The 125,188-nt window shown below is 42.7% G+C and overlaps 5 protein-coding genes across 5 annotated transcripts in view; 4 read left to right on the forward strand and 1 right to left on the reverse strand.

Annotated features, from left to right (window-relative positions):
- The window catches only part of LOC133130511 (B-cadherin-like), a 9,187-nt gene extending 7,045 nt beyond the window's left edge, over window positions 1-2,142 (forward strand). The window contains exon 11 of the mRNA XM_061245153.1: window positions 1,976-2,142. Coding sequence (XP_061101137.1) covers window positions 1,976-2,142 — 167 coding nt within the window. The remainder of the gene's footprint in view (window positions 1-1,975) is intronic.
- Window positions 2,143-13,512: 11,370 nt separating this feature from the next.
- LOC133130512 (cadherin EGF LAG seven-pass G-type receptor 1-like) lies at window positions 13,513-87,635 on the forward strand. Its single transcript, XM_061245154.1, has 33 exons — window positions 13,513-13,529; window positions 14,409-14,433; window positions 15,640-15,780; window positions 15,874-16,029; window positions 16,367-16,514; window positions 16,719-16,891; window positions 17,000-17,128; window positions 17,303-17,488; window positions 17,639-17,883; window positions 18,350-18,492; window positions 20,219-20,331; window positions 20,897-21,038; window positions 21,505-21,618; window positions 33,520-33,617; window positions 34,584-34,724; window positions 34,818-34,973; window positions 35,273-35,420; window positions 35,625-35,797; window positions 35,906-36,034; window positions 36,209-36,394; window positions 36,533-36,777; window positions 37,184-37,326; window positions 37,430-37,654; window positions 40,678-40,790; window positions 48,703-48,843; window positions 48,938-49,093; window positions 49,437-49,584; window positions 49,711-49,883; window positions 49,992-50,120; window positions 84,590-84,775; window positions 84,926-85,170; window positions 85,637-85,779; window positions 87,505-87,635. Exons 1-33 carry the CDS (start codon window positions 13,513-13,515, stop codon window positions 87,633-87,635), a joined length of 4,941 nt encoding a protein of 1,646 aa, XP_061101138.1.
- Window positions 87,636-90,064: 2,429 nt separating this feature from the next.
- LOC133130513 (uncharacterized) lies at window positions 90,065-91,962 on the reverse strand. Its single transcript, XM_061245155.1, has 3 exons — window positions 91,942-91,962; window positions 90,963-91,296; window positions 90,065-90,870 (listed from the first exon to the last, which is right to left on the reverse strand). The coding sequence occupies exons 1-3, from the start codon at window positions 91,960-91,962 to the stop codon at window positions 90,065-90,067; spliced, it is 1,161 nt and encodes a 386-aa protein (XP_061101139.1).
- A 6,438-nt stretch (window positions 91,963-98,400) lies between these two features.
- LOC133130514 (B-cadherin-like) lies at window positions 98,401-106,096 on the forward strand. Its single transcript, XM_061245156.1, has 11 exons — window positions 98,401-98,460; window positions 98,853-98,993; window positions 99,087-99,242; window positions 99,576-99,720; window positions 99,925-100,097; window positions 100,206-100,334; window positions 100,509-100,694; window positions 100,845-101,086; window positions 101,488-101,633; window positions 101,737-101,961; window positions 105,930-106,096. Exons 1-11 carry the CDS (start codon window positions 98,401-98,403, stop codon window positions 106,094-106,096), a joined length of 1,770 nt encoding a protein of 589 aa, XP_061101140.1.
- A 5,265-nt stretch (window positions 106,097-111,361) lies between these two features.
- On the forward strand, window positions 111,362-117,241 carry LOC133130515 (B-cadherin-like). The gene is made up of 10 exons (XM_061245157.1): window positions 111,362-111,445; window positions 111,573-111,713; window positions 111,807-111,962; window positions 112,301-112,474; window positions 112,934-113,062; window positions 113,237-113,422; window positions 113,574-113,818; window positions 115,913-116,055; window positions 116,152-116,376; window positions 117,021-117,241. Exons 1-10 carry the CDS (start codon window positions 111,362-111,364, stop codon window positions 117,239-117,241), a joined length of 1,704 nt encoding a protein of 567 aa, XP_061101141.1.
- The last annotated feature ends 7,947 nt before the right edge of the window (window positions 117,242-125,188 follow it).

Raw genomic sequence — 125,188 nt, forward strand, 5'->3', positions numbered from 1 at the left:
CCTGCAGAGACAGGGTGGGGCGGAGTTTGGCTATGTTTTTGAGGTGGAAGAAGGATGTTTTACAGAGGTGTTTGATGTGGGCCTCGTAGTTGAGGTGGGGGTCCATTCTGACACCCAGGTTGGTGATGACCGATGACAGTGGGATAGCCTGGCCAGAAAAGGTGATGCATGTAATGGGGGATGAGTTGACCTGGTGTGGGGTGCCGATGAGGATGGCTTCTGTTTTGCCGCTGTTCAACTGCAGGAAGTGTTGTTTCATCCATGCCTTGATCTCCTCCAGGCAGATGGTGAGTGTGGATGAGGGTGACTGTGCTGATGATGGGTCCAGTTTAATGTAGAGCTGTGTGTCATCAGCATAGCAATGGAAAGCCAATCCATGCCTGCTGATGACACGGCCGAGGGGAAGCATGTACAGTGTGAATAGGGTGGGGCCGAGTACAGATCCTTGGGGGACACCACAGGTGACATGCTGGGTCTGGGATTTAGCACCTCCCAAGGAGATGCACTCGGTTCTTTCGGAGAGGTATGATTTGAACCAGTCCAGAGTGGTATTGCGGAGTCCAATGGTGGAGTGAAGGCGGTGTAGGAGGATGGTGTGATCGACGGTATCAAAAGCGGCTGTGAGATCCAGGAGGATGAGGAGGAAAGGAGAGCCAGCATCAGCTGCCATGAGAAGGTTGTTGGTGACCCTGACCAGTGCTGTTTCAGTGCTGTGGGCGGAGCGGAAACCGGACTGAAATTTTTCGGCAAGGTTATTGCTGTTCAGGTGATGTTGTAGCTGGGTGGCGACTATTTTCTCCAGGACCTTGGAGAGGAACGGGAGGTTGGAGATGGGTCTGTAGTTTGCATGAAGTTCCGGGTCTAGGGTGGGTTTTTTGAGAAGGGGAGTGATAATGGCCATTTTCAGAGCTGGTGGGACGTGGCCGGACTGTAGGGAGTGGTTAATGGCTTCTGTGATCAAGGGGCTTATGGCTTTGATGTGCAGTTTGACCAGGGCTGTGGGAAGGGGGTCCAAGGAGCAGGTGGAAGGCTTCATTCGGCCGATGGTGTCCTCAACCTCTTGCTGCGTGGTGGGAGAAAAACAGCAGAGAGGCTGGGAAGGCCCAGGCTGTGGGCTAACAGTCGGCCCGGATGAAGAAGGGGGGGCGGAGAGGGAGGAACGAATGTTTTCAACTTTTGTTCTGAAGAACGCAAGGAATTCGTTACACTGTTCTATTGTGGCTGCTCTGTTTGTGGGGGTTTGTGGTTTTAAGAAGTGGTCTACGGTTGAGAAGAGCTGTTTTGAGTTGCCAGGGGTGTTGTTAATGATGTTAGAGAAGAAGTTAGCCCGTGTCTCACTGAGTGCCTTTGAATAGGCCTTTTGATGGTCCCTGTAGGCCAGTTTGTGGACCGTTAGTCCAGAGGCAATATGACGTCGCTCAAGGACATGCCCAGCCGTCTTCATTTTTCGTAGCTCGCTGGTGAACCATGGAGCTGAGCGAGAGAAGGTAACGGATCGAGTTTGTAGTGGGGCATGGGTGTCCAGGAGACTGCTCAGGGATGAGTTGTAGAATGCCACTGATTCAGTGGCTGATGAATGGGTGGCAGAGGAGACAAGGTTGAGGTCTGCAGTCAGGGTGTCTGGGTTAATGTTTTTTAGGCTTCTAAAATGAATTTGACGTTTGGGTTTAGTGTGGGAGGGGGGAAATGGCAGGATGAAGGAAATGACCTTGTGGTCGGACACGCCCATTTCATAGGCGACCAGATTGCTGACCGAAAGTAAGTGTTATTTACTTTCATTTACTTCAATACTCTATGTTCTAATATTTTTGCTCACCTTCAAATAGGGTGGTCTGATACCAAAGTTGCTAGGTTCTAAGTAGTTTAACACGTCTAGGTGTAAATGCCAGGAAATAAAAAGTTGAATGTGATTTCAGCTTTTATCTCAACCCCAGATGTATTCTGTGTATTGTAAACTTTCATTTATTTGTTCCAGAGACGGGCATAATACTGGGACTGAGAACCTATTTGGAAGAGAATGACTACACTGTTATCCTCCGTGTATATGACAGCCAGGGACTGTTCCAGGACAACACCATTACTGCCACTGCAACTTGGGAAGCCTGCATAACTAGGGGTTCTTTTTGCATCAGACCGACTTAGAATTACCGTCTGAGTTCAGTTTAAATTGACATGAATTGGCATCTGTGTTCATGATCAATTTAATATCAGTGATTATCAGACGTTCTTGATCAAGATATAATCTCAGGTATTTTTGTATTGATATTCTTGCTTTATTGTATTGTGTGCTTTGGGCTAAGAATTTTATTATAAGAATTAAAAAAAAAAGAAGGTTTTTTCAATAAGCATGCTTGAGCAGATTCTTTTATTTCTTTTTTTGAGCAAATGATTGCAAATTCATTGTAATAAGACATTATAATTTTTTCTATAATTAATATACTTTTCTAAATATTTTTACCATTTACACTTCTTTTCATTTACACAATTTACTTTTCTTTTGCTCACATTTTAATTGGAGCTACAATTGTTTGGAAAAATATGAAATCAACAAAAGACAGATATGGGAAAATGTAGTATAGTCGGATGTGATATATATACATTACATTACATTATTACATTATTGGCATTTGGCAGACGCTCTTATCCAGAGCAACGTACAACAAAGTGCATAGCCATAACCAGGGAAAAGTTCGCTGAAAAGACCCGAGAGGGAAGTACAATTTCAACTGCTACCTGTACAACAAAGATAAGGACGAGGGCCTTTTTTTTCTTTTCTTTTTTTGAGAACAAAGAAACAAACAAACAGAGCAAAAGCGACCAAAGTTAACTATCCAAACACTGCTTACCTAGCCAACTAAAAATACCGATACACAAAGCAAGTCACAGAGACAACAATTAAGGTTCACAGGGAGGTAGGGAGGGATGGGGAGAGGTGCTGCTTGAAGAGGTGTGTCTTCAGCTTGCGCTTGAAGGTGGGGAGAGATTCTACAGTTCTCACCTCAACGGGGAGTTCGTTCCACCACCGTGGAGCCAGAACAGACAGTAGTCGTGAGCGTGATGTGGAGGTTCTGAGAGGGGGAGCCAAGCGGCCTGTGGAGGCTGTATACTTTGTATATACTTTACATAACCCTTGAGTTAAAACTAAATACATATTAAAGTGTTCAATATGTGTTCAATAAGAAGAATACATTTGAGTATGTTTAAGTAAATGTAATCCATCGTGTCACTCATGCAGGAATGGTCTCTCTTGGCAAGATATTCGCTTCCTCTTTGTGGAACATCAACAGATGTTTGAGCGGTGGTTCGCAGTGACGAAGTAGCTCAGCTAGTGGAACGCGGTGCCTTTCAATAGGACAACTTTCGGGAAATGTTTTTTTTTCTCTAAATTCTAAATCGGTGTCCTTGAACTACTCCATTGCTTGTCCGCATAATGGCTTCCTTGACTTTAATTGTCACAACTCAGGTCCACAGTCTGACGATGGCCAATCACAGCCTCCAAAGGCAACCAAAACCCAAGAATCAGGACTAGATCCTGAAAGCTCTATTATGCCAGAAAAACCTGTGAAGCAGAACCAGAGACAAAACCAAGAAAATGTTTTTATGAAATGGTGGTTGTAGTATCTCAGAAACTGCTGATCTCCTGTAATTCATTCATTCATGCACACTAGTCACTAGAGGTGCAGAAAAGTCAAAACATTTCGTGAGCAGCAGTTCTGTGGGCCAAAATGCGGTGTTAATGAGACAGGTCAGAGGAGAAGGGTCAGACTAGTCAATGCTGACAGGAAGGTGACGGTAATGCTAATAACAACGCATTACAACAGTAGTATGCAGAAGAGCATCTCTGAACACACAACGCATCAAACCTCTGAGTGGATAGGCTACAGCAGCAGAAGTAAAAAAAAACAAGTCTAATAAATACCTAATAAAATGCTCCCTGAGTGTATATTGTAATGGTTAGATGTTATTTTTCCTAAACTATTTTTGAATGTTATTCTGTCTCTCGGTTTGTTGCGTAGTTTGTGGAGGAACACTACCATCTAGTGGCGCAAACGTGCATCAGCGTTATGTTTTAGTAAGTTCGGCAAGTGTTGACTAGCGATGACTAGCTTCGGTTGGCGCATAGAAAATGCTGGAATTACTAGTAAACTTGGAGTATATGATTTAGAAATACGACATTGTTGAAGCACAAAATGATGCTTGTTTATTGAAAACATGTCTTTATTTTTTGTATTTTCAGTTTTCCAAATTGTGGTTCAGTAAACACTATGAAACCCATCTCCAGTGTCTTGAGAAGTTGCCACTTTGTTTAGCTCGCTGTCTAGGCTGTGTAGAGCCACATAGCTGAGGGCAGAAGAAATGTATTAGAATAGAAAAAAGTTGAACAACAAGTTTTCTTGCACATCCTCCAGTGTGGAGCTGTCATGTAAAAACACATCTTTGGAGAAAAGCAATACTGATGTCAGTGAGAGAATCAAGAGAGAGGGCTGAAAATGTCTTTGTTCCTCAGGTTTGCCTGTGTGGTTTATTTTGCTGTCTTGCAGAATCGATAGAAGTACACAGTACTGAAATGGATGTGAAAGTCTAATAAATACCTAATAAAGTGCTCACTGAGTATAAGTATGGTGTGACCTGCTCCATCATTTTGGGTTCTATTCGATTGTGAAGAGGAGGCTCTTGGCTTTCTTGTAATATTTATAATAACTTTTTACTGTACATTTTCAGCAAGATCAGCTCATTTCAAACTGTGTTTTTGAGAATAATTGACTCCAAAGTCTGTGTCTGTCCATGTTTGATTTGACAAAAATGATTGTTGCGACTCACAACAGAACACATTTCCTCATGATAAGTATTCAAAGACTGAAATAATTGGTTAAAGTATACATTTCACAATGTCATCTGTATTTGCTTTCTCCTGGTACATACCTTTACAGCTCTGATTAGTGGGTCAGAAGGCCAGCAAGCCAAGCATCACTGCAAAGGGGCGGCTTGTAGCGTAGTGGTTAAGGTACACGACTGGGAAGCCACAATACGATCTGCACAGCCATTGGGCCCTTGAGCAAGGCCCTTAACCCTGCAATGCTCCAGGAGAAGATTGTCTCCTGCTTAGTTTAATCAACTGTACGTTGCTCTGGATAAGAGCGTCTGCCAAATGCCATTCATTTCATGTGATAGTTCTGTCCACAGGGCTCACTAGAGTGCTGAATTAACAGAATTAGATTAACTTTCCGTCTGTGGTTTCACAGTGCGCCTGTTTAAGCTTAAGCGCCTGTTAGTCTCATCACACGCCACTTCCTCTACACAGATTAAAAGTGTGATCTGTTGGTCTCTTGAGTTTAGAATGGTGCAAAAAACAAAAAACATCCAGTGAGCAGCAGTTATTTGGACACTTTTTCAATGAGAGAGGTCAGTGGATAAGGGCCAGCCTGGTCAAAGCTGACAGGAAGGTGACAGTAACGTAAATCGTGCGATCAGTAGCCCATCGATGGCAACAGTCCTGTGAGACTGGCCATCCCAAGATAGATAACGACATCTTTGTTACTGCATTATGTACGAGTGTATGCATCATGTATGTTCGTAACTACGAATATTTATAAAAAGCTATGAAACCCACTGAGCGATAAGTTTGCAGATGATCTGTAGCCTTGTAATTCTGTGCTTGGAGAATGATTTATTGCTTAATTTGCTTATATGAAATCGTTGTTGTTGCCTTCTCTGAAGAATACCACTAGCATAGCACTCAGCAGTATACTGGAAATGCTATTCAGCCTCAAATGGTGAAATGGTAAATGGTTGGCATTTATATAGCACCTTTATCCAAAGCGCTGTACAATTGATGCTTCTCCATTCACCCATTCATACACACACTCACACACCGACGGTGATTGGCTGCCATGCAAGGCGCCGACCAGCTCATCAGGAGCATTTTGGGGGTGAGGTGTCTTGCTCAGGGACACTTCGACACAGCCCGGGCGGGGGATCGAACCGGCAACCCTCCGACTGCCAGACAACTGTTCTTACTTCCTGAGCCATGTCGCCCCCACCTTACCTCCCTATTGAAAAACTAAGCGCTTAAATTACCTGATAAACGCATTAAATCAATCACAGATGTCCCTTTGGTGACTCTAAGGCATCATTAAAATTGTGTTTAGTCTAGTACACATGGAAAAATATGCTGAAGCATGATTAAAAGGGTGTCAGGGTTTTAGTCCATTTATGGTGTTTGGATGTTTCTTGGCTAAAGGTTCTTCTTCTTTGGTGTCAAAAGACCACAGAAGAAGAACCTTTAGTCCATAAATGGACTAAAACCCTGACACCTTTTTAGTCATGCTTCAGCATATTTTTCGTGGCTGTACAACTGATTCTATGTAAATTGTATCATATATGACATGCTCTGTAGTTTGTTACGTTCTGTTTACGATTTCTGCAGACGGTTCAGAGAAGTGGAAAGAATAGTTTCACTCATCAAATGGGTCCTGAAATATACTATGAAGTTATCCTTCTCTTCATGCATGTAAGTCTGAGCTCCACTGCCACTTATTCCGTTGTAATTTGTCGTGGACAGAATCTTTGAAAATATGCAGTTGTCAGTTTCAGACATTTGATCGATTATGCAGACAGTTCATTTAAAGCCTGGCTCATGAATTAGATCTATATCTTTGTGTAACCCTTTGTCCTGCTGTGACCACAAATCAAGATGAATATAATTTTTTATGCTTATTTTGTGCTTTATTGTATGCCTTTTGCCATTATTGGCATTGCGTTGTATACTGTGTTGTGTTGTAATGACTAGACTCAAAGCAAATCTAACTCAATTGCAAGTAATAGAAGCAATGGAAACCTTTGTTTTCCCTTTGTCAAAATCTATTCTGTGAATTAATTTTTATATTCAATTTAAATATTGCCTAAAAAATGTAACCTGCATTTCAGTTTTATTTCAGAAAAATGTATGTATTTGGAACATGAAGCTTTCAAGCCCCAAAACGGTTTCTCTTACTGTTACAGTTAAATACTTTTCTGTATTAATCGAAGTTCTTGGCAATGACTATTCAGAATAACACATTAAAGGCTTGTACAAGAAGCTATAATTACAGACGCAAATGCCAAGCCAATTTAACATATTGTGAAGATTTTGAAATTTCACCAAAGATGATATTTGGTCTGAAAAACAGCTGAACCTCTTGACCATGTCCGCATGCTCTTAGGCACTTTGTTGCTGCCACATGATTGGATGATTAAATATTCACAATAACAAGCTGGTGTACAGGTCTACCTAATAAAGTGCTCACTGAGGGTTCAGTTTACCATATATAGTATGCTCATGTAGCATGGTTAGCTCAGCTAGTTCGCTGGTAAGCATGGTGAAGTGCAGTGAAAGCGAAGGCTGGTAGCAGGTTATCGCGACAACACTCCCCGATGACGTGACCCTCAAATTCAAACGAACGTTGTTGCCCTTCGCTAGAGGCGAGTTCGTCTTTAGCTGACTGGTAACGCGTTCGTTCAACAAAATATTTTGACCTTGCCGGGAGCCGCGTATTGTTTAGCTAAAACTCCCTAAACCGAAACCCATTCATTCTCAAAGGTAGTCCTAAACCACTACGGATGTAATATATTTTCCGCCACCGCGTTGAACCCGACGGAGCCCTGGCGCTATTTCCCGTTTTCCGCCGCGGCCAATGAGAACACGGAATGAGAGAGAGCGAGAGCCGTCCACAGAGAGAGAGAGAGAGCGAGAGAGAGCGACGAATTTGATCGGATTTTATTGATATTTTATTCGCGTTTACATTTTTAAACCGACCGAACCGAGGATTTCTTTTGACCATTGCCATCGTCAGGACGAAAGAATCGCCACTTAAATCATCTGGATCGCCGATCCTGTCGTCAGTCAGTCTACTTATTAAGGTAAGTTACCTCATCCGATAGCAACACGACGTTAATTTATTGTGAACGTAATTTATTGTTAACCTTTCGCAAATGGAAAGTGTCACAACGTTTATTAAAAGCTACTTTTGAATAATGTCGATGGGAAAAGTTTTTGGTAGCTATCTGGGTAGCTAGTAGTGGGAGTCATTTGTAAAGTTAACTTTTACGGTATCTAGGGACGCTGTTCACAGCAGCCGTGGTATCTAGTTAGATTACTACGACGGGGTAGCGATTATTATTATTATTATTATTATTATTATTATTATTATTATTATTATTATTATTATTATTTTTGTTGTTGTTGTTATTACTATTGGCACTTTTTGTACACCTGTTTCATCCTACAGATGTAATAGTGCATACATACAAATATCACACATTTACAGTTCAGCTTGTGTGGTCTAAGCTGCTCTGACTTTTGTTAAAATTTAAATAATCTCTTTGTCCAAAAGATTTTTTACCTGTCAAATATGGTTATTTCTCATGAACAATTACGATTTGCATGTCCTCTGAGCAATGTCTTGTCTATTTCTTCAGCTTCAGCACCTGCTGCAGTCACCAGAGCGCCAATTAAGTCTACAGGCAGAGGTATGGAGAGGCTATCCTCTCATAACAAATATTTTATTACCTTGGTTTGTTTTTTTGGCCGTGTTCTGGCTGTCTTCTTTACTTCTTTACGTTCTATTAAGAGAGAACCTTGCAGTGTCAAACATCTTTTAATGGATTGGCGAGTTTACAATTGTAATCTCTGAAATATAGCATTTATAAAAAGGGATAAAAATGGTTTCAGAATGTGAGCTTGACTCTTTCCAATGTGACTTTTTCCTTCAGAGCTGAGTGGTCCCACAGCAACAGTGTCCAGAGGCAGTCCTGTATATGTGCATGCCTCCTCCTTGCGTGGTAAATATATTCATAACCATGACATCACTTTAGTTGTTTATGCTGAAATTAGATCCTAACATAGATTTTTCTTTGCCTGAATAGCTTCTCCTGCACCATGTACAGCCTCCAAAAATCAGCCCGCAGCCATTCTGTCAAGAACAGAGGGTACTGATGTCCCTTCAGTGCCAGTGAAGGCCCCCATTCCAGTCCCAGTGGAACTTCTGCGTGTGTTCGTGGAGCTCACTGAAGCAGTAGTGCAAAGTATGGCATTGAATCTTACCCAACAGTAAATACTCTGTGAAGAGCCATCATTCATTATATTTACTTTTTATTTCTTACTTCCGTTGTGATAATATACTACAATTGTGGAAATTATACAATAGTTTGACTGATGACCCTTTGTCTCAAAGTTCACAGTGGAGTTGCGACAACAGCGCCAGATCTCTCTGTCTCTGACAATATGTCCTGTTTTACATCCTCCAGCCCCTGCCACACATGAGCTAGAGACACGACTGGATGAAGGTGAGCCTCGCTCTGTAAACACAACTGAAGTGATTGTTGAGTGTTATTGTGTCAGCTCTTAGATACTTTGTTAATTTAGTGTTTTAAGTCAGTAACCCCATACTTTGTGTTTTGTAGCAGTAATACAGCCAGCAACAACTTCTCCCCCTCCGCCTCCACTCCCTGGTGTGCCTGGCAAGTACATATACTGCCCAGCTAAGGTATTTTCCCAATACCAAGCACAAGGCATGGCAAGGGAGATGACCTGGAGTGAGTTTCAGACCACTGCCTTTTATGAAAAGGATAACAAAGAAAACAAAGATCAATTATCTTGATCAACTGAGAGAGGAAAATGAAGCACACACGTATGCACACACAGACACGAGCATGTACACACACACACAAACGCACACGCATACACACAGGCACGCACGCACACACACACACTCGCACGCACGCACGCACAGACATGCGCATGTACACACACATACGCACACACACAGATACACACAGTTCTTCCAGGCCCCCACCCCCCAACATTGAACATTGGAACATTGTAAAATGCCTTTTTTTGGGAAAGGTTTATATATCCGTTCCCTTTGTTTAAGTGTATGTTTGTGCTGTTGCCGCACAGTTTTTTTACATAGATGTTGCATACCTAGTAATGAAAGAGTTTGTATTGTATAAGGGTGTCTTAATATGTGTGTGTATTGGGTACTGTATCAGGATGTGTATGTGTGTCTGTTAATATCACTGAAATTAAAAAATTGTTTGTATTAAAGCAATGACTCCAGTGTTGATATGTGTAGGAATTTGGTCCTTTGTGAAGTAAAACTTGTAGTCCAAAATTCAGATCAATAACAATTTATTAATACAGCAAAAATAGTCTTAATTACAGAATGAAGCGTATCATTTCAATCACAAAATCATGTTGTATGAGAATGAGCTTTTATGCCCCAAACCTCCTGAAGTAAAATGCTGAAATAAAAGGCAGGTCCCGTCCCTGATGAGGTGACAGGCAGACGAATATGCATTATTTTGTACGCATGTGATGTGGAAGGAAACCAAATGGTTGTTCCTAACCATCATCGAGTAGGGTTGAGGTGTTAGGTGACCATCAAAGAACACTGAAGCAGGAAATGTATTCTTCTTGATGATATTCATTTTTATGATTATTTTACTGAAATGTCAAGAAACTAAACTTTTTATCTTGAACCACTTTGTGCAATATAACCAATCAACTAAGAACATTTTGATTTAAATTATCAAAAGATCAAAATAAAATGACCTTTAAGAGAGTCATGCTCTTTGTGCAGTTGAAGGTGGTTTTATCAATGAAATAATTGTTAGGCCTATTTGTCTCTTAGGCCCCTGTATAAAATCACTGAATCAAAAATCATTATGCTCACGATCGCAAAGCATTCAAATATCAAATATCTAATGAGTATCAGGACCTCAAAGGAATGAATCTTCCTTGGTTTATTAGCAAATTATGGAATTATACAAAACAAAGATTAAATGAGAAAAAAAAATTATGAAAAGTCTTTTTAACTGAAAAATTATGTTTATCTGCTAGAACAGCATTTGTCACAGATACTGGCAATGCACTCTGGATTCAGTGGACTTTATCTTAATCCCGCTATTAGGAATGGCTTTGAATACCCTTTTCAGGCTGTTATCTGAGGGGGGAAACAAATGTACATTCCAAAAACAGGAATCGTACTCAAAACTAGAATTGAGTATTACACCTATCAGTGAGGACCCATTGTCACTTTATATTTATATATTTTCCTTTTTATGAGTTGCTATAAAAGGTTATTGTACAACGTCACTTGACATTAACTTAAAAAGGTGAGGTTTATAATGTTTAAATAACAGCCGGAACTAGATTCGAACCCTTATTTCAAGAGAGGGGTCACCTTCGGTCAAAAAATCTGTGACGGCAATCCGCGACTGGCCAACAAGTGAGAGGCCGGGGTTCAAACCCCACCTCGGACTCAGGCAATTTCCCACCTGTTACACTCACTTCTAAATCTTTTTATAGGTGGTCAAGTGGAATGGTTTTCCACTCTAAACCTTCCAAATTTCTATATATTTTAGTAAGTTACTGGGCATCTTTGCTACTTTTGTCTTTGTCAGAAAATACTTCGTAAAACTTCAGTGACACACAAAGGTTTTGCTAACCACAATTTCTGTTCGGCAAAGTAATTCTGCTGTAATTTCGTTGTGTTGTGAGAAAAACGAAATCTATTACTTCACACCTCAGGGCTGGGCTACAGGTATACCAGCAGAGACTGTACCACGGCAACCGAGCAACACATCCATTAAAACGGACACAACCCAACTTCTCAATAAAGGTATGTAAGCTAGAAATTAATTCCAAATGTCAGGATTGAAGGCAAGGGGCCACCCCATCACTGCCCCCCCAAAAAAAGGCCATTTGCCATAATAAATTAAATACACAAATTAGTCTAATAAAATAAAGCAACTGCCTGGACAGTTTGTAGTCCACAGTTTAAAACTGTAGGGTTGTTGAATAATGCATCAGGACAGGTTGGCAGGTTTGTATCAGCCGCAATATTGAGTGCCACACTGTTTTTGTTGTAGTAGAAATCACTAGCTACATTGTTTAAAGTCATTTTGGAGACAAATCCCACAACTGTCAGGCACCAGAACACTGAACCCAAGAGCAAGACCACAGGCGGCGAAATCCAAGTAAAAGTCTTTATTAGATTTTGGGATTTAGGTTCAGACAGGCAAGGCTCGATTTCCAGCAAACAGCAATAATAAAGGTTAGGCAGTTTGAAAACGAAAGTCCAGGCAAAGGTTTGGTACAAGGTAAAGCAGGTACAGCAGTGATAATCCAAAGAACAGACGATGTCACAAGTAAAGGGTTGAAAACACACGGGCAATCTAAACAGAAACAGAATCCGAAATTAAAAACTGATAATCTAAACAGGGTCCAAACAGAACAAGAGGGTAGTCCAAGAGGCGGTGGTCGAAAACAAAACAGGTTGTTACAGATATCAAGCACAATATAACACGGGAAAATACGGCAAAGGCTCATGACAATCTGGTGACAAACTGAACAAAGGGGTATAAATACACTTACAACACTAAAACAAAATGAGAAACAGGTGGAATCAATGACAGAAGACAGGAAGGAAGTACATATAAGGACTGGGACACAGACAAAACGAATTAATTGATAAAACGATCAGTAAACAGACTATGGTAAGCCCAGAGGGTACAAATACACAAAAACACTAAGGACGCTAAGAAACCCAATCACAAAAAACACAGAACCTGACAACAACGGATGCGACTGCTAGCTGCCAGGATAATGAAAACAAAGTGAGTGATTACCATGGACTGCTGTGGTATTGCGGAAAAAGGTCTCAGCGAACCCGATGTGGCAGATAAATGCTCAAAGCTCAAAGCTTGCTGGTATCAAATTTCAGAAGCGAAACAGTGGCTGGAATAATTTCACAGCTTCAGCTGCTGCCTGTCTCACTATTAAGTGAAATTATTCATTCATTCATCCATCCATCCATTATCTTAACCCGCTTATCCTGAACAGGGTCGCAGGGGGGCTGGGGCCTATCCCAGCATACATTGGCCGAAAGGCAGGAATACACCCTGGACAGGTCGCCAGTCTATCGCAGGGCACACACACCATTCACTCACACACTCACAGACTCACAGACTCACAGACTCACAGACTCATAGACTCATAGACTCATAGACTCTCCAATCAGCCTAACCTGCATGTCTTTGGACTGTGGGAGGAAACCCACGCAGACACGGGGAGAACATGCCAACTCCACACAGAGAGGCCCCGGCCAACGGAGATTCAAACCCAGGACCTCCTTGCTGTGAGGCGGCAGTGCTACCCACTACACCATTCGTGCCGCCTAAGTGAAATTAATTTTCACAAAATAGGCTGAACTCATGAGGCAACATGCCCCACAAATAGCCACCAATAGCATCTGTGTTTTTTGTAAAATCCAGCAGATGGGCAGTAGCATGCAGATCCTATTAATAATGCTATATTGTGTCTTTCATTTTAAATCCAAGTACTAAACTAATGTTAAAGACTACTTTTTTTCCCTTTTTTTTTTTTAATAGAGACAAATGGACCCAAATTCTCTGATGACTCAAAGAAGATGTCCACAGACACAGTGATTTGTGAACCTGGAGACAGTCAGCATGACCATCAACACAAGGTGGGCAGTATCACTCCTGTGTGCACACACACACACACACACACGCACGCACACACACACACACATACACACACACACACGCACGCACACACACACACATACGTACACATACACGCACACACTCACACTCACACACACACACACACACAGGGTAAGGGGCGATGGGAAAGAACAAAAAACAGCCGTTCCAGAGCTTCTGGCTGGTGGGTTCCCGGTTCCCAAGCTTCCCTTTGCTTAGGGGGCTCGTTACTACTCCAGGCCTGGGGCAAACTGAAGTAAAGATCACAAAAATTCAGCACAGTCACAGAATTCACCAGCACACTCTCTCTTTAGCTCTTGAGAATCCCTGTACCTAAAGCCCTTCAGCATATCAGTTGGAAAATACCTTCCTTCAATCACCTGACCGAGAGGTATCCTCCAGCGGCAGGCCCTTGATGAGGGCCAGTGGTGCCCTCGGGGGGCCACAACATACACACACACACAAACAAACATACACACACACATACACAGACACACACACACATACACACTGTGGTGCCTCGGGGTGGATCCTGAGTTGCAGAGGGTGGGCACAGCTAGAAACCAACACAGGAGATCGCAGATGTCCGAAAAAATATTTCTTTTTATTTTTTCTGTGTTTTTTTTTTCCGGGGTATCGGTGATAGCGCCCCCCCTCAGGGCAAGGGTAGGGGAAAATGGGAGAAATAAAAGGGGCCGTTTAGGCAAAAAATAAACGAAGGTTCTTCCCAGACCGGGGTATTTTCCAGGGCTTCCTCCCTCCTCCCCTCTTCGGCCGCGTCAGGGCTGGCGGGAAACACAAAGACAGGGGGTGAATAGGAAGGGATTCTCTCTGGCTCATGTGACCGGCGTCCGTTCCAGGTCTTTGGTGTTGCCGTCCGTAAAGGTGGGGTCTCCTTCAGAGTCAGTATGGCAGGGCGTTGCAGGTCCTTCCTCTCTCTGCTTTCCACGCTCTCACACGCTCAGGAATGGCACCGACTCCCCCTGGCTGCAGCCTCGACCGCGCCTTAAATCCCCTTCCCTGCTCATTAGGAAAAGAGGCTGCAGCTGAATCAGTGATTTTCCACTCTGCTCACTCACGTGTGCTGTCCGGGGTCCTGGACTGCAGGTAGAGGGATCTCTCTCCAAGGTGCTGATCTCCCGACCACCTCTTTAGGCAGATATACTCCTTTGCACACCTCTCCCAATGCGTGACGTCTGCGCGGTTGACCTGCACGGGTCCCTCCAGGGTTCTCCACCCACGTGGCGCAACATGCGGGAGCAGGGGTGCCACAACACACAGACACATATCCACACGCACACACACACACACATACACACACACATATATACACACACACACACACATACACACACACACAGACACACACACATACACACACACACACTCACACACATACACACACACACCCGCACACACACACACACACACACACATACACACGCACACACATACACACACTCACACACATATACACACACGCACACACACACACATACACACACACATATATACACACACACACACACATACACACACACACAGACACACACACTCACACACATACACACACACACCCGCACACACACACACACACACACACACATACACACGCACACACATACACACACTCACACACATATACACACACTCACACACACATATATGTACACATAAACACATATACACACACACATACACACACAGACACACACAGACACACACACATACACACACAGACACATATCCACACGCACACACACACACATACACACACATATATACACACACACACACACACACACACACACACATACACATGCACACACACATGCACACACACACATACACACACACACTCACACACATACACACACACCCGCACACACACACACACACACACACATACACACGCACACACATACACACACTCACACACATATACACACACTCACACACACATATATATACACATAAACACATATACACACACACATACACACGCACAGGCATGTACGCACACACGCACTCTTTTATGTGCTGTTATGATGAGCTGATATTGGTATTAATTTGATTGCAATACTTCCTCAGCCTCAGCACTCTGCAGCTCTTCCAGTGCTGATGTTTCCACGCTCTTCCAAAGGGCTGAAGAGGCAGAAAAGGGACTGGCTCATTCCCCCCATCAACTTCCCAGAGAACGACAGAGGCCCCTTCCCCAAACAGATGGTGCAGGTAGGTGCCCGGCGCTTTGGTTTGCCCGTTTGAGTTTGGTTATAACTCACTCGGGTTTTTCTCACCGACGCCTGGTTGTGTTTGTGTTCACAGATCAGATCCAACAACGATAAGGAAGTGCCGGTGCATTACAAAATCACTGGGCCTGGGGCAGATCAGCCCCCTGTTCAGCTGTTCAAAATTGACCGAGGCTCTGGCTGGCTCAGTGTCACACAGCCTTTGGACCGAGAGAGGCAAGATAAATATAAAGTGAGTTGTTGGGTTTTTTTGTCCCCAGGAACATAAAAACATTTTTTTGTGTTTGATTGAGTCCCAGCTGCAACTTCAGGCCAGTGTAGTCCATCTATTCAGGAAGGCTTGGGATCACATGCTTGTGTCAGTCAATCACTTCTTTGATCAGAGTTTTTAGCAGCTATTGGTCAATGATCAATGATAGAATCGAGGGTACATTTCTGCACTACACACGTGTCTGTAAAACTGTTGTATTGTCTGTCTTCAAATGTCATTTTATGTTTCGTTTTTTTGTTGAATACCCTTGATTTTTAATCTTTTTCTCTCTCCTTGGTACCCTCTTCCCCCTCTCTAGCTCTTTGCTCACGCTGAAGTAGTGGGTTCAACTGCTGCAGCCGAGGATCCCATGGAATTTATCATCTCTGTGATCGATCAGAACGACGAGAAACCCAAATTCACTGAAGAAACCTTTCTTGGCGAGTTAGTTGAAGGATCCCAAGCAGGTAGGCTCATCTCAGGGCAAATGTCAGTATGGTACAACAGAAGCATAGTCTTTGACAGCAGTAGCAATATTCACTAGCTGGGTTGACTGCTCAAGATCCATTATCACAAACGGCCATGGTGGTGTTGTTCTGTTGAATTAGATACATTTTTGTTTAATTGTTCATGCTGATATTAATTTGCGTTCATTCATTTTCCCTCTTAAGGTTTCGAATTTATGAAGGTGACCGCTGTTGATCTAGATGAACCTGGTTCAGCTAATTCTGACATTAGATACAGAATTGTGAGCCAAGACCCAGAGAGTCCATCACCAAATATGTTCTTTATTAACCCTATAACTGGAGGGATCCAACTGAAGTCAGAGGGGCTGGACAGAGAGGTATGCGATCCACTTATAACAGGATCTATATGAAAAAACGACAATGATTTTAAGAAAATGTAAAAAAGCGAATCCAGTGAGAGAACCATTTTGCTTTTCCTTTTGCAGAACTTTCCTCAATATACATTGGTAATTAGCGCTGCTGATATGGAGGGGAAAGGCCTCTCAACCACCTGCAAAGCAAGCATCACAGTAACCGACAGCAACGACAACGCTCCTCAGTTTGTCGAATATTCAGTAAGTGAACTTTAAGTGGGACTTTTCAGTTATGTGAGGTGTGCTATTCAAGTCTTTCCTATCCATAGTGTGGTGGGTTGTGCAGTTTCTGTTAATGTTAAAGAAGCATCCTTTAAGTTGAATTGTGTCTTCTACTTTGCGTAACACACATTCTGTAAACTTTCTCTTCCATAGTACACAGTGACTGTGCCTGAGAATGCAGTGGGTGCCCTAGTGGTGAAAATGCCAGTGACTGATGGGGATGAACCTTACACACTAGCCTGGTCAACTAAATACAAGATTATTGAAGGAGACAACGGAGGGTTCTTCAATGTTACCACTGGACCCAGCAAGCTGGAGGGCATTATTACTACAGTCAAGGTGAATATCCATGCTCTGGAGACCAAACATCTCAAAGGATCTCTGATCCACAAAATAGTTAATCTGCTTCAGCACCAGGCTTTTGTCAGACTGTTGCAAATTTTAAATTATTTATACATTTTTAATTGTATATTGTCTGTCCCCAATCAGGGCCTTGATTTTGAGAAGAACGCAAAGTACACCTTGTTGGTCACCGTGGAGAACGATGCCCCTTTTGTCACCAATCTGCCCACCTCCACTGCCACAGTTATTGTGAACGTGGAGGATGTGAACGAGGCCCCAGTGTTTAATCCAGTTGAGAAGGTGGTCATTAAACCAGAGAACCTGGAAACTGGAGCTGACATAATTGCATATACAGCAACTGACCCTGACACGGCAAAAAATCAGAAAATGTGGTAAGGGAATGTTTCTGGGAATACAACATTTAACACAGCAGCGTTCACACGGAATAACCTGAATCAGGTTCACTGGTATTTCTGTACCTTCCTTAGCCCGCATTGCTCGCTTAGGCTAATCAACTGTAAGTCACTTTGGATAAAAGCATCAGCTAAATAACTGTAATGTACACGCATGCCTGCCAGCCAGCTGATTATTTTTCCCACAGCAACCACAAGCTGTGTGCGCTTACCACTAAAGTGTACCTAATGCTTAGTTTACCTAAAAGCGATATAGGGTCTTGCACGGTATCAGGCCTGGTCTTGAAATCCCCCAGAGTTGACCTGGCAAGTTATTGCACTTTGTGTGGGGAAAAATACATCCTAATAAATCCGCTGCAGCCAGTGGTGTATTAAATGAAAGTCTACAAACTAGTGGTTGAGAAAGAATAGAAACAAGCAATTGAGTATTTTTTTCCCCCTGTAGGTATAAATCGGGCGATGATCCAGCTGGATGGCTGAACGTCAATAGAGAGACTGGACTTATCAAAGCGAGGAGCCCCATGGATAGAGAATCTCCCTTTGTCAAAGGGGGCAGATACCGGGCCCTCATCCTGGCCATTGATGATGGTATATATATATATATATACAGTGGTGTGAAAAAGTGTTTGCCCCCCTTCCTGATTTCTTATTTTTTTGCATGTTTGTCACAATTAAATGTTTCAGATCATCAAACAAATTTAAATATTATTCAAAGACAACACAAGTAAACACAAAATGCAGTTTTTAAATGAAGGTTTTTATTATTAAGGGAGAAAAAAAATCCAAACCTACATGGCCCTGTGTGAAAAAGTGATTGGCCCCCCCTGTTAAAACATAACTTAACTGTGGTTTATCAAACCTGAGTTCAATTTCTCTAGCCACACCCAGGCCTGATTACTGTCACACCTGTTCTCAATCAAGAAATCACTTAAATAGGACCTGCCTGACAAAGTGAAGTAGACCAAATGATCCTCAAAAGCTAGACATCATGCCGAGATCTAAAGAAATTCAGGAACAAATGAGAAAGAAAGTAATTGAGATCTATCAGTTTGGAAAAGGTTATAAAGCCATTTCTAAAGCTTTGGGACTCCAGCGAACCACAGTGAGAGCCATTATCCACAAATGGCGAAAACATGGAACAGTGGTGAACCTTCCCAGGAGTGGCCGGCCGACCAAAATTACCCCAAGAGCGCAGCGACGACTCATCCAAGAGATCACAAAAGACTCCACAACAACATCCAAAGAACTGCAGGCCTCACTTGCCTCAGTTAAGGTCAGTGTTCATGACTCCACCATAAGAAAGAGACTGGGCAAAAATGGCCTGCATGGCAGAGTTCCAAGACGAAAACCACTGCTGAGCAAAAAGAACATTAAGGCTCATCTCAATTTTGCCAGAAAACATCTTGATGATCCCCAAGACTTTTGGGAAAATACTCTGTGGTCTGACGAGACAAAAGTTGAACTTTTTGGAAGGTGTGTGTCCCATTACATCTGGCGTAAAAGTAACACCGCATTTCAGAAAAAGAGCATCATACCAACAGTAAAATATGGTGATGGTAGTGTGATGGTCTGGGGCTGTTTTGCTGCTTCAGGACCTGGAAGACTTGATGGACAGATAAATGGAACCATGAATTCTGCTGTCTACCAAAAAATCCTGAAGGAGAATGTCCGGCCATCTGTTCGTGACCTCAAGCTGAAACGAACTTGGGTTCTGCAGCAGGACAATGATCCAAAACACACCAGCAAGTCCACCTAATGGCTGAAGAGAAACAAAATGAAGACTTTGGAGTGGCCTAGTCAAAGTCCTGACCTGAACCCTATTGAGATGCTGTGGCATGACCTTAAAAAGGCGGTTCATGCTCGAAAACCCTCCAATGTGGCTGAATTACAACAATTATGCAAAGATGAGTGGGCCAAAATTCCTCCGCAGCGCTGTAAGAGACTCATTGCAAGTTATCGCAAACGCTTGATTGCAGTTGTTGCTGCTAAGGGTGGCCCAACCAGTTATTAGGTTTAGGGGGCAATCACTTTTTCACACAGGGCCATGTAGGTTTGTATTTTTTTTCTCCCTTAATAATAAAAACCTTCATTTAAAAACTGCATTTTGTGTTTACTTGTGTTGTCTTTGAATAATATTTAAATTTGGTTGATGATCTGAAACATTTAAGTATGACAAACATGCAAAAAAATAAGAAATCAGGAAGGGGGCAGACACTTTTTCACACCACTGTAAATATATATATATTGTTAACCATTGATGCTTCCCTGTATCCATTCAGTACCGTGAACTAAGACCTGCCTCTTTTTTTCAAAGATGATGTCCCTGCAACGGGAACCGGGACTCTGCTGATCGAGCTGGAAGATGTAAATGACAACGCTCCCACAATCAAGGAGAGGGAGATCATGATCTTCGCATTTTCTTTCATTGTTACCCTTCTGTTTTGATTCGACCCGCTGTCTTTGGACTCCCTTTGGTTTATCGGTTGGTGCTTTTGGTTTCTGATTTTGTTTCTTCGCTTGTTTGGACTACCTGTTTGTTTTCTGCCTGTGACCACGACCATTCTCTTGATTACCTGTGTTGTTACCGTTTGCCTGGACTATTGATTACGAACTGCCTGTCATGTACCATTCCCGTTTGCTGATTCTCGACCCCTGCCTGTCTGATCTACAAGAAACTTAAAGACTTTAACTTGAACTTTTGTGGTCTCACTATTGGGTTCGTTGATCTGGCCAAACATGAACCCAGCAAGCCCAACCCCGACCCAGGAGACGCTGAGACGGCAGGGACAACGACTTGGAGTGCGTGACACCGAGCTTCATTCCCTGAACCAGGACTTGGCCCACCTTCAGCACCTGATGGCCACATTGGCTAACTCCCTGGCCTCCCTAGCCTGCTCAAGTTCCTCAACCTCTGTCAGTTCCCATCCAGAGCCCCGTCTGCCCCCACCTGAACACCTGAGATTCCCAATCCTGCAGCTCATTCCTGTCCCAGTATTCACTGATTTTAAAAGTACAGCCGACCGAACGTTCCCGAGTGGCATACTTCACCCTCTTCAAATCAGCCATGAAGAGGGTCTTCGACCGGGCTGTTTCGGGACCTGCTGCCACACGTCGATTCTTTTGCATCTGCCAGGGTAACCGCTCCGTATGGTAAATGGTAAATTGTTGGATTTATATAGGGCCTTTATCCAAAGTGCTGTACAATTGATGCTTCTCATTCACCCATTCATACACACACTCACACACCGACGGCAATTGGCTGCCATGCAAGGCACCGACCAGCTCGTCAGGAGCATTTGGAGGTTGGTTGTCTTGCTCAGGGACACTTCGACACAGCCCAGGCGGGGGATCGAACCGGCAACCCTCCGGCTGCCAGACGACTGCTCTTACTGCCTGAGCCATGTCGCCCATATCTGACTATTCCATTGAGTTCCAGACCCTGGCAGCCTGAGCCGTTTGGGGACACACTGAAAATCTTGGAGCATTCTACAACAGACCATCACAACAGATTCTCGACGAGTTGACCGCCTGTGAGTGCCTCTGCCTGTACTGCCTGGTCATTGTCTGAACATGTGTCTGTTAAAAGACAACGCCCATCAGTGAACAAGGGGGTCCTGATGGGTGCCACCATGGATCCATCCCCCTCAGCCTCCTGTTCCACCCTGCTCGCCATCACCTCCTGGGAGAGGGGTGATGACTTTAAGCCCAACTCTGGTCCGTTGACTTGGAATATCCACCACCACACTCACCCAAGCTCTCCGCACCAACGCGCCCCCTGGTGCGACCCCTGGCCGAAGCCAGCACTGTAACCACTCCTGCCAGACTTCTGATCTCCGGGAGTCACCAGGAGGAGATCTCTTTCTACGTAATGAAATCACCCCTCATTCCTGTGAGCAAACCCGGGCTTCTCCAGCACAACCTCCAAGTGGACTGGGTCCAGGGAACCATAACCGGCTGGAGCCCCAACTGTCACCAGTCCTGCTATTCCTGAGACCCCTCCTGACCTGTCCCCCATCCCGCTCGTCTACCACGAAGTCCGTCAGGTGTTCTGCGAGTCCTGGGCCTGCTCCCTACCTCCTCTCCACTCGTGAGATTGTACTGTAAGGGAAACACCAGCAGTTCATGACTGAAAGATTGTGAGAGCTGTGAAGAAACATCAGTTAGTGACAAAAAATCTCCACAGGGCAGGAGTGAAGGTATCTCAATCAACTGTTCGAAGAAGACGTTGAGAGCAGCAATATAGAGGCTATACCACAAGATGCAAACCACTCATCAGTAGTAAGAATTTGGAAAGAAGTACAGAGATGAGCCACAAAAATGTTCAGGAACAAAGTTTTATGGACTGATGAGATCATGATTAACCTACCAAAGTAATGGAAAGGCCAAAGTGTGGAGAAAGGGATCTGCTCATGATCTAAAACATACAAGCTCATCTGTGAAGCACAGTGGAGGAAGTGTCATGACCTGGGCTTGCATGGCTGCTTCTGGAGTGGGCTCTTCATTGATGATCACGAGACTTTAACCCAATTGAGCATGTATTTCACCTCCTGAAGAGGAGATTTAAGGAAGAAACAACTGAAAGAAGATGCAGTAGAAGCCTGGAAAGGCATCACAAAAGAAGAAAGCAAAAGTTTGGTGATGTCCATTGGTCTCAGGCTTAGTGCAGTTATTGCAAGCAAGGAATATTCTACCAAATATTAAGTGTTATTTACTTTCATTTACTTAAATACTCTCTGTTCTAATATTTTTGCTCACCTACAAATAGGGTGGTCTGATACCAAAGTTGCTAGGTTCTAAGTAGTTTAACACGTCTAGGTGTAAATGCCAGGAAATAAAAAGTTGAATGTGATTTCAGCTTTTATCTCAACCCCAGATGTATTCTGTGTATTGTAAACTTTCATTTATTTGTTCCAGAGACGGGCATAATACTTGGACTGAGAACCTATTTGGAAGAGAATGACTACACTATTATCCTCCGCGTATATGACAGTCAGGGACTGTTCCAGGACAACACCATTACTGCCACTGCAACTTGGGAAGCCTGCATAACTAGGGGTTCTTTTTGCATCAGACCGACTTAGAATTACCGTCTGAGTTCACTTTAAATTGACATGAATTGGCATCTGTGTTCATGATCAATTTAATATCAGTGATTATCAGACGTTCTTGATCAAGATATAATCTCATGTATTTTTGCATTGATATTCTTGCTGTATTGTGTGCTCTGGGCTAAGAATTTTATTATAAGAATTTAAAAAAAAGAAGGTTTTTTCAATAAGCATGCTTGAGCAGATTCTTTTATTTCTTTTTTTGAGCAAATGATTGCAAATTCATTGTAATAAGACTTTATAATTTTTTCTATAATTATCTAAATATTTTTACCATTTACACTTCTTTTCATTTACACAATTTACTGTTCTTTTGCTCACATTTTAATTGGAGCTACAATTGTTTGGAAAAATATGAAAACAACAAAAGACAGATATGGGAAAATGTAGTATAGTAGGATGTGATATATATACATTACATTACATTATTACATTATTGGCATTTGGCAGACGCTCTTATCCAGAGCAACGTATAACAAAGTGCATAGCCATAACCAGGGAAAAGTTCGCTGAAAAGACCCTAGAGGGAAGTTCAATTTCAACTGCTACCTGTACAACAAAGATAAGGACGAGGGCCTTTTTTTTTTTCTTTTTTTTTTTTTTGAGAACAAAGAAACAAAGAAACAGCAAAAGTGACCAAAGTTAACTATCCAAACACTGCTTACCTAGCCAAACTAAAAATACCGATACACAAAGCAAGTCACAGAGACAACAATTAAGGTTCACAGGGAGGTAGGGAGGGATGGGGAGAGGTGCTGCTTGAAGAGGTGTGTCTTCAGCTTGCGCTTGAAGGTGGGGAGAGATTCTACAGTTCTGACCTCAACGGGGAGTTCGTTCCACCACCGTGGAGCCAGAACAGACAGTAGTCGTGAGCGTGATGTGGAGGTTCGGAGAGGGGGAGGTGCCAAGCGGCCTGTGGAGGCTGTATACTTTGTATATACTTTACATAACCCTTGAGTTAAAACTAAATACATATTAAAGTGTTCAATATGTTTTCAATAAGAAGAATACATTTGAGTATGTTTAAGTAAATGTAATCCATAGGGTCACTCATGCAGGAATGGTCTCTCTTGGCAAGATATTCGCTTCCTCTTTGTGGAACATCAACAGATGTTTAAGCGGTGGTTCGCAGTGACGAAGTAGCTCAGCTAGTGGAACGCGGTGCCTTTCAATAGGACAGCTTTCGGGAAATGTATTTTTTTTTCTAAATTCTAAATCGGTGTCCTTGAACTACTCCATTGCTTGTCCGCATAATGGCTTCCTTGACTTTAATTGTCACAACTCAGGTCCACAGTCTGACGATGGCCAATCACAGCCTCCAAAGGCAACCAAAACCCAAGAATCAAGACTAGATCCTGAAAGCTCTATTATGGCAGAAAAACCTGTGAAGCAGAACCAGAGACAAAACCAAGAAAATGTTTTTATGAAATGGTGGTTGTAGTATCTCAGAAACTGCTGATCTCCTGTAATTCATTCATTCATGCACACTAGTCACTAGAGGTGCAGAAAAGTCAAAACATTTAGTGAGCAGCAGTTCTGTGGGCCAAAATGCGGTGTTAATGAGACAGGTCAGAGGAGAAGGATCAGACTAGTCAATGCTGACAGGAAGGTGACAGTAATGCTAATAACGCATTACAACAGTAGTATGCAGAAGAGCATCTCTGAACACACAACGCATCAAACCTCTGAGTGGATAGGCTACAGCAGCAGAAGACCAATAACTGAAAAAAACAAGTCTAATAAATACCTAATAAAATGCTCCCTGAGTGTAAATTGTAATGGTTAGATGTTATTTGTTATTTTTTATAAACTTTTTACTGTACATTTTCAGCAAGATCAGCTCATTTCAAACTGTGTTTTTGAGAATAATTTCCTCATGATAAGTATTCAAAGACTGACATAATTGATTAAAGTATACATTTCACAATGTCATCTGTATTTGCTTTCTCCTGGTACATAGCTTCACAGCTCTGATTAGTGGGTCAGAAGGCCAGCAAGCCAAGCATCACTGCAAAGGGGCGGATTGTAGCGTAGTGGTTAAGGTACATGACTGGGAAGCCACAATACGATCTGCACAGCCGTTGGGCCCTTGAGCAAGGCCCTTAACCCTGCATTGCTCCAGGAGAAGATTGTCTCCTGCTTAGTTTAATCAACTGTACGTTGCTCTGGATAAGAGCGTCTGCAAAATGCCATTAATTTAATGTGATAGTTCTGTCCACAGAGCCCACTAGAGTGCTGCATAAACAGAATTAGATTAACTCTTCCGTCTGTGGTTTCACAGTGTGCCTGTTTACGCTTAATCGCCTGTTAGTCTCATCACACGCCACTTCCTCTACACAGATTAAAAGTGTGATCTGTTGGTCTCTAGAGTTTAGAATGGTGCAAAAAACAAAAAACATCCAGTGAGCAGCAGTTATTTGGGCAAAAACGCCTTGTCAATGAGAGAGGTCAGTGGATAAGGGCCAGCCTGGTCAAAGCTGACAGGAAGGTGACAGTAACACAAATAACAACGCATTACAACAGTAGTATGCAGAAGAGCATCTCTGAACACACAACACATCAAACCTCTGAGTGGATAGGCTACAGCAGCAGAAGACCAATAAGTCAAAAAAACAAGTCTAATAAATACCTAATAAAATGCTCCCTGAGTGTATATTGTAATGGTTAGATGTTATTTTTCCTAAACTACTTTTGAATGTATTAGAATAGAAAAATGTTGAACAAGAGTGCAGTTTTCTTGCACATCTTCCAGTGTGGAGCTGTCATATAAAAACACATCTTTGGAGAAAAGCAATACTGATGTCAGTGAGAGAATCAAGAGAGAGGGCTGAAAATGTCTTTGCTCCTCAGGTTTGCCTGTGTGGTTTCTTTTGCTGTCTTGCAGAATCGATAGAAGTACACAGTACTGCTATGGATGTGAAAATCTAATAAATACCTAATAAAGTGCTCACTGAGTATAAGTAGGTGTGACCTGCTCCATCATTTTGGGTTCTATTCGATTGTGAAGAGGAGGATCTCAGCTTTCTTGTAATATTCATAATAACTTTTTACTGTACATTTTCAGCAAGATCAGCTCATTTCAAACTGTGTTTTTGAGAATAATTGACTCCAAAGTCTGTCTGTCCATGTTTGATTTGACAAAAATGATTGTTGCGACTCACAACAGAACGCATTTCCTCATGATAAGTATTCAAAGACTGAAATAATTGGTTAAAGTATACATTTCACAATGTCATCTGTATTTGCTTTCTCCTGGTACATACCTTCACAGCTCTGATTAGTGGGTCAGAAGGCCAGCAAGCCAAGCATCACTGCAAAGGGGCGGCTTGTAGCGTAGTGGTTAAGGTACATGACTGGGAAGCCACAATACGATCTGCACAGCCGTTGGGCCCTTGAGCAAGGCCCTTAACCCTGCATTGCTCCAGGAGAAGATTGTCTCCTGCTTAGTTTAATCAACTGTACGTTGCTCTGGATAAGAGCGTCTGCCAAATGCCATTAATTTAATGTGATAGTTCTGTCCACAGAGCCCACTAGAGTGCTGCATAAACAGAATTAGATTAACTCTTCCGTCTGTGGTTTCACAGTGTGCCTGTTTACGCTTAATCGCCTGTTAGTCTCATCACACGCCACTTCCTCTACACAGATTAAAAGTGTGATCTGTTGGTGCGGTCTCTAGAGTTTATAATGGTGCAAAAAACAAAAAACATCCAGTGAGCAGCAGTTATTTGGCCAAAAACGTCTTGTCAATGAGAGAGGTCAGTGGGGCCAGCCTGGTCAAAGCTGACAGGAAGGTGACAGTAACGCAAATCATGTGATCAGTGGCCCATCGATGGCAACAGTCCTGTGAGACTGGCCATCACTAGATAGATAACGACATCTTTGTACGTGTGTATGCATCATGTATGTTCATAGCCACAAATATTTTTAAAAAGCTATGAAAACCTGCTGAGCAATAAGTTTGCAGATGATCTGTAGCCTTGTAATTCTGTGCTTGGAGAATGATTTATTGCTTAATTTGCTTATATAAAATCATTGTTGTTGCCTTCTCTGAAGAATACTGCTAGCATAGCACTCAGCAGAATTCTGGAAATGCTATTCAGCCTTACCTCCCTATTGACAAACTAAGCACTTAAATTACCTTATAAAAGCATTAAATCGATCACAGAAGTCCCTTTGGTGACTCTAAGACATCATTAAAACGGTGTCCAAAGAAATCGTAAACAGAATGTGGCAAACTACAGAGCATGTCAGATATGATACAATTTACATAGAATCAGTTGTACAGCCACAAACATTTAGTCTAGTACACGTGGAAAAAAATGCTGAAGCATGATTAAAAGGGTGTCAGGGTTTTAGTCCATTTATGGTGTTTGGATGTTTCTTGGCTAAAGGTTGTGTCCAGATATAGAAAATTTGGGCTGAATAGAATAAATAAATAATCAATGTACTACTATCAGGAACTAAAGGGCTTCTTCCGCCTTTCATGCCACCAGCAGCCTCAAAGCAGCCTACGTTTTTTACAGACACCACAGAAGAACAGAAGACAGCAGACGGTTCAGAGAAGCGGAGAGAATAGTTTCACTCATCAAATGGGTCCTGAAATATACTATGAAGTTATCCTTCTCTTCATGCATGTAAGTCTGAGCTCCACTGCCACTTACTCTTGTAATTTGTCATGGACAGAATTTTTTTAAATATGTAAGCCAGTCATAAGTAACATTTGGTCTCATGCGCTGGTCAGCTTGCTGACTTCCCTCTCCTGGAGCATACATTGTTAGCCCCCACCGTTGGCACACATGCCTGAGGGGGAGAGCTAGAGAAGGATTCTTAGAGGCGCCTTCTTGGGCCCTGGAGGCCCCCCTTTTCTCACATTCCTACAGGATTTGAGTACAGGAGTACTGGATATGGTATAAAGATGTTTCATGATAATCCCAGGTCAGAATATAGTGATGTTTGGTGTTATTCTGATTGGTTCAGTGCGACTGGTGTAATGGTCTAGTTTTTGTAACAGTCTACCTTTGATATCACAACCATTCAGGAAAACTGGGCAAAAGCTGTCTCTGTAGAAGCCATGTGTTTTAGCCCCCTGCCTGGTGGGCCTGGCTGTAAATTATAGATGGGTGACTCACTTTTTAGAACTAAGGCCTGGATTTCGGAGATAAGGAGAAGAAACCAAACAGTCTGGGATGTCTCCTTTCCTTTCATTCACCCAAATCAGGTTTATCCCAAAGGTATATTACCATGAGAGGCACAAAAACATATTTACAGCATAATGCAGTTATCATGAAAACTCCCAACTACAGCATTCATAGATATGATGGGGCGGCCTGTAGCATGGTGGTTAAGGTCAGGAAGGGCTGCCATGTGTGAGGGGCCTGTGAGCTGGGGTTCCAATGTTGTTTAGACTACCTGTTGGGGAGTTAAGATGTATGAGTGGTCCAAGGCCAGTTGGGTCATGGGAAAAGAATCCTCCCGAACATTGGTGACCTCCCTGTGACCCCATACCTGGTCACTTCCAAGGGGGAAGACTCCGGACAATGCCACAGTGCCCTCATTTGGGCACTGCTGTCATTACACCGGTGACTGCTCTCTTGGATTAAATATTCAAAACTGCTATTAAGATAGTAAATAGACCCGGTAACACCTTGAAAACATTGCCCATGTGGTCCTTGTATTATTGCATTAAGTCTTATGTAATGGTAACAGGAATTGCATGTAAAATGGATAATCAGGAGGGAAGTTTCATGATAACTGCAACATTATAAAACATAAGGGTAATCTGTTTGGTATGGATGTGATCTGATAAAATCAAGGAATCGGATGAGATACATTTCATACCAAATGGAATTTAATAAACTATAGTTTCAGTATCCCAAGGGAAAACCTACACGTCCTCTCCTGGTAATCATCTCATTTTCCCTACTCAACAACCCCCAACGGTGGGGGTCTAAATTCCAGATTTGACCACCCCTCCAGGTTGATTTATGGCACTGCCGCCTGGTTCCAAACGTATGATTTGGCATAAAAGCAAGGGAGACAGACCAATCTGGGAAGATCGTATTCGACTTCCCACACAACATGTCTTGTGTATGTATGTATGTATGTATGTAAGTATCAGGAAGATCGTATTCGACTTTCCATACGGCATATTCTATACTCTGTGTTTGTGTGTAGTCCAAGCAGGCTAGGTATGATTATTTACTCTATCTCTATTCTTAATTTGTGTATTTTATACTTGATTGTGATATTCTAAAGCTAATAACCTACCTGTCTGCGAATAAACTATTTTGCTTGTAACTTGCGTGATCTCCATGACTCTAATTCATCTTGTACCTTTTCAGCCTAAATTACAACTGAAATACTCAGGGGGAAATGGTGGCCAAAAGACCGACCGATCGGCGGGGCGGTACACCTGTGATAGTTCTAAGTTGTGAGGCCAGCAATTTCTGTCCCTTAAAGGGTCGGGCGACGCAAGGCTCTTGTAATCTGGTGCGAAGGGAACCCATGGGCGTTATAGCGCCGGTTCCTGCCAAATTAGCTCGAAGGAGCCCAGACAATGCTACGCCGACCTGGGCTCGCAAATATCATGGCAGGTTTGCATGTATTGTGTTGATTGGACCCTCAGCCTCTGAGTTCTCCACCGAACTGAGATTTCAGCAGTAATGCTAATCCCGGGAGCATCTATTGAGTAATGGTGGCGCAGGTACAAGTCGAATGTAATCACTCCCGAGGTCCGCGTAAGTTGCAAACCCAAATTGCTAAATTATATTTTAAATGGAGTCAGATAAACGAGTAAAACTATAGTAACCACTAAGCGTACAATACGTTTGAGAACGGAGAATATTAAGAATTGTACTGATCCGTTTCTGGCCAGCTATAAGCGGGATATGGGGCAGGTCAATCCATATCCGACCCATGGCAACGGACCCAGTATATTCTTAAACATAATTGTGCTCTGTTCTTGTACGGAGGATAATAATTAACCCAACTAATGTTCTCCCAACAACGCCAGAAGGAGAAGCACGCAAATCCCCCTTCGGCCCCCGCTAAATTCCGTCATTGGGTTAGCTGTGGGGTTTTACAAATATGCAGTTGTCAGTTTCAGAGATTTGACCGTTAATTTAAAGCCTGGTTCATGAATTAGATCTAGATCTTTGTGTATCCCTTCGTCCTGCTGTGACCATAAATCAAAATGAATATAATTTTTTATGCTTATTTTGTGCTTTATGGTATGCCTTTTGCCATTATTGGCATTGCTTTGTATACTGTGTTGTGCTGTGCTGTGTCGTAATGATTAGACTATCTGTTTAAGCAATCTTAGCACACGCCACTTCCTCTAAACGAATGAAAAGTGTAATTTCAGTGATACTGCATGATCCTTGGTGCAGTTTATAGAGTTTACTCAGAATGGTGCGAAAAACAAAAAACATCCAGTGAGTGTGAGCATTGCTTTGTACACTGTGTTGTGCTGCGTTGTGTTTTAATGACTAGACTCTGCCTCGCAAAGCAAATCTAACGCAATTGCAAGTAACAGAAGCAATGGAAACTTTTTTTCCCTTTGATAAAATCTATTTGGCGAATTCATTTGAATTCAATTTAAATATTGCCTCAAAAATGTAACCTGCTTTTCGGTTTTATTTTGGAAAAATGTATGTATTTGGAACCTGAAGCTTTCAAGCCCCAAAAGAGTTTATTTTACTGTTACACTTAAATACTTTTTGTATTAAAGGTTCATAATCGAAGTTGTTGGCAATGACTATTCAGAATAACACATTAAAGGCTTGTGTACAAGAAGCTATAATTACAGGCAAAAATTCCAAGCCAATTTAACATATTGTAAAAATTTAGAAATTTCACCAAAGAAGACATTTGGTCTGAAAAACAGCTGAACCTCTTGACCATGTCCGCATGCTCTTAGGCATTTTGTTGCTGCCACATGATTGGATGATTAAATATTCACTTAACAAGCTGGTGTCCAGGTCTACCTAATAAGGTGCTCCCTGAGGGTTCAGTTTACCATATATAGTATGCTACTATGTCACTTCAAAATCTTTTTATAGATAGTCAAGTGGAATGGTTTTCCACTCTAAACCTTCCAAATTTCTATATATTTTAGTAAGTTACTGGGCATCTTTGCTACTTTTGTCTATGTTACTTACTTCACTACATACTTCATAAAACTTCAGTGACACACAAAGGTTTTGCTCTGTTTTGCCAACCACAATTTCTGTTCGGCAAAGTAATTCCGCTGTAATTCCGTTGTGTTGTGAAAAAAACTAAACCTATTACTTCACACCTCAGGGCTGGGCTACAGGTATACCAGCAGAGACTGTACCATGGCAACCGAGCAACACATCCATTAACACGGACACAACCCAACTTCTCAATAAAGGTATGTAAGCTAGAAATTAACTGAAGGCATCACAAATTAGTCTAATAAAATAAAGCAACTGCCTGGACAGTTTGTAGTCCACAGTTTAAAACTGTATGTTGAATAATGCATCAGGACAGGTTGGCAGGTTTGTATCAGCCGCAATATCGAGTGCCACACAGTTTTTGTTGTCGTAGAAATCACTAGCTACATTGTTTAAAGTCATTTTGGAGACAAATCCCACAACTGTCAGGCACCAGAACACTGAACCCAAGAGCAAGACCACAGGCGGCAAAATCCAAGTAAAAGTCTTTATTAGATTTTGGGATTTAGGTTCAGACAGGCAAGGCTCGATTTCCAGCAAACAGCAATAATAAAGGTTAGGCAGTTTGAAAACGAAAGTCCAGGCAAAGGTTTGGTACAAGGTAAAGCAGGTACAGCAGTGATAATCCAAAGAACAGACGATGTCACAAGTAAAGGGTTGAAAACACACGGGCAATCTAAACAGAAACAGAATCCGAAATCAAAAACTGATAATCTAAACAGGGTCCAAACAGAACAAGAGGGTAGTCCAAGAGGCGGTGGTCGAAAACAAAACAGGTTGTTACAGATATCAAGCACAACATAACACGGGAAAATACGGCAAAGGCTCATGACAATCTGGTGACAAACTGAACAAATGGGTATAAATACACTTACAACACTAGAACAAAACGAGAAACAGGTGGAATTAATGACAGAAGACAGGAAGGAAGAACATATAAGGACTGGGACACAAACAAAACTAATTCATTAATAAAACGAACAGTAAACAGACTATGGTCAGCCCAGGGTACAAATACACAAAAATACTAAGGACGCTAAGAAAACCGATCACAAAAAACACAGAACCTGACAACAACGGATGCGACTGCTGGCAGATAAATGCTCATTCAAAGCTTGCTGGTATCAAATTTCAGAAGCTGAACAGTGGCTGGAATATTCATACAAATGAGACGGCATGTGCTGTATATGCAGGTTGTTTGCATCTCGAATAGCCACATTTCATTGCGTGAGGGTGCGCTAACTGGAAAATTGGGTTGGAAAATGCAGCAGGGGATCACCAGAATACAGAGACGTCTAAACTCTGTAGTAGTGCTGTCCTCTGAGATTGTGGAATAGCACGTTCATTTTTCCCGTTGTGTTTTCATGTAGCCTATGTTAAGCAACTGCAATGCAGTGGTGCTGTGTCTTGTAAAGCATCAGTTCTGTCAATAATGTCACAGCTTCAGCTGCTGCCTGTCTCACTATGAAGTGAAATTATTCATTAATTCATCCATTCATTCATCCATCCATCCATCCATCCATTATCTTAACCTGCTTATCCTGAACAGGGTCGCAGGGGGGCTGGGGCCACCCCATCACTGCAAGACCCCCCCCGCCCCCAAAAAAAAGGCCATTTGCCATAATAAATTAAATATACAAATTAGTCTAATAAAATAAAACAACTGCCTGTTGCTGTGTCTTGTAAAGCATCAGTTCTGTCAATAATGTCACAGCTGCTGCCGGTCTCACTATTAAGTGAAATTATTCATTCATTCATCCATCCATCCATTATCTTAACCTGCTTATCCTGAACAGGGTTGCAGGGGGGCTGGAGCCTATCCCAGCATACATTGGCCGAAAGGCAGGAATACACCCTGGACAGGTCGCCAGTCCATCGCAGGGCACACACACCATTCACTCACACACTCATACCTACGGGCAGTTTAGACTCTCCAATCAGCCTAACCTGCATGTCTTTGGACTGTGGGAGGAAACTTGGAGAACATGCAAACTCCTCACAGAGAGGCCCCGGCCGACAGGGATTCGAACCCAGGACCTCCTTGCTGTGAGGCGGCAGTGCTACCCACTGCACCATCCGTGCCACCTGAGTGAAATGAATTTACTTTAATAGGCTTAACTTGTGAGGCAAATAGCCGCCAATAGCATCCATGTTTTTTGTCAAATCCAGCAGATGGCGGTAGCATGCAGATCCTATTTATAATGCTATATTGTGTCTTTCATTTTAAATCCAAGTACAAAACTAATGTTAAATACTTCTTTTTTTTTTTTTTTTAATAGAGACAAATGTAAAACTTGGACCCAAATTCTCAGATGGCCCAAAGAAGATGTCCACAGACACAGTGATTCGTGAACCTGGAGACAGTCAGCATGACCATCAACACAAGGTGGGCAGTATCACTCCTGTGCAGGTCAGTATCACTCCTACGCACGCACGCACACATATAAACACATACACGCGCACACACACACTCACACATATATACACACACAATATGTGGTGCCTCGGGGTGGATCCTGAGGTGCATTGGGTGGGCGCAGCTGGAAACCAGACACAGGAGATAGCAGATATCAGAAAAAATTATTATTTTTATTTTTTCTGTGTTTTTTTTTTCCGGGGTATTGGTGATAGCGCCCCCCCCTCAGGGCAAGGGTAGGGGAAAACTGGAGAAATAAAAGGGGCCGTTCAGGCAAAAATAAACTAAGGTTCTTCCCAGACCGGGGTATGCTCCAAGGCCTCCTCCCTCCTTCCCTCTTCAGCCGCATCCGGGCTGGGTGGGGGAAACAAAGATATAGGGTAAGTAGGATGGGATTTTATTTGGCTCACGTGTCCGTTCCGGGTCTTTGGGGTTGCCGTTCGTAAAGGTGGGGTCTCCTTCAGGTTCAGTACAGCAGGGCATAGACGGTCCTTCCTCTCTCTGCCTTTCACACTCTCACACGCTCAGGAAGGCCTCGACCGCCCCTTAAATACCATTCCCTGCTCATTAGGAAACAGGCTGCAGCTGAGTCAGTACCTTTCCATTCTGCTCACTCATGTGTGCTGTCCGTGGTCCTGGACTGCAGGTAGAGGGATCTCTCTCCAAGGTGCTGATCTTCCCATCACCTCTCTAGGAAGATACACTCCTTCCCAGACCTCTCCCAATGCGCGACGTCTGTGCGGTTGCTCTGCGCGGGTCCCTCCAGGGTTCTCCACCCACGTGGCACAACATGCAGGAGCAGGGGTGCCACAACATATACACACACACACATACACACGCACACACACATACGCACTCACACACACACACATGCACAGGCATGTACGCACACACGCACTCTTTTAGGTGCTGTTATGATGAGCTGATATTGGTATTAATTTGATTGCAATACTTCCTCAGCCTCAGCACTCTGCAGCTCTTCCAGTGCTGATGTTTCCACGCTCTTCCAAAGGGCTGAAGAGGCAGAAAAGGGACTGGGTCATTCCCCCCATCAACTTCCCAGAGAACGACAGAGGCCCCTTCCCCAAACAGATGGTGCAGGTAGGTGCCTGGCGCTTTGGTTTGCCCATTTCAGTTTGGTTACAACTCAGTCAGGTTTTACTGACTGACGCCTGGTTGTTTTTGTGTTCACAGATCAGATCCAGCAGGGCTAAGGAAGTGCCGATGCATTACAAAATCACTGGGCCTGGGGCAGATCAGCCCCCTGTTCAGCTGTTCAAAATTGACCGAGACTCTGGCTGGCTCAGTGTCACACAGCCTTTGGACCGAGAGATGCAAGATAAATATAAAGTGAGTTGTTGTTTTTTTTTTTTTTTTTTTTCGGGAACATAAAAACATTTTTTGTGTTTGGTCCCAGCTGCAACTTCAGGCCTGTGTAGTCCATCTATTCAGGAAGGCTGGGGATCACATGCTTGTGTCAGTCAATCACTTCTTTGATCATGGTTTTTAGCAGCTATTGGTCAATGATCAATTATAGAATCGAGGGTACATTTCTGCACTACACACGTGTCTGTAAAACTGTTGTATTGTCTGTCTTCAAATGTCATTTTATGTTTTGTTTTTTGTTTAATACCCTTCCCCCTCTCTAGCTCTTTGCTCACGCTGAAGTAGTGGGTGAAACTACTGCGGCCGAGGATCCCATGGAAATTATCATCTTTGTGATCGATCAGAACGATGAGAAACCCAAATTCACTGAAGAAACCTTTTTTGGCAAGTTAGCTGAAGGATCCAAAGCAGGTAGGCTCATCTCAGGGCAAATGTAAGTATGGTACAACAGAAGCATAGTCTTTGACAGCAGTAGCAATATTCACTAGCTGGGTTGACTGTTCAAGATCCATTAACACAAACGGCCATGGTGGTGTTGTTCTGTTGAATTAGATACATTTTTGTTTAATTGTTCATGCTGATATTAATTTGCGTTCATTCCTTTTCCCTCTTAAGGTTTCGAATTTATGAAGGTGACCGCTGTTGATCTAGATGCACCTGGTTCAGCTAATTCTGACATTAGATACAGAATTGAGAGCCAAGACCCAGAGAGTCCAAAACCAAATATGTTCTTTATTAACCCTATAACTGGAGGGATCCAACTGAAATCAGAGGGGCTGGACAGAGAGGTATGCGATCCACTTATAACAGGATATATTTGAAAAAACGACAATGATTTTAAGAAAATGTAAAAAAGCGAATCCAGTGAGAGAACCATTTTGCTTTTCCTTTTGCAGAACTTTCCTAAATATACATTGGTAATTAGCGCTGCTGATATGGAGGGGTATGGCCTCTCAACCACCTGCAAAGCAAGCATCACAGTAACCCACAGCAACGACAACGCTCCTCAGTTTGTCCAAAATTCAGTAAGTGAACTTTAAGTGGGACTTTTCAGTTATGTGAGGTGTGCTATTCAAGTCTTTCCTATCCATAGTGTGGTGGGCTGTGCAGTTTCTGTTAATGTTAAAGAAGCATCCTTTAAGTTGAATTGTGTCTTCTACTTTGTGTAACACACATTCTGTAAACTTTCTCTTCCATAGTACACAGTGACTGTGCCTGAGAATGAGGTGGGTGCCCTAGTGGTGAAAATGCCAGTGACTGATGGGGATGAACCTCACACATCAGCCTGGTCAACGAAATACAAGATTATTGAAGGAGACAATGGAGGGTTCTTCAATGTTACCACTGGACCCAGCGAGCTGGAGGGCATTATTACTACAGTCAAGGTGAATATCCATGCTCTGGAGACCAAACATCTGATCCACAAAAAAGTTAATCTGCTTCAGCACCAGGCTTTTGTCAGACTGTTGCAAATTTTAAATTATTTATACATTTTTAATTGTATATTGTCTGTCCCCAATCAGGGCCTTGATTTTGAGAAGAACGCAAAGTACACCTTGTTGGTCACCGTGGAGAACGATGCCCCTTTTGTCACCAATCTGCCCACCTCCACTGCCACAGTTATTGTGAACGTGGAGGATGTGAACGAGGCCCCAGTGTTTAATCCAGTTGAGAAGGTGGTCATTAAACCAGAGAACCTGGAAACTGGTGCTGACATAATTGCATATACAGCAACTGACCCTGACACGGCAAAAAATCAGAAAGTGTGGTAAGGGAATGTTTCGGGGAATACAACATTTAACACAGCAGCGTTCACACGGAATAACCTGAATCAGGTTCACTGGTATTTCTGTACCTTCCTTAGCCCGCATTGCTCGCTTAGGCTAATCAACTGTAAGTCACTTTGGATAAAAGCATCAGCTAAATAACTGTAATGTACACACGTGCCTGCCAGCCAGCTGATTATTTTCTCACAGCAACCACAAGCTGTGTGCGCTTACCACTAAAGTGTACCTAATGCTTAGTTTACCTAAAAGCGATATAGGGTCTTGCACGGAGAGTTATTGCACTTTGTGTAAATCCACTGCAGCCAGTGGTGTATTATATGAAAGTCTACAAACTAGTGGTTGAGAAAGAACAGAAACAAGCAAATGAGTATTTTTTTCCCCCTGTAGGTATAAATCGGGCGATGATCCAGCTGGATGGCTGAACGTCAATAGAGAGAGTGGACTTATCAAAGTGAGGAGCCCCATGGATAGAGAATCTCCCTTTGTCAAAGGGGGCAGATACCGGGCCCTCATCCTGGCCATTGATGACGGTATATATATATTTATACATATCATTTTTTTTTTCTTTAAGCATTAATTCTTCCTTGTATACATTCAGTACCGTGAACTAAGACCTGCCTCTTTTTTTCATAGATGATGCCCCTGCAACGGGAACCGGGACTCTGCTGATTGAGCTGGAAGATGTAAATGACAACGCTCCCACAATCGAGGAGAGGGCGATCACGATCTGTAACCAAGAATCTCACACTGTGACACTGTCCGTCATCGACCGAGACGGGCCTGGATTCACCTCCCCTTTCCGGGTGGAACTACAGGGAACGAGCGCGAACAACTGGACCGCTCGCATGAATGACGCAAGTAAGCAAGCCTGTTTACCAGATTTAGCTTTAGCGCCATCTGTCAGGTTCTGTGTTTTCTGTTATCTGTTCTGTATAAGTTCTTAGCGTTTTTGTTTATTGTTACCCTTCTGTTTTGATTCGACCCGCTGTCTTTGGACTCCCTTTGGTTTATCGGTTAGTGCTTTTGTTTCTGATTTTGTTTCTTCGCCTGTTTGGACTACCTGTTTTTTTTCTGCCTGTGAACACGACCATTCTCTGGATTACCTGTGATGTTACCGAACGTTTGCCTGGATACCAAACTTTTGCCTGGACTATCGATTACAAACTGCCTGTCCTGTACCATTCCTGTTTGCTGGTTCTCGACCCCTGCCTGTATGATCTGCGATAAACTTAAAGACTTTAAATTGAACTTTTGTGGTCTCACTATTGGGTTCGTTGATCTGGCCAAACATGAACCCAGCAAGCCCAACCCCGACTCAGGAGACACTGAGACGGCAGGGACAACAACTTGGAGTGCATGACACCAAGCTTCATTCCCTGAACCAGGACTTGGCCCACCTTCAGCACCAGATGGCCACATTGGCTAACTCTCTGGCTGGCGCTCAAGTTCCTCAACCTCTGTCGGTTCCCATTTACCAAGCTGGACCTCCGCAATGCCTACCACCGCATCCGTGAGGGGGACGAATGGAAGATGGCCTTCAACACCCCCAGCAGCCACTATGAGTACCTGGTCATGCCTTTCGGACTCACTGACACCCCCGCTGTCTTCCGGAACCTCCTTAACAACGTCCTCCGGGACACAATATCCAAGTGTGTGTTTGTCTACCTGGATGAAATTCTCGTCTTCTCTGTCTCCTTGCAAGAACACGTCAGTCACATCCACCAAGCCCTCCGTCGACTCCTGGAGAATTGGCTATTCGTTAAAGCCGAAGTGCAAATTCCACTGCTCCACCCTCCAGTTCCTTGGCTTTGTCGTCTCCAGGGGAAAGATCAAAATGGACCCCAAAAAGCCAAATTGGCCTCTTCCCACCAACCGCAAGGACCTTTGGCTGGACCCCTGAAGCCCCTTCTTGAGCCCTTGAGCTCAAGAAGCGATTCTCCTCTGCTTCTGTCCTGAACGTGCCTGACCGAGAAAAACAGCTCACCCTGAAGATGGACACCTCTGAAACGGGTGTCGGAGCGATACTCTCCCAGAGATCCCCAGACAACAAGGTCCATCCCTGTGCCTTCTTCTCTCTCCATCTCTCTCTCCCATGGAGAGAAACTACAGCATTGGCGATCGAGAACTCCTGGCAGTTAAGCTGGCATTTGAGGAGTGGCACTACCTGCTGGACGGAACTGCCATCCAATTCATTGTCTGGACCGACCACTACAACCTGAGGTCGGACAAGAGACTGAACCCCCTCCAGACCGGATGGTCACTGTTCTTTAACTGGTTCCAATTTAACCTTACCTACTGGCCTGGCAAGCCTGGCTGGGCGGCCTGTAGTGTAGTGGTTAAGGTACATGACTGGGACCCGCAAGGTCGGTAGATTCGATCCTCGGTGTAGCCACCGGAAGAGCCATTGGGCCCTTGACCAAGGCCCTTAACCCTGCACTGATCCTGGGGAGGATTGTCTCCTGCTTAGTCTAATCAACTATGCATCACTCTGGATAAGAGCATCTGCCAAATGCCATTAAGGTAAAGTAATGCGGTTCCAAGAACGTTAAGCCTGACGCCCTGACTTCACTCACCTCCCCAAGTCAACGGAGAGCCTGACCACCATTCTGACACACTCTGATCGACTCTTTGTGCCTGATTCTGTCCGAGCTGGCCATCCTGGGCCACCCCTTCTGGCAGCCTTCTGTTGAGGCCACCTGATGTGGCCAAATTTGTTGCCTGCTGCCTGGGCTATTATTATATGGGGCGGCCTGTAGCGTAGTGGTTAAGGTAAATGACTGGGACACGCAAGGTCGATGGTTCTAATCCCAGTGTAGCCACAATAAGATCCGCACAGCCATTGAGCCCTTGAGCAAGGCCCTTAACCCTCCATTGCTCCAGGGGAGGATTGTCTCCTGCTTAGTCTAATCAACTGAATAATCTAATCTCTGGATAACAGCGTCTGCCAAATGCCAATAATGTAATGTAATGTATTTATTAGCCACACTTCTTCCCTGAGGAAGAGGAGGACATGGACATGTCTACTCTTGATTTACAGCTTTTTCATCAAATGGACTTGGAATGTCCTGAAAAAGAAAGAAACCAGCTGGTGTACTGAGCAACAGACATTGAACAGGTGAACCAAGGAAAACACCAGCAGTTCATGCCTGAAAGATTGTGAGGGCTGTGAAGAAACATCAGTTAGTGACAAACAATCTCCACAGGGCAGGAGTGAGGGTATCTCAATCAACTGTTTGAAGAAGACTTTGAGAGCAGCAATATAGAGGCTATACCACAAGATGCAAACCACTCATCAGTAGCAAATATTTGGAAAGAAGTACAGAGATGAGCCACAAAAATATTTAGGAACAAAGTTTTATGGACTGATGAGACCATGATTAACCTACCAAAGTAATGGAAAGGCCAAAGTGTGGAGAAAGGGATCTGCTCATGATTTAAAACATACAAGCTCATCTGTGAAGCACAGTGGAGGAAGTGTCATGACTTGAGTTTGCATGGCTGCTTCAGGAGTGGGCTCTTCATTGATGATCACTAGACTTTAACCCAATTGAGCATGTATTTCACCTCCTGAAGAGGAGATTGAAGGAAGAAACAACTGAAAGAAGATGCAGTAGAAGCCTGGAAAGGCATCACAAAAGAAGAAAGCTAAAGTTTGGTGATGTCGATTGGTCTCAGGCTTAGTGCAGTTATTGCAAGCAATAAAGTCTTATTTACTTTCATTTACTAAAATACTCTCTGTAGTAGTAGTTTAACACGTCTCGGTGTAAATTCCAGGAAACAAAAAGTTGAATGTGATTTCAGCTCAACCCCAGATGTATTCAGTGTATTGTAAACTTCTGTTCCCATAACAGAAACTTGACTGTTTCATTTATTTGTTCCAGAGACGGGCATAATACTTGGACTGAGAACCTATTTGGAAGAGAATGACTACACTGTTATCCTCCGCGTATTTGATAGCCAGGGACTGTTCCAGGACAACACCATTACTGCCACTGCAACTTGGGAAGCCTGCATAACTAGGGGTTCTTTTTGCATCAGACCAACTTAGAATTACCGTCTGAGTTCACTTTACATTGACATGAATTGGCATCTGTGTTCATGATAATATCAGTGATTATCAGACGTTCTTGATCAAGATAAATGTATTTTTGCATTGATATTCTTGCTGTATTGTATTGTGTGCTTTGGGCTAAGAATTTTATTATAAGAATTTCTATGCTATGTTTGACAACAACAAAAAAATCTGCTTGAGCTGATTCTTTTATTTCTTTTTTTGAGCAAATGATTGCAAATTCATTGTAATTTTTCTAAAATTAATATACTTTTCTAAATATTTTTACCATTTACACTTCTTTTTTTAACACAATTTACTTTTGCTCACATTTTAATTGGAGCTACAATTGTTTGGAAAAATATGAGTTCAACAAAAGACAGATATGGGAAAATGTAGTATAGTAGGATGTGATAGATATACTTTACATAACCCTTGAGTTAAAACTAAATACACATTAAAGTGTCAGACTAGTCAATGCTGACAGGAAGGTGACAGTAATGCTAATAACAACGCATTACAACAGTAGTATGCAGAAGAGCATCTCTGAACACACAACACATCAAACCTCTGTGTGGATAGGCTACAGCAGCAGAAGACCAATAAGTCAAAAAGTCTAATAAATACCTAATAAAATGCTCCCTGAGTGTAAATTGTAATGGTTAGATGTTATTTTTCCTAAGCTATTTTTGAATGTATTAGAATAGAAAAATGTTGAACAAGAGTGCAGTTTTCTTGCACATCCTCCAGTGTGGAGCTGTCATATAAAAACACATCTTTGGAGAAAAGCAATACTGATGTCAGTGAGAGAATCAAGAGAGATGGCTGAAAATGTCTTTGTTCCTCAGGTTTGCCTGTGTGGTTTCTTTTGCTGTCTTGCAGAAACGATAGAAGTACACAGTACTGCTATGGATGTGAAAATCTAATAAATACTGAATAAAGTGCTCACTGAGTGTAAGTATGGTGTGACCTGCTTCATCATTTTGGGTTCTATTCGATTGTGAAGAGGAGGATCTCGGCTTTCTTGTAATATTTCTAATAACTTTTTACTGTACATTTTCAGCAAGATCAGCTCATTTCAAACTGTGTTTTTGAGAATAATTGACTCCAAAGTCTGTGTCTGTCCATGTTTGATTTGACAAAAATGATTGTTGCGACTCACAACAGAACACATTTCCTCATGATAAGTATTCAAAGACTGAAATAATTGGTTAAAGTATACATTTCACAATGTCGTCTGTATTTGCTTTCTCCTGGTACATACCTTCACAGCTCTGATTAGTGGGTCAGAAGGCCAGCAAGCTAAGCATCACTGCAAAGGGGCGGCTTGTAGCGTAGTGGTTAAGGTACATGACTGGGAAGCCACAATACGATCTGCACAGCCGTTGGGCCCTTGAGCAAGGCCCTTAACCCTGCATTGCTCCAGGGGAGGATTGTCTCTTGCTGAGTCTAATCAACTGTATGTCTCTGGATAAGAGCGTCTGCCAAATGCCATTAATTTAATGTGATAGTTCTGTCCACAGAGCCCACTAGAGTGCTGAATAAACAGAATTAGATTAACTCTTCTGTCTGTGGTTTCACAGTGCGCCTGTTTAAGCTTAATCGCCTGTTAGTCTCATCACACGCCACTTCCTCTACACAGATTAAAAGTGTGATCTATATATTGTTTGTTTACTGACCTCTAGTGTTTTCTGTTTTTCTTGCATTCAGATTTATTCCTGAGCCCTCCCACTTTGCACAGCTGTGGTCAATCACCTTAATGACAACCTTAGGTGTATATATACTACTGCTGTTTGTTTCTCTTTTCATGTCTGCCCTGATGAAGGCCACTATTTGGCCGAAACATGTTGGCATTTTTTAGTGTTCAACTATGAACTAGCCTTTTATAATAAAGCTGTTTTTTACTTCATTGGAAGAGTGCCTTGGATCCACTTCTTTTGCTCTTTTAACTGGATGGTTTCCCCATGTTTTGGACCAAAGAGCACCTTCCATTATACTTTTGACTTGAACGCCGTAGCCCTCCTCCTCTTCTGTTTTTTTAAAAGTATGATCTGTTGGTGCGGAGTTTAGAATGGTGCAAAAAACAAAAAACGTCCAGTGAGCAGCATTATTTGGCCAAAAACGCCTTGTCAATGAGAGAGGTCAGTGGGGCCAGCCTGGTCAAAGCTGACAGGAAGGTGACAGTAACGTAAATCATGTGATCAGTGGCCCATCGATGGCAACAGTCCTGTGAGACTGGCCATCCCTAGATAGACAACGACATCTTTGTTACTGCATTATGTACGAGTGTATGCATCATGTATGTTGGTAACTACGAATATTTTAAAAAAGCAATGAAAACCTGCTGAGCGATAAGTTTGCGGATGATCTGTAGCCTTGTAATTCTGTGCTTGGAGAATGATTTATTGCATAATTTGCTGATATGAAATCATTGTTGTTGCCTTCTCTGAAGAATACTGCTAGCATAGCACTCAGCAGAATTCTGGAAATGCTATTCAGCCTTACCTCCCTATTGACAAACTAAGCACTTAAATTACCTTATAAAAGCATTAAATCAATCACAGATGTCCCTTTGGTGACTCTAAGACATCATTAAAACGGTGTCCAAAGAAATCGTAAACAGAACGTGGCAAACTACAGAGCATGTCAGATATGATACAATTTACATAGAATCAGTTGTACAGCCACGAACATTTAGTCTAGTACAGTGTTTCTTAACTGGTGGGTCGCAACAAAAGTGGGTGTCCTGGATGGGTCGCGGAGGGATGGTGTCAACAAACAAAAACAAAAAAAGAAACGCATTCTTTTCATGCAACCGCTTAACGTTGACCCCAGAGCCACAGAGATAGGCTACCTAGGCCTACTAGTTGACCCAAAACCTTTATTTTGATGTCAGGCCCATGCCTGTTGTTGCCATGGAAATAGAATGTTTTGTGACATGTATCAATCATTTGAGCGGTAAAACGTTAGCGACCCGTCATGGCGAAACGAAAATACGAGCCCGAGTATTTGAAATATGGATTTAGCTATGTTGAGGACAAAGGCGTCCAGAAACCCCAATGTGTGGTGTGCGGTGAATTGCTGGCACAGGAGAGCATGAAACCCTCGAAACTGAAACGTCACTTGGAGACAAAACACCCGACTGTCGAAGATAGACCAGTCGAGTATTTTGAGAGGCGACGCCAGGAATTAAGGACTTCGCAAATGCGTCTAACTTCAGCATCCACACAGGTACAGGCAGTCCGTGCGTCGTACTACGTTGCCCACCGCATAGCAAGGGCCAAGAAGCCCCACAACATAGCAGAGCACCTCATCTTACCTGCAGCTATTGATATGGTCAGAGAGGTGGTAAACCAAGCCGCAGCAGATAAGTTGAAGACAATACCGCTATCGAATGATACAATATGTAAGCGTATTGAAGACATGTCTGAGGACATAAAGCAACAGACCCGCATCCAGGCAAGCACTAATTACGCCTTACAGATGGATGAGTCCACGGATATAGCCAACCATGCGATTTTACTTGTATATGTGAGGCACGTTTGGGAGGGAGATATACAAGAACAGTTTCTCTGCAGTAGAGATCTGCCTACCACTACAACGGCAGACGAGATTTTCAACTCTGTGGATTTGTACTTGGGTACTGTGGGCCTGAGCTGGGACAATTGCGTTGGGATTACAACTGATGGTGCTGCCTGCATGACTGGCAGGCATTGGGGAGTGGTGAAACGAATTCTTGAGAGGGCACCGAATGCAACCTGGAACCATTGCTTTCTCCATCGGGAGGCATTAGCCGCAAAACACATGGTGCCAATGCTTGATTGCACATTGAAAGATGTTGTAGAAGTGGTGAATCACATTAAACGCAGTGGCAAGAATAGCCGGTGTTTCAAAACTCTCTGTAAAGACCTGGGCGCAGAGCACTTGCAGTTGTTATATCACTCGGAAGTTCGCTGGCTGTCGAGAGGAAAAATTTTGACTCGGTTTTGCGAACTGAAAGAAGAAATAACAGCTTTCCTCTCCGAGACTAACTCGCTTTATGCTGAGCTGTTTGACAGTAAGTTCTGGCTGGCCCACATTGCCTATCTTGTTGATGTGTTCGAGCACCTAAACACACTGAACTTATCTTTGCAAGCGAAGGGGCATAATAAGTTCGAGCAGTCCGATAAAGTGAATGCGTTTAAGAAGAAGATCGCACTGTGGGAAAACAGAGTGTCCAAAGACAGGCTGGACATGTTTCCCAACGCCCATCATGAAATACGTCAGCTGGACACTGTCGCGCACAAAAATGCCCTGAAGAGCAGCATTATGGCGCACCTCAGGAAACTGCAAACGCGGTTTCATGATTACTTCCCAGAGACATCGAGTGAACATGAACAGTGGGTGCGCGATCCCTTTGGAATCGACCTCGAAAGCGCTGCGTTGCCGTGTAATGAAGAGAATTGGCTGATTGAGCTTTCATGCGACCAGACGCTGAAAAAGAAATTCGGAGAAGTAAGCCTCTCTCACTTCTGGTGCAGTGTCACGGCTGAGTATTCCTCCTTGGCTATCCGTGCAATTAAAATCTTACTGCCCTTCAGCACTACTTACCTCTGTGAAAGTGGATTCTCCACTCTGGTCCAGCTCAAGTCCAAGCAAAGAAACAGGTTGGACACCGAACATGATCTATGTGTAGCTCTGTCTACCATAGTGCCTGATTTGGAGTCTCTGATCAGATCTGAAAAGCATCCCCAATTCTCTCATTAATGATCCTAAAACAGCCTAGGCCTAATTTGCTGAATTGTTAAAACAGCCTGTTCTGGTCTTTTCATTGTAAATCTGGTCATTGTAAAAGGAGGTAGGCCCACCTCATATTATTTGCAGTGTTCACTCACATCCAGTTCATACAGTGTGATGTCAAATCTAAATGGATTAAATGTTTGAGTATTTTCCCAATGATTTAATATTTTAATACAAATGCCAATGTAATATCATATGTGCAGTAATATTTTAGTAATATTTTAGAAATAAAATAAGTTGTCTTGAATGTAAAAAAAAAAGTTGGTCGCGACCTAATGACCATAGGGAATTGTAGGTCCCAAGGCCAGACCAGTTAAGAACCACTGGTCTAGTACACATGGAAAAATATGCTGAAGCATGATAAAAAGGGTGTCAGGGTTTTAGTCCATTTATGGTGTTTGGATGTTTCTTGGCTAAAGGTTGTGTCCAGATATTAAAAATTTGGGCTGAATAGAATAAATAAATAATAAATGTACTACTACATGGCTCAGGCAGTAAGAGCAGTCGTCTGGCAGTCGGAGGGGTTGCCGGTTCGATCCCCCGCCCGGGCTGTGTCGAAGTGTCCCTTAGCGAGACACCTAACCCCCAAATGCTCCTGACGAGCTGGTCGGGGCCTTGCATGGCAGCCAATCGCCGTCGGTGTGTGAGTGTGTGTATGAATGGGTGAATGGAGAAGCATCAATTGTACAGCGCTTTGGATAAAGGCGCTATATAAATGCCTGCCATTTACTATTTACTATCAGGAACTAAAGGGCTTCTTCCGCCTTTCAGGCCACCAGCTGCCTCAATAGCTACATTTTTTACAGACACCACAGAAGAACAGAAGACAGCAGACGGTTCAGAGAAGCGGAGAGAATAGTTTCACTCATCAAATGGGTCCTGAAATATACTATGAAGTTATCCTTCTCTTCCTGCATGTAAGTCTGAGCTCCACTGCCACTTACTCTGTTGTAATTTGTCATGGACAGAATTTTTTTAAATATGCAGTTGTCAGTTTCAGACATTTGACCGTTAATTTAAAGCCTGGTTCATGAATTAGATCTAGATCTTTGTGTACCCCTTTGTCCTGCTGTGACCACAAATCAAAATGAATATAATTTTTTATGCTTATTTTGTGCTTTGTTGTATGCCTTTTACCATTATTGGCATTGCTTGTATACTGTGTTGTGGTGTGCTGTGTCGTAATGACTAGACTACCTTGACCATCTGTGGTTTCACAGTGCATCTGTTTAAGCAATCTTAGCACATTCCACTTCCTCAAAACGAATGAAAAGTGTGATTTCAGTGGTATTGCATGATCGTTGGTGCAGTCGATAGAGTTTACTCAGAATGGTGCGAAAAACAAAAAGCAACTGTGTTGTGCCGCGTTGTGTTTTAATGATTAGACTCTGCCTCGCAAAGAAAATCTAACGCAATTGCAAGTAACAGAAGCAATGGATTGTATTAAAGGTTCATAATCAAAGTTGTTGGCAATGACTATTCAGAATAACACATTAAAGGCTTGTACAAGAAGCTATAATTACAGACAGAAATGCCAAGCCAATTTAACATATTGTTAAAATTTTGAAATTTCACCAAAGATGACATTTGGTCTGAAAAACAGCTGAACCTCTTGACCATGTCCGCATGCTTTTATGCATTTTGTTGCTGCCACATGATTGGATGATTAAAATTCACTTAACAAGTCTACCTAATAAAGTGCTCACTGAGGGTTCAGTTTACCATATATAGTATGCTACTATGTCACTTCAAAATCTTTTTATAGATAGTGAAGTGGAATGGTTTTCCACTCTAAACCTTCCAAATTTCTATATATTTTAGTAAGTTATGGGCATCTTTGCTACTTTTGTTTATGTTAAGTTTTATGAAGTATTTTCTAAGTGACACACAAAGGTTTTGCAGTATTTTGCCAACCACAATTTCTGTTCAGCAAAGTAATTCCGCTGTAATTCCGTTGTGTTGTGAAAAAAACTAAACCTATTACCTCACACCTCAGGGCTGGGCTACAGGTATACCAGCAGAGACTGTACCATGGCAACCGAGCAACACATCCATTAACACGGACACAACCCAACTTCTCAATAAAGGTATGTAAGCTGTAAATTAACTAAAGGCAAGGGGCTACCCCATCACTGCAAGCCCCCCCCCCCCCAAAAAAAGGCCATTTGCCCTAATAAATTAAATATACAAATTAGTCTCATAAAATAAAACAACTGCCTGTTGCTGTGTCTGGTAAAGCATCAGTTCTGTCAATAATGTCACAGCTGCTGCCTGTCTCACTCCATTCATCCATCCATTATCTTAACCTGCTTATCCTGAACAGGGTTGCAGGGGGGCTGGAGCCTATCCCAGCATACATTGGCCGAAAGGCAGGAATACAACCTAGACAGGTTGCCAGTCCATCGCAGGGCACACACACCATTCACTCACACACTCATACCTATGGGCAATTTAGACTCTCCAATCAGCCTAACCTGCATGTCTTTGGACTGTGAGAGGAAACCGGAGTACCCGGAGGAAACCCACGCAAACACAGGGAGAACATGAAAACTCCTCACAGAGAGGCCCTGGCTGACAGGGATTCGAACCCAGGACCTCCTTGCTGTGAGGCAGCAGTGCGACCCACTGCACCATCCGTGCCGCCTGAGTGAAATTAATTTTCACAAAATAGGCTTAACTTGTGAGGCACGAATAGCCGCCAAAAACCAGCAGATGGCGGTAGCATGCAGATCCTATTTATAATCCTATATTGTGTCTTTCATTTTAAATCCAAGTACTAAACTAATGTTAAATACTACTCTTTTTTTTTTTTTTATAGAGACAAATGTAAAACTTGGACCCAAATTCTCAGATGGCCCAAAGAAGATGTCCACAGACACAGTGATTTCTGAACCTGGAGACAGTCAGCATGACCATCAACACAAGGTGGGCAGCATCACTCCTGTGCAGGTCAGGATCACTCCTGTGCACACACACACACACATACATGCACAGGCATGTACGCACACACGCACTCTTTTAGGTGCTGTTACGATGAGCTGATATTGGTATTAATTTGATTGCAATACTTCCTCAGCCTCAGCACTCTGCAGCTCTTCCAGTGCTGATGTTTCCACGCTCTTCCAAAGGGCTGAAGAGGCAGAAGAGGGACTGGGTCATTCCCCCCATCAACTTCCCAGAGAACGACAGAGGCCCCTTCCCCAAACAGATGGTGCAGGTAGGTGCCCGGGCGCTTTGGCTTGCCCATTTCAGTTTGGTTACAACTCAGTCAGGTTTTACTGACCGACGCCTGGTTGTTTTTGTGTTCACAGATCAGATCCAGCAGGGATAAGGAAGTGCCGATGCATTACAAAATCACTGGGCCTGGGGCAGATCAGCCCCCTGTTCAGCTGTTCAAAATTGACCTAGACTCTGGCTGGCTCAGTGTCACACAGCCTTTGGACCGAGAGACACAAGATAAATATAAAGTGAGTTGTTGTTTTGCTTTTTTTCCCCAGGAACATAAAAGCATTTTTTGTGTTTGGTTGAGTCCCAGCTGCAACTTCAGGCCAGTGTAGTCCATCTATTCAGGAAGGCTGGGGATCACATGCTTGTGTCAGTCAATCACTTCTTTGATCAGGGTTTTTAGCAGCTATTGGTCAATGATCAATGATAGAATCGAGGGTACATTTCTGCACTACACACGTGTCTGTAAAACTGTTGTATTGTCTGTCTTCAAATGTCATTTTATAATAATTTATGTTTTTTTGTTTAATACCCTCAATTTTTAATCTTTTTCTCTCTCCTTGGTACCCTCTTCCCCCTCTCTAGCTCTTTGCTCACGCTGAAGCAGTGGGTGAAACTATTGCGACCGAGGATCCCATGGAAATTATCGTCTTTGTGATCGATCAGAACGACGAGAAACCCAAATTCACTCATGAAACCTTTTTTGGCGAGTTAGCTGAAGGATCCAAAGCAGGTAGGCTCATCTCAGGGCAAATGTCAGTATGGTACAACAGAAGCATAGCCTTTGACAACAGAAGCATAGCCTTTGACAGCAGTAGCAATATTCACGCAATTGCGTTCATTTATTTTCCCTCTTAAGGTTTTGAATTCATGAAGGTGACCGCTGTTGATCTAGATGAACCTGGTTCAGCTAATGCTGACATTAGATACAGTATTGTGAGCCAAGACCCAGAGAGTCCAAAACCAAATATGTTCTTTATTAACACTATAACTGGAGGGATCCAACTGAAATCAGCGGGGCTGGACAGAGAGGTATGCGATCCACTTATAACAGGATCTATATGAAAAAACGACAATGATTTTAAGACAATGTAAAAAAGCGAATCCAGTGAGAGAACCATTGTGCTTTTCCTTTTGCAGAACTTTCCTAAATATACATTGGTAATTAGCGCTGCTGATATGGAGGGGGACGGCCTCTCAACCACCTGCAAAGCAAGCATCACAGTAACCGACAGCAACAACAACGCTCCTCAGTTTGACCCAAATTCAGTAAGTGAGCTTTTACTGGGACTTTTCAGTTATGTGAAGTGTGCTATTCAAGTCTTTCCTATCCATAGTGTGGTGGGCTGTGCAGTTTCTGTTAATGTTAAAGAAGCATCCTTTAAGTTGAATTGTGTCTTCTACTTTGTGTAACACACATTCTGTAAACTTTCTCTTCCATAGTACACAGTGACTGTCCCTGAGAATGAAGTGGGTGCCCTAGTGGTGAAAATGCCAGTGACTGATGGGGATGAACCTCACACAACTAAATACAAGATTATTGAAGGAGACAATGGAGGGTTCTTCAATGTTACCACTGGACCCAGCAAGCTGGAGGGCATTATTACTACAGTCAAGGTGAATATCCATGCTCTGGAGACCAAACATCTCAAAGGATCTTTGATCCACAAAATAGTTAATCTGCTTCAGCACCAAGCTTTTGTCAGACTGTTGCAAATTTTAAATAATTTATACATTATTAATTGTATATTTTCTGTCCCCAATCAGGGCCTTGATTTTGAGAAGAACGCAAAGTACACCTTGTTGGTCACCGTGGAGAACGATGCCCCGTTTGTCACCAATCTGCCCACCTCCACTGCCACAGTTATTGTGAACGTGGAGGATGTGAACGAGGCTCCAGTGTTTAATCCAGTCGAGAAGGTGGTCATTAAACCAGAGAACCTGGAAGTTGGTGCTGACATAATTGCATATACAGCAACTGACCCTGACATGGCAAAAAATCAGAAAGTATGGTAAGAAAATATTTCTGGGAATGCAACATTTAGCACAGCAGCGTTCACACGGAATAACCTGAATCAGGTTCACTAGTATTTCTGTACCTTCCTTAGCCCGCATTGCTCGCTTAGGCTAATCAACTGTAAGTCACTTTGGATAAAAGCTTCAGCTAAATAATTGTAATGTACACACGCGCCTGCCAGCCAGCTGATTATTTTCTCACAGCAACCACAAGCTGTGTGCGCTTACCACTAAAGTGTACCTAATGCTTAGTTTACCTAAAAGCGATATAGGGTCTTGCACGGAGAGTTGTTGCACTTTGTGTAAATCCACTGCAGCCAGTGGTGTATTATATGAAAGTCTACAAACTAGTGGTTGAGAAAGAACAGAAACAAGCAATTGAGTATTTTTTTTCCCCTGTAGGTATAAATTGGGCGATGATCCAGATGGATGGCTGAACGTCAATAGAGAGACTGGACTTATCAAAGCGAGGAGCCCCATGGATAGAGAATCTCCCTTTGTCAAAGGGGGCAGATACCGGGCCCTCATCCTGGCCATTGATGACGGTATATATATATTCATACATATAATTTTTTTTTTTCTTTAACCATTAATTCTTCCTTGTATCCATTCAGTACCGTGAACTAAGACCTGCCTCTTTTTTTCATAGATGATGCCCCTGCAACGGGAACCGGGACTCTGCTGATTGAGCTGGAAGATGTAAATGACAACGCTCCCACAATCGAGGAGAGGGCGATCACAATCTGTAACCAAGAATCTCACACTGTGACACTGTCCGTCATCGACCGAGACGGGCCTGGATTCACCTCCCCTTTCCGGGTGGAACTACAGGGAACGAGCGCGAACAACTGGACCGCTCGCATGAATGACGCAAGTAAGCAAGCCTGTTTACCAGTTTTAGCTTTAGCGCCATCTGTCAGGTTCTGTGTTTTCTGTTATCTGTTCTGTATAAGTTCTTAGCGTTTTTGTTTATTGTTACCTGTGAGGTTGAGGAGGTGCGGAGAGCCAGGTGCGACTAAGGGGACCCACAAACGAGCCCGCCACTAAGACCCCGGGGGGGTAGAGGAGACAGCACTGTACACGGAGACAACTCCGCACAAATAAAAGGAAGAGCCCCAAATAACGGCTCAGAAAATAAAAACTACCCTCCAAAACCAGGGCGAAAATCACAAACAAAAAATGAGTGCGTAAAGGCTAGCACTTCTACCCCGGACCGGGGAAAACCCAAAATAAAAGTACAACCCAGTATAAAAGACTGGGCTAACAAAAATAAAGACTCAGGAGTCGCAGCTCCGAAAAAACACACAAACCAAAATACAAAATACCGGGGACAACGTCCCTCACCCACGGACTCACACGAGCTGAAAACAAAAAGAAACAAAGAACAAAAGAACCTATAGGAAGGCGGCTGTAGTGTACACACACTAACGCGCAGACCCCTTCCTTACCTTTTCTGAACACAGAACCAGCACAATACCTGACTTGAATGCTGAGTCTTACCATGTGCTAATACCGGCTAGGTGGCAGAGCAAACAGTGACACCGAAGCGAAGACTGAGGGGAAATGAGGGCTTTAAATACCTTCAGGAGGTAGACATCAAGTAGGCACTAACGACCACCAGGTGAAAGTAATAAGCCCCCCTGGTGGCCACAATCAGTACTACCTCCAACCCTGACAGTTACCCTTCTGTTTTGATTCGACCCGCTGTCTTTGGACTCCCTTTGGTTTATCAGTTAGTGCTTTTGTTTCTGATTTTGTTTCTTCGCCTGTTTGGACTACCTGTTTTTTTTCTGCCTGTGACCACGACCATTCTCTGGATTACCTGTGTTGTTACCGAACGTTTGCCTGGATACCAAACTTTTGCCTGGACTATCGATTACAAACTGCCTGTCCTGTACCATTCCTGTTTGCTGGTTCTCGACCCCTGCCTGTATGATCTACGATAAACTTAAAGACTTTAAATTGAACTTTTGTGATGTCACTATTGGGTTCGTTGATCTGGCCAAACATGAACCCAGCAAGCCCAACCCCGACCCAGGAGACGTTGAGATGGCAGGGACAACGACTTGGAGTGCGTGACACCGAGCTTCATTCCCTGAACCAGGACTTGGCCCACCTTCAGCACCAGATAGCCACATTGGCTAACTCTCTGGCTGGCGCTCAAGTTCCTCAACCTCTGTCGGTTCCCATTTACCAAGCTGGACCTCCGCAATGCCTACCACCGCATCCGTGAGGGGGACGAATGGAAGATGGCCTTCAACACCCCCAGCAGCCACTATGAGTACCTGGTCATGCCTTTTGGACTCACTGACACCCCCGCTGTCTTCCGGAACCTCCTTAACAACCTCCTCTGGGACACAATATCCAAGTGTGTGTTTGTCTACCTGGACGACCTTCTCATCTTCTCCGTCTCCTTGCAAGAACATGTCAGTCACATCCACCAAGCCCTCCGTCGTCTCCTGGAGAATTGGCTATTCGTTAAAGCCGAAGTGCGAATTCTACTGCTCCACCCTCCAGTTCCTTGGCTTTGTCGTCTCCAGGGGAAAGATCAGGGTTATCAGTAAGCTGGCCATCCTGGGCCACCCCTTCTGGCAGCCTTCTGTTGAGGCCACCTGATGTGGCCAAATTTGTTGCCTGCTGCCTGGGCTATTATTATATGGGGCGGCCTGTAGTGTAGCGGTTAAGGTAAATGACTGGGACTCGCAAGGTCGATGGTTCTAATCCCAGTGTAGCCACAATAAGATCCGCACAGCTGTTGGGCCCTTGAGCAAGGCCCTTAACCCTGCATCGGTCCAGTTGAGGATTGTCTCCTGCTTAGCCTAATCAACTGTCGCTGTGGATAAGAGCATCTACCAAATGCCAATAATGTAATGTAATGTAATATTCGCCACACTTCTTTCCTGAGGAAGAGGAGGACGTGGACATGTCTACTCTTGGTTCACAGCTTTTTCATCAAATGGACTTGGAATGTCCTGAAAAAGAAAGAAACCTGCTGGTGTACTGAGCAACAGACATCGAACAGGTGAACCAAGGAAAACACCAGCAGTTCATGACTGAAAGATTGTAAGAGCTGTGAAGAAACATCAGTTAGTGACAAACAATCTCCACAGGGCAGGAGTGAAGGTATCTCAATCAACTGTTCGAAGAAGACGTTGAGAGCTGCAATATAGAGGCTATACCACAAGATGCAAACCACTCATCAGTAGCAAGAATTTGGAAAGAAGTACAGAGATGAGCCACAAAAATGTTCAGGAACAAAGTGTTACGGACTGATGAGACCATGATTAACCTACCAAAGTAATGGAAAGACCAAAGTGTGGAGAAAGGGATCTGCTCATGATCTAAAACATACGAGCTCATCTGTGAAGCACAGTGGAGGAAGTGTCATGACTTGGGCTTGCATGGGTGCTTCAGGAGTGGGCTCTTCATTGATGATCACTAGACTTTAACCCAATTGAGCATGTATTTCACCTCCTGAAGAGGAGATTGAAGGAAGAAACAACTGAAAGAAGATGCAGTAGAAGCCTGGAAAGGCATCACAAAAGAAGAAAGCAAAAGTTTGGTGATGTCAATTGGTCTCAGGCTTAGTGAAGTTATTGCAAGCAAGGAATATTCTACCAAATATTAAGTGTTATTTACTTTAATTTACTTAAATACTCTCTGTTCTAATATTTTTGCTCACCTACAAATAGGGTGGTCTGATACCAAAGTTGCTAGGTTCTAAGTAGTTTAACACGTCTAGGTGTAAATGCCAGGAAATAAAAAGTTGAATGTGATTTCAGCTTTTATCCCAACCCCAGATGTATTCTGTGTATTGTAAACTTTCATTTATTTGTTCCAGAGACGGGCATAATACTTGGACTGAGAACCTATTTGGAAGAGAATGACTACACTGTTATCCTCCGCGTATATGACAGTCAGGGACTGTTCCAGGACAACACCATTACTGCCACTGCAACTTGGGAAGCCTGCATAACTAGGGGTTCTTTTTGCATCAGACCGACTTAGAATTACCGTCTGAGTTCACTTTAAATTGACATGAATTGGCATCTGTGTTCATGATCAATTTAATATCAGTGATTATCAGACGTTCTTGATCAAGATATAATCTCATGTATTTTTGCATTGATATTCTTGCTGTATTGTGTGCTCTGGGCTAAGAATTTTATTATAAGAATTTTAAAAAAAGAAGGTTTTTTCAATAAGCATGCTTGAGCAGATTCTTTTATTTCTTTTTTTGAGCAAATGATTGCAAATTCATTGTAATAAGACATTATAATTTTTTCTATAATTATCTAAATATTTTTACCATTTACACTTCTTTTCATTTACACAATTTACTGTTCTTTTGCTCACATTTTAATTGGAGCTACAATTGTTTGGAAAAATATGAAAACAACAAAAGACAGATATGGGAAAATGTAGTATAGTAGGATGTGATATATATACATTACATTACATTATTACATTATTGGCATTTGGCAGACGCTCTTATCCAGAGCAACGTATAACAAAGTGCATAGCCATAACCAGGGAAAAGTTCGCTGAAAAGACCCTAGAGGGAAGTTCAATTTCAACTGCTACCTGTACAACAAAGATAAGGACGAGGGCCTTTTTTTTTTTTTTTTTTTTTTTGAGAACAAAGAAACAAAGAAACAGAGCAAAAGTGACCAAAGTTAACTATCCAAACACTGCTTACCTAGCCAAACTAAAAATACCGATACACAAAGCAAGTCACAGAGACAACAATTAAGGTTCACAGGGAGGTAGGGAGGGATGGGGAGAGGTGCTGCTTGAAGAGGTGTGTCTTCAGCTTGCGCTTGAAGGTGGGGAGAGATTCTACAGTTCTGACCTCAACGGGGAGTTCGTTCCACCACCGTGGAGCCAGAACAGACAGTAGTCGTGAGCGTGATGTGGAGGTTCTGAGAGGGGGAGCCAAGCGGCCTGTGGAGGCTGTATACTTTGTATATACTTTACATAACCCTTGAGTTAAAACTAAATACATATTAAAGTGTTCAATATGTTTTCAATAAGAAGAATACATTTGAGTATGTTTAAGTAAATGTAATCCATAGGGTCACTCATGCAGGAATGGTCTCTCTTGGCAAGATATTCGCTTCCTCTTTGTGGAACATCAACAGATGTTTAAGCGGTGGTTCGCAGTGACGAAGTAGCTCAGCTAGTGGAACGCGGTGCCTTTCAATAGGACAGCTTTCGGGAAATGTATTTTTTTTTCTAAATTCTAAATCGGTGTCCTTGAACTACTCCATTGCTTGTCCGCATAATGGCTTCCTTGACTTTAATTGTCACAACTCAGGTCCACAGTCTGACGATGGCCAATCACAGCCTCCAAAGGCAACCAAAACCCAAGAATCAAGACTAGATCCTGAAAGCTCTATTATGGCAGAAAAACCTGTGAAGCAGAACCAGAGACAAAACCAAGAAAATGTTTTTATGAAATGGTGGTTGTAGTATCTCAGAAACTGCTGATCTCCTGTAATTCATTCATTCATGCACACTAGTCACTAGAGGTGCAGAAAAGTCAAAACATTTAGTGAGCAGCAGTTCTGTGGGCCAAAATGCGGTGTTAATGAGACAGGTCAGAGGAGAAGGGTCAGACTAGTCAATGCTGACAGGAAGGTGACAGTAATGCTAATAACGCATTACAACAGTAGTATGCAGAAGAGCATCTCTGAACACACAACGCATCAAACCTCTGAGTGGATAGGCTACAGCAGCAGAAGACCAATAACTGAAAAAAACAAGTCTAATAAATACCTAATAAAATGCTCCCTGAGTGTAAATTGTAATGGTTAGATGTTATTTTTCCTAAGCTATTTTTGAATGTATTAGAATAGAAAAATGTTGAACAAGAGTGCAGTTTTCTTGCACATCCTCCAGTGTGGAGCTGTCATATAAAAACACATCTTTGGAGAAAAGCAATACTGATGTCAGTGAGAGAATCAAGAGAGATGGCTGAAAATATCTTTGTTCCTCAGGTTTGCCTGTGTGGTTTCTTTTGCTGTCTTGCAGAATCGATAGAAGTACACAGTACTGCTATGGATGTGAAAATCTAATAAATACTGAATAAAGTGCTCACTGAGTGTAAGTATGGTGTGACCTGCTCCATCATTTTGGGTTCTATTCGATTGTGAAGAGGAGGATCTCGGCTTTCTTGTAATATTTATAAACTTTTTACTGTACATTTTCAGCAAGATCAGCTCATTTCAAACTGTGTTTTTGAGAATAATTGACTCCAAAGTCTGTCTGTCCATGTTTGATTTGACAAAAATGATTGTTGCGACTCACAACAGAACGCATTTCCTCATGATAAGTATTCAAAGACTGACATAATTGATTAAAGTATACATTTCACAATGTCATCTGTATTTGCTTTCTCCTGGTACATACCTTCACAGCTCTGATTAGTGGGTCAGAAGGCCAGCAAGCCAAGCATCACTGCAAAGGGGCGGCTTGTAGCGTAGTGGTTAAGGTACATGACTGGGAAGCCACAATACGATCGGCACAGCTGTTGGGCCCTTGAGCAAGACCCTTAACCCTGCAATGCTCCAGGAGAAGATTGTCTCCTGCTTAGTTTAATCAACTGTACGTTGCTCTGGATAAGAGCGTCTGCAAAATGCCATTAATTTAATGTGATAGTTCTGTCCACAGAGCCCACTAGAGTGCTGCATAAACAGAATTAGATTAACTCTTCCGTCTGTGGTTTCACAGTGTGCCTGTTTACGCTTAATCGCCTGTTAGTCTCATCACACGCCACTTCCTCTACACAGATTAAAAGTGTGATCTGTTGGTCTCTAGAGTTTAGAATGGTGCAAAAAACAAAAAACATCCAGTGAGCAGCAGTTATTTGGGCAAAAACGCCTTGTCAATGAGAGAGGTCAGTGGATAAGGGCCAGCCTGGTCAAAGCTGACAGGAAGGTGACAGTAACACAAATAACAATGCATTACAACAGTAGTATGCAGAAGAGCATCTCTGAACACACAACACATCAAACCTCTGAGTGGATAGGCTACAGCAGCAGAAGACCAATAAGTCAAAAAAACAAGTCTAATAAATACCTAATAAAATGCTCCCTGAGTGTATATTGTAATGGTTAGATGTTATTTTTCCTAAACTACTTTTGAATGTATTAGAATAGAAAAATGTTGAACAAGAGTGCAGTTTTCTTGCACATCTTCCAGTGTGGAGCTGTCATATAAAAACACATCTTTGGAGAAAAGCAATACTGATGTCAGTGAGAGAATCAAGAGAGAGGGCTGAAAATGTCTTTGTTCCTCAGGTTTGCCTGTGTGGTTTCTTTTGCTGTCTTGCAGAATCGATAGAAGTACACAGTACTGAAATGGATGTGAAAGTCTAATAAATACCTAATAAAGTGCTCACTGAGTGTAAGTATGGTGTGACCTGCTCAATCATTTTGGGTTCTATTCGATTGTGAAGAGGAGGATCTCAGCTTTCTTGTAATATTCATAATAACGTTTTACTGTACATTTTCAGCAAGATCAGCTCATTTCAAACTGTGTTTTTGAGAATAATTGACTCCAAAGTCTGTCTGTCCATGTTTGATTTGACAAAAATGATTGTTGCGACTCACAACAGAACGCATTTCCTCATGATAAGTATTCAAAGACTGAAATAATTGGTTAAAGTATACATTTCACAATGTCATCTGTATTTGCTTTCTCCTGGTACATACCTTCACAGCTCTGATTAGTGGGTCAGAAGGCCAGCAAGCCAAGCATCACTGCAAAGGGGCGGCTTGTAGCGTAGTGGTTAAGGTACATGACTGGGAAGCCACAATACGATCTGCACAGCCGTTGGGCCCTTGAGCAAGGCCCTTAACCCTGCATTGCTCCAGGAGAAGATTGTCTCCTGCTTAGTTTAATCAACTGTACGTTGCTCTGGATAAGAGCGTCTGCCAAATGCCATTAATTTAATGTGATAGTTCTGTCCACAGAGCCCACTAGAGTGCTGCATAAACAGAATTAGATTAACTCTTCCATCTGTGGTTTCACAGTGTGCCTGTTTACGCTTAATCGCCTGTTAGTCTCATCACACGCCACTTCCTCTACACAGATTAAAAGTGTGATCTGTTGGTGCGGTCTCTAGAGTTTAGAATGGTGCAAAAAACAAAAAACATCCAGTGAGCAGCAGTTGTTTGGCCAAAAACGTCTTGTCAATGAGAGAGGTCAGTGGGGCCAGCCTGGTCAAAGCTGACAGGAAGGTGACAGTAACGCAAATCATGTGATCAGTGGCCCATCGATGGCAACAGTCCTGTGAGACTGGCCATCCCTAGATAGATAACGACATCTTTGTACGTGTGTATGCATCATGTATGTTCATAGCCACAAATATTTTTAAAAAGCTATGAAAACCTGCTGAGCAATAAGTTTGCAGATGATCTGTAGCCTTGTAATTCTGTGCTTGGAGAATGATTTATTGCTTAATTTGCTTATATAAAATCATTGTTGTTGCCTTCTCTGAAGAATACTGCTAGCATAGCACTCAGCAGAATTCTGGAAATGCTATTCAGCCTTACCTCCCTATTGACAAACTAAGCACTTAAATTACCTTATAAAAGCATTAAATCGATCACAGATGTCCCTTTGGTGACTCTAAGACATCATTAAAACGGTGTCCAAAGAAACCGTAAACAGAACGTGGCAAACTACAGAGCATGTCAGATATGATAGAATCAGTTGTACAGCCACAAACATTTAGTCTAGTACACGTGGAAAAATATGCTGAAGCATGATTAAAAGGGTGTCAGGGTTTTAGTCCATTTATGGTGTTTGGATGTTTCTTGGCTAAAGGTTGTGTCCAGATATTGAAAATTTGGGCTGAATAGAATAAATAAATAATCAATGTACTACTATCAGGAACTAAAGGGCTTCTTCCGCCTTTCATGCCACCAGCAGCCTCAATAGCTACGAACAGAAGAACAGAAGACAGCAGACGGTTCAGAGAAGCGGAGAGAATAGTTTCACTCATCAAATGGGTCCTGAAATATACTATGAAGTTATCCTTCTCTTCATGCATGTAAGTCTGAGCTCCACTGCCACTTACTCTGTTGTAATTTGTCATGGACACAATTTTTGAAAATATGCAGTTGTCAGTTTCAGACATTTGACCGTTAATTTAAAGCCTGGTTCGTGAATTAGATCTAGATCTTTGTGTATCCCTTCGTCCTGCTGTGACCACAAATCAAAATGAATAAAAATTTTTATGCTTATTTTGTGCTTTATTGTATGCCTTTTGCCACTATTGGCATTGCTTTGTATACTGTGTTGTGCTGCGTTGTGTTTTAATGATTAGACTAACTAGCCCATCTGTGGTTTCACAGTGTATCTGTTTAAGCAATCTTAGCACATGCCACTTCCTCTATACAAATGAAAAGTGTGATTTCAGTGATACTGCATGATCGTTGGTGCAGTTTATAGAGTTTACTCAGAATGGTGCGAAAAACAAAAAACATCCAGTGAGTGTGAGCATTGCTTTGTACACTGTGTTGTGCTGCGTTGTGTTTTAATGACTAGACTCTGCCTCGCAAAGAAAATCTATTATAGCAATTGCAAGTAACAGAAGCAATGGAAACTTTTTTCCCTTTGATCAAATCTTTTTGGCGAATTCATTTGAATTCAATTTAAATATTGCCTAAAAAATGTAACCTGCTTTTCGGTTTTATTTTGGAAAAATGTATGTATTTGGAACATGAAGCTTTCAAGCCCCAAAAGAGTTTATCTTACTGTTACACTTAAATACTTTTTGTATTAAAGGTTCATCATCGAAGTTGTTGGCAATGACTATTCAGAATAACACATTAAAGGCTTGTACAAGAAGCTATAATTACAGACGCAAATGCCAAGCCAATTTAACATATTGTGAAGATTTTGAAATTTCACCAAAGATGATATTTGGTCTGAAAAACAGCTGAACCTCTTGACCATGTCCGCATGCTCTTAGGCATTTTGTTGCTGCCACATGATTGGATGATTAAATATTCACAATAACAAGCTGGTGTACAGGTCTACCTAATAAAGTGCTCACTGAGGGTTCAGTTTACCATATATAGTATGCTCATGTAGCATGGTTAGCTCAGCTAGTTCGCTGGTAAGCATGGTGAAGTGCAGTGAAAGCGAAGGCTGGTAGCAGGTTATCGCGACAACACTCCCCGATGACGTGACCCTCAAATTCAAAAGAATGTTGTTGCCCTTGGCTAGAGGCGAGTTCGTCTTTAGCTGACTGGTAACGCGTTCGTTCAACAAAATATTTGGACCTTGCCGGGAGCCGCGTATTGTTTAGCTAAAACTCCCTAAACCGAAACCCATTCATTCTCAAAGGTAGTCCTAAACCACTACGGATGTAATATATTTTCCGCCACCGTGTTGAACCCGACGGAGCCCTGGCGCTATTTCCCGTTTTCCGCCGCGGCCAATGAGAAGACGGAATGAGAGAGAGCGAGAGCCGGCCACAGAGAGAGAGAGAGAGAGCGAGAGAGAGCGACGAGTTTGATCGGATTTTATTGATATTTTATTCGCGTTTACATTTTTAAACCGACCGAACCGAGGATTTCTTTTGACCATTGCCATCGTCAGGACGAAAGAATCGCCACTTAAATCATCTGGATCGCCGATCCTGTCGTCAGTCAGTCTACTTATTAAGGTAAGTTACCTCATCCGATAGCAACACGACGTTAATTTATTGTGAACGTAATTTATTGTTAACCTTTCGCAAATGGAAAGTGTCACAACGTTTATTAAAAGCTACTTTTGAATAATGTCGATGGGAAAAGTTTTTGGTAGCTATCTGGGTAGCTAGTAGTGGGAGTCATTTGTAAAGTTAACTTTTACGGTATCTAGGGACGCTGTTCACAGCAGCCGTGGTATCTAGTTAGATTACTACGACGGGGTAGCGATTATTATTATTATGATTATTATTATTATTATTATTATTATTATTATTATTATTTTTTTTTTTTTTGTTGTTGTTATTACTATTGGCACTTTTTGTACACCTGTTTCATCCTACAGATGTAATAGTGCATACATACAAATATCACACATTTACAGTTCAGCTTGTGTGGTCTAAGCTGCTCTGACTTTTGTTAAAATTTAAATAATCTCTTTGTCCAAAAGATTTTTTACCTGTCAAATATGGTTATTTCTCATGAACAATTACGATTTGCATGTCCTCTGAGCAATGTCTTGTCTATTTCTTCAGCTTCAGCACCTGCTGCAGTCACCAGAGCGCCAATTAAGTCTACAGGCAGAGGTATGGAGAGGCTATCCTCTCATAACAAATATTTTATTACCTTGGTTTGTTTTTTTGGCCGTGTTCTGGCTGTCTTCTTTACTTCTTTACGTTCTATTAAGAGAGAACCTTGCAGTGTCAAACATCTTTTAATGGATTGGCGAGTTTACAATTGTAATCTCTGAAATATAGCATTTATAAAAAGGGATAAAAATGGTTTCAGAATGTGAGCTTGACTCTTTCCAATGTGACTTTTTCCTTCAGAGCTGAGTGGTCCCACAGCAACAGTGTCCAGAGGCAGTCCTGTATATGTGCATGCCTCCTCCTTGCGTGGTAAATATATTCACTTTAGTTGTTTATGCTGAAATTAGATCCTAACATAGATTTTTCTTTGCCTGAATAGCTTCTCCTGCACCATGTACAGCCATTCTGTCAAGAACAGAGGGTACTGATGTCCCTTCAGTGCCAGTGAAGGCCCCCATTCCAGTCCCAGTGGAACTTCTGCGCGTGTTCGTGGAGCTCACTGAAGCAGTAGTGCAAAGTATGGCATTGAATCTTACCCAACAGTAAATACTCTGTGAAGAGCCATCATTCATTATATTTACTTTTTATTTCTTACTTCCTTGTGATAATATACTACAATTGTGGAAATTATACAATAGGTTGACTGATGACCCTTTGTCTCAAAGTTCACAGTGGAGTTGCGACAACAGCGCCAGATCTCTCTGTCTCTGACAATATGTCCTGTTTTACATCCTCCAGCCCCTGCCACACATGAGCTAGAGACACGACTGGATGAAGGTGAGCCTCGCTCTGTAAACACAACTGAAGTGATTGTTGAGTGTTATTGTGTCAGCTCTTAGATACTTAATTTAGTGTTTTAAGTCAGTAACCCCATACTTTGTGTTTTGTAGCAGTAATACAGCCAGCAACAACTTCTCCCCCTCCGCCTCCACTCCCTGGTGTGCCTGGCAAGTACATATACTGCCCAGTTAAGGTATTTTCCCAATACCAAGCACAAGGCATGGCAAGGGAGATGACCTGGAGTGAGTTTCAGACCACTGCCTTTTATGAAAAGGATAACAAAGAAAACAAAGATCAATTATCTTGATCAACTGAGAGAGGAAAATGAAGCACACACGTATGCACACACAGACACGAGCATGTACACACACACACAAACGCACACGCATACACACAGGCACGCACGCACACACACACACTCGCACGCACGCACGCACAGACATGCGCATGTACACACACATACGCACACACACAGATACACACAGTTCTTCCAGGCCCCCACCCCCCAACATTGAACATTGGAACATTGTAAAATGCCTTTTTTTGGGAAAGGTTTATATATCCGTTCCCTTTGTTTAAGTGTATGTTTGTGCTGTTGCCGCACAGTTTTTTTTACATAGATGTTGCATACCTAGTAATTAAAGAGTTTGTATTGTATAAGGGTGTCTTAATATGTGTGTGTATTGGGTACTGTATTAGGATGTGTATGTGTGTCTGTTAATATCACTGAAATTAAAAAATTGTTTGTATTAAAGCAATGACTCCAGTGTTGATATGTGTAGGAATTTGGTCCTTTGTGAAGTAAAACTTGTAGTCCAAAATTCAGATCAATAACAATTTATTAATACAGCAAAAATAGTCTTAATTACAGAATGAAGCGTATCATTTCAATCACAAAATCATGTTGTATGAGAATGAGCTTTTATGCCCCAAACCTCCTGAAGTAAAATGCTGAAATAAAAGGCAGGTCCCGTCCCTGATGAGGTGACAGGCAGACGAATATGCATTATTTTGTATGCATGTGATGTGGAAGGAAACCAAATGGTTGTTCCTAACCCTCTTTGATCATCGAGTAGGGTTGAGGTGTTAGGTGACCATCAAAGAACACTGAAGCAGGAAATGTATTCTTCTTGATGATATTCATTTTTATGATTATTTTACTGAAATGTCAAGAAACTAAACTTTTTATCTTGAACCACTTTGTGCAATATAACCAATCAACTAAGAACATTTTGATTTAAATTATCAAAAGATCAAAATAAAATGACCTTTAAGAGAGTCATGCTCTTTGTGCAGTTGAAGGTGGTTTTATCAATGAAATAATTGTTAGGCCTATTTGTCTCTTAGGCCCCTGTATAAAATCACTGAATCAAAAATCATTATGCTCACGATCGCAAAGCATTCAAATATCAAATATCTAATGAGTATCAGGACCTCAAAGGAATGAATCTTCCTTGGTTTATTAGCAAATTATGGAATTATACAAACCAAAGATTAAATGAGAAAATTATGAAATTTATGAAAAGTCTTTTTAACTGAAAAATTATGTTTATCTGCTAGAACAGCATTTGTCACAGATACAGGCAATGCACTCTGGATTCAGTGGACTTTATCTTAATCCCGCTATTAGGAATGGCTTTGAATACCCTTTTCAGGCTGTTATCTGAGGGGGGAAACAAATGTACATTCCAAAAACAGGAATCGTACTCAAAACTAGAATTGAGTATTACACCTATCAGTGAGGACCCATTGTCACTTTATATTTATATATTTTCCTTTTTATGAGTTGCTATAAAAGGTTATTGTACAACGTCACTTGAGTGGATCACATTAACTTAAAAAGGTGAGGTTTATAATGTTTAAATAACAGCCGGAGCTGGATTCGAACCCTTATTTCGAGAGAGGGGTCACCTTCGGTCAAAAAATCTGTGACGGCAATCCGCGACTGGCCAACAAGTGAGAGGCCGGGGTTCAAATCCCACCTCGGACTCAGGCAATTTCCCACCTGTTACACTCACTTCTAAATCTTTTTATAGGTGGTCAAGTGGAATGGTTTTCCACTCTAAACCTTCCAAATTTCTATATATTTTAGTAAGTTACTGGGCATCTTTGCTACTTTTGTCTTTGTCAGAAAATACTTCGTAAAACTTCAGTGACACACAAAGGTTTTGCAGTATTTTGCTAACCACAATTTCTGTTCGGCAAAGTAATTCTGCTGTAATTTCGTTGTGTTGTGAGAAAAACGAAATCTATTACTTCACACCTCAGGGCTGGGCTACAGGTATACCAGCAGAGACTGTACCACGGCAACCGAGCAACACATCCATTAAAACGGACACAACCCAACTTCTCAATAAAGGTATGTAAGCTAGAAATTAATTCCAAATGTCAGGATTGAAGGCAAGGGGCCACCCCATCACTGCCCCCCCAAAAAAAGGCCATTTGCCATAATAAATTAAATACACAAATTAGTCTAATAAAATAAAGCAACTGCCTGGACAGTTTGTAGTCCACAGTTTAAAACTGTAGGGTTGTTGAATAATGCATCAGGACAGGTTGGCAGGTTTGTATCAGCCGCAATATTGAGTGCCACACTGTTTTTGTTGTAGTAGAAATCACTAGCTACATTGTTTAAAGTCATTTTGGAGACAAATCCCACAACTGTCAGGCACCAGAACACTGAACCCAAGAGCAAGACCACAGGCGGCGAAATCCAAGTAAAAGTCTCTATTAGATTTTGGGATTTAGGTTCAGACAGGCAAGGCTCGATTTCCAGCAAACAGCAATAATAAAGGTTAGGCAGTTTGAAAACGAAAGTCCAGGCAAAGGTTTGGTACAAGGTAAAGCAGGTACAGCAGTGATAATCCAAAGAACAGACGATGTCACAAGTAAAGGGTTGAAAACACACGGGCAATCTAAACAGAAACAGAATCCGAAATCAAAAACTGATAATCTAAACAGGGTCCAAACAGAACAAGAGGGTAGTCCAAGAGGCGGTGGTCGAAAACAAAACAGGTTGTTACAGATATCAAGCACAATATAACACTGGAAAATACGGCAAAGGCTCATGACAATCTGGTGACAAACTGAACAAAGGGGTATAAATACACTTACAACACTAGAACAAAACGAGAAACAGGTGGAATCAATGACAGAAGACAGGAAGGAAGTACATATAAGGACTGGGACACAGACAAAACGAATTAATTGATAAAACGAACAGTAAACAGACTATGGTAAGCCCAGAGGGTACAAACACACAAAAACACTAAGGACGCTAAGAAAACCGATCACAAAAAACACAGAACCTGACAACAACGGATGCGACTGCTGGCAGATAAATGCTCATTCAAAGCTTGCTGGTATCAAATTTCAGAAGCTGAACAGTGGCTGGAATATTCATACAAATGAGACGGCATGTGCTGTATATGCAGGTTGTTTGCATCGCGTATAGCCACATTTAATGCCACATTTCGTTGCGTGAGGGTGCGCTAACTGGAAAATTGGGTTGGAAAATGCAGCAGGGGATCACCAGAATACAGAGACGTCTAAACTCTGTAGTAGTGCTGTCCTCTGAGATTGTGGAATAGCACGTTCATTTTTCCCCGTTGTGTTTTCATGTAGCCTATGTTAAGCAACTGCAATGCAGTGGTGCTGTGTCTTGTAAAGCATCAGTTCTGTCAATAATGTCACAGCTTCAGCTGCTGCCTGTTATTCATTCATTCATCCATCCATCCATCCATCCATTATCTTAACCTGCTTATCCTGAACAGGGTCGCAGGGGGGCTGGAGCCTATCCCAGCATACATTGGCCGAAAGGCAGGAATATACCCTGGATAGGTCGCCAGTCCATCGCAGGGCACACACACCATTCACTCACACACTCATACCTACGGGCAATTTAGACTCTCCAATCAGCCTAACCTGCATGTCTTTGGACTGTGGGAGGAAACTGGAGTACCCGGAGGAAACCCACACGAACACGGGGAGAACATGCAAACTCCGCACAGAGAGGCCCCGGCCGACAGGGATTCGAACCCAGGACCTCCTTGCTGTGAGCCGGCAGTGCTAACCACTGCACCATCCGTGCCACCTGAGTGAAATGAATTTACTTTAATAGGCTTAACTTGTGAGGCACAAATAGCCGCCAATAGCATCCATGTTTTTTGTCAAATCCAGCAGATGGCGGTGGCATGCAGATCCTATTAATAATGCTATATTGTGTCTTTCATTTTAAATCCAAGTACTAAACTAATGTTAAATGTTATTGTTTTTTAATAGAGACAAATGTAAAACTTGGACCCAAATTCTCAGATGGCCCAAAGAAGATGTCCACAGACACAGTGATTCGTGAACCTGGAGACAGTCAGCATGACCATCAACACAAGGTGCAGGTCAGTATCACTCCTACGCACGCACGCACACATATAAACACATACACGCGCACACACACACTCACGCACACATATATACACACACAATATGTGGTGCCTCGGGGTGGATCCTGAGGTGCAGTGGGTGGGCGCAGCTGGAAACCAGACACAGGAGATAGCAGATATCAGAAAAAATTATTATTTTTATTTTTTCTGTGTTTTTTTTTTCCGGGGTATTGGTGATAGCGCCCCCCCCCCCTCAGCGCAAGGGTAGGGGAAAACTGGAGAAATAAAAGGGGCCGTTCAGGCAAAAATAAACTAAGGTTCTTCCCAGACCGGGGTATGCTCCAGGGCCTCCTCCCTCCTTCCCTCTTCAGCCGCGTCCGGGCTGGGTGGGGGAAACACAAAGATATAGGGGAAGTAGGATGGGATTTTATTTGGCTCACGTGTCCGTTCCGGGTCTTTGGGGTTGCCGTTCGTAAAGGTGGGGTCTCCTTCAGGTTCAGTACAGCAGGGCATAGACGGTCCTTCCTCTCTCTGCCTTTCACACTCTCACACGCTCAGGAAGGCCTCGACCGCGCCTTAAATACCATTCCCTGCTCATTAAGAAACAGGCTGCAGCTGAGTCAGTACCTTTCCATTCTGCTCACTCATGTGCGCTGTCCGTGGTCCTGGATTGCAGGTAGAGGGATCTCTCCCCAAGATCTCCCCATCACCTCTCTAGGAAGATACACTCCTTCCCAGACTTCTCCCAATGCGTGACGTCTGCGCGGTTGCTCTGCGCGGGTCCCTCCAGGGTTCTCCCCCCACGTGGCACAACATGCGGGAGCAGGGGTGCCACAACATATACATTATACATTATATACACACACGCACACATACGCACACACACACATACACACGCACACACACACACATGCACAGGCATGTACGCACACACACACACTTTTATGTGCTGTTATGATGAGCTGATATTGGTATTAATTTGATTGCAATACTTCCTCAGCACTCTGCAGCTCTTCCAGTGCTGATGTTTCCACGCTCTTCCAAAGGGCTGAAGAGGCAGAAAAGGGACTGGGTCATTCCCCCCATCAACTTCCCAGAGAACGACAGAGGCCCCTTCCCCAAATATATGGTGCAGGTAGGTGCCTGGCGCTTTGGTTTGCCCATTTCAGTTTGGTTACAACTCAGTCAGGTTTTACTGACCGACGCCTGGTTGTTTTTGTGTTCACAGATCAGATCCAGCAGGGATAAGGAAGTGCCGGTGCATTACAAAATCACTGGGCCTGGGGCAGATGAGCCCCCTGTTGAGCTGTTCAAAATTGACCGAGATTCTGGCTGGCTCTATGTAACACAGCCTTTGGACCGAGAGATGCGAGATGAATATAAAGTGAGTTGTTGTTTTTTGTTTTTTTTTCAGGAACATAAAAACATTTTTTGTGTTTGGTCCCAGCTGCAACTTCAGGCCTGTGTAGTCCACCTATTCAGGAAGGCTGGGGATCACATGCTTGTGTCAGTCAATCACTTCTTTGATCATGGTTTTTAGCAGCTATTGGTCAATGATCAATGATAGAATCGAGGGTACATTTCTGCACGACACACGTGTCTGTAAAACTGTTGTATCGTCTGTCTTCAAATGTCATTTTATGTTTCGTTTTTTGTTTAATACCCTCGATTTGTAATCTTTTTCTCTCTCCTTGGTACCCTCTTCCCCCTCTCTAGCTCTTTGCTCACACTGAAGCAGTGGGTGAAACTACTGCGACCGAGGATCCCATGGAAATTATCATCTTTGTGATCGATCAGAACGACGAGAAACCCAAATTCACTCATGAAACCTTTTTTGGCGAGTTAGCTGAAGGATCCAAAGCAGCTAGGCTCATCTCAGGGCAAATGTCAGTATGGTACAACAGAAGCATAGCCTTTGACAGCAGTAGCAATATTCACTAGCTGGGTTGACTGCCCAAGATCCATCATCACAAACGACCATGGTGGTGTTGTTCTGTTGAATTAGATACATTTTTGTTTAATTATTCATGCTGATATTAATTTGTGTTCACTCATTTTCCCTCTTAAGGTTTCGAATTTATGAAGGTGACCGCTGTTGATCTAGATGAACCTGGTTCAGCTAATTCTGACATTAGATACAGAATTGTGAGCCAAGACCCAGAGAGTCCATCACAAGAGATGTTCTTTATTAACTCTATAACTGGAGGGATCCAACTTAAAACAGAGGGGCTGGACAGAGAGGTATGCAATTCACTTATAACAGGATCTATATGAAAAAACGACAATGATTTTAAGACAATGTAAAAAAGCGAATCCAGTGAGAGAACCATTTTGCTTTTCCTTTTGCAGAACTTTCCTAAATATACATTGGTAATTAGCGCTGCTGATATGGAGGGGTATGGCCTCTCAACCACCTGCAATGCAATCATCACAGTAACCAACAGCAACAACAACGCTCCTCAGTTTGACCCAAATTCAGTAAGTGAGCTTTAAGTGGAACTTTTCAGTTATGTGAAGTGTGCTATTCAAGTCTTTCCTATCCACAGTGTGGTGGGTTGTGCAGTTTCTGTTAATGTTAAAGAAGCATCCTTTAAGTTGAATTGTGTCTTCTACTTTGTGTAACACACATTCTGTAAACTTTCTCTTCCATAGTACACAGTGACTGTCCCTGAGAATGAAGTGGGTGCCCTAGTGGTGAAAATGCCAGTGACTGATGGGGATGAACCTTACACACCAACCTGGTCAACTAAATACAAGATTATTGAAGGAGACAATGGAGGGTTCTTCAATGTTACCACTGGACCCAGCAAGCTGGAGGGCATTATTACTACAGTCAAGGTGAATATCCATGCTCTGGAGACCAAACATCTCAAAGGATCTCTGATCCACATAATAGTTAATCTGCTTCAGCACCAAGCTTTTGCCTTTGCAAATTTCAAATTATTTATACATTATTAATTGTATATTTTCTGTCCCCAATCAGGGCCTTGATTTTGAGAAGAACGCAAAGTACACCTTGTTGATCACCGTGGAGAACGATGCCCCGTTTGTCACCAATCTGCCAACCTCCACTGCCACAGTTATTGTGATCGTGGAGGATGTGAACGATGCTCCAGTGTTTAATCCAGTCGAGAAGGTGGTCATTAAACCAGAGAACCTGGAAGTTGGTGCTAACATAATTGCATATACAGCAACTGACCCTGACATGGCAAAAAAACAGAAAGTATGGTAAGAAAATATTTCTGGGAATGCAACATTTAACACAGCAGCGTTCACATGGAATAACCTGAATCAGGTTCACTGGTATTTCTGGACCTTCCTTAGCCCACATTACTTGCTTAGGCTAATCAACTGTAAGTCACTTTGGATAAAAGCTTCAGCTAAATAACTGTAATGTACACACGCGCCTGCCAGCCAGCTGATTATTTTTCCCACAGCAACCACAAGCTGTGTGCGCTTACCACTAAAGTGTAGCTAATGCTTAGTTTACCTAAAAGCGATATAGGGTCTTGCACGGTATCAGGCCTGGTCTTGAAATCCCCCAGAGTTGACCTGGCAAGTTATTGCACTTTGTGTGGGGAAAAATACATCCTAATAAATCCGCTGCAGCCAGTGGTGTATTAAATGAAAGTCTACAAACTCGTGGTTGAGAAAGAACAGAAACAAGCAATTGAGTATTTTTTTCCCTGTAGGTATAAATCGGTCGTTGATCCGGCTGCATGGCTGAACGTCAATAGAGAGACTGGACTTATCAAAGTGATCAGCCCCATGGATAGAGAATCTCCCTTTGTCAAAGGGGGCAGATACCGGGCCCTCATCCTGGCCATTGATGATGGTATATATATATATTTAGATATATATATATATATATATATATATATATATATATATTGTTGACCATTGATGCTTCCTTGTATCCATTCAGTACTGTGAACTAAGACCTGCCTCTTTTTTTCATAGGTGATGTCCCTGCAACGGGAACTGGGATTGAGCTGGAAGATGTAAATGACAACGCTCCCACAATCAAGGAGAGGGTGATCACGATCTGTAACCGAGAATCTCAGCCCGTGACGCTGTCCGTCACTGACCGAGACGGGCCTGGATTCACCTCCCCCTTTCGGGTGGATCTACAGGGAATGAGCGCGAACAACTGGACCGCTCGCATGAATGACGCAAGTAAGCAAGCCTGTTTACCAGTTTTAGCTTTAGCGCCATCTGTCAGGTTCTGTGTTTTCTGTTTTCTGTTCTGTATAAGTTAGCGTTTTTGTTTATTGTTACCCTTCTGAGTCTTTGGACTCCCTTTGGTTTATCGGTTAGTGCTTTTGGTTTCTGATTTTGTTTCTTCGCCTGTTTGGACTACCTGTTTGTTTTCTGCCTGTGACCGCGACCATTCTCTGGATTACCTGTGTTGTTACCGTTTGCCTGGATACCAAACTTTTGCCTGGACTATCTATTACGAATTGCCTGTCCTGTACCATTCCTGTTTGCTGATTCTCGACCCCTGCCTGTATGATCTACGATAAACTTAAAGACTTTAACTTGAGCTTTTGTGGTCTCACTATTGGGTTTGTTGATCTGGCCAAACATGAACCCAGCAAGCCCAACCCCGACCCAGGAGACGCTGAGACGGCAGGGACAACAACTTGGAGTGCGTGACACCGAGCTTCATTCCCTGAACCAGGACTTGGCCCACCTTCAGCACCTGATGGCCACTTTGGCTAACTCTCTGGCCGGTGCTCAAGTTCCTCAACCTCTGTCAGTTCCCATCCAGAGCCCTGTCTGCCCCCGCCTGAACACTATGATGGAGATCCTCGATCCTGCAGCTCGTTCCTGTCCCAGTATTCACTGATTTTAAAAGTACAGCCGACCGAACGTTCCCGAGTGCCATACTTCGCCATGAAGAGGGTCTTCGACCGGGCTGTTTCGGGACCTGCTGCCACACGTCGATTCTTTTGCATCTGCCAGGGTAACCGCTCCGTATGGTAAATGGTTGGCTTTTATATAGGGCCTTTATCCAAAGTGCTGTACAATTGATGCTTCTCATTCACCCATTCATACACACACTCACACACCGACGGCGATTGGCTGCCATGCAAGGCACCGAGCCATGTCGCCCGTATCTGACTATTCCATTGAGTTCCAGACCCTGGCAGCCTGAGCCGGTTGGGGACACACTGAAAATCTTGGAGCATTCTACAACAGACCATCACAACAGATTCTCGACGAGTTGACCGCCTGTGAGTGCCTCTGCCTGTACTGCCTGGTCATTGTCTGAACATGTGTCTGTTAAAAGACAACGCCCATCAGTGAACAAGGGGGTCCTGATGGGTGCCACCATGGATCCATCCCCCTCAGCCTCCTGTTCCACCCTGCTCGCCATCACCTCCTGGAAGAGGGGTGATGACTTTAAGCCCAACTCTGGTCCGTTGACTTGGAATATCCACCACCACACTCACCCAAGCTCTCCGCACCAACGCGCCCCCTGGTGCGACCCCTGGCCGAAGCCAGCACTGTAACCACTCCTGCCAGACTTCTGATCTCCGGGAGTCACCAGGAGGAGATCTCTTTCTACGTAATGAAATCACCCCTCATTCCTGTGATTTTGGGCAAACCCTGGCTTCTCCAGCACAACCTCCAAGTGGACTGGGTCCAGGGAACCATAACCGGCTGGAGCCCCAACTGTCACCAGTCCTGCTATTCCTGAGACCCCTCCTGACCTGTCCCCCATCCCGCTCGTCAACCACGAAGTCCGTCAGGTGTTCTGCGAGTCCTGGGCCTGCTCCCTACCTCCTCTCCACTCGTGAGATTGTACTGTAAGGGAAACACCAGCAGTTCATGACTGAAAGATTGTGAGAGCTGTGAAGAAACATCAGTTAGTGACAAAAAATCTCCACAGGGCAGGAGTGAAGGTATCTCAATCAACTGTTCGAAGAAGACTTTGAGAGCAGCAATATAGAGGCTATACCACAAGATGCAAACCACTCATCAGTAGTAAGAATTTGGAAAGAAGTACAGAGATGAGCCGCAAAAATGTTCAGGAACAAAGTGTTACGGACTGATGAGACCATGATTAACCTACCAAAGTAATGGAAAGACCAAAGTGTGGAGAAAGGGATCTGCTCATGATCTAAAACATACGAGCTCATCTGTGAAGCACAGTGGAGGAAGTGTCATGACTTGGGCTTGCATGGGTGCTTCAGGAGTGGGCTCTTCAGTGATGATCACTAGACTTTAACCCAACTGAGCATGTATTTCACCTCCTGAAGAGGAGATTTAAGGAAGAAACATCTGAAAGAAGATGCAGTAGAAGCCTGGAAAGGCATCACAAAAGAAGAAAGCAAAAGTTTGGTGCTGTCAATTGGTCTCAGGCTTAGTGCAGTTATTGCAAGCAAGGAATATTCTACCAAATATTAAGTGTTATTTACTTTCATTTACTTAAATACTCTCTGTTCTAATACTTTTGCTCACCTACAAATAGGGTGGTCTGATACCAAAGTTGCGATGTTCTAAGTAGTTTAACACGTCCAGGTGTAAATACCAGGAAATAAAAAGTTGAATGTGATTTCAGCTTTTATCTCAACCCCAGATGTATTCAGTGTATTGTAAACTTCTGTTCCCATAACAGAAACTTGACTGTTTCATTTATTTGTTCCAGAGACGGGCATAATACTTGGACTGAGAACCTATTTGGAAGAGAATGACTACACTGTTATCCTCCGCGTATATGACAGCCAGGGACTGTTCCAGGACAACACCATTACTGCCACTGCAACTTGGGAAGCCTGCATAACTAGGGGTTCTTTTTGCATCAGACCGACTTAGAATTACCGTCTGAGTTCACTTTAAATTGACATGAATTGGCATCTGTGTTCATGATCAATTTATTTGTGTATTTTTGCATTGATATTCTTGCTGTATTGTATTGTGTGCTTTGGGCTAAGAATTTTATTATAAGAATTTCTATGCTATTTTTGACAACAACAAAAAAATCTGCTTGAGCTGATTCTTTTATTTCTTTTTTTGAGCAAATGATTGCAAATTCATTGTAATTTTTCTAAAATTAATATACTTTTCTAAAAATTTTTACCATTTACACTTCTTTTTTTAACACAATTTACTTTTGCTCACATTTTAATTGGAGCTACAATTGTTTGGAAAAATATGAGATCAACAAAAGACAGATATGGGAAAATGTAGTGTAGTAGGATGTGATAGATATACTTTACATAACCCTTGAGTTAAAACTAAATACACATTAAAGTGTCAGACTAGTCAATGCTGGCAGGAAGGTGACAGTAATGCTAATAACAACGCATTACAACAGTAGTATGCAGAAGAGCATCTCTGAACACACAACACATCAAACCTCTGTGTGGATAGGCTACAGCAGCAGAAGACCAATAAGTCAAAAAGTCTAATAAATACCTAATAAAATGCTCCCTGAGTGTAAATTGTAATGGTTAGATGTTATTTTTCCTAAGCTATTTTTGAATGTATTAGAATAGAAAAATGTTGAACAAGAGTGCAGTTTTCTTGCACATCCTCCAGTGTGGAGCTGTCATATAAAAACACATCGTTGGAGAAAAGCAATACTGATGTCAGTGAGAGAATCAAGAGAGATGGCTGAAAATGTCTTTGTTCCTCAGGTTTGCCTGTGTGGTTTCTTTTGCTGTCTTGCAGAATCGATAGAAGTACACAGTACTGCTATGGATGTGAAAATCTAATAAATACTGAATAAAGTGCTCACTGAGTGTAAGTATGGTGTTACCTGCTTCATCATTTTGGGTTCTATTCGATTGTGAAGAGGAGGATCTCGGCTTTCTTGTAATATTTCTAATAACTTTTTACTGTACATTTTCAGCAAGATCAGCTCATTTCAAACTGTGTTTTTGAGAATAATTGACTCCAAAGTCTGTGTCTGTCCATGTTTGATTTGACAAAAATGATTGTTGCGACTCACAACAGAACACATTTCCTCATGATAAGTATTCAAAGACTGAAATAATTGGTTAAAGTATACATTTCACAATGTCGTCTGTATTTGCTTTCTCCTGGTACATACCTTCACAGCTCTGATTAGTGGGTCAGAAGGCCAGCAAGCTAAGCATCACTGCAAAGGGGCGGCTTGTAGCGTAGTGGTTAAGGTACATGACTGGGAAGCCACAATACGATCTGCACAGCCGTTGGGCCCTTGAGCAAGGCCCTTAACCCTGCATTGCTCCAGGGGAGGATTGTCTCTTGCTGAGTCTAATCAACTGTATGTCTCTGGATAAGAGCGTCTGCCAAATGCCATTAATTTAATATGATAGTTCTGTCCACAGAGCCCACTAGAGTGCTGAATAAACAGAATTAGATTAACTCTTCTGTCTGTGGTTTCACAGTGCGCCTGTTTAAGCTTAATCGCCTGTTAGTCTCATCACACGCCACTGCCTCTACACAGATTAAAAGTGTGATCTATATATTGTTTGTTTACTGACCTCTAGTGTTTTCTGTTTTTCTTGCATTCTGATTTATTCCTGAGCCCTCCCACTTTGCACAGCTGTGGTCAATCACCTTAATGACAACCTTAGGTGTATATATACTACTGCTGTTTGTTTCTCTTTTCATGTCTGCCCTGATGAAGGCCACTATTTGGCCGAAACATGTTGGCATTTTTTAGTGTTCAACTATGAACTAGCCTTTTATAATAAAGCTGTTTTTTACTTCATTGGAAGAGTGCCTTGGATCCACTTCTTTTGCTCTTTTAACTGGATGGTTTCCCCATGTTTTGGACCAAAGAGCACCTTCCATTATACTTTTGACTTGAACGCCGTAGCCCTCCTCCTCTTCTGTTTTTTTAAAAGTATGATCTGTTGGTGCGGAGTTTAGAATGGTGCAAAAAACAAAAAACATCCAGTGAGCAGCAGTTATTTGGCCAAAAACGCCTTGTCAATGAGAGAGGTCAGTGGGGCCAGCCTGGTCAAAGCTGACAGGAAGGTGACAGTAACGCAAATCGTGTGATCAGTGGCCCATCGATGGCAACCGTCTTGTGAGACTGGCCATCCCAAGATAGATAACAACATCTTTGTTACTGCATTATGTACGTGTGTATGCATCATGTATGTTGGTAACTACGAATATTTTAAAAAAGCAATGAAAACCTGCTGAGCGATAAGTTTGCGGATGATCTGTAGCCTTGTAATTCTGTGCTTGTAGAATGATTTATTGCTTAATTTGCTGATATGAAATCATTGTTGTTGCCTTCTCTGAAGAATACCGCTAGCATAGCACTTAGCAGTATACTGGAAATGCTATTCAGCCTTAAATGGTAAAATGGTAAATGGTTGGCATTTATATAGCGCCTTTATCCAAGGCGCTGTACAATTGATGCTTCTTATTCACCCATTCATACACACACTCACACGCCGACGGTAATTGGCTGCCATGCAAGGCCCCGACCAGCTCGTCAGGAGCATTTTGGGGGTTAGGTGTCTTGCTCAGGGACACTTCGACACAGCCCAGGAGGGGGATCGAACCGGCAACCCTGCGACTGCCAGACGACTGCTCTTACTGCCTGAGCCATGTCGCCCCCGCCTTACCTCCCTGTTGACAAACTAAGCACTTAAATTACCTGATAAAAGCATTAAATCGATCACAGATGTCCCTTTGGTGACTCTACGGCATCATTAAAACAGTGTCCAAAGAAATCGTAAACAGAACGTGGCAAACTACAGAGCATGTCAGATATGATACAATTTACATAGAATCAGTTGTACAGCCACGAACATTTAGTCTAGTACAGTGTTTCTTAACTGGTGGGTCGCAACAAAAGTGGGTGTCCTGGATGGGTCGCGGAGGGATGGTGTCAACAAAAAAAAAAAAAAAAAGAAACGCATTCTTTTCATGCAACCGCTTAACGTTGACCCCAGAGCCACAGAGATAGGCTACCTAGGCCTACTAGTTGACCCAAAACCTTTATTTTGATGTCAGGCCCATGCCTGTTGTTGCCATGGAAATAGAATGTTTTGTGACATGTATCAATCATTTGAGCGGTAAAACGTTAGCGACCCGTCATGGCGAAACGAAAATACGAGCCCGAGTATTTGAAATATGGATTTAGCTATGTTGAGGACAAAGGCGTCCAGAAACCCCAATGTGTGGTGTGCGGTGAATTGCTGGCACAGGAGAGCATGAAACCCTCGAAACTGAAACGTCACTTGGAGACAAAACACCCGACTGTCGAAGATAGACCAGTCGAGTATTTTGAGAGGCGACGCCAGGAATTAAGGACTTCGCAAATGCGTCTAACTTCAGCATCCACACAGGTACAGGCAGTCCGTGCGTCGTACTACGTTGCCCACCGCATAGCAAGGGCCAAGAAGCCCCACAACATAGCAGAGCACCTCATCTTACCTGCAGCTATTGATATGGTCAGAGAGGTGGTAAACCAAGCCGCAGCAGATAAGTTGAAGACAATACCGCTATCGAATGATACAATATGTAAGCGTATTGAAGACATGTCTGAGGACATAAAGCAACAGACCCGCATCCAGGCAAGCACTAATTACGCCTTACAGATGGATGAGTCCACGGATATAGCCAACCATGCGATTTTACTTGTATATGTGAGGCACGTTTGGGAGGGAGATATACAAGAACAGTTTCTCTGCAGTAGAGATCTGCCTACCACTACAACGGCAGACGAGATTTTCAACTCTGTGGATTTGTACTTGGGTACTGTGGGCCTGAGCTGGGACAATTGCGTTGGGATTACAACTGATGGTGCTGCCTGCATGACTGGCAGGCATTGGGGAGTGGTGAAACGAATTCTTGAGAGGGCACCGAATGCAACCTGGAACCATTGCTTTCTCCATCGGGAGGCATTAGCCGCAAAACACATGGTGCCAATGCTTGATTGCACATTGAAAGATGTTGTAGAAGTGGTGAATCACATTAAACGCAGTGGCAAGAATAGCCGGTGTTTCAAAACTCTCTGTAAAGACCTGGGCGCAGAGCACTTGCAGTTGTTATATCACTCGGAAGTTCGCTGGCTGTCGAGAGGAAAAATTTTGACTCGGTTTTGCGAACTGAAAGAAGAAATAACAGCTTTCCTCTCCGAGACTAACTCGCTTTATGCTGAGCTGTTTGACAGTAAGTTCTGGCTGGCCCACATTGCCTATCTTGTTGATGTGTTCGAGCACCTAAACACACTGAACTTATCTTTGCAAGCGAAGGGGCATAATAAGTTCGAGCAGTCCGATAAAGTGAATGCGTTTAAGAAGAAGATCGCACTGTGGGAAAACAGAGTGTCCAAAGACAGGCTGGACATGTTTCCCAACGCCCATCATGAAATACGTCAGCTGGACACTGTCGCGCACAAAAATGCCCTGAAGAGCAGCATTACGGCGCACCTCAGGAAACTGCAAACGCGGTTTCATGATTACTTCCCAGAGACATCGAGTGAACATGAACAGTGGGTGCGCGATCCCTTTGGAATCGACCTCGAAAGCGCTGCGTTGCCGTGTAATGAAGAGAATTGGCTGATTGAGCTTTCATGCGACCAGACGCTGAAAAAGAAATTCGGAGAAGTAAGCCTCTCTCACTTCTGGTGCAGTGTCACGGCTGAGTATTCCTCCTTGGCTATCCGTGCAATTAAAATCTTACTGCCCTTCAGCACTACTTACCTCAGTGAAAGTGGATTCTCCACTCTGGTCCAGCTCAAGTCCAAGCAAAGAAACAGGTTGGACACCGAACATGATCTATGTGTAGCTCTGTCTACCATAGTGCCTGATTTTGAGTCTCTGATCAGATCTGAAAAGCATCCCCAATTCTCTCATTAATGATCCTAAAACAGCCTAGGCCTAATTTGCTGAATTGTTAACAGCCTGTTCTGGTCTTTTCATTGTAAATCTGGTCAGGAGGTAGGCCCACCTCATATTATTTGCAGTGTTCACTCACATCCAGTTCATACAGTGTGATGTCAAATCTAAATGGATTAAATGTTTGAGTATTTTCCCAATGATTTAATATTTTAATACAAATGCCAATGTAATATCATATGTGCAGTAATATTTTTGAGAAATAAAATAAGTTGTCTTGAATGTAAAAAAAAAGTGGGTCGCGACCTAATGACCATAGGGAATTGTGGGTCCCAAGGCCAGACCAGTTAAGAACCACTGGTCTAGTACACATGGAAAAATATGCTGAAGCATGATAAAAAGGGTGTCAGGGTTTTAGTCCATTTATGGTGTTTGGATGTTTCTTGGCTAAGGGTTGTGTCCAGATATTAAAAATTTGTGCTGAATAGAATAAATAAATGATAAATGTACTACTACATGGCTCAGGCAGTAAGAGCAGTCGTCTGGCAGTCGGAGGGGTTGCCGGTTCGATCCCCCGCCCGGGCTGTGTCGAAGTGTCCCTGAGCAAGACACCAAACCCCCAAATGCTCCTGACGAGCTGGTCGGGGCCTTGCATGGCAGCCAATCGCCGTCGGTGTGTGAGTGTGTGTATGAATGGGTGAATGGAGAAGCATCATTTGTACAGCGCTTTGGATAAAGGCGCTATATAAATGCCTGCCATTTACCATTTACAATCAGGAACTAAAGGGCTTCTTCCGCCTTTCAGGCCACCAGCTGCCTCAATAGCTACATTTTTTACAGACACCACAGAAGAAGAACAGAAGAAAGCAGACGGTTCAGAGAAGCGGAGAGAATAGTTTCACTCATCAAATGGGTCCTGAAATATACTATGAAGTTATCCTTCTCTTCATGCATGTAAGTCTGAGCTCCACTGCCACTTACTCTGTTGTAATTTGTCATGGACACAATTTTTTTAAATATGCAGTTGTCAGTTTCAGACATTTGACTGTTAATTTAAAGCCTGGTTCATGAATTAGATCTAGATCTTTGTGTATCCCTTTGTCCTGCTGTGACCACAAATCAAAATGAATAAAATGTTTTATGCTTATTTTGTGCTTTATTGTATGCCTTTTGCCACTATTGGCATTGCTTTGTATACTGTGTTGTGCTGCGTTGTGTTTTAATGATTAGACTAACTAGCTCATCTGTGGTTTCACAGTGTATCTGTTTAAGCAATCTTAGCACACGCCACTTCCTCTATACAAATGAAAAGTGTGATTTCAATGATACTGCATGATCGTTGGTGCAGTTTATAGAGTTTACTCAGAATGGTGCGAAAAACAAAAAACAGTGAGCGTGCTTTGTATACTGTGTTGTGCTGTTTTGTGTTTTAATGACTAGACTCTGCCTCGCAAAGCAAATCTAACGCAATTGCAAGTAACAGAAGCAATGGAAACTTTTTTCCCTTTGATCAAATCTTTTTGGCGAATTCATTTTAATTCAATTTAAATATTGCCTAAAAAATGTAACCTGCTTTTCGGTTTTATTTTGGAAAAATGTATGTGTTTGGAACATGAAGCTTTCAAGCCCCAAAAGAGTTTATCTTACTGTTACACTTAAATACTTTTTGTATTAAAGGTTCATCATCGAAGTTGTTGGCAATGACTATTCAGAATAACACATTAAAGGCTTATACAAGAAGCTATAATTACAGACAGAAATGGCAAGCCAATTTCACCAAAGATGACATTTGGTCTGAAAAACAGCTGAACCTCTTGACCATGTCCGCATGCTCTTAGGCATTTTGTTGCTGCCACATGATTGGATGATTAAATATTCACTTAACAAGCTGGTGTACAGGTCTACCTAATAAGGTGCTCACTGAGGGTTCAGTTTACCATATATAGTATGCTACTATGTCACTTCAAAATCTTTTTATAGATAGTCAAGTGGAATGGTTTTCCACTCTAAACCTTCCAAATTTCGATATATTTTAGTAAGTTACTGGGCATCTTTGCTACTTTTGTCTACGTTAGAAAATACTTCATAAAACTTCAGTGACACACAAAGGTTTTGCAGTATTTTGCCAACCACAATTTCTGTTCGGCTAAGTAATTCCGCTGTAATTCCGCTGTGTTGTGAAAAAAACTAAACCTATTACCTCACACCTCAGGGCTGGGCTACAGGTATACCAGCAGAGACTGTACCATGGCAACCGAGCAACACATCCATTAACACGGACACAACCCAACTCAGTAAAGGTATGAAAGCTGTAAATTAACTAAAGGCAAGGGGCCACCCCATCACTGCAAGGCCCCCCCCCAAAAAAAGGCCATTTGCCATAATAAATTAAATATACAAATTAGTATAATAAAATAAAACAACTGCCTGGTGCTGTGTCTTGTAAAGCATCAGTTCTGTCAATAATGTCACAGCTGCTGCCTGTCTCACTCCATCCATCCATCCATTATCTGAACCCGCTTATCCTGAACAGGGTCGCAGGGGGGCTGGAGCCTATCCCAGCATACATTGGCCGAAAGGCAGGAATACACCCTGGACAGGTCGCCAGTCCATTGCAGGGCACACACACAATTAATTCACTCACACACACACTCATACCTATGGGCAATTTAGACTCTCCAATCAGCCCAACCTGCATGTCTTTGGACTGTGGGAGGAAACCAGAGTACCCGGAGGAAACCCACGTGAACACGGGGAGAACATGCAAATTCCACACAGACAGGCCCCGGCCGACGGGGATTCAAACCCAGGACCTCCTTGCTGTGAGGCAGCAGTGCTACCCACTGCACCATCCGTGCCGACTGAGTGAAATTAATTTACTTGAATAGGCTTAACTTGTGAGGCACAAATAGCCGCCAATAGCATCCGTGTTTTTTGTAAAAACCAGCAGATGGCGGTGGCATGCAGATCCTATTAATAATCCTATATTGCGTCTTTCATTTTAAATCCAAGTACTAAACTAATGTTAAATACTACTCTTTTTTTTTTTTTTTAAAGAGACAAACGTAAAACGTGGACCCAAATTCTCAGATGGCTCAAAGAAGATGTCCACAGACACAATGATTTGGGAACCTGGAGACAGTCAGCATGACCATCAACACAAGGTGGGCAGCATCACTCCTGTGCACACACACACACACACACACACACACATACACACACACACGCACATACACAAACACACTCACACAAATACACACACACACACACTCATACACTCACACACACACTCACACACACTCACACACACACTCAAACACACAGGCACACACAAACTCACACACGCACATGCACACGCTCACACACACACACACATACACACACACATACACACATACACGCGCACACACACACTCACACGCACATACACACACATACACATGCACACACACACACACACACACACATGCACAGGCATGTAAGGACACACGCACCCTTTCATGTGCTGTTATGATGAGCTGATATTGGTATTAATTTGATTGCAATACTTCCTCAGCCTCAGCACTCTGCAGCTCTTCCAGTGCTGATGTTTCCACGCTCTTCCAAAGGGCTGAAGAGGCAGAAAAGAGACTGGGTCAAGCCCCCCATCAACTTCCCAGAGAACGACAGAGGCCCCTTCCCCAAACAGATGGTGCAGGTAGGTGCCCGGCGCTTTGGTTTGCCCATTTCAGTTTGGTTACAACTCAGTCAGGTTTTACTGACCGACGCCTGGTTGTTTTTGTGTTCACAGATCAGATCCAGCAGGGATAAGGAAGTGCCGGTGCAATACAAAATCACTGGGCCTGGGGCAGATGAGCCCCCTGTTCAGCTGTTCTACATTGACCAAACCTCTGGCTGGCTCAGTGTCACAAAGCCTTTGGACCGAGAGATGCAAGATAAATATGAAGTGAGTTTATATTTATATATTTTATATATTTTATATTTACATTTTTTGTGTTTGGTTGAGTCCCAGCTGCAACTTCAGGCCAGTGTAGTCCATCTATTCAGGAACGCTGGGGATCACATGCTTGTGTCAGTCAATCACTTCTTTGATCAGGGTTTTTAGCAGCTATTGGTCAATCATTGATCATTGATCATTCAGGGGGCGACATGGCTCAGGCAGTAAGAGCAGGCTGGCGGAGGGTTGCTGGTTCGTTCCCCCGCCCGGGCTGTGTCGAAGTGTCCCTGAGCAAGACACCCAACCCCCAAATGCTCCTGACGAGCTGGTCGGGGCCTTGCATGGCAGCCAATCGCCGTTGGTGTGTGAGTGTGTGTATGAATGGGTGAATGGAGAAGCATCAGTTGTACAGCGCTTTGGATAAAGGCGCTATATAAATGTCTGCCATTTATAGAATCGAGGGTACATTTCTGCACTACACACGTGTCTGTAAAACTGTTGTATTGTCTTCAAATGTCATTTTATGTTTTGTTTTTTGTTTAATACCCTCGATTTTTAATCTTTTTCTCTCTCCTTGGTACCCTCTTCCCCCTCTGTAGCTCTTTGCTCACGCTGAAGCAGTGGGTGAAACTACTGCGACCGAGGATCCCATGGAAATTATCATCTCTGTGATCGATCAGAACGATGAGAGACCCAAATTCACTGATGAAACCTTTTTTGGCAAGTTAGCTGAAGGATCCAAAGCAGGTAGGCTCATCTCAGGGCAAATGTCAGTATGGTACAACAGAAGCATAGCCTTTGACAGCAGTAGCAATATTCACTAGCTGGGTTGACTGTTCAAGATCCATTAACACAAACGGCCATGGTGGTGTTGTTCTGTTGAATTAGATACATTTTTGTTTAATTGTTCATGCTGATATTAATTTGCGTTCATTCATTTTCCCTCTTAAGGTTTTGAATTTATGAAGGTGACCGCTGTTGATCTAGATGCACCTGGTTCAGCTAATGCTGACATTAGATACAGTATTGTGAGCCAAGACCCAGAGAGTCCAAAACCAAATATGTTCTTTATTAACACTATAACTGGAGGGATCCAACTGAAATCAGTGGGGCTGGACAGAGAGGTATGCGATCCACTTATAACAGGATCTATATGAAAAAACGACAATGATTTTAAGAAAATGTAAAAAAGCGAATCCAGTGAGAGAACCATTGTGCTTTTCCTTTTGCAGAACTTTCCTCAATATACATTGGTAATTAGCGCTGCTGATATGGAGGGGGACGGCCTCTCAACCACCTGCAATGCAAGCATCACAGTAACCGACAGCAACGACAACGCTCCTCAGTTTGTCGAATATTCAGTAAGTGAACTTTAAGTGGGACTTTTCAGTTATGTGAGGTGTGCTATTCAAGTCTTTCCTATCCATAGTGTGGTGGGTTGTGCAGTTTCTGTTAATATTAAAGAAGCATCCGTTAAGTTGAATTGTGTCTTCTACTTTGTGTAACACACATTCTGTAAACTTTCTCTTCCATAGTACACAGTGACTGTCCCTGAGAATGCAGTGGGTGCCCTAGTGGTGAAAATGCCAGTGACTGATGGGGATGAACCTCACACACTAGCCTGGTCAACTAAATACAAGATTATTGAAGGAGACAATGGAGGGTTCTTCAATGTTACCACTGGACCCAGCAAGCTGGAGGGCATTATTACTACAGTCAAGGTGAATATCCATGCTCTGGAGACCAAACATCTCAAAGGATCTCTGATCCACAAAATAGTTAATCTGCTTCAGCACCAGGCTTTTGTCAGACTGTTGCAAATTTTAAATTATTTATACATTTTTAATTGTATATTGTCTGTCCCCAATCAGGGCCTTGATTTTGAGAAGAACGCAAAGTACACCTTGTTGGTCACCGTGGAGAACGATGCCCCTTTTGTCACCAATCTGCCCACCTCCACTGCCACAGTTATTGTGAACGTGGAGGATGTGAACGAGGCCCCAGTGTTTAATCCAGTTGAGAAGGTGGTCATTAAACCAGAGAACCTGGAAACTGGTGCTGACATAATTGCATATACAGCAACTGACCCTGACACGGCAAAAAATCAGAAAGTGTGGTAAGGGAATGTTTCTGGGAATACAACATTTAACACAGCATTGTTCACACTGAATAACCTGAATCAGGTTCACTGGTATTTCTGTACCTTCCTTAGCCCGCATTGCTCGCTTAGGCTAATCAACTGTAAGTCACTTTGGATAAAAGCATCAGCTAAATAACTGTAATGTACACGCATGCCTGCCAGCCAGCTGATTATTTTTCCCACAGCAACCACAAGCTGTGTGCGCTTACCACTAAAGTGTACCTAATGCTTAGTTTACCTAAAAGCGATATAGGGTCTTGCACGGTATCAGGCCTGGTCTTGAAATCCCCCAGAGTTGACCTGGCAAGTTATTGCACTTTGTGTGGGGAAAAATACATCTTAATAAATCCGCTGCAGCCAGTGGTGTATTAAATGAAAGTCTACAAACTAGTGGTTGAGAAAGAATAGAAACAAGCAATTGAGTATTTTTTTCCCCCTGTAGGTATAAATCGGGCGATGATCCAGCTGGATGGCTGAACGTCAATAGAGAGACTGGACTTATCAAAGCGAGGAGCCCCATGGATAGAGAATCTCCCTTTGTCAAAGGGGGCAGATACCGGGCCCTCATCCTGGCCATTGATGATGGTATATATATATATATATACAGTGGTGTGAAAAAGTGTTTGCCCCCTTCCTGATTTCTTATTTTTTTGCATGTTTGTCACAATTAAATGTTTCAGATCATCAAACAAATTTAAATATTATTCAAAGACAACACAAGTAAACACAAAATGCAGTTTTTAAATGAAGGTTTTTATTATTAAGGGAGAAAAAAAATCCAAACCTACATGGCCCTGTGTGAAAAAGTGATTGCCCCCCCCTGTTAAAACATAACTTAACTGTGGTTTATCAAACCTGAGTTCAATTTCTCTAGCCACACCCCGGCCTGATTACTGTCACACCTGTTCTCAATCAAGAAATCACTTAAATAGGACCTGCCTGACAAAGTGAAGTAGACCAAATGATCCTCAAAAGCTAGACATCATGCCGAGATCTAAAGAAATTCAGGAACAAATGAGAAAGAAAGTAATTGAGATCTATCAGTTTGGAAAAGGTTATAAAGCCATTTCTAAAGCTTTGGGACTCCAGCGAACCACAGTGAGAGCCATTATCCACAAATGGCGAAAACATGGAACAGTGGTGAACCTTCCCAGGAGTGGCCGGCCGACCAAAATTACCCCAAGAGCGCAGCGACGACTCATCCAAGAGATCACAAAAGACTCCACAACAACATCCAAAGAACTGCAGGCCTCACTTGCCTCAGTTAAGGTCAGTGTTCATGACTCCACCATAAGAAAGAGACTGGGCAAAAATGGCCTGCATGGCAGAGTTCCAAGACGAAAACCACTGCTGAGCAAAAAGAACATTAAGGCTCATCTCAATTTTGCCAGAAAACATCTTGATGATCCCCAAGACTTTTGGGAAAATACTCTGTGGTCTGACGAGACAAAAGTTGAACTTTTTGGAAGGTGTGTGTCCCATTACATCTGGCGTAAAAGTAACACCGCATTTCAGAAAAAGAGCATCATACCAACAGTAAAATATGGTGATGGTAGTGTGATGGTCTGGGGCTGTTTTGCTGCTTCAGGACCTGGAAGACTTGATGGACAGATAAATGGAACCATGAATTCTGCTGTCTACCAAAAAATCCTGAAGGAGAATGTCCGGCCATCTGTTCGTGACCTCAAGCTGAAACGAACTTGGGTTCTGCAGCAGGACAATGATCCAAAACACACCAGCAAGTCCACCTAATGGCTGAAGAGAAACAAAATGAAGACTTTGGAGTGGCCTAGTCAAAGTCCTGACCTGAACCCTATTGAGATGCTGTGGCATGACCTTAAAAAGGCGGTTCATGCTCGAAAACCCTCCAATGTGGCTGAATTACAACAATTATGCAAAGATGAGTGGGCCAAAATTCCTCCGCAGCGCTGTAAGAGACTCATTGCAAGTTATCGCAAACGCTTGATTGCAGTTGTTGCTGCTAAGGGTGGCCCAACCAGTTATTAGGTTTAGGGGGCAATCACTTTTTCACACAGGGCCATGTAGGTTTGTATTTTTTTTCTCCCTTAATAATAAAAACCTTCATTTAAAAACTGCATTTTGTGTTTACTTGTGTTGTCTTTGAATAATATTTAAATTTGTTTGATGATCTGAAACATTTAAGTATGACAAACATGCAAAAAAATAAGAAATCAGGAAGGGGGCAGACACTTTTTCACACCACTGTAAATATATATATATTGTTAACCATTGATGCTTCCCTGTATCCATTCAGTACCGTGAACTAAGACCTGCCTCTTTTTTTCAAAGATGATGTCCCTGCAACGGGAACCGGGACTCTGCTGATCGAGCTGGAAGATGTAAATGACAACGCTCCCACAATCAAGGAGAGGGAGATCATGATCTTCGCATTTTCTTTCATTGTTACCCTTCTGTTTTGATTCGACCCGCTGTCTTTGGACTCCCTTTGGTTTATCGGTTGGTGCTTTTGGTTTCTGATTTTGTTTCTTCGCTTGTTTGGACTACCTGTTTGTTTTCTGCCTGTGACCGCGACTATTCTCTGGATTACCTGTGTTGTTACCGTTTGCCTGGACTATTGATTACGAACTGCCTGTCATGTACCATTCCCGTTTGCTGATTCTCGACCCCTGCCTGTCTGATCTATGAGAAACTTAAAGACTTTAACTTGAACTTTTGTGGTCTCACTATTGGGTTCGTTGATCTGGCCAAACATGAACCCAGCAAGCCCAACCCCGACCCAGGAGACGCTGAGATGGCAGGGACAACGACTTGGAGTGCGTGACACCGAGCTTCATTCCCTGAACCAGGACTTGGCCCACCTTCAGCACCTGATGGCCACATTGGCTAACTCCCTGGCCGGTGCTCAAGTTCCTCAACCTCTGTCAGTTCCCATCCAGAGCCCCGTCTGCCCCCACCTGAACACCTGAGATTCCCAATCCTGCAGCTCGTTCCTGTCCCAGTATTCACTGATTTTAAAAGTACAGCCGACCGAACGTTCCCGAGTGGCATACTTCACCCTCTTCAAATCAGCCATGAAGAGGGTCTTCGACCGGGCTGTTTCGGGACCTGCTGCCACACGTTGATTCTTTTGCATCTGCCAGGGTAACCGCTCCGTATGGTAAATGGTAAGTTGTTGGATTTATATAGGGCCTTTATCCAAAGTGCTGTACAATTGATGCTTCTCATTCACCCATTCATACACACACTCACACACCGACGGCAATTGGCTGCCATGCAAGGCACCGACCAGCTCTTCAAGAGCATTTGGAGGTTGGTTGTCTTGCTCAGGGACACTTCGACACAGCCCAGGCGGGGGATCGAACCGGCAACCCTCCGGCTGCCAGACGACTGTTCTTACTGCCTGAGCCATGTTGCCCATATCTGACTATTCCATTGAGTTCCAGACCCTGGCAGCCTGAGCCGGTTGGGGACACACTGAACATCTTGGAGCATTCTACAACAGACCATCATAACAGATTCTCGACGAGTTGACCGCCTGTGAGTGCCTCTGCCTGTACTGCCTGGTCATTGTCTGAACATGTGTCTGTTAAAAGACAACGCCCATCAGTGAACAAGGGGGTCCTGATGGGTGCCACCATGGATCCATCCCCTTCAGCCTCCTGTTCCACCCTGCTCGCCATCACCTCCTGGGAGAGCGGTGATGACTTTAAGCCCAACTCTGGTCCGTTGACTTGGAATATCCACCACCACACTCACCCAAGCTCTCCGCACCAACGCGCCCCCTGGTGCGACCCCTGGCCGAAGCCAGCACTGTAACCACTCCTGCCAGACTTCTGATCTCCGGGAGTCACCAGGAGGAGATCTCTTTCTACGTAATGAAATCACCCCTCATTCCTGTGATTTTGGGCAAACCCTGGCTTCTCCAGCACAACCTCCAAGTGGACTGGGTCCAGGGAACCATAACCGGCTGGAGCCCCAACTGTCACCAGTCGTGCTATTCCTGAGACCCCTCCTGACCTGTCCCCCATCCCGCTCGTCTACCACAAAGTCCGTCAGGTGTTCTGCGAGTCCTGGGCCTGCTCCTTACCTCCTCTCCACTCGTGAGATTGTACTGTAAGGGAAACACCAGCAGTTCATGACTGAAAGATTGTGAGAGCTGTGAAGAAACATCAGTTAGTGACAAAAAATCTCCACAGGGCAGGAGTGAAGGTATCTCAATCAACTGTTCGAAGAAGACGTTGAGAGCAGCAATATAGAGGCTATACCACAAGATGCAAACCACTCATCAGTAGTAAGAATTTGGAAAGAAGTACAGCGATGAGCCACAAAAATGTTCAGGAACAAAGTTTTATGGACTGATGAGACCATGATTAACCTACCAAAGTAATGGAAAGGCCAAAGTGTGGAGAAAGGGATCTGCTCATGATCTAAAACATACAAGCTCATCTGTGAAGCACAGTGGAGGAAGTGTCATGACTTGGGCTTGCATGGGTGCTTCAGGAGTGGGCTCTTCATTGATGATCACTAGACTTTAATCCAATTGAGCATGTATTTCACCTCCTGAAGAGGAGATTTAAGGAAGAAACAACTGAAAGAAGATGCAGTAGAAGCCTGGAAAGGCATCACAAAAGAAGAAAGCAAAAGTTTGGTGATGTCAATTGGTCTCAGGCTTAGTGCAGTTATTGCAAGCAAGGAATATTCTACCAAATATTAAGTAATAATAATAATAATAATAATAATAATAATGGATTTAATTTATAATGCACTTTCCATTCGAGAATCTCAAAGTGCTACAGGAGTCAAAAACATCAGAGAATACAAATAAAAATAAAAATAACTAAAAACAGCAAAATAAAACAGCAGTATCCAGACATCATCATCACTAAAACTAAAAATGTGGGTAGGCTCTTCCAAATAGGTGGGTCTTAAGACCGCTCTTGAAAGAGTCGACTGACTGTGGTGCTCTTAGGTGGGCAGGGAGGGCATTCCACAGTTCAGGGGCGACAGAACAGAAGGCCCGGCCTCCCATAGTGACCAGCTTAGTCCTGGTGGGTTTGAGGAGGTAAGTGTTTGATGAGCGGAGACTGCGGGTGGGGGGCTGAGTCTTGACCAGCTCCTTGAGGTAGGGGGGTGCGTTGCCATGGACGCATTGGTAGGTCAGCAGGGAGATTTTAAATTCTGTACGGGAGGAGATGGGGAGCCAGTGTAGTGAGTGGAGGATGGGAGTGATGTGATCATGTTTGCGCACTCTCATCAGGATCCTAGCAGCACTGTTCTGGATGTATTGAAGCTTTTGAAGGCTCTTGCTTGGAATCCCGATGAGAAGTGCGTTGCAGTAGTCGAGCCTGGAGGAGACGAAGGCGTGGACTAATTTTTCAGCATCCTGCAGAGACAGGGTGGGGCGGAGTTTGGCTATGTTTTTGAGGTGGAAGAAGGATGTTTTACAGAGGTGTTTGATGTGGGCCTCGTAGTTGAGGTGGGGGTCCATTCTGACACCCAGGTTGGTGTTGACCGATGACAGTGGGATAGCCTGGCCAGAAAAGGTGATGCATGTAATGGGGGATGAGTTGACCTGGTGTGGGGTGCCGATGAGGATGGCTTCTGTTTTGCCGCTGTTCAACTGCAGGAAGTGTTGTTTCATCCATGCCTTGATCTCCTCCAGGCAGATGGTGAGTGTGGATGAGGGTGACTGTGCTGATGATGGGTCCAGTTTAATGTAGAGCTGTGTGTCAGGTTGTTGGTGACCCTGACCAGTGCTGTTTCAGTGCTGTGGGCGGAGCGGAAACCGGACTGAAATTTTTCGGCAAGGTTATTGCTGTTCAGGTGATGTTGTAGCTGGGTGGCGACTATTCTCTCCAGGACCTTGGAGAGGAACGGGAGGTTGGAGATGGGTCTGTAGTTTGCATGAAGTTCCGGGTCTAGGGTGGGTTTTTTGAGAAGGGGAGTGATAATGGCCATTTTCAGAGCTGGTGGGACGTGGCCGGACTGTAGGGAGTGGTTAATGGCTTCTGTGATCAAGGGGCTTATGGCTTTGATGTGCAGTTTGACCAGGGCTGTGGGAAGGGGGTCCAAGGAGCAGGTGGAAGGCTTCATTCGGCCGATGGTGTCCTCAACCTCTTGCTGCGTGGTGGGAGAAAAACAGCAGAGAGGCTGGGAAGGCCCAGGCTGTGGGCTAACAGTCGGCCCGGATGAAGAAGGGGGGGCGGAGAGGGAGGAACGAATGTTTTCAACTTTTGTTCTGAAGAACGCAAGGAATTCGTTACACTGTTCTATTGTGGCTGCTCTGTTTGTGGGGGTTTGTGGTTTTAAGAAGTGGTCTACGGTTGAGAAGAGCTGTTTTGAGTTGCCAGGGGTGTTGTTAATGATGTTAGAGAAGAAGTTAGCCCGTGTCTCACTGAGTGCCTTTGAATAGGCCTTTTGATGGTCCCTGTAGGCCAGTTTGTGGACCGTTAGTCCAGAGGCAATATGACGTCGCTCAAGGACACGCCCAGCCGTCTTCATTTTTCGTAGCTCGCTGGTGAACCATGGAGCTGAGCGAGAGAAGGTAACGGATCGAGTTTGTAGTGGGGCATGGGTGTCCAGGAGACTGCTCAGGGATGAGTTGTAGAATGCCACTGATTCAGTGGCTGATGAATGGGTGGCAGAGGAGAGAAGGTTGAGGTCTGCAGTCAGGGTGTCTGGGTTAATGTTTTTTAGGCTTCTAAAATGAATTTGACGTTTGGGTTTAGTGTGGGAGGGGGGAAATGGCAGGATGAAGGAAATGACCTTGTGGTCGGACACGCTCATTTCATAGGCGACCAGATTGCTGACCGAAAGTAAGTGTTATTTACTTTCATTTACTTCAATACTCTATGTTCTAATATTTTTGCTCACCTACAAATAGGGTGGTCTGATACCAAAGTTGCTAGGTTCTAAGTAGTTTAACACGTCTAGGTGTAAATGCCAGGAAATAAAAAGTTGAATGTGATTTCAGCTTTTATCTCAACCCCAGATGTATTCTGTGTATTGTAAACTTTCATTTATTTGTTCCAGAGACGGGCATAATACTGGGACTGAGAACCTATTTGGAAGAGAATGACTACACTGTTATCCTCCGTGTATATGACAGCCAGGGACTGTTCCAGGACAACACCATTACTGCCACTGCAACTTGGGAAGCCTGCATAACTAGGGGTTCTTTTTGCATCAGACCGACTTAGAATTACCGTCTGAGTTCAGTTTAAATTGACATGAATTGGCATCTGTGTTCATGATCAATTTAATATCAGTGATTATCAGACGTTCTTGATCAAGATATAATCTCAGGTATTTTTGCATTGATATTCTTGCTTTATTGTATTGTGTGCTTTGGGCTAAGAATTTTATTATAAGAATTAAAAAAAAAAGAAGGTTTTTTCAATAAGCATGCTTGAGCAGATTCTTTTATTTCTTTTTTTGAGCAAATGATTGCAAATTCATTGTAATAAAACATTATCATTTTTTCTATAATTAATATACTTTTCTAAATATTTTTACCATTTACACTTCTTTTCATTTACACAATTTACTTTTCTTTTGCTCACATTTTAATTGGAGCTACAATTGTTTGGAAAAATATGAAATCAACAAAAGACAGATATGGGAAAATGTAGTATAGTCGGATGTGATATATATACATTACATTACATTATTACATTATTGGCATTTGGCAGACGCTCTTATCCAGAGCAACGTACAACAAAGTGCATAGCCATAACCAGGGAAAAGTTCGCTGAAAAGACCCGAGAGGGAAGTACAATTTCAACTGCTACCTGTACAACAAAGATAAGGACGAGGGCCTTTTTTTTTTTTTGAGAACAAAGAAACAAACAAACAGAGCAAAAGCGACCAAAGTTAACTATCCAAACACTGCTTACCTAGCCAACTAAAAATACCGATACACAAAGCAAGTCACAGAGACAACAATTAAGGTTCACAGGGAGGTAGGGAGGGATGGGGAGAGGTGCTGCTTGAAGAGGTGTGTCTTCAGCTTGCGCTTGAAGGTGGGGAGAGATTCTACAGTTCTGACCTCAACGGGGAGTTCGTTCCACCACCGTGGAGCCAGAACAGACAGTAGTCGTGAGCGTGATGTGGAGGTTCTGAGAGGGGGAGCCAAGCGGCCTGTGGAGGCTGTATACTTTGTATATACTTTACATAACCCTTGAGTTAAAACTAAATACATATTAAAGTGTTCAATATGTGTTCAATAAGAAGAATACATTTGAGTATGTTTAAGTAAATGTAATCCATCGTGTCACTCATGCAGGAATGGTCTCTCTTGGCAAGCTATTCGCTTCCTCTTTGTGGAACATCAACAGATGTTTGAGCGGTGGTTCGCAGTGACGAAGTAGCTCAGCTAGTGGAACGCGGTGCCTTTCAATAGGACAACTTTCGGGAAATGTTTTTTTTTCTCTAAATTCTAAATCGGTGTCCTTGAACTACTCCATTGCTTGTCCGCATAATGGCTTCCTTGACTTGACTAATTGTCACAACTCAGGTCCACAGTCTGACGATGGCCAATCACAGCCTCCAAAGGCAACCAAAACCCAAGAATCAAGACTAGATCCTGAAAGCTCTATTATGGCAGAAAAACCTGTGAAGCAGAACCAGAGACAAAACCAAGAAAATGTTTTTATGAAATGGTGGTTGTAGTATCTCAGAAACTGCTGATCTCCTGTAATTCATTAATTCATGCACACTAGTCACTAGAGGTGCAGAAAAGTCAAAACATTTCGTGAGCAGCAGTTCTGTGGGCCAAAATGCGGTGTTAATGAGACAGGTCAGAGGAGAAGGGTCAGACTAGTCAATGCTGACAGGAAGGTGACGGTAATGCTAATAACAACGCATTACAACAGTAGTATGCAGAAGAGCATCTCTGAACACACAACGCATCAAACCTCTGAGTGGATAGGCTACAGCAGCAGAAGTAAAAAAAACAAGTCTAATAAATACCTAATAAAATGCTCCCTGAGTGTATATTGTAATGGTTAGATGTTATTTTTCCTAAACTATTTTTGAATGTTATTCTGTCTCTCGGTTTGTTGCGTAGTTTGTGGAGGAACACTACCATCTAGTGGCGCAAACGTGCATCAGCGTTATGTTTTAGTAAGTTCGGCAAGTGTTGACTAGCGAAGACTAGCTTCGGTTGGCGCATAGAAAATGCTGGAATTACTAGTAAACTTGGAGTATATAATTTAGAAATAAGACATTGTTGAAGCACAAAATGATGCGTGTTTATTGAAAACATGTCTTTATTTTTTGTATTTTCAGTTTTCCAAATTGTGGTTCAGTAAACACTATGAAACCCATCTCCAGTGTCTTGAGAAGTTGCCACTTTGTTTAGCTCGCTGTCTAGGCTGTGTAGAGCCACATAGCTGAGGGCAGAAGAAATGTATTAGAATAGAAAAAAGTTGAACAACAAGTTGTCTTGCACATCCTCCAGTGTGGAGCTGTCATGTAAAAACACATCTTTGGAGAAAAGCAATACTGATGTCAGTGAGAGAATCAAGAGAGAGGGCTGAAAATGTCTTTGCTCCTCAGGTTTGCCTGTGTGGTTTATTTTGCTGTCTTGCAGAATCGATAGAAGTACACAGTACTGAAATGGATGTGAAAGTCTAATAAATACTGAATAAAGTGCTCACTGAGTATAAGTATGGTGTGACCTGCTCCATCATTTTGGGTTCTATTCGATTGTGAAGAGGAGGCTCTTGGCTTTCTTGTAATATTTATAATAACTTTTTACTGTACATTTTCAGCAAGATCAGCTCATTTCAAACTGTGTTTTTGAGAATAATTGACTCCAAAGTCTGTGTCTGTCCATGTTTGATTTGACAAAACTGATTGTTGCGACTCACAACAGAACGCATTTCCTCATGATAAGTATTCAAAGACTGACATAATTGGTTAAAGTATACATTTCACAATGTCATCTGTATTTGCTTTTTCCTGGTACATACCTTCACAGCTCTGATTAGTGGGTCAGAAGGCCAGCAAGCCAAGCATCACTGCAAAGGGGCGGCTTGTAACGTAGTGGTTAAGGTACATGACTGGGAAGCCACAATACGATCTGCACAGCCATTGGGCCCTTGAGCAAGGCCCTTAACCCTGCAATGCTCCAGGAGAAGATTGTCTCCTGCTTAGTTTAATCAACTGTATGTTGCTCTGGATAAGAGCATGTGCCTAATGCCATTCATTTCATGTGATAGTTCTGTCCACAGAGCCCACTAGAGTGCTGAATAAACAGAATTAGATTAACTCTTCTGTCTGTGGTTTCACAGTGTGCCTGTTTAAGCTTAATCGCCCGTTAGTCTCATCACACGCCACTTCCTCTACACAGATTAAAAGTGTGATCTGTTGGTCTCTAGAGTTTAGAATGGTGCAAAAAACAAAAAACATCCAGTGAGCAGCAGTTATTTGGGCACTTTGTCAATGAGAGAGGTCAGTGGATAAGGGCCAGCCTGGTCAAAGCTGACAGGAAGGTGACAGTAACGTAAATCGTGCGATCAGTAGCCCGTCGATGGCAACCGTCCTGTAAGACTGGCCATCCCTAGATAGATAAAGACATCTTTGTTACTGCATTATGTACGAGTATATGCATCATGTATGTTCATAACTACAAATATTTTTAAAAAGCTATGAAAACCTGCTGAGCAATAAGTTTGCAGATGATCTGTAGCCTTGTAATTCTGTGCTTGGAGAATGATTTATTGCTTAATTTGCTTCTATGAAATCATTGTTGTTGCCTTCTCTGAAGAATACTGCTAGCATAGCACTCAGCAGAATTCTGGAAATGCTATTCAGCCTTACCTCCCTATTGACAAACTAAGCACTTAAATTACCTTATAAAAGCATTAAATCGATCACAGATGTCCCTTTGGTGACTCTAAGACATCATTAAAACGGTGTCCAAAGAAACCGTAAACAGAACGTGGCAAACTACAGAGCATGTCAGATATGATAGAATTTACATAGAATCAGTTGTACAACCACAAACATTTAGTCTAGTACACGTGGAAAAATATGCTGAAGCATGATTAAAAGGGTGTCAGGGTTTTAGTCCATTTATGGTGTTTGGATGTTTCTTGGCTAAAGGTTGTGTCCAGATATTCAAAATTTGACTGAATAGAATAAATAAATAATAAATGTACTACTATCAGGAACAAAAGGGCTTCTTCCGCCTTTCATGCCACCAGCAGCCTCAAAGCAGCCTACGTTTTTTACAGAAACCACAGAAGAAGAACAGAAGACAGCAGACGGTTCAGAAAAGCGGAGAGAATAGTTTCACTCATCAAATGGGTCCTGCAATATACTATGAAGTTATCCTTCTCTTCATGCATGTAAGTCTGAGCTCCACTGCCACTTACTCTGTTGTAATTTGTCATGGACACAATCTTTTTAAATATGCAATTTGACCGTTAATTTAAAGCCTGGTTCATGAATTAGATCTATATCTTTGTGTAACCCTTCGTCCTGCTGTGAACACAAATAATTTAAATAAATAGTGCTAAAATATTTTTTTATGTTTTTTATTTTGTGCTTTATTGTATGCCTTTTGCCATTATTGGCATTGCTTTGTTTGCTGTGTTGTGGTGTGCTGTGTCGTAATGACTAGACTAACTAGCCCATCTGTGGTTTCACATCTGTTTAGGCAATCTTAGCACACGCCACTTCCTCTATACAAATGAAAAGTGTAATTTCAGTGATAATGCATGATCGTTGGTGCAGTCTCTAGTGTTTACTCAAAACAAAAAGCATCCAGTGAGTGTGAGCATTGCTTTGTATACTGTGTTGTGCTGCGTTGTGTTTTAATGATTAGACTCTGCCTCGCAAAGCAAATCTTAACGCAATTGCAAGTAACAGAAGCAATGGAAACTTTTTTTCCCTTTGTTGAAATCTATTTGGTGAATTCATTTTAATTCAATTTAAATATTTAGGAAAAATATATGTATTCGGAACATGAAGCTTTCAAGCCCCGAAACGGTGTACAGGTCTACCTAATAAAGTGCTCACTGAGGGTTCAGTTTACCATATATACTATGCTACTATGTCACTTCAAAATCTTTTTAAATATAGTCAAGTGAAATGGTTTTCCACTCTAAACCTTCCAAATTTCTTTATATTTTAGTAAGTTACTGGGCATCTTTGCGACTTTTGTCTTTGTCAGAAAATACTTTGCAAAACTTCAGTGATACACAAAGGTTTTGCTGTGTTTTGCCAACCACAATTTCTGTTTGGCAAAGTAATTCTGCTGTAATTCCGTTGTGTTGTGAAAAAAACTAAACCTATTACTTCACACCTCAGGGTTAGGCTACAGGTATACCAGCAGAGACTGTACCATGGCAACCGAGCAACACATCCATTAACACGGACACAACCCAACTTCTCAATAAAGGTATGAAAGCTGTAAATTAATTCCAAATGTCAGGACTGAGGGCGAGGGGCCATCCGATCACCCACCCCCCCCCCATCATAAATTAAACATACAAATTAGTCTCATAAAATAAAACAACTGCCTGGTGCTGTGTCTTGTAAAGCAACAGTTCTGTCAATAATGTCACAGCTACTGCCTGTCTCACTATTAAATGAAATTATTCATTCATTCATCCATCCATCCATTATCTTAACCCGCTTATCCTGAACAGGGTCACAGGGGGGCTGGAGCCTATCCCAGCATACATTGGGCGAAAGGCAGGAATACACCCTGGACAGGTCGCCAGTCCATCGCAGGGCACACACACCATTCACTCACACACTCATACCTACGGGCAATTTAGACTCTCCAATAAGCCTAACCTGCATGTCTTTGGACTGTGGGAGGAAACCGGAGTACCCGGAGGAAACCCACGCGAACACGGGGAGAACATGCTAATTCCGCACAGAGAGGCCCCGGCCGACGGGGATTCAAACCCAGGACCTCCTTGCTGTGAGGCGGCAGTGCTACCCACTGCACCATCCATGCCGCCTGAGTGAAATTAATTTTCACAAAATAGGCTTAACTCATGAGGCACAAATAGCCGCCAATAGCATCCATGTTTTTTGTCAAATCCAGCAGATGGCGTTGGCATGCAGATCCTACTAATAATCCTATATTGTGTCTTTCATTTCAAATCGAAGTACTAAACTAATGTTAAATACTACTCTTTTTTTCTTTTTATTAAAGAGACAAACGTAAAACTTCGACCCAAATTCTCAGATGGCTCAAAGAAGATGTCCACAGACACAGTGATTTGTGAACCTGGAGACAGTCAGCATGACCATCAACACAAGGTGGGCAGTATCACTCCTGTGCACACACACACACACACACACACACACACTCACACACACGCACATGCATACACAAACACACTCACAAATACACGCACACACACACTCATACACTCACACACACTCATACACTCACACACACTCACACACGCACATGCACCCGCTCACACACACACACATACACACACACACACATACACGTGCAGACACACACTCACACGCACACACACACACTCACACATACAAATATACACACACACATACACACGCACACACACATACGCACTCACACACACACACACACGCACAGGCATGTAGGCACACACGCACTCTTTTATGTGCTGTTATGATGAGCTGATATTGGTATTAATTTGATTGCAATACTTCCTCAGCCTCAGCACTCTGCAGCTCTTCCAGTGCTGATGTTTCCACGCTCTTCCAAAGGGCTGAAGAGGCAGAAAAGGGACTGGGTCAAGCCCCCCATCAACTTCCCAGAGAACGACAGAGGCCCCTTCCCCAAATATATGGTGCAGGTAGGTGCCCGGCGCTTTGGTTTGCCCATTTCAGTTTGGTTATAACTCAGTCAGGTTTTACTGACCTACGCCTGGTTGTTTTTGTGTTCACAGATCAGATCCAACAGGGATAAGGAAGTGCCGGTGCATTACAAAATCACTGGGCCTGGGGCAGATGAGCCCCCTGTTGAGCTGTTTAAAATTGACCGAGACTCTGGCTGGCTCAGTGTCACACAGCCTTTGGACCGAGAGAGGCAAGATAAATATAAAGTGAGTTGTTGGTTTTTTTTTTTCCCCCAGGAACATAAAAACATTTTTTGTGGTTGGTTGAGTCCCAGCTGCAACTTCAGGCCAGTGTAGTCCATCTATTCAGGAAGGCTGGGATCACATGCTTGTGTCAGTCAATCACTTCTTTGATCAGAGTTTTTAGCAGCTATTGGTCAATGATCAATGATAGAATCGAGGGTACATTTCTGCACTACACACGTGTCTGTAAAACTGTTGTATTGTCTTCAAATGTAATTTTATGTTTAGTTTTTTTGTTTAATACCCTCGATTTGTAATCTTTTTCTCTCTCCTTGGTACCCTCTTCCCCCTCTCTAGCTCTTTGCTTATGCAGTAGTGGGTGAAGCTACTGTGCCCGAGGAGTCAATGGAAATTATTATCTTTGTCATCGATCAGAACGACGAGATACCCAAATTCACTGAAGAAACCTTTCTTGGCGAGTTAGCTGAAGGATCCAAAGCAGGTAGGCTCATCTCAGGGCAAATGTCAGTATGGTACAACAGAAGCATAGTCTTTGACAGCAGTAGCAATATTCACTCGCTGGATTGACTGCCCAAGACCCATTATCACAAACGGCCATGGTGGTGTTGTTCTGTTGAATTAGATACATTTTTGTTTAATTGTTCATGCTGATATTAATTTGTGTTAACTAATTTTCCCTCTTAAGGTTTCGAATTTATGAAGGTGACCGCTGTTGATCTAGATGAACCTGGTTCAGCTAATTCTGACATTAGATACAAAATTGAGAGCCAAGACCCAGAGAGTCCAAAACCAAATATGTTCTTTATTAACCCTATAACTGGAGGGATCCAACTTAAAACAGAGGGGCTGGACAGAGAGGTATGCAATTCACTTATAACAGGATCTATATGAAAAAACGACAATGATTTTAAGAAAATGTAAAAAAGCGAATCCAGTGAGAGAACCATTTTGCTTTTCCTTTTGCAGAACTTTCCTAAATATACATTGGTAATTAGCGCTGCTGATATGGAGGGGAACGGCCTCTCAACCACCTGCAAAGCAAGCATCACAGTAACCGACAGCAACGACAACGCTCCTCAGTTTGACCCAAATTCAGTAAGTGAGCTTTAACTGGGACTTTTCAGTCATGTGAAGTGTGCTATTCAAGTCTTTCCTATCCACAGTGTGGTGGGTTGTGCAGTTTCTGTTAATGTTAAAGAAGCATCCTTTAAGTTGAATTGTGTCTTCTGCTTTGTGTAACACACATTCTGTAAACTTTCTCTTCCATAGTACACAGTGACTGTGCCTGAGAATGAGGTGGGTGCCCTAGTGGTGAACATGCCAGTGACTGATGGGGATGAACCTCACACACTAGCCTGGTCAACTAAATACAAGATTATTGAAGGAGACAATGGAGGGTTCTTCAATGTTACCACTGGACCCAGCAAGCTGGAGGGCATTATTACTACAGTCAAGGTGAATATCCATGCTCTGGAGACCAAACATCTCAAAGGATCTCTGATCCACAAGATAGTTCATCTGCTTCAGCACCAAGCTTTTGTCAGACTGTTGCAAATTTTTAATTATTTATACATTATTAATTGTATATTTTCTGTCCCCAATCAGGGCCTTGATTTTGAGAAGAACGCAAAGTACACCTTGTTGGTCACCGCGGAGAATGATGCCCCGTTTGTCACCAATCTGCCAACCTCCACTGCCACAGTTATTGTGAACGTGGAGGATGTGAATGATGCTCCAGTGTTTAATCCAGTCGAGAAGGTGGTCATTAAACCAGAGAACCTGGAAGTTGGTGCTGACATAATTGCATATACAGCAACTGACCCTGACATGGCAAAAAATCAGAAAGTATATAAATATTTCTGGGAATGCAACATTTAGCACAGCAGCGTTCACACGGAATAACCTGAATCAGGTTCACTAGTATTTCTGTACCTTCCTTAGCCCGCATTGCTCGCTTAGGCTAATCAACTGTAAGTCACTTTGGATAAAAGCTTCAGCTAAATAACTGTAATGTACACACGTGCCTGCCAGCCAGCTGATTCTTTTCTCACAGCAACCACAAGCTGTGTGCGCTTACCACTAAAGTGTACCTAATGCTTAGTTTACCTAAAAGCTGTATAGGGTCTTGCACGGAGAGTTATTGCACTTTGTGTAAATCCACTGTAGCCAGTGGTGTATTAAATGAAAGTCTACAAACTAGTGGTTGAGAAAGAACAGAAACAAGCAATTGAGTAGTTTTTTTCCCCTGTAGGTATAAATTGGGCGATGATCCAGCTGGATGGCTGAACGTCAATAGAGAGACTGGACTTATCAAAGCGAGGAGCCCCATGGATAGAGAATCTCCCTTTGTCAAAGGGGGCAGATACCGGGCCCTCATCCTGGCCATTGATGACGGTATATATATATTCATAAATATAATTTTTTTTTTCTTTAACCATTAATTCTTCCTTGTATCCATTCAGTACCGTGAACTAAGACCTGCCTCTTTTTTTCATAGATGATGTCCCTGCAACGGGAACCGGGACTCGGCTGATTGAGCTGGAAGATGTAAATGACAACGCTCCCACAATCGAGGAGAGGGCGATCACGATCTGTAACCGAGAATCTCAAACCGTGACGCTGTCCGTCATCGACCGAGACGGGCCTGGATTCACCTCCCCTTTCCGGGTGGAACTACAGGGAACGAGCGCGAACAACTGGACCGCTCGCATGAATGACGCAAGTAAGCAAGCCTGTTTACCAGTTTTAGCTTTAGCGCCATCTGTCAGGTTCTGTGTTTTCTGTTATCTGTTCTGTATAAGTTCTTAGCGTTTTTGTTTATTGTTAACCTTCTGTTTTGATTCGACCCGCTGTCTTTGGACTCCCTTTGGTTTATCGGTTAGTGCTTTTGGTTTCTGATTTTGTTTCTTTGCCTGTTTGGACTACCTGTTTTTTTTCTGCCTGTGACCACGACCATTCTTGGGATTACCTGTGTTGTTTTACCGAACGTTTGCCTGGATACCAAACTTTTGCCTGGACTATCGATTACAAACTGCCTGTCATGTACCATTCCTGTTTGCTGGTTCTCGACCCCTGCCTGTATGATCTACGATAAACTTAAAGACTTTAAATTGAGCTTTTGTGGTCTCACTATTGGGTTCGTTGATCTGGCCAAACATGAACCCAGCAAGCCCAACCCCGACCCAGGAGACGCTGAGACGGCAGGGACAACGACTTGGAGTGCGTGACACCGAGCTTCATTCCCTGAACCAGGACTTGGCCCACCTTCAGCACCAGATGGCCACATTGGCTAACTCTCTGGCCGGTGCTCAAGTTCCTCAACCTCTGTCAGTTCCCATCCAGAGCCCTGTCTGCCCCCGCCTGAACACTATGATGGAGATCCTCGATCCTGCAGCTCGTTCCTGTCCCAGTATTCACTGATTTTAAAAGTACAGCCGACCGAACGTTCCCGAGTGCCATACTTCGCCCTCTTCAAATCAGCCATGAAGAGGGTCTTCGACCGGGCTGTTTCGGGACCTGCTGCCACACGTCGACTCTTTTGCATCTGCCAGGGTAACCGCTCCGTATGGTAAATGGTAAATGGTTGGCTTTTATATAGCGCCTTTATCCAAAGTGCTTCTCATTCACCCATTCATACACACACTCACACACCGACGGCGATTGGCTGCCATGCAAGGCACCGAGCCATGTCGCCCGTATCTGACTATTCCATTGAGTTCCAGACCCTGGCAGCCTGAGCCGGTTGGGGACACACTGAAAATCTTGGAGCATTCTACAACAGACCATCACAACAGATTGACCGCCTGTGAGTGCCTCTGCCTGTACTGCCTGGTCATTGTCTGAACATGTGTCTGTTAAAAGACAACGCCCATCGGTGAACAAGGGGGTCCTGATGGGTGCCACCATGGATCCATCCCCCTCAGCCTCCTGTTCCACCCTGCTCGCCATCACCTCCTGGAAGAGGGGTGATGACTTTAAGCCCAACTCTGGTCCGTTGACTTGGAATATCCACCACCACACTCACCCAAGCTCTCCGCACCAACGCGCCCCCTGGTGCGACCCCTGGCCGAAGCCAGCACTGTAACCACTCCTGCCAGACTTCTGATCTCCGGGAGTCACCAGGAGGAGATCTCTTTCTACGTAATGAAATCACCCCTCATTCCTGTGATTTTGGGCAAACCCTGGCTTCTCCAGCACAACCTCCAAGTGGACTGGGTCCAGGGAACCATAACCGGCTGGAGCCCCAACTGTCACCAGTCCTGCTATTCCTGAGACCCCTCCTGACCTGTCCCCCATCCCGCTCGTCTACCACAAAGTCCGTCAGGTGTTCTGCAAGTCCTGGGCCTGCTCCCTACCTCCTCTCCACTCGTGAGATTGTACTGTAAGGGAAACACCAGCAGTTCATGACTGAAAGATTGTGAGAGCTGTGTTTGAAGAAGACGTTGAGAGCAGCAATATAGAGGCTATACCACAAGATGCAAACCACTCATCAGTAGTAAGAATTTGGAAAGAAGTACAGAGATGAGCCACAAAAATGTTCAGGAACAAAGTTTTATGGACTGATGAGACCATGATTAACCTACCAAAGTAATGGAAAGGCCAAAGTGTGGAGAAAGGGATCTGCTCATGATCTAAAACATACAAGCTCATCTGTGAAGCACAGTGGAGGAAGTGTCATGACTTGGGCTTGCATGGGTGCTTCAGGAGTGGGCTCTTCATTGATGATCACTAGACTTTAACCCAATTGAGCATGTATTTCACCTCCTGAAGAGGAGATTGAAGGAAGAAACAACTGAAAGAAGATGCAGTCGAAGCCTGGAAAGGCATCACAAAAGAAGAAAGCAACAGTTTGGTGATGTCGATTGGTCTCAGGCTTAGTGCAGTTATTGCAAGCAATAAAGTCTTATTTACTTTCATTTACTAAAATACTCTCTGGTCTAATACTTCTGATACCAAAGTTGCTATGTTCTAAGTACTTTAACACGTCTCGGTGTAAATTCCAGGAAACAAAAAGTTGAATGTGATTTCAGCTTTTATCTCAACCCCAGATTACATTACATTACATTACATTATTGGCATTTGGCAGACGCTCTTATCCAGAGCGACGTACAACAAAGTGCATACCCATAACCAGGGATAAGTTCGCTGAAAGACCCTAGAGGTAAGTACAATTTCAACTGCTACCTGTACAACAAAGATAAGGACAAGGGCAATTTTTTTTTTTATTTTATTTTATTTTTTTTTTTTTTTTTTGAACAAACAAACAAAGAGCAAAAGTCACCAAAGTTAACTATCCAAACACTGCTTACCTAGCCAACTAAAATACTGATACACAAGTCACAGAGACAACAATTAAGGTTCACAGGGAGGTAGGGAGGGATGGGGAGAGGTGCTGTTTGAAGAGGTGTGTCTTCAGCTTGCGCTTGAAGGTGGGGAGGGATTCTATAGTTCTGACCTCAACGGGGAGTTCGTTCCACCACCGTGGAGCCAGAACAGACAGTAGTCGTGAGCGTGAGGTGGAGGTTCTGAGAGGGGGAGGTGCCAAGCGGCCTGTGGAGGCTGAACGAAGAGGTCTGGCAGGGGTGTAGGGTCTGATGATTTTTTGCAGATAAGCTGGGGAAGACCCTTTAACTGCTTGGAAGGCTAGCACCAATGTTTTGAATTTGATGCGAGCCATGACAGGCAGCCAGTGGAGGGAAGTAAGCAGGGGGGTGACGTGTGAGTATTTGGGAAGGTTGAAGACCAGACGAGCTGCTGCATTCTGGATGAGTTGGAGGGGTCTGATGGCAGACGCTGGGAGGCCAGCCAAGAGGGAATTGCAGTAGTCCAGGCGGGACAGAACCATCGCTTGGACCAGGAGCTGGGTCGAGTAGGGGGTGAGAAAGGGGCGGATTCTCCGTATGTTGTATAGGAAGAACCTGCAAGACCGGGTCACCGCCGCAATGTTCTCGGAAAGGGACAGTCTGCTGTCCATCACCACGCCGAGGTTCCTTGCACTGGGTGACGGCGTGAGTGTGGTATCCCCGAGGGAAATGGAGAGATCCAGATGGGGAGAGGTATTAGCAGGGATGAATATCATTTCAGTTTTACCTGGGTTGAGCTTTAGATGGTGGTTGTCCATCCAGCTCTGGATGTCCCTCAGGCAAGCAGAGATACGGGCTGAAACCTGCGTATCAGACGGCGGGAACGAGACGAAGAGTTGGGTATCGTCCGCATAGCAGTGGTAGGATAGCCCATGTGCAGTGATCACAGGGCCAAGGGAGCGAGTGTAGAGAGAAAAAAGAAGCGGGCCAAGGACTGAGCCCTGGGGAACTCCTGTGGCGAGGGGCCGAGGTGTCGATACCGAACCAGCCCAGGCAACCTGGAAGGAGCGACCAGAGAGGTAGGACTCAATCCAGTCCAGGGCTGTGCCACAGATGCCCGTTGCTGACAGGGCAGACAGGAGGATGGAGTGATCCACAGTGTCGAAGGCAGCAGAGAGATCTAGAAGAATGAGACGGCAGGGACAACGACTTGGAGTGCGTGACACCGAGCTTCATTCCCTGAACCAGGACTTGGCCCACCTTCAGCACCAGATGGCCACATTGGCTAACTCTCTGGCCGGCGCTCAAGTTCCTCAACCTGTATTCAGTGTATTGTAAACTTCTGTTCCCATAACAGAAACTTGACTGTTTCATTTATTTGTTCCAGAGACGGGCATAATACTTGGACTGAGAACCTATTTGGAAGAGAATGACTACACTGTTATCCTCCGCGTATATGACAGCCAGGGACTGTTCCAGGACAACACCATTACTGCCACTGCAACTTGGGAAGCCTGCATAACTAGGGGTTCTTTTTGCATCAGACCGACTTAGAATTACCGTCTGAGTTCAGTTTAAATTGACATGAATTGGCATCTGTGTTCATGATCAATTTAATATCAGTGATTATCAGACGTTCTTGATCAAGATATAATCTCATGTATTTTTGCATTGATATTCTTGCTGTATTGTATTATGTGCTTTGGGCTAAGAATTTTATTATAAGAATTTCTATGCTATTTTTGACAACAACAAAAAAATCTGCTTGAGCAGATTCTTTTATTTCTTTTTTTGAGCAAATGATTGCAAATTCATTGTAATTTTTCTAAAATTAATATACTTTTCTAAATATTTTTACCATTTACACTTCTTTTTTTTAACACAATTTACTTTTGCTCACATTTTAATTGGAGCTACAATTGTTTGGAAAAATATGAAATCAACAAAAGACAGATATGGGAAAATGTAGTATAGTAGGATGTGATAGATATACTTTACATAACCCTTGAGTTAAAACTAAATACACATTAAAGTGTCAGACTAGTCAATGCTGACAGGAAGGTGACAGTAATGCTAATAGCAACGCATTACAACAGTAGTATGCAGAAGAGCGTCTCTGAACACACAACACATCAAACCTCTGTGTGGATAGGCTACAGCAGCAGAAGACCAATAAGTCAAAAATACAAGTCTAATAAATACCTAATAAAATGCTCCCTGAGTGTAAATTGTAATTGTTAGATGTTATTTTTCCTAAGCTATTTTTGAATGTATTAGAATAGAAAAATGTTGAACAAGAGTGCACATCCTCCAGTGTGGAGCTGTCATATAAAAACACATCTTTGGAGAAAAGCAATACTGATGTCAGTGAGAGAATCAAGAGAGAGGGCTGAAAATGTCTTCGTTCCTCAGGTTTGCCTGTGTGGTTTCTTTTGCTGTCTCGCAGAATCGATAGAAGTACACAGTACTGCTATGGATGTGAAAATCTAATAAATACCTAATAAAGTGCTCACTGAGTGTAAGTATGGTGTGACCTGCTCCATCATTTTGGGTTCTATTCGATTGTGAAGAGGAGGATCTCGGCTTTCTTGTAATATTTCTAATAATAACATAATTTCTAAAAAATAACTTTTTACTGTACATTTTCAGCAAGATCAGCTCATTTCAAACTGTGTTTTTGAGAATAATTGTCTCCAAAGTCTGTGTCTGTCCATGTTTGATTTGACAAAAATGATTGTTGCGACTCACAACAGAATGCATTTCCTCATGATAAGTATTCAAATAATATAAAGACTGACATAATTGGTTAAAGTATACATTTCACAATGTCATCTGTATTTGCGTTCTCCTGGTACATACCTTCACAGCTCTGATTAGTGGGTCAGAAGGCCAGCAAGCCAAGCATCATTGCAAAGGGGCGGCTTGTAGCGTAGTGGTTAAGGTACATGACTGGGAAGCCACAATACGATCTGCACAGCCGTTGGGCCCTTGAGCAAGGCCCTTAACCCTGCATTGCTCCAGGGGAGGATTGTCTCTTGCTTAGTCTAATCAACTGTATGTCTCTGGATAAGAGCGTCTGCCAAATGCCAATAATTTAATGTGATAGTTCTGTCCACAGAGCCCACTAGAGTGCTGAATAAACAGAATTAGATTAACTCTTCCGTCTGTGGTTTCACAGTGCGCCTGTTTAAGCTTAATCGCCTGTTAGTCTCATCACACGCCACTTCCTCTACACAGATTAAAAGTGTGATCTATATATTGTTTGTTTACTGACCTCTAGTGTTTTCTGTTTTTCTTGCATTCAGATTTATTCTTGAGCCCTCCCACTTTGCACAGCTGTGGTCAATCACCTTAATGACAACCTTAGGTGTATATATACTACTGCTGTTTGTTTCTCTTTTCATGTCTGCCCTGATGAAGGCCACTATTTGGCCGAAACACCAAACTGCAAACGCGGTTTCATGATTACTTCCCAGAGACATCGAGTGAAGATGAACAGTGGGTGCGCGATCCCTTTGGAATCAACCTCGAAAGCGCTGTGTTGCCATGTAATGAAGAGAATCCGCTGATTGAGCTTTCATGCGACCAGACGCTGAAAAAGAAATTTGGAGAAGTAAGCCTCTCTCACTTCTGGTGCAGTGTCACGGCTGAGTATTCCTCCTTGGCTATCCGTGCAATTAAAATCTTACTGCCCTTCAGCACTACTTACCTCTGTGAAAGTGGATTCTCCACTCTGGTCCAGCTCAAGTCCAAGCAAAGAAACAGGTTGGACACCGAACATGATCTATGTGTACGTCGCTCTGGATAAGAGCGTCTGCCAAATGCCAATAATGTAATGTAATGTAATGTAGCTCTGTCTACCATAGTGCCTGATTTTGAGTCTCTGATCAGATCTGAAAAGCATCCCCAATTCTCTCATTAATGATCCTAAAACAGCCTAGGCCTAATTTGCTGAATTGTTAAAACAGCCTGTTCTGGTCTTTTCATTGAAAATCTGGTCATTGTAAAAGGAGGTAGGCCCACCTAATATTATTTGCAGTGTTCACTCACATCCAGTTCATACAGTGTGATGTCAAATCTAAATGGATTAAATGTTTGAGTATTTTCCCAATGATTTAATATTTTAATACAAATGCCAATGTAATATCATATGTGCAGTAATATTTTAGTAATATTTTAGAAATAAAATAAGTTGTCTTGAATGTAAAAAAAAAAGTTGGTCGCGACCTAATGACCATAGGGAATTGTAGGTCCCAAGGCCAGACCAGTTAAGAACCACTGGTCTAGTACACATGGAAAAATATGCTGAAGCATGATAAAAAGGGTGTCAGGGTTTTAGTCCATTTATGGTGTTTGGATGTTTCTTGGCTAAAGGTTGTGTCCAGATATTAAAAATTTGGGCTGAATAGAATAAATAAATAATAAATGTACTACTACATGGCTCAGGCAGTAAGGGCAGTCGTCTGGCAGTCGGAGGGGTTGCCGGTTCGATCCCCCGCCCGGGCTGTGTCGAAGTGTCCCTTAGCGAGACACCTAACCCCCAAATGCTCCTGACGAGCTGGTCGGGGCCTTGCATGGCAGCCAATCGCCGTCGGTGTGTGAGTGTGTGTATGAATGGGTGAATGGAGAAGCATCAATTGTACAGCGCTTTGGATAAAGGCGCTATATAAATGCCTGCCATTTACTATTTACTATCAGGAACTAAAGGGCTTCTTCCGCCTTTCAGGCCACCAGCTGCCTCAATAGCTACATTTTTTACAGACACCACAGAAGAACAGAAGACAGCAGACGGTTCAGAGAAGCGGAGAGAATAGTTTCACTCATCAAATGGGTCCTGAAATATACTATGAAGTTATCCTTCTCTTCCTGCATGTAAGTCTGAGCTCCACTGCCACTTACTCTGTTGTAATTTGTCATGGACAGAATTTTTTTAAATATGCAGTTGTCAGTTTCAGACATTTGACCGTTAATTTAAAGCCTGGTTCATGAATTAGATCTAGATCTTTGTGTACCCCTTTGTCCTGCTGTGACCACAAATCAAAATGAATATAATTTTTTATGCTTATTTTGTGCTTTGTTGTATGCCTTTTACCATTATTGGCATTGCTTGTATACTGTGTTGTGGTGTGCTGTGTCGTAATGACTAGACTACCTTGACCATCTGTGGTTTCACAGTGCATCTGTTTAAGCAATCTTAGCACATTCCACTTCCTCAAAACGAATGAAAAGTGTGATTTCAGTGGTATTGCATGATCGTTGGTGCAGTCGATAGAGTTTACTCAGAATGGTGCGAAAAACAAAAAGCAACTGTGTTGTGCCGCGTTGTGTTTTAATGATTAGACTCTGCCTCGCAAAGAAAATCTAACGCAATTGCAAGTAACAGAAGCAATGGATTGTATTAAAGGTTCATAATCAAAGTTGTTGGCAATGACTATTCAGAATAACACATTAAAGGCTTGTACAAGAAGCTATAATTACAGACAGAAATGCCAAGCCAATTTAACATATTGTTAAAATTTTGAAATTTCACCAAAGATGACATTTGGTCTGAAAAACAGCTGAACCTCTTGACCATGTCCGCATGCTTTTATGCATTTTGTTGCTGCCACATGATTGGATGATTAAAATTCACTTAACAAGTCTACCTAATAAAGTGCTCACTGAGGGTTCAGTTTACCATATATAGTATGCTACTATGTCACTTCAAAATCTTTTTATAGATAGTGAAGTGGAATGGTTTTCCACTCTAAACCTTCCAAATTTCTATATATTTTAGTAAGTTATGGGCATCTTTGCTACTTTTGTTTATGTTAGAAAATACTTCATAAAACTTAAGTGACACACAAAGGTTTTGCAGTATTTTGCCAACCACAATTTCTGTTCAGCAAAGTAATTCCGCTGTAATTCCGTTGTGTTGTGAAAAAAACTAAACCTATTACCTCACACCTCAGGGCTGGGCTACAGGTATACCAGCAGAGACTGTACCATGGCAACCGAGCAACACATCCATTAACACGGACACAACCCAACTTCTCAATAAAGGTATGTAAGCTGTAAATTAACTAAAGGCAAGGGGCTACCCCATCACTGCAAGCCCCCCCCCCCCAAAAAAAGGCCATTTGCCCTAATAAATTAAATATACAAATTAGTCTCATAAAATAAAACAACTGCCTGTTGCTGTGTCTGGTAAAGCATCAGTTCTGTCAATAATGTCACAGCTGCTGCCTGTCTCACTCCATTCATCCATCCATTATCTTAACCTGCTTATCCTGAACAGGGTTGCAGGGGGGCTGGAGCCTATCCCAGCATACATTGGCCGAAAGGCAGGAATACAACCTAGACAGGTCGCCAGTCCATCGCAGGGCACACACACCATTCACTCACACACTCATACCTATGGGCAATTTAGACTCTCCAATCAGCCTAACCTGCATGTCTTTGGACTGTGAGAGGAAACCGGAGTACCCGGAGGAAACCCACGCAAACACAGGGAGAACATGAAAACTCCTCACAGAGAGGCCCTGGCTGACAGGGATTCGAACCCAGGACCTCCTTGCTGTGAGGCAGCAGTGCGACCCACTGCACCATCCGTGCCGCCTGAGTGAAATTAATTTTCACAAAATAGGCTTAACTTGTGAGGCACGAATAGCCGCCAAAAACCAGCAGATGGCGGTAGCATGCAGATCCTATTTATAATCCTATATTGTGTCTTTCATTTTAAATCCAAGTACTAAACTAATGTTAAATACTACTCTTTTTTTTTTTTTTATAGAGACAAATGTAAAACTTGGACCCAAATTCTCAGATGGCCCAAAGAAGATGTCCACAGACACAGTGATTTCTGAACCTGGAGACAGTCAGCATGACCATCAACACAAGGTGGGCAGCATCACTCCTGTGCAGGTCAGGATCACTCCTGTGCACACACACACACACGTACATGCACAGGCATGTACGCACACACGCACTCTTTTAGGTGCTGTTACGATGAGCTGATATTGGTATTAATTTGATTGCAATACTTCCTCAGCCTCAGCACTCTGCAGCTCTTCCAGTGCTGATGTTTCCACGCTCTTCCAAAGGGCTGAAGAGGCAGAAGAGGGACTGGGTCATTCCCCCCATCAACTTCCCAGAGAACGACAGAGGCCCCTTCCCCAAACAGATGGTGCAGGTAGGTGCCCGGCGCTTTGGCTTGCCCATTTCAGTTTGGTTACAACTCAGTCAGGTTTTACTGACCGATGCCTGGTTGTTTTTGTGTTCACAGATCAGATCCAGCAGGGATAAGGAAGTGCCGGTGCATTACAAAATCACTGGGCCTGGGGCAGATCAGCCCCCTGTTCAGCTGTTCAAAATTGACCGAGACTCTGGCTGGCTCAGTGTCACACAGCCTTTGGACCGAGAGACGCAAGATGAATATAAAGTGAGTTGTTGTTTTGCTTTTTTTTCCCAGGAACATAAAAGCATTTTTTGTGTTTGGTTGAGTCCCAGCTGCAACTTCAGGCCAGTGTAGTCCATCTATTCAGGAACGCTGGGGATCACATGCTTGTGTCAGTCAATCACTTCTTTGATCAGGGTTTTTAGCAGCTATTGGTCAATGATCAATGATAGAATCGAGGGTACATTTCTGCACGACACACGTGTCTGTAAAACTGTTGTATCGTCTGTCTTCAAATGTCATTTTATGTTTCGTTTTTTTGTTTAATACCCTCGATTTTTAATCTTTTTCTCTCTCCTTGGTACCCTCTTCCCCCTATCTAGCTCTTTGTTCACGCTGAAGCAGTGGGTGCAACTACTGCGGCCGAGGATCCCATGGAAATTATCATCTTTGTGATCGATCAGAACGATAACAGACCCAAATTCACTGAAGAAACCTTTTTTGGCGAGTTAGCTGAAGGATCCAAAGCAGGTAGGCTCATCTCAGGGCAAATGTCAGTATGGTACAACAGAAGCATAGTCTTTGACAGCAGTAGCAATATTCACTAGCTGGGTTGACTGCTCAAGATCCATTATCACAAACGGCCATGGTGGTGTTGTTCTGTTGAATTAGATACATTTTTGTTTAATTGCTCATGCTGATATTAATTTGCATTCATTCATTTTCCCTCTTAAGGTTTTGAATTTATGAAGGTGACCGCTGTTGATCTAGATGCACCTGGTTCAGCTAATTCTGACATTAGATACAGAATTGAGAGCCAAGACCCAGAGAGTCCATTACGAGAGATGTACTTTATTAACCCTCTAACTGGAGGGATCCAACTGAAGTCAGAGGGGCTGGACAGAGGGGTATGCAATCCACTTATAACAGGATCTATATGAAAAAACGACAATGATTTTAAGACAATGTAAAAAAGCGAATCCAGTGAGAGAACCATTGTGCTTTTCCTTTTGCAGAACTTTCCTAAATATACATTGGTAATTAGCGCTGCTGATATAGAGGGGAACGGCCTCTCAACCACCTGCAAAGCAATCATCACAGTAACCGACAGCAACGACAACGCTCCTCAGTTTGACCCAAATTCAGTAAGTGAGCTTTAACTGGGACTTTTCAGTTATGTGAAGTGTGCTATTCAAGTCTTTCCTATCCATAGTGTGGTGGGCTGTGCAGTTTCTGTTAATGTTAAAGAAGCATCCTTTAAGTTGAATTGTGTCTTCTACTTTGTGTAACACACATTCTGTAAACTTTCTCTTCCATAGTACACAGTGACTGTCCCTGAGAATGAAGTGGGTGCCCTAGTGGTGAAAATGCCAGTGACTGATGGGGATGAACCTCACACACTAGCCTGGTCAACTAAATACAAGATTATTGAAGGAGACAATGGAGGGTTCTTCAATGTTACCACTGGACCCAGCAAGCTGGAGGGCATTATTACTACAGTCAAGGTGAATATCCATGCTCTGGAGACCGAACATCTCAAAGGATCTCTGATCCACATAATAGTTAATCTGCTTTAGCACCAAACATTCATCAGACCGTAGCCAAATTTTAAAGGATTTATACATTATTAATTGTATATTTTCTGTCCCCAATCAGGGCCTTGATTTTGAGAAGAACGCAAAGTACACCTTGTTGGTCACCGTGGAGAACGATTCCCCGTTTGTCACCAATCTGCCCACCTCCACTGCCACAGTTATTGTGAACGTGAAGGATGTGAACGAGGCTCCAGTGTTTAATCCAGTCGAAGAGGTGGTCATTAAACCAGAGAACCTGGAAACTGGTGCTGACATAATTGCATATACAGCAACTGACCCTGACACGGCAAGAAATCAGAAAGTGTGGTAAGGGAATGTTTTTGAGAATACGACATATTTTAACATCGTTCATATGGAATAATCAGGGTCATTCATTTGTTTACCACAGCTTTGCTTCATTAACATGCGTTCATATGACTCCACAAATGCTGTCCTGCTGTCATGACACATTTCCCTGATCTCATTCACCATTCTAATTTTGAATATAACTGCTCTTGACTTTATTAAATTGGAAATTAATCCACTTGCAGTTAGGGTTGGGTATCGTTTGGATTTTATCGATTCCGGTTCGGCTTATCGGTTCCTCTTTCCAATAACAATATGGCTGAAAGTGTCATTTTTAGACGGCGCAAAAAATAAAAAATAAAAAAAATGTCTTTTTTAAACTGTTTACCCTACAGCCAAGGGTATTGTTTCATTCAAATGACCAAACTCAAGGTCTTTTTAACAAATTAAATGTAATAAAAATACATCAACTCAAATTTCCACAAAGTCAAAAATGACGTGGCTAGATAACATCGCGAAGAAACTTATGACTAGAAAGATATATCTTTTTTTAAATCCCCAAAATATAGAGATAATCATTAATCACCTTATCAAATATAATTTCAGCTATTCTCATATATTTACATGCTCCTACTCTCATCTCATCTCCTTCTTCCTCATTTTAACTGCTGCATTTTCTCCTGCTCTGCATTTTGCCTGGTCGCCATTTTCCCTCACAAAATGAAGCCACACTTTTAGCCGTTTACCGCGTTCCATCTTCCATCCTATGGAAACGGAAATACTGTAGCCGTGCAGGAAATGAACAAATCCACACGCTGTTGACGTATGACCTAGCCTACGTTGTCGATGGTAGATAGGTACTGGGCAGATGTGTATGTTTTCAATAGGGCTGTTACGCTTACATTCAAACTCAATTTTAAAGTCATATCAGTATATATATATTAATTGCCATGTTTCAACGTGAAAGCGAACATTTGTTTATGTTTATTTGTTTATGTAAAACAAATGTTCGCTTTCACGTTGAAACATGGCAATATATATATATATATATATATATATATATATATATATATATATATATATATATATATATATATATATATATATATATATATAAAACCATAAAGTATGATATCGTAGATTATTTAGTTGCCAAAACTAAGTAAACCGTCACCCAAAAAAAAAATCCGTAGCAATACGCACTCACTCATTCGCATTCCGTTTATGAATCACTCGCGTTTACGGCGCCGTTTCCGTGGTTTTGGCGTAACAGCTGACCGGCCACTAAAGTCACTAAAGTTACAGTAGTTAGCCAGCTTATAATTACGTTATATCCGTATTCGTTAACGTCAAGTTACCCGTTACAATCCGCTGGTACTAGCTACCGAACATACGTGAACGTTCGGTAGCTAACCTAGCTAACGTTCGCTTATGGGAAAGTGAGGTAAATCTATTGCTAAAAAGTTGTTGTGAGGCACCCTTAACACAATCAACTTTTGTCACTAGTTTCTAGAATTAACTAACAATGTACATATAAACTGTAAATTATATAAACATGTAGCCCAAATAAATTAAATGTGACCCACTGGGAATGCTTGTTTGTACCACCACCACTGGCACAACTGTCATCTCGAGCAGATGACATCGCTTCGGGAAAATCTTAATAATATTAACCAGTGTTTATGGAAAAAGATCACTGAAATCATTTAAAGTATAGTGTCAATATTAATTATAAAAACCTACTAAATTTCAAAAACACAATAAAAAGGGGAAATTCACTTACCTAAATCACACGTTGTAGTGACTACGTTAAAGTGCTATTTTTCCCGTTGTAGCTCTGTAATTATACTCAGATAAAACATCTGTTGAATGAAGGTGCATATCCAAACGCCTAAGCAAACTAACTATCAACAATTATTATTTCTGCTATAGTTGTTTTATCCTCGGGTAAAATGCAAGTCTCTCTGCGTTATATGGATGGAATATTGACGCTTAGCGACGCTCCCAACCCCACACAGTCTGATTTCAGTGCGGGACTATGAATTCTACAAACTAGTGGTTGAGAGGGAACGGAAACCATTGAATTGAATTGAATGTCAACCCTTTTCCCTGTAGGTATAAATCGGGCAATGATCCAGCTGGATGGCTGAACGTCAGTGAAGAGACTGGACTTATCAAAGTGAGGAGCCCCATGGATAGAGAATCTCCCTTTGTCAAAGGGGGCAGATACCGGGCCCTCATCCTTGCCATTGATGACGGTATAGTCTTTTTTTTGTCTTCTTTAACCATTGATGCTTCCTTGTATCCATTCAGTACCGTGAACTAAGACCTGCCTCTTTTTTTTCCCCCAATAGATGAAGTCCCTGCAACGGGAACCGGGACTCTGCTGATTGAGCTGGAAGATGTAAATGACAACGCTCCCACAATCGAGGAGAGGGTGATCACGATCTGTAACCGAGAATCTCAGCCCGTGACGCTGTCCGTCACTGACCGAGACGGGCCTGGATTCACCTCCCCTTTCCGGGTGGATCTACAGGGAGTGAGCGCGAAGAACTGGACCGCTCGCATGAATGGCACAAGTAAGCAAGCCTGTTTACCAGATTTAGCTTTAGCGCCATCATACTTTTCTGACAGTCTGTCGGCATATGCTCCAAGATCAACACTTAGTCAGCTGCTGGCTTATCTTAGGTTTCCTTGATGAAACATTAAGTATCTGGTGAAGTAACTCTATTTTTCATGCTCGAAACTTGGAACGCACTACCTTAAGAAAAGACTCATTAAAAAATTTAAATAAAATCTTGCAACAACCTTTTACTTTACTGTTTTAATTGTATATGCTTTCATTTTACGTTTTAATTATGTTTTAGTTGTATGTGTGTTATTTAGCAATTCTGTGCTGTGTAAATATTTTTTAAAAGCATTTACCTATTCGAATAAAGCTGTTATCTGAATTGCTGTTCATTACATTCACATATCTACCAATAACAGAAAGTTGACTATTTTGGGTAGCCTGGAGCGTAGTGGTTAAGGTACATGACTGGGACCCTGAAGGTTGGTGGTGTAGCCACAATAAGATCTGTGCAGCTGTTGGGCCCTTGAGCAAGACCCCTTAACCTCATATTGCTCCAGGGGGGGATTGGCCCCTGCTCAGTCTAATCAACTGTAAGTCGCTTTAGATAAAAGCGTCAGCTCAATAATGTAATGTTTTATTTATTTGTTCCAGAGACGGGCATAATACTAGGACTGAAAATCTTTTTGGACCAGGCTGACTACAACGTTGTACTCCGTGTATATGACAACAACGGACTGTTCCAGGAAAACACTGTCCTTGCAAAAGTGTGCGACTGCAAAGCAAATGACTACTCGTGCGCCATTAATGCTGTGGCCGGTGTAGTCCTGCCAGGAATTCTGGGAATTTTGGGAGCGGTCCTGCTTTTACTCTGAGTAATTCAAAATTTTCTCTTCAGCTGTACTTGGAACACACTTAGTCTGCAGTATGAAATCATCAGAGGTTTTTGGAGCGCATGTGTGCAAATGTATCCTCTCAAATTGGCAGAGGATGTCGCACCAAGTAAATGGGGCAAACAATTATGATTGGGCCTTCCAAATTAGGTGTAAAAATGTATTCTTGCTATTTCTCACAATGTCCTGTAAGAGGCTAAATAAAGCCTCCAAACACAAAACCAACTAATTAAGAAAGACTAACAGCTTGTCAAAATGTTGGGAGTGGTGTGCCCACGTAAGCAGAAGACATAGAAACGTGCGGACCGAATATAAAAAACAAAATTAATAGTACTGTCCAAAATGGTATACTTTTGCTAGTAGTGTGTGTGACTGCTTGTGTGGTGTCAGTAGTGGTATATTTTGGCCTATGTTGCTAGTGTTGCAGAGGTTGTGTTGAAGCAGAATTCTTCACACTGAGAAATGCCCAAAACACTGGGGATGGAACATCAGAAAAGGTTTCTGTGCGTGGTAAAAAAGGTTGTTTTTTGGTAAGTTCCTGTATTTTGCTTGTTTGTGTGTTTTTAAAGAACTTTTTGAATGAGTTAGAAATCAGATACATTTTTTAAATGCTTTTGATACATACAAGCTATGTTCTTGTAACCGGTTTTCTGCCTTACGATTATTGTTGATGCTGTTCACATGCAACGCAGCAAGGATGATCCACTAGCACTTGCAGAAGTGTTGTGATGAGATGTACAAATATTTTTGAATAAATCTAAAATGAAAACTTTTCGCTGTGTTCATCTTGATATTGATGCCATGGTGGTGGCGGGTTTCCCAAACTTTTTTTCTGATGCGACCCCAAACAAATTTGGGGTCGTTTAAATGATATAACTAACTCCGGGCTGCCCAACCCTGTTCCTGGAGATCTACTGTCCTGCAGGTTTTCACTTCAGCCCTAACAAAGCCACACCTCATTCAACAGCTTCAGATCTCATTGAGCTACTTAGTAGGTAATTAGTAGAATCGGGTGTGCCAAATTAGGGTTGAAGTAACAACCTACAGGACGGTAGATCTCCAGGAACAGGTTTGGGCAGCCCTGAACTAAATGAAGTAACTCCCCAGATATGACCTCTCCACAACACCAGAGGGTGCTGTCCCATCACTGGGGACTGGGAAACCACGGTCTTCACAGTTCACAACTGAGGGTTTATTCTGCTGGCCTATCAAGGTTTCTTAAACCACATTCATCACAGATTTCAAAACCTGAGGGAATATACACTCACTGAGCACTTCATGAGGAACACCTGTACACCTACATGCGATTATCTAATCAGCCAATCGTGTGGCAGCAGTGCAATGCATACAATCATGCAGATATGGGTCAGGAGCTTCAGTTAATGTTCACATCAAGCATCAGAATGGGGAACAAATTTGATCTAAGTGACAATGTTGAATGATTGCTGGTGGCAGACAGGGTGGTTTGAGATGATGGTGATCTCAGAATCTGCTGATCTCCTGTGATTTTCACTCACAACAGTCTCTAGAGTTTGCAGAGAATGGTGCGAAAAACAAAAAACATCCAGTGAGCAGCAGTTCTGTGGGCAGAAACGCTTTGTTAATGAGAGAGGTCCGAGGAGAATGACTAGACTGGTCAAAGCTGACAGGAAGGTGACAGTAACGCAATAACCACACATTACAACAGTGGTATGCAGAAGAGTATCTTTGAACACACAACGCAATCATAACTCTAAATGGATAGGCTACCACAGTAGAAGTCAAAAAAATAAGTCTAATAAATACTTGATACAGTGCTCAGTGAGTATATACACAGTGCAGTCTGCAAGTATTTGGATTGTGGTACAATTTCTGTTCTTTTGGCTCTGTACTCCAGCACATTGGATTTGAAATAAAACTATGAATATGAGCTTAAAGTGCAGACTGGCACCTATAATTTGAGGTATTTGCATCCATATTGAGTCATCCAATTTTAGGGGACCAAAAGTAATTGGACAGCTGCCTTCCGAAACTGTTTCTGTTGAGTTGTTCCAATGACAGTCAAGGAAGCCATTATGAGGCTGAGAAATAAGAACAAAAACAGTCATAGACACAGGCCAAACAATAGGCTTAGAAAAATCAACCATTTGGAACATCATTAAGAAGAAAGAGAGCTTGACAAGCTCAGTAATTGCAAAGGAACTGGTAGGAAGACATGTACAGTTGATGACCACAGAATTCTCGCCATGATGAAGACAAACCCTCCAAATCTATCGGTCTGATAAATGGAGCGACATGGCTCAGGCAGTAAGAGCAGCTGTCTGGCAGTCGGTGGGTTGCCGGTTTGATCCCTTGCCCGGGCTGTGTCGAAGTGTCCCTAAGCAAGACACCTAACCCCCAAATGCTCCTGACGAGCTGGTCGGCGCTTGCATGGCAGCCAATCGCCGTTGGTGTGTGAGTGTGTGTATGAATGGGTGAATGAGAAGCATCAATTGTACAGCGCTTTGTATAAAGGCGCTATATAAATGCCAACCATTTATCTGTCTGATAGATCAGAAACACTCTTCAGGAGGCAGGCGTGGATGCGTCAGTGACTACATTCTGCAGAAGACTTCAAAAACAGATCTAGAGAGGCGACACTTCAAGATGCAAACCACTAGTTAGCTGCAAAAACAGGATGACCAGCTTACAGTTTGGGAAGTCGTACCTAAAAGAGTCAGCAGAGTTACCTGGAATAAGGTATTGTGGGCAGCAAAGTAATGTTCCAAACTTATAACCACGCTCTTTATTCTTAATGATGTTCCAAACGCAATGACAGACTCCATCGGCAATCAAAAGCAAATCAAAACTAAATACTGAAGGCTTTCTTAGAAGCAATTGAATACACCCGACTATTGAGAAACAGCTGAGAAGGCAACTGAATTACTTTTGGTCTCCTGTAATGGGGGGGAATATGTATAAGAAGGGAATGTAATTCCTACAGGGATCACCCGATATGGATGTAAATATCTTCAAACTAAAGGTGGCACTCTGTACTTTAACCCCAGATTAATAGTTTCATTTCAAATCCAATGTACGGTATTGTGCAAAAGTTTTAGGCAGGCGTGAAAAAATGCTGTAAAACAAGATAACAAAATGCAAAGTGAGTGAATCAAATCAATATTTGGTGTGACCACCCTTTCATCAATTCTTCTCGGTATACTTGCACAAAGTCAGGGATGTTGTAGGCATATAGCCAGGTGTGTGATAAACCAATTATACCAAACAAAAGCTAATGATTATCAATTTAATATGTAGGTTGAAACACAATCAGAGGTGTAGGAGGGTTAAAACTTGACGAGGAACAGCCAAACTCTGCTTCCAAGGTGAGGTTGCTGAAGATAGTTTAATGTCAGAAGTTATACACCATGGCAAGACTGAGCACAGCAACAAGACACAAAGTAGTTATACTGCATCACCAAGGTATCTCCCAGGCAGAAATTTCAAGGCAGACAGGGGTTTCCAGATGTGCTGTTCAGGCTATTGAAGAAGCACAAAGAAACGGGCTACGTTGAGGACCGTAGGTGCAGTGGTCGGCCAAGGAAATTTAGTGCAGCAGACAAAAGACACCTCATGCTTACTTCCCTTTGCAATCTGAAGATATCTAGCAGTACCATCAGCTCAGAATTGGCAGAAACCAGTGGGACCCAGGTATACCCATCTACTGTGTGGTCTGGTCAGAAGTGGTCTTCCTGGAAGAATTGCGGCCAAAAAGCCATACCTCCGACGTGGAAACAAGGCCAAGCGACTCAACTAAGCACAAAATATTTAAATATTTGGTTGTAGCAGAAGGCAGTTTGTTTACTGCCTTGTTTGGGCTGGAGAGCGGTACAAGAATGAGTCTGCAGGCAACAGTGAAGCATGGTGGTCGTTCTTTGTAAGTTTGTGGCTGCATTTCTGCAAATGGAGTTGGGGATTTGGTCAGAATGAATGGTCTCCTCAATGCTGAGAAGTACAGGCAGATACTTATCCATTATGCAATACCATCAGGGAGGCATCTGATTGGCCCAAAATTTATTCTGCAGCAGGACAACGACCCCAAACATACAGCCAATGTCATTAACAACTATCTTCAGCGTACAGAGGAACAAGGAGTCCTGGAAGTGATGGTATGGCCCCCACAGAGCCCTGATCTCAACATCATCGAGTCTATCTGGGATTACATGAAGAGTCTGGGATTACAGGGGATTGAGGCTGCCTAAATCCACAGAAGAACTGTGGCTAGTTCTACAACAACCTACCTGCCGAGTTCCTTGAAAAACTGTGTTCAAGTATACTGAGAAGAATTGATGCTGTTTTGAAGGCAAAGGGTGGTCACACCAAATATTTATTTGATTGAGATTTTTCTTCTGTTCATTCACTTCTTCTGTTCATGCATTTTGTAATTTGATAAAAAATAAACTATTAACATTTCTATTTTTGAAAGCATTCTTATTTTACAGCATTTTTTCACACCTGCCTAAAACCTTTGCACAGTACTATACATATATAAAATTACAGGTGGTATATAAATATCACATTTTTAAAACAATGATTTAGCACTAATTATTCACATTGGGTTTGACAAAATATAAAATAGCTCATTAAGACGCAATAGAAATAATACTAGTTACCTAATACGCACAGCTGTTAGTTTTCGGAGGAGACATACGGGGCGGGAGAAAAGAAACGGAGAAAAATAGAAGCGGGATGGTGGGCCCCCCTCTCCAGCTCCTTTCGTTTGGTCAAAGAATGGTGCGCTTACTATCGAATACTTTAAGTGTTAAATGTTTTTTATTTTTTATTATTCTAACGGTATTATAGGGAAAACACATCTCCCCACATGTTACCATATTCTCCTTTATATTTCAATAGTCAAGTAATTTGAAACAGTAACTGGTGTGCATTTGTAAAATAAAATAAAAAATAAAAATAAAAGTTTAAAATCCCTTGAACTACAACTGGTCGACAAAACCAGTGGTTTGACTAAACGAATTGTGAATATTTGTGATGGACAAACTGCCAACGAAAAAGGAAATGTCACCAGAATTTCACATCAACACAAACACTAAAGCGAACTTGAACCACTGCACCTGCGCAGTAAAGGGCGCGATGCACCTGTTTCGCTGGGGTATGCTGATCGTCGCGTAAGGCTCCGCCCTCTTCCACTTGTCCTTTCATTCTAATTGGCCCGACGGGGTGCCTATGCTAATTGGCAGTGAGCCTCTGCACCTGACTCTCTCCAGTCCATGGAAGAATGTGCGGCAAAGACAGCCTCCAAGACCTCCTATTTATTCAACAGGTCTCCTGCCTATGATCATTCACTCCAGCATTCTTGCGTTGCTAAGGGTCGTACAGTGTATGCGCATCTGCGATTCGCAGATATTGTAAGATGCCACGGTCTTTTTTGGTGAAGAAATACCTTAGTAAGAAGCCAAACTACGCCCAACTGGATTCAAACAAAAGAGGTAGATAACTTTTTGAAGTTAACTTATCACTATTTTTCATGATATCATCGCTACTGTCCATAAATGGTTTGCCTTCTTGTGTATGATTTGATAATTATCTAATGTATTTCTCTAAAGAGTACGTTTATTGTGCTTTAATATCCGTTTTTTCATGGGGTCTGTCGGTGTTTATGTATCAAGCAAGTAATACATGTTTACATTGCAGCTACCGTTTAAGGAATATTGTGGTGGAAGCTGATTTAAATATGAAGCATGCTTCGCGTATATAAGGAAAATCAGTTGTTCATGAGCGTATGAGAAAAAAGTTTATTTGAGTGGTATCCAAAGTGTTGCCAAGCAACGCTGAAAATAATGATAAAATAATAATGATGATGAAAACAAAATTTTTTTGCAACGGATACGGCAAATGCGGTTGTAGTTTAGCAGGTGCAAAATCTCCCGCACAAAAGGGGGGCTTATTGTCAGTCCCTGCTTTTGGGATGTGAAGGGGCCTATTAAGCACGTTGAAGAGGCTAATGTAGCGCCCTTCCGTGCCCCTTTTACTCCGAAATCCCCCTGAAATCCGCGTTTTTGTTCAACTGCATCCCTTTATGCGAGCTACTCTGCAGTTACCCCCCCCTTTCATGACCAACTTCGACGACGATCATTATGAAATCGGATGGGAAAATACGGCGGCGCAAGAATTTAAAATAACAAAGTTAATTTCCTATAATGTAATTACTGTACATTTGAACTACCAATCCTACATTATCAGACCATTAATACCTACATACCACAGTGAGAATTATTTAAACCTCAGGTAATTAATATAAGTTGAAAGCGATGCCTTTTAGAATTATGCATGATTTAGCGCAGTGCATTTGTTGTTTTGGCTGTGGTTTTTAAATTAAACGATGGATATGATGTAGGTGTCGACTTTTTATTTATTTAAAATGTGAGAAACCCTCTGTGTTTAGTTTTCCGTATTTGTGGCGATATACAGTACTGTGCAGAAATCTTAGGCACCCAAGACTTTATTATATATGTTTAGTATATTTAGTATATATGTTTATTTTTGTGTGTGTGTTAGTATAAAAGAACACATTTGAGATTTCCAAATATTCATTTTCCAAAAGATTTAATTTTACAGAGACATTTTTGAATTTAATTTAAAAAAGTAACATATTACTGTAAGCAATTGACTACCTTTTACATAAAAAAAACTTGATCAAGGCTGTCTGAGATCAGAAGCAGGGAGCCAAACAAAGTCTGCAGAACTGTGGCAAGTTCTCCAAAATGCTTGGAACAACCTCCCTGCTGATTGTCTTATGGAACTGTGTTACGTTCCACGTATGTAAGTCTGTCTGTTTCCCCCCTTAAACTCTACAGATGAAGCCATAAACCATTTCCATTCGCTGTCCCTGCTGTCAATCATCATTGCCCTGGTCCCGCCTCCACCAATCACATCCCTCCTCTGCTTATATAAACTGTGTGTTGGCTGCCCTATAGGGGGCTATGCTAGGCTTGGCTGCTCATTTTATTGAGAACCCTGTTGTGTGTATGTGTGTTCATCCGTTCTCCTACTCCTGTGAATGTGGTTGTCCGTGTGTAGGCCCTGGGGCAGGTAAGACAGAGGCCTCTGTACACTGTGGCTCCACGTAGGGTGAACAATTGTTTAGACACCTTAGGAAAGGGGTGATTGCCACCTATGTACTTTTGATTATAGAGTAGAGATATATATTATTTTTCAGGGAACAATTAGTATGTATTTTGTTTTTAGCTCTCTTTGGTTTTGTTAATTTCATTGATTTGGCAACACCCAGGTCCCTTTGCCTCGTACCCCATGTGTCTTTGTCTTGTGAATTTTTGTTTGAAAACTGTAAATAGCACCGCCACTGTAATTTTTGTAAATACACTTATTGCACCTCAAACCTGGTTTGTTCGATCATTTTTCACTCCCATAATGCTCAAATACATCCTCCCGGTCATTTTATTTCATTATAATTTTGTTGCGTACTCCCTCCTACCCCTGGACGCCTGAGAACGTAACAAACTGCAGGACAGCGTTGGCTATCTCAGAGAAGTGATGCAGTTTTAATGCCGAAGGATGGTCACACAAAATATTGATTTGATTCAGTTTTTAATGATAAATTACCATGTACTCTTAAATGTAATATAAAATGTATAGTACGTTTATTTAGGACCTTTCACTGAATTATTTTTGAAAGAATCTTATCTGTACAGAGTGTTATACAGGTGCCTTAAGACTTTTGCACAGTGCTGTACACATATGGCCTTCAGTGTTTCAGAGGTTGAGCAGGTAACACTGCAGACTGGTTTAACTATGAGTATGAATGGTGCGTCTGTTGCAGTTGATGCACACGCTTCATGCACGAGCATGCCCATTTTGTCTTCAGACAGGACCCTGACACACACACACACACACACACACAGCTCTAACTCTAATCCTCCACAGGAGTGCCCT

The sequence above is a fragment of the Conger conger genome, chromosome 6 (assembly GCF_963514075.1).
Source record: "Conger conger chromosome 6, fConCon1.1, whole genome shotgun sequence".
Taxonomy (NCBI): Eukaryota; Metazoa; Chordata; class Actinopteri; order Anguilliformes; family Congridae; genus Conger; species Conger conger.

Coding starts and splice junctions, on each gene's coding strand:
- LOC133130514 (XM_061245156.1), top strand. CDS start 98,401: ATGTCCACAGACACAGTGATTTGTGAACCTGGAGACAGTCAGCATGAC. Junction 99,721..99,924: donor AGCTGAAGGATCCAAAGCAG/GTAGGCTCATCT, acceptor TTCCCTCTTAAG/GTTTCGAATTTATGAAGGTG. Junction 101,962..105,929: donor CGCTCGCATGAATGACGCAA/GTAAGCAAGCCT, acceptor TATTTGTTCCAG/AGACGGGCATAATACTTGGA.
- LOC133130512 (XM_061245154.1), top strand. Junction 35,798..35,905: donor CAGAGGGGCTGGACAGAGAG/GTATGCGATCCA, acceptor TTCCTTTTGCAG/AACTTTCCTAAATATACATT. Junction 49,585..49,710: donor AGCTGAAGGATCCAAAGCAG/GTAGGCTCATCT, acceptor TTCCCTCTTAAG/GTTTTGAATTCATGAAGGTG.
- LOC133130515 (XM_061245157.1), top strand. CDS start 111,362: ATGTCCACAGACACAGTGATTTCTGAACCTGGAGACAGTCAGCATGAC. Junction 111,714..111,806: donor TCCCCAAACAGATGGTGCAG/GTAGGTGCCCGG, acceptor TTGTGTTCACAG/ATCAGATCCAGCAGGGATAA. Junction 113,819..115,912: donor GCAAGAAATCAGAAAGTGTG/GTAAGGGAATGT, acceptor TTTTCCCTGTAG/GTATAAATCGGGCAATGATC.
- LOC133130513 (XM_061245155.1), bottom strand. CDS start 91,962: ATGAGCGTGTCCGACCACAAG. Junction 91,297..91,941: donor TGAGCGTGTCCGACCACAAG/GTCATTTCCTTC, acceptor CCCACCACGCAG/CAAGAGGTTGAGGACACCAT. Junction 90,871..90,962: donor TGCCGAAAAATTTCAGTCCG/GTTTCCGCTCCG, acceptor ACCCATCATCAG/CACAGTCACCCTCATCCACA.